This window comes from Miscanthus floridulus, chromosome 8 (assembly GCF_019320115.1).
Source record: "Miscanthus floridulus cultivar M001 chromosome 8, ASM1932011v1, whole genome shotgun sequence".
In the NCBI taxonomy this organism is placed as follows: Eukaryota; Viridiplantae; Streptophyta; class Magnoliopsida; order Poales; family Poaceae; genus Miscanthus; species Miscanthus floridulus.
Window position 1 is genome coordinate 43,520,326 of NC_089587.1, and position 144,179 is coordinate 43,664,504.

At 44.2% G+C, this 144,179-nt stretch overlaps 1 protein-coding gene, 1 non-coding gene and 3 pseudogenes across 2 annotated transcripts; 2 read left to right on the plus strand and 3 right to left on the minus strand.

Annotated features, from left to right (window-relative positions):
- The first annotated feature begins 25,975 nt into the window (after window positions 1–25,975).
- Window positions 25,976–29,131, plus strand: LOC136478519 (uncharacterized; annotated as a pseudogene).
- Window positions 29,132–33,999: 4,868 nt separating this feature from the next.
- On the minus strand, window positions 34,000–34,759 carry LOC136471798 (uncharacterized). Its single transcript, XM_066469548.1, has one exon. It carries the CDS (start codon window positions 34,757–34,759, stop codon window positions 34,409–34,411), a length of 351 nt encoding a protein of 116 aa, XP_066325645.1. The 3' UTR covers window positions 34,000–34,408.
- Window positions 34,760–48,621: 13,862 nt separating this feature from the next.
- LOC136471799 (bifunctional dethiobiotin synthetase/7,8-diamino-pelargonic acid aminotransferase, mitochondrial-like) lies at window positions 48,622–96,931 on the plus strand (annotated as a pseudogene).
- Window positions 96,932–98,309: 1,378 nt separating this feature from the next.
- TRNAR-UCU (transfer RNA arginine (anticodon UCU)) lies at window positions 98,310–98,382 on the minus strand. The gene has a single exon. It is a non-coding gene; the product is annotated as a tRNA-Arg (tRNA).
- Window positions 98,383–110,575: 12,193 nt separating this feature from the next.
- On the minus strand, window positions 110,576–117,518 carry LOC136471801 (4-coumarate--CoA ligase 1-like; annotated as a pseudogene).
- Between the last annotated feature and the right edge of the window lie 26,661 nt (window positions 117,519–144,179).

A 144,179-nucleotide genomic window follows, 5' to 3' on the forward strand; every position in this document is an offset into this window, starting at 1 on the left:
CATGCAACTCGACGGCTGGCCCCTCTGACGGTGAGTGCGTGCATGTGGTTGATCCGTATGTGCATGCATATTTACGCCGATCCAGTTGCCGTGGAAGATGTATACACGTATGAATAGTGGATCCATGTAGTCTTGATGCTGGAGTAGGAGTCCCGTGCTTGTGCTGTGTCTTGCACGTGTCTGAGCTGTTGACATCTCAAGACAGCTTTCTCAGTTGGTGCTTGCCGATCGAACTTGGATCAGTTGGGCCGCATCTTTCCATCGTGCATGAATACATGCAAATCTTCATGGCCTTTACGGTTCTAAACGCGATGTTGGGGACGACGTTGAGCTGTGGATGGTGTTGGCTAACAGAGCCGCTTGATGACGTCTGCCAGCAAGTCGGCGCAGGGCCACGATGAGCCGTCGATGATGAGGGCTAGCACAAGCGTCGATGTCGTCGGAAGCCAGGTCGCCATGGATGATGTTGATGAAGAAAATCGCCATCTGATTCGCCAGAAGATCAGCACGCACAACCCCTAAAAGGGACCCCTACCTGGCGCGCCACTGTCGATGAAATATGGTCGGCAGTCTACCTAGGGGTATGCCCAAGGTAGTAGATTATCGGCAGACAATGCGTGTAATCAGGAACCAAATGGTTACAGAGGCACAAGACACAAGATTTATACAGGTTCGGCCGCCATGTTGGCGTGTCCTGTGTCTCATTATTCTGTATTGATTGAGGTGTTCTGTATGATCTATATGATCTGTATGATCTGTCCTCTAGGGGACCCTTGCCCCTCCTTATATATTCCGAAGGGACAAAGTTACAAGTAAAGTATCCAATTTGGTACAATTACAATATAATGTCGTGCTCTGCACGTCTTCACCTTGTGGGTTGGGCCACTTCCGGTGGTGCGGCCCATGTATACCCATGAGGGTATAGGGGGTCTATTCCCCCACAGTAATCAACTGGATGCCTTAGACAAGGGACCTTCAAGTACATATCTTAAGTACCAAGGGTATGAGATCAATGGATTCACATTTTACACAAAAAAGCAAGATGGAAAGAGCACATACCAAAATTGTGGTGTTCGTTTTGATGCTCACAATGAAAATGACAACGTGCATGTGACATACTATGGTTTCATAGAGGAGATATGGGAGCTAGCCTATGGTCCATTGAAGGCAGCTCTTTTTCGCTGCCAGTGGGTCTAGCTCGAGGAAATCAACACTGACAGCGAAGGGTTCACTACCGTTGATCTCACTAAGACTGCATACAGAGACGACCCCTTCGTCCTTGCAAGAGATGTTATGCAAGTCTTCTATGCAAGGGACAACAAGACAAAAGTAAGGCTAAAAGTAGTCCTAGAAGAGAAAAGGAAGATTGTCGGTGTCGATGGAGTGGCGGATGAAGAAGACTACAGGGGCTATCTGGAACTGCCTCCATTCGGGGCGAACGTACCCCTACCTATCCTTCAAGAGGGTGACGAACCTGCTTACGTATGGCTTGATCACAATGAGGCCCTCATTGTTGATGCACCTAAAGATAGTTAAATTATTGTTAACTCTGTAATCATTATGCAGACGTTGTATCAGTAATTTGCACTGAATATCTAATTTATATTTTATGCGCATCTCTATAATTTAATTATTGACTATGTAATCAAATATTGAGATGATGTTCATAAACACTATTATTTGATAATTATAGACCATTAATTAATTATCATAGAATTAAATAATCAAGTCACAATCTTTTGTGTTATTTTAGAATATAAACTAACTACATTATTTCTATTAATAAATAAATAAAGAAAAGCAAACTAACCGAACTCCCTATCCTAGCTCAGCAGTTAAGACCGCGCACTCTGTACTCTGAGACCCACGCTTGAATCCCAGGTGGGCCAAACTTTTTTGATTTTGCATTTATTATTTAGTAGTACATTACGATGGGATAAAAGAAAAAAATAAAATCAATCTAACAGAACTCCCTATCCTAGCTCAGCGGTTAAGGCCGCGCACTCTCAACCCCACGACCTGCGCTCGAATCTCAGGCGTGCCAAACTTTTTTGATTTTTCATTTATTTATTATGTAGTAGTGCATTACGATAGGATAAAAGAAACAAAACAACTAATTCTGACATAATCCCTATTCTAGTGTTGTGGTTAAGGCTCCAAACTAAGAACCCCGAGACCTGGCTTCGAATCCTAGACTCGGCAATTTTTTTATAAAAAGGCTACGATGGCAGGCTCCAAACCGATAGTGATTTTTTAATACTTTTTTACTAAAAGGTTGCGATGGCGGCAGGGCCCTTCACTGCCAGTTTTGGTTATAAAATTGGTAGTGATAGCGCTGCGACGACAGGCTCCAAACCGACGATGATTTTTTTATATTTTTTTTACTAAAAGGCTGCGATGGCGGCAGGGCCCTTCACTGCCGGTTTTGGTTTTAAATCCGGTAGTGATAGCTTCTATCACAGTCGGTTGCTCAAATCGACACAGAAGGCTCCATTCACTATCGGTTTTTAAACTAAAACCGATAGTGATGTGTAGATGCTCCTCACATACCAACAGTGCTCCCACTGACCACAACAGGAGGAACACTGCTCCCACCTACCCCGACAACTATAGTTCAGAAACAAAAATGTACCACGACTGCTAGCCCATATAAAATGGCCCCCGGCCAGGAGCTAGCCTCTCTATGCATGTTGGTTTCAGCCAGGCCTTATCATCCATGATACAATGTTTTTCTATAACAACAAACTACAGATATTGTTATGCATCATAGTCCACCAAAATGGTGCACACAAGAGGTACTAGAAGAATGCTACTGAAGATAGAGCAACGCCGAAGATTGGAGATGCCACGAGGTTCATAGAGCCATCCGTTGCGGTGCGCATCTAGAAAAAGGCCATGTACAGACAAGGTGGATTCATCGATGCCACCTTGTCATCTCCAACCGGTATAGCTCGTAGACCACCTCGGTGCTGCTGTTTGACACTAGTTGGTGCTAGAAGAATGCTACTGAGGCGGTTACATTATAATATGTTGATACACATTGATTGTAACATTGACCTATACATAAATAGGTCTTTGTTATCGTATATGAAATTTTAGTGTAAGGTCTTTGTTATCGTATATGTAATTTATTTATAATATTTTTGTTATTTTTTGATGTATTTCTTTACTATCAAAATAAATATATCATTGTTGTTAAAACTTTCCCACTGTACTATCTAAATAAATATATCCTTTACATATATGCACATTCACTGTCAGTTCTACTTATAAACTGACAATAATATTAACTTTCACTATCGGTTCTATTTAAAAACCGGCAATGATATTAACTTTAACTGTTGGTTCTACTTAAAAATCGGCAGTGATGTCCATGCCCCCCTATATAAAACAAACCACCGGCCACATACATCGATCTCACTCTCCCACGAACTCTCACAGTCTCATTTCTCACGTTTCACTCTCACTTCTCAAGAACTCCACTCTCTCTCTACGTGATTTGGTCATGACTCCTGCATTTTTCAATGGTATTGATATGTTGTCTTCTCCAATATTATATCTATATTCATTTGATCTATATTTATAATCATGTTTCTTTGCATTCTACATTTATATATATTCTTATTTCTTACATTCGATCTATATTTAATTATGTTGCCACATTTAACTTGGAAGAATTTTTTGTGCATATATTTTATGTTCATATTTTTTTGGCATTTTATTGATCAGGTGGTATGAACGACGGACCTCCGCCACCACAAGAACCATATTTCCACCCTGGCGATGAGCCATTCGCTCCTAATGTGGCTATTCCATGGTTCCCTGTTTCAGCTATTGTATGAAATATTTTCCAACATCTTTTGTTTTTTTATGCTAACAAATAAGTGTAATTAGTTTAATATCACTGTTGCATACATATATGTTGCAGACTATATCCCCAATAGATTGGCTGTGAACAACACTTAGCTGGTTCTTTATCTCGGACATCGTCGAGAATCGACATCTAATGCAAGTGGTCGGCTATGGACGTGTGAACTCAGTTTTTTCATCCCTTTAAGGGGTGCAAATCCAGTTTTTTCATCCCTTTAAGGGGTGCAAATCATCGGAACCATATCTATGAAACGGGAAGACAGAGCCCGAACGTGATAAGTGTCCAATTCAATGTCATGCGCATCTATTTAGAGGCACTTCGACGTATTTACTATGATGTGCCTAATTTCTCACACTTCAAGGCACTTGCTTTGAATGCTGATGATATCCTCGTCCCACAAGCAAGCGAATGGTTTGCGAGCTATACCCGTGCGGATATGGTAAAATGGTCACTTATACATGAGTCGTGGTTATTTGTTGTTTATTATTGTAATAACATTCTCTAATTTTTTTTTCTTTTTCTCTGCATGCAAATTGCGCTCTAGGACCGTACCTGTGCTGCATGTGTCTTGTGGGCCGTTCTAGACCAAACTATGGAGCAACTCGGGTACGATTGGGACTTCTGCAATGGAAACCTCGGCCAGCTCACTATAGAAGGACGCCAGTACTACATAAGGATTACTAACAAGGGCAGTGGTCGTTCAGTAAGTTATATATATGGCCGACCATTCTTTTGGTATTGTGAGGCATGAGAGAGTGCACTCATACGGCAGTGATTCCGATAGTAATTAATGTTTATTTAGCTATATTTTCAAGGTCATAGTTTAATTGGATTCTAATTTTAATTTGTACGGCTATGTGTGTTTAATTATTGTCATGCATGTAATTCGTGTAATATTTGTTGGGCAACTAGAAATATATATTCTGGTGTTGTATTGGTCTCAAAATTTTTCTTAGGCTTGCACATGCCACGTGTGAAGGAAACACCTAGTTTGGGATTTTTCGGAGATGATTTGCTACTTTCTGAGGTTTAATTGAATATCCGCACGACGACACCGATTTATTATAGGTTGAACTGAGTCTACCCACGAAAAGATCCAGAATAGTGCCAAACTTTTACACAGGCTCTAATGTGCCTAAGGAATAGGAATTTTGTAGAGGTCACTGAAAAAATCTGTTGGGTCCAAGATGTAATTCACCGTCTTTTATCTCATTCAGCACAGAGAAAAATATATTAATAAAAAATGATTAGAAAAACCTCAGATCTTGTTTGGGGCCTTAATTTGGGTATACATGCTTGCCAAAAAAATCTCAAGCCATTTCGACATAGGCGGAGTATACATTCTTCACAGAGGTACATGAGTCATTTCATCGAACCATGACTATACACATAGGTTATCAAGGTTTCTGTGGTTCATACGCATTCTGGTGTTGTATTGGTCTCAAACTTTTTCTTAGGTTTGCACGTGCCACGTGTGAACGAAACACCTAGTTTTGGATTTTTTGGAGATGATTTGCTAGTTTATGAGGTTTAATTGAATTTCCGCGCTACGACACCATTTAATTATAGGTTGAACTGAGTCTACCCACGAAAAGATCCAGAATGGTGCCAAACTTTTACATAGGCTCTAATGTGCCATAGGGATAAGAATTTTGTGGAGGTCGATGAAAAAATATATTGGGTCCAAGATAAAATTCACCCTCTTTTGTCTCATTTAGCACACAGAAAAATATAATAAATAAAAAAACTGATCAGAAAAACCTAAGATCCTATGTGGGGTCTTAATTTGGGTGTACATGCTTGCCAAAAAAATTTCAAGTCATTTCGACATAGGAATACACATGCTTCTATTTATTCAGAATATAACAGAAAAATTTTAATATATATAAACATCATTGCCGGTTTGAAAAAACCGGCAGTGATGAGATGAAACCGACAGTGATGCGTATGCAGACAACCTAATGATCACACATATAGCTTGGCTCGTGCTAAACATATAGGACGAGTATGTCGTATATATGTAGGCTGTTGCTGCTGCTATCAAAGTTTGGATTCAGGGCGACGAAGGATGCATCACACTCACCCAACGGAGCATTCCGCTCGCATTTCCAAAAGATTAGACACACGTACATCGATGCAGTAGTACTAGTGTTGAGAGGGGGAGAGAGAATTAAATATGTTTCTTAATCTTTGAACCAGTGATAATTATGCCTTATATATACTATAAGTAGAACGGATGGAGTATAAAGGAACGATGTCAATTCCACTTATTTCAATCCTTATAACAAAAAGAAAAAGGATAAACATATCCATGTCCCTAAATTAAAGCAAACATATGCTAATAGATAATTGAGCAGAGCATGGCACAACAATGATGATAATGGAAGGAAAACCCTAGTGCAAAAAAATTGGGCCGCCTCGGATTTGAACACGGGTCTCGGGGGCTAAGCTATAGGGTCTTAACCGTTGAGCCAGTCGGAGGTATTCAAAAGATATGAAAAAGTTATCCTACTTAACCCCTAACTGCTACACCCACATCACTGCTGGTTTGATGATTGACCCGGCAGTGATATTTCCTCATCACTGTCGGTTTAGACTTACAACCGGCAGTGATGAACAATTTCCCAAAGTCATTTAATAATTTATAAAATTGAAACAAAAAATTTAGGCCGCTTGGAACTCGAACACGGGTCTCAGGGGCTAAGTTGCGGAGTCTTAACCGTTGAGGAAGTCAGAGGAATTCGAAAGGAAGGGAAAACTTATATTGCTTAACCCCTAACTGGTACACCCCCATCACTGCCGGTTTGAGGAATGGCCCGGTAGTGATGGTTCCTCATCACTGTCGGTTTATTATTAGAACCGGCAGTGATGAACCTCATTGGTATATAGCAAGGCATGGGTTGAAATCTACCAAATTCATTTCAACCCCGCGCCAACCCCTCCCCCCCGCACCGTCGGAGCATCACCCCACGTCGACGGGCACCACCGTTCCCCGCGCACTCGTCCACCGCCCCCACGCCACCGTTCCTAGCCCCGCGCTCCTTTTTCTTTGATGCCAACACCCATGCACCAGCCCACGCTGTCGACTGCCCCATGCCGGATCACCACACCATCCATGCCCTCGTTCCTCGTCCACGACGCCGATCGTGCCCCTCCTCCTCCAAGCCTGCACTCCCACCACCGAGGCCTTCAGGAGCACATACGTCGAAGCACCGCCCCATGCCGTTGACTGCCCCACGCTGGAGCACGACGGCGTCCATGCCCTCGTTCCTCGTCCATGATGCCGGCCATGCCACTCCTCCTCCAAGCATGCACTCCCACCGCCGAGGCCTTTAGGATTGCGCGGACAGCTGCTTTCCCACCCCCCACGGTGAGTGCGTGGCTCATTGCCATCTTTGTGTTTGATGAAATGCCCCACTATCTTTGTGAGGCCTCTTAGTGGTTGCTCAAGCTCGAGTTGAATTTGTTAATGAAAATGGTTATACTGAGCACATGTCTATTGTTGAAATATGTTTGTTATATAAATTGGCTCGGCAGCAACAGCAAAGGTGGACTGAGTCTCGCTCTCGAGGTCATGCATGGCAGGGCTCTAGAATTTAGTATATACACAATGTTGTTCCAGCTTTGTTTCAGTGGTCTCTATGTTCTCTATAGTCAATCAGTTGTTGCAGACTCCACAGTCACGGTTAGTGAGTGAGTGTTCGTTGTAGCCCGGTAGCTAGGAAGGAGCACCACATAGTGGTCCTATGATGCTACAACCTGCTCCACCCATGAGCACGCTTTGGGAATGCACCAACTATTTGGTGGGTTAGCAGACAGCGAAACTAGATTTTTCATTGTAGTTGTTGTTCTGAATCACGACCACTTATGGCAATTCAAATTTCTCACCAGTTATATAACCCATTCTGATAACCGGGGATCAAAATCATGAAAATAGGTGTTTGTATTTTTATGATACAGAGAGAACTTGGCACATGACCATGTTTCCAAGTTGTTATTAATTGTCTTAATCTATTAGAAACGCACATGTATTTATTGGAAATGGCTAGATACTGTTCAACTGACTTTGATAGCATCAGAGTTGACTACAATGTTGGTGCTCCTTAAAATATTATGTGTGCACAGTAAAAAAGTAATGACATATGATGCTGCATGCTAGCAAGTATGATTACTAAACCACATTGATCTCGGAATAATAAACAGTCCCATTATTGAGGTAATTTTTTATCATGTCAAGGATAAAGAACATTAAATAGATTTAGTTTGGCCATATAACTTGAATAATAACTCTTGTTCAGTGAGTTATCATTACCACTTACCACATGCCAAAAGACTATAAATTGGAGCTCACTAGCCCAGCCTCAACAAGTCTATGCAGTTCATATCTAAAAGGATGCCTATAACTAGATAGTGCTTCCCAAGCCTGAAAGGTGCTTAAGTTAATGTCTTAGGCTTGAACCACTGTAAAAACTTCCTATCTATGCAATGGTTGTGTATTATTCATAAATATATTAAATTTTATAAGAATACATCATGTTTGAATGACAACCTAATTTACTTAAATATATAGGCAACCATGGCATGGTATGTAGTGCATGTTGGTCACATGCCTAGGATTTATCGAACCTGGGAAGATTGCTATGCTCAAGTCAATCGCTACCCTAGTAATTTGCACAAAAAATACAATATAGAAGCTAAAGGTTTGAGGGCATACTATAGTCATCTGGCCTACCTTGCCAACCATGGGCAACCGGCCTACTATAGTCCAATGAATGCAAACCATGGCCATCCGCTGGCACTGGAGATTAAAGAGAAGCCACCCACCGGAGATGTGAAGATTAGGAGAATTGCTCCTTGGTCTTGGAAAGATGTCATGCTTTTATTTATGGCTATGGTCATTGCTTTTCTTATTTGGATGTTGATGTAGGTTTAGATTTGTAAAACAATAGGTGGACTTTGTTGTATATGGTCAATCAAACAATGAATTTGTTCTAAGTGAACATATGCTATTATTTGACTTTATTTTATGTGGACTTATTATTAGACTTTGCATTAAACATATTATATAAATAATATGAACATATGCTATTAGTAGTTGTCCACAACCAAAACTAACCACTATCATGTCACAGCCATGACTCATGTCGCCTGTTACCCCATCGCCAAAGAACAAATCGGCAACAAGAAGCGGCTGATATCGCTGGGATGGGAGAGCCGCATGATCTGACAAACAGTGATGATGTCAATCAGGACAGTGAGAACGAGCAGCCATGGACCCCGTCTGGCCTGCTCGATCTAGGTCAAAATGACCAAGATGGCCAGGTAACTTTGGTATCATGTGACTATGTAGCCACACACGCTAATCAATTGAGAGGGTCATAGCTTACTTGGTGTCTCCAGTAGGAGCCTCCGCTGGCCAAGGAGGCAGAGGGTTCGGGTAGCAGGAAGGCTAGATCCAAGCGAGGCATGTCAAAGATTCCTATTGGTAGGAATGCACACTGGCACATCACTGAGTTCAATGAATTCAGGGATCCACTCTCACCGCCTATAGCTTTGACTAAATACAAGACTATCCTTAGGTTACTTGTAAGGGACTTCATCCCAATTAGGTACAGGAAGTGGATTGGGAAAGATGATGACCCGTGGAGGGTTCCCGAAAGTGAGAAGGATTACATATGGGATATCAAGATCCTAGAGTATTTCACTTTCTCAACGAAGTATGGCAAGGAGGTAGTCAAGAAAAAAGCAAAAGAAATCATGGGGACATTGTATAAGAATTTTGTCCTCCAAAATAAAGAGCCAGATTTCGATGGTGGATAGTTTAGCAAGCAGAAGGACTTCTGGCAGGATTTCAAGGAATACATGTTATCTAAGGAGTACTTAGAACTGAGCAGGAAAAATAAGGAGAACTTGTAGAAAGCAATGAATCCTCATTATCTCGGCTCTCGTGGCTATGCCAAAAAGATGCTAGAATTTGAAGCAGACCTTGAAAAGATGGATCGCCTTGCTGAGGAAGGCGTTCAGGTTGAGACCACCGATTGGGAGCCCAGATCGGTAATATACTGTATGGGGAGGAATGTACGTCATGCCGAGGACGGGAGCTTTAGCTCCGCAAATCAACCCATGAGCGAACTCATCCAGAGGATCTCCTAGGTAACTAAGGAGGTGAGGCAAGGGACTCGCACTTCTAATAGGGAGAAAGACGTGCTCACCCAAGCACTCGGAACCAAGGAGCACCCTAGTTGTACTAGAGGAACCGGTGTGGTTCCTTAGAAACTAGCATTCCCCCAAGAATCTTACACTTAGCGAAGCCACTCGAGGGGTAGAGCGGATCAGGAGGCAGAGTATTTGAGGCGACAAAAAGAGATGGAAGATAGAATGGATGCATGGATTGATGCGACTGTTGAAGCATGAGTCTAGTAAATTTTGCTATCCATGGGGTCAGGAGTACCACAAAACCCTACTCCTACTGCCTTTAGCCCACAGTTTAGGGGTCGCAGCAGCTGTGGATCAACCCTACTCGATGAAGAAGATGCGAATGTGCCTCATCCGATGGATAGCATCACAGAACCCATCAATGTCAAGTTGTACATCCATCAAGAATGGACAAAGGACAAGGTGGCACTCGGCTAGGCCTAGCCTGCGGGAGATGGGACCATTAATGGCCACCTAATTCCATAGGGGTATGCTCACGTCACCATTGATAGAATACTTGATAAGAAGTATAACAAGATACACATTGAGTACCCCATAGTGAAAGACAGGCCGAAACTTGGTCATAACAAGGGCTCTCAAGTGGCCTAGCGCAAGCGTTTCATTAAGCTTGACCACCAATTGTCCTCTGATGATGAGGATGACTGCGAGTCTTCGCCCACCCACGATGATCACTCACCATCTCCTAATAGAGATCACTCCCCTCCTCATCCCTTGCCATCACCCCTAAGAAGATAGAGGTCTCCTTCTATTCCTCTTCGTCTGACTCCATCTTCATCAGCCCCGAGAAAAGAGAAGACTCCTCCTCCTCCTCCTCCATCTTCATCAGCCTCGGGAAAATAGAATTCTCGTCGTCATCCTCCTCCTCTCCCTCCACCTCAGCCCAAAACAAGATCAAGGACATCCTCGTAGTCACAAAAAAGGTCCTTGGATTCGGTCGCTAATGCTCCCAAAGTGGACCAACAAAAAAGAAAAAGGTCGTTCAGTGGCAGCGTTACCACCTTGATGAAAGAAAAATTTACAACACACATCTCAAAGGAAGATTGTGTTAGTTTCTTCAATCTCTGTGCCTCACTACCTGCGTGTTTGTTGAAGTCCGAATTTGAAAGGCAAACACAGAATCAATACGCTACAATAAGAGCCAAAGAAATACACAATAAAGATTTAAGGAACATACAGAATTACATCGAAGACAACCCTGAATTAACCATGGAAGAGGTCGCGAACATCTATTATGATGTACAAGGGACGGGAACACCAGCAATGAAGTATGAAAGGGGCAATCTTTTGGTTCCCGATCATGAGTATAAAAATTTGACAGCATATATGCGCCAGTTACATGAATATTACATGGCTCAAGCAAGAGAGACAGAGGACTTTGGTTTTGAGGTTATTATCCGTTCGCCACATGTTTTTCATTATCCTGAAGAAGAGAAGTTTGATGTCGAGTGGGAGTTCTTGTTCTAGCTATACCAGAAACACTCTGTCGATACACAAATGTTGATGCTGTGGACTATGTAAGTACCCTACACGCACGATATTATAATTAACTACTCTCTCAAGACACAAATTGTTAACTTTTGAGCACTTCCCATGATTTTATGTACGTGTATAGCAAAATTTTGCATTCTAAAAAGCAAATGGGATAACATAGGCTTCTTGGACCCCTTGCGAGTCAATGAGAAGACATGTCTAGGCCTCCATGGATGTGACGTGGAAGACCTGAAATAGAGATTGATTACTTTTTTCGATGAATTCAAGATGAAGAACAAAACCCACATACTTCTAGCCTACAACTGCGAGTATGTGTTCTCGGCTTTTAATTTTATGCTTCTTTTTTCATTAAGATTATTCGATAATTAGGATTCTGTCATTGCAGCAACCATTTTGTCTTCATTTGTGTTAATCTTGCTAAAAATCTAATCAAGGTGTGGGACTCAAAGAAAAAACCATTTCATCATCTGGATGCACTGGTGGCAGTCCTGAAATAGTAAGTGATCCTAATAACATATTATTTTCTAATCACACATACCGCTTTCTCACGTTTCTCCTTTTAATGTTGCTTAGTGTCTGAAGAAGACATATCGGTGGGATGTTGGTCCCATTCAAGGTTGTCGAAATGGAGGGGAAGTACCTAAAATAGCCAGCGGGAAACAATGAATGTGGGTTTTATGTAATGTGGGCAATGCTTCGCTACATCGGCGGGAAATCAAAAGAAGCCGATAAGTTGGTGTGTATAATCCCCATTTCATTTATGTTTGTTAATAATTCAATAAAATGATTTACTGATTCTACTTTGGATATCATCTTTTTTTGAACGACAGCACAAGAAATATAACCACAAATGGCTGTTAGACCTGGAGATCGTCGCACTGCAATCGGAGCTGACAAAATTCATCTTAGCCGAGGTATTGGAAAAAGATGGAGTATTTTCCATTGCACAATCCATGAAGTTCAAGGACTAGTATGGCCTAGAGCGGCTCGCAAGATTATTGTAAGAAGTCCGAGAAGCTTTGCACAATCTATGAAGTCCAAGAATATTTCTTTTTTATTTTGAGGGATCGAGATCATGATAAGAACATTTGAACTGTAATCATAACATTTGTAATGTTTAATATTGATGGACCTGTCGTCTATGTAGCTTATAGAAAGCGAAACTCGATTCTACAAAAAAAATATAAATTAAAATAAATTATAAAACCATAAAATGTGAACGTGCCATCACTGCCAGTTAGCAGCAAACTGGCAGTTTTGTCGTAAATATCTCTGCCAGTTAGAAACAAACCGGCAGTGATGACGAAGATGGCACTGCCGGCTAGAGCCACAAACCGGCAGCGTTGGCTTATACATCACTGCCGGTTCTTGTCACAAACCGGCAGAGATTCTTACGAGAACACTGCCGGTTGAAACACAAACCGACAGTGTTGCACTATCGGTTTTGGTCACAAACCGGTTGTGATTCTTACGAGAACACTGCCAGCTGAAACACAAACCGACAGTGTTGGTGGAACCAAACTCTATCGGGTGGTCTTATGAACCGGCGGTGTTGGTGGAACTGAACTCTACCGGTTGTGTAAAGAACCGGCAGTGAAATTGAAGAACACTACAGGTTTGTAGGAACCGGCAGTGAATGCTTACCCTCATCATTGCCGGTATGGTTGTGCAGGTTCAAAATCCAGCAGTGATGGGGTGTTTTGAACCGGCAGTGAAGTGCTATTCTGATGTAGTGTGTTATCAAAACAGCAGGGAATTGGCTACACCACACCGAGCTATCTCTAGCCATTAGTGTCGAGTTGGAGAAACATGGAGATGGTAAGGGACCGAATCAGGGTAACTATGCCTAAGGTAGATGGAACTAGGACACATTGACGCTAGCCGCAAAAGGTAGTAGTCAAGCATGGAACCAGGACACATTGACGCTAGCCACAAAAGGCATTGGGATGCTACTTTGTGCGGCAAGCGACACCGACGGCCAGCGCCATAGAAGTTCTGTTGTTCTACAGTTGGAAATAGTGAAATCAGGGGGTTATCTACATAAATCTAGGGGCCACCCGTCCTCACGTACCCATCACGTGCGGCTGGGCAACGGTTCGATCCATGTTGGCCGGCCACGTCGGCAAAATGACGCTGACACATTAGATTGGGCTAGCAATGAATGGATAATAAAGTTTAAGGGCCCATAAATGCAATTTTAGAGTCCATGGACCTAGATGGCACATCCAGACAAGTTTATGGACCTACAATGCATTTAACTCAATAAATAATGATGTATAATTTTGGACCAAAGGAATAAATTTTGTTCGTCATGAATCATGTTATAATGAGAATGGAATAACTGAAAAAACAGAAATAAGAATAAGTATAAAAAATAAAACCTATTGTACCTCTTTCCCTATGATGGAGAAATGTAGGGAAAAAAAGCTTTCCATGTGTACCTCAGCTATGCAAGTTTCCTATGGTACACAACTCTTTGTTTCCCTAGGGTTCTTATCAAAAAAATGTAGGGCACTATCTCTTTCCCAAGGTTTCCCTACCAAATTTCCTAGGGAACTTGTTTCCCTACCGTTTTTGAACATTGTTCTAGGGTTTCAAATCTAGAGAAACCGGTGGATTTTAGTAGTATATTACAGTTTCTAAACAGTTATGTTATAGAAATTATGATATTTGTACTGTCATACTCTAAAATTTGAATGCATCCTACCAGAGATGAAGCATCCTGTATTATTGGTTGCCAAAATGCAATCATTAATCCATGGAGTTACACCAAGGTATGCTTCTAGTCACCAATCCTTCCTCTAATGATGCTATTGAGCTCACCGCAAAAGCCACTAAAGGCTCACCACCATCGCTCAGGCATCCAACTCTCCTAGTTAGCTTGGCGCCATCCAATATGGATCTTCTTCATCAAATATGGGATAGCCTCATTGTAACACCCGAAAATTTGCAATATTTTAAAATAGGAGAATTTGATTTATTATGTATTTTTGTGGGCATTTGAAATTAGAAAATAATAATATTGTTCAAATTAAAATCAAATATAAGGTTACCTATATGTATGTGCATTCATGTTGCTGCATGTAATTTTTGTATTGTATGGTTTGAAATTGGATCTCAACTTGATTTGAGTTTGCATTCAAAATTGGTTTTGAGTGATGCATCTCGACTTGGTCTGAGTTGTGTTCTTATGCAAGAAGGACAAGTAGTGGCTTATGCATCTAGGCAACTAAAGAAGCATGAACTAAATTATCCCACCCATGATTTGGAGTTAGCAGCTGTGGTTCATGCGTTGAAGATTTGGTGACATTATCTCATTGGGCATAAGTGTGACATCTATACAGACCACAAGAGTTTGAAGTACATTTTCACTCAGTCAGATTTGAACTTGAGGCAACGTCGTTGGTTAGAGCTAATGGAAACGGGGATCCCGATCTTCTATTAGGTGGTGGTAACTATCGTTGTGGCGGAGAATGACACACCGATTGGCTTCAGATCGAAAGATCGAACCCTGCAATCTTAGCACCACAGCTCCTCTAGTTATCAACCGAGTCTCAGACCATGTTGACCTCACCAAGAAGGCTAATCCCTGCCTATGCAATGAAGAACACAAGCAAGAACAAGAAAGAACACAACCAAATTGCAGATGAATGATTAATCTCTCAAAGTTGGGGTCTCACAAACCGATGAACGACAAAACTGTTCTTGATAGAATAATCTAAGCAAAACCCAAAACCTAATGACGGCAGCATCATATGATTATAAAGGTCTTAGGGTCGTCGCCTACCCTAGACGTGCCCCCTAATGGGCCCAAACACGATACACGGTCCAACGGACCAAAAGACGGTGTCGCAGCACCCTGACAGATTGTGGACACTGAATTGTTTCGACAATTACCGTTGATTCCGAAGAGCTTTTGATGTGATACCACTTGGATTGGCTTTCTTATCAAATTATCTTTCCATCCATATGTGGATCATCAAAAACGGAGTCTAGATGCGTCCTAGGTGACCAGTTTAAGGCAGACTGGTCCTGGAGGCCAAGGCAGACTCGAAATCATGTTGGACCGGGCCTCCAGTTCCTGTTGGATGTCCTTGCTGGTCATCTTTGCCTCCACCATGTCCTCTAAGTCCTTCATGACCCTCTCCAATGTTCCTAAGCAAGATAACATCATTAGGTAGTAGTCTATTCTCAAAAGTATAAAAAGGGTCGCTTAAGAACGAGCTCACCTCTAAATTGAGTTGACGCATTCGAGCCCGGGTCATTGGACCTTGCATGACGGTTGGAGGATTAGCGGGTACATCTGAAGGAGTGATGTCCTCATCAAGAGCTAATCAAGGACTATGATTTGGAGGTACATTATCACCCTGGCAAGGCAAATGTTGTAGCTGATGCTTTGAGCCGAAGGAGCTATGTTAATGCAGCTCTAGTGACACAGTTACCTAAGGAATTATGTGCAGAATTCGAGCATTTTAATTTGGGAATAGTTGCTAATGCGATGGAATTGGAAGTGGAACCTACACTTGAACAAGAGATCCACAAGGGTCAGTTAGAAGATGAGAAAATCAAGGAGATAGCAGAACTTATCATAATTGGCAAAGCATCATGTTTTCGATTGGATAATCAGGGAACAGTGTGGTTCAGAAAGAGAATATGCGTGCCAGAGATAAAGTCCATTCGAGAGATGATTCTTAGAGAAGCCCATGACTCAGCATACTCTATCCGTCTAGGTAGTACTAAGATGTACCTAGATCTAAAGGAGAAGTACTAGTGGTATGGTTTGAAAAGAGACGTGGCCGAGTATGTAGCAATATGTGACACATGTCAATGAGTTAAGGCAGAACATCAAAGACCAACAGGTTTACTTCAACCTATGAAGATACCTGAGTGGAAGTGGGAAGAAGTTGGTATTGATTTCATTGTTGGATTACCACGCACTCAAAGTGGTTATGACTCAATTTGGGTAATAGTAGATTGGTTGACTAAGGTTGCTCACTTCATACCGGTCAAGACTACATATACGGGTGCAAAGTTGGCAGAATTATACATGCAACTAATAGTTTGTTTGCTTGGAGTTCCTAAGAAGATTGTGTCAGATAGAGGTACTCAGTTTACATCACACTTTTGGAAGAAATTGCATGAGTCTATGGACACTAAGTTGAACTTTAGCTCAGCTTATCATCCACAAATTGATGGACAAATAGAGAGAACCAATTAGATCTTAGAGGATATGTTTAGAGCTTGTGCTTTGCAATATGGTACAAGTTGGGATAAAAGTTTGTGTTATGTTGAGTTCTCTTACAACAATAGTTACCAAAAGAGTCTCAAGATGGCACCATTCAAGGCATTATATGGTAGAAAGTGCAGAACCCCATTGGTCTGGAATCAAACATGAGAAAGTCAAGTGTTTGGACCTGAGATTATCAAGGATGCTGAAAGGCAAGTGCAGACTATCAGGGAAAACTTAAGAGTGGCATGGTCAAGACAGAAGAGTTATGCTGACACTCGAAGAAGGGAATTGGTTTTTGAAATAGGGGATTATGTTTACCTAAAGGTGTCACCTATGAGAAGTGTGAGAAGGTTTAATATGAAGGGAAAGTTAGCACCAAGGTATATTGGACCTTTCAAGATTTTAGAGAGACGTGGAGAAGTAGCTTATCAGTTGGAATTGCCTGAGAGTTTGTTAGGTGTACATGACGTGTTCCATGTGTCTCAACTAAAGAAGTGTTTGCGTGTACCTAAGGAGCAGATACCATTGGAGGAACTTACAGTTAAGGAAGATCTCACTTATGAGGAGTTTCTAGAAAGGATTTTGGAGACGGCAAAAAGTGTTACAAGGAGCCGAATTATAAAGATGTGTAAGGTTCAGTGGAATCGGTATACAGAAGATGAGGCTACTTAGGAAAGAGAAGAGGATCTAAGGAAAACATACCCGTAGCTTTTTGAGTAAGCATCGTCCGAATCTCAAGGATGAGATTCATTTTAAGGAGGGTAGAATTGTAACACCCTAAATTTTGCAATATTTTGAAATAGGACAATTTGATTTATTATGTATTTTTGTGGGCATTTGAAATTAGAAAACAATAATTTTGTTCAAATTAAAATCAAATATAAGGTTACCTATATGTATGTGCATTCATGCTGCTGCATGTAATTTTTGTATTGTGCGGTTTGAAATTGGATCTCAACTTGATTTGAGTTTGCATTCAAAATTGGTTTTGAGATTGGTTTAGAAATTGGTAAAGGAATTTTCTTCCCTCTCTCCCTATTTGGCCTATGGGCCCAGTTCCAACGCCGGCCGCCCCCATTCCCTTCGTGTGGCCCTCATCTAGCTCGGCCTTCCTCCCACTGGCCCATCCCCTTCGGCTTGCACTCCTACGGGCCGTTCTGCTCCTCCCGCTTGGGCCTACACCCCGCGCCTCCTTTTCTGCAGTGGCCCAGCAAAGCAACCATGCCTGCGTGTTCTCCCTCCGTCTCACTGACCGCCCTGGCCCACTTGTCGGGGTCTCCTTCATCCTCTCATGTGTAACCGAGCCAGACACCTCCACCGTCCGACTCTGTCCCTGCCATGGGTCATCGTGGTGGTGTGCCTCCCAAGTACTAGTGCCTCTTAAATACCGGATGCCCCAAGCCGCCGCCTCCATCCCAAGCTCCTATGCTGCAGCCACCATCACCGAGGCATCGTAGACCTAGACCGCCATCGACGCCGTCCGCCGAATCGAGCCCCGCGCCGTCCTCATCCATCCTCCACCGCTGAGGAAACCCTAGGTGAGCTCGCCGAGCCTCCCTCTTGCTCTCTGTCCTCTTTCCGTGGCATGTGGGGCTTGGATTTGCCCAAACCGAGTTCGCCGCGGAGCTTTTCGTCGCCATCAATGGTGGACCACCGGGCCGTCCCTCTTCCTAGCTAGTAACATCCTATTCCCTCTCTCTATTTCAATTTTGAGCCGTCCGCTCGGAGATCAATGGCCCATATCGAAAGGATACCCTTTCGACGGCATATTTGCAAAAAGGTCATTACAAATATTTGAGTCTTAACCCGCAATCCATGTCTTTCTTTCAAAAGAGACCCTCGAATTTTTGTTTATAAAACCCGCAGTCCATAGCACTTTTCTAGAGTACGTTTTCTTCTTTGGAAAGCGTAGTTTCATCGGTTCAGATCCAAAATACGTTTTCACCTATTTATAGTTTTGCCACTAATCTTGTTTTAGCCATAAAATCTCCGTTTTAACTCCGATTTGATCCGTTCGACTTGTGTTAGGTTCATAATTCTATAATCTACATGTTCATACTACTGTTATGAAGGTTTTCAACTTTTAAAATTAGAGGTTATATTTAATCTATTATTTTACTAAATGAAATCTTGTTAAATTCATAACTTCTTCGTTTTAGCTCTGATTTTTATGATATTCACGTCTATGTCATTGTAGCGAGACGTAGATTTGTTTTAAAAACTTTTATCTTGATTTTATGTTGATTGGTGTACTGTTCTAATCTATAGCTTTTGTTTGCTATGCATGATTGTATGGATGCCTATGTGGTGCTCTGGAGTAGATAGTGAGTTTTCTGTTGGTGATCTGGAGCAACTCTTTGAAGATCAAGACCAGCAGTGATACTTTGAATTAAGGCAAGTATAATATGAGGCTCCTTATTACCTATTCACTTTAATGCAATCTCAATTCATATGCATATGTTAATGAACAACTTGGAGTCTACCTACCTTGATATTGATTATCCTGTCCTTGATTTACCTATGGGTTTTGCATGTGGGTAGTATGCTCAGTTTGCTCCAACTAATATTGATTAAAGAATACAATTAAAGATATATGCAGCATGGTATTAAAAGATGCTTTTTAGCAACATGGAACCAAGGGGGCTAGAGCATTGAGCCATTTTCTTATGGTGCTCTAGTTTCTCTCCATAAGGACTCATCTTTAAGTGACAACCCAGGACTTACAGTACAACCATAAGGACCACATGGCTCTAGTCTTAGTCCAGTACCTTGCTCTTTCTAGTTTGTAGCAGTTTACCGAAAGGGCAAGAGGGGCATACTAGGCTGGGTATGGGCCTCATCCCTAGGTTGTGTACTATATTGTGTGTATAAATGCCACTTTTGGAGATGACTGCATAACACTTGGGAGATGGAATCCTTAGCGGCTGCTCCTTATTAGAACGACTGGGGAAAAGCTTCGTAGTGTACCCTACCTGCTCACCTTGGAAGTATTTTGGGAGTAATTAACCCGGGCATATGGGTAACACGACTCATGGTGAAAGTGTACAACCTCTGCAGAGTGCAAAACTGGTATATCAGCCGTGCTCATGGTCACGAGCGGCCCGCACCCTTACTGAATAGTTGGTTACTCGGATGGTTTGGATTATGATTAAAATTGTTGATATCTCTAATTATTCATATTTGGTAGCCTAAGCATAACTTAGCAACTTATGATTAATAATAAAATATGACCAACTAAAAGTGCTTACCGTAGTTCAGCCGTGTCAAGCCTTTTGAGCCTGCATCCTCTCATGTTATGGTTGCTAAGCGGTAGTAGCTTACGCTTGTTTCATTTTAATACTTTGGCAAAATCCTGGATGGGTTCCAGATGGAGGTTCTTCAGTGGAGTTTCCCGAGAGGTGTTAGGCTTGTGATCAACCAGTTGATGATTCCTGTGGTGTTGGAGGCTTTGCCCGAAGAATAGAGTTATAGCATATACTGTAAAGTAAGATTATGTCTTTTGTAACGAATATTTATGCGCTATGTAATAAAGGCATTGTCTTTGATATTCCTGGGCATACATATGGTGTGTATCTAGTTTTGTCCTTAAAACCAGGTGCTACACTCGTCCGCCTAACACCAATTTGCCGCTTGTCCGCACCAAGTTCGAAGAGAAAATTTCTATAATGCTCTAATCCCAGTACTACAAACAATCTAAAAGGAAACTATTTCTACACTATTTGGCCCGCCTCCACCCGTGATATCTAGAAGTGGGTATCCTGCCGTCCCAGAGATCAATTTTTATAGGCGTGCCGAAACCCAACCGCCACTAAAAATCGTTTTCCATACGACTATGACTCAAAATTATTTGTGACTAAGTGACTGATACATTTCTTTTGTATTCACTTTGTAAATATTGTAATAAATATTTGAGACCGTAAATGAATTCAAATAAAAAAAGTTTGAATGGGGAAGTTTTAGATCTCTTCAAGTACTACAACTTCGGTTTATGCCATTTCTGCATCTGAGGTCATTTAAAAATTAAAAAAATGAATTTCAAAATCATTAATCTTAATAGAATTTCTTGGCCCTAAATTATTTTAAATGAAAAAATTATCAACTACAAATTGTTAGAGCTGGATTTTGATAGATCCGCCTCTACCTAAAAATAGAGACATCTCTAGAAATAGCTTCTATAGTAGTGTCCCGTGAAGAAATTCTATAAATTCTGGGGATGAAGTATTAGCATATTGTTGGTGGCACGTTGAATTTTCCTGGTTTCTTCCAATGTGTACTTTTGGTGTATTTTTGATAAATTTCAGTTTAAGATTCTTATCCTTTGGAATTCCTACAAGTATTCTTGGGTTTGTACTACCAACGAATTAATGATCTATTGTTATTGTAGTTTCAAATATTTACAGAAATTCTTGAGACGTAGTATTAGCATACTCTTGGAGGTACGTTGAATTTTTCTGGTTTCTTCCACTATGTACTTTTGGTGTAGTTTGACAAATTTCAGTTTAAAATTACTATCCTTAGGAATTCCTACAATTATTCTTGAGTTTGTACTGTGAGTTAACGATCTATTATTATTGCAGTTTCAAATAGTTTATTTATAGAAATTCTAGGGACAAAGTATACTGTTGGAGGTATGTTGAATTTTTCTAGTTTCTTCCACTCTGTACTGTTGTTATATTTATGTCAAATTTCTATTTAAGATTCTTATCTTTTGGAACTACTACATGTATTCTTGGGTTTGTACTACCATTGAGTTAATGGCCTATTATTTATTGCAGTTTCAAACAGTTTATTCATAGAAATTATTGGGACGTAGTATTGGCATACTGTTAGAGGTATGTTGAATTTTTCTGGTTTCTTCATCTCTCTACTGTTGGTGTATTTTGACAATTATTCTTATCTTTTGGAATTCCTACATGTATTGTTGGGTTTGTATTAGACGGGTAAAAAGCAAATAAGTAAGTTACATGCACAACTCAACAAAAGAGCAAAGTGAATTCAGCCGGGATCAAAAGAAACACCAGAACAGGAAAGGAAATGGGAAACATCATCTAACTGTAAGAAAAACTGGTTGAATCGCTCACTACCATGCGCCAGGAGGGACGACCAATCCGCCAGGAAACTTGGAGAAAAAACTACTCTGGGTGCGCTAGGGCCACGACACGTTGCATCACCATGTTGTATTGTGACATGTCATCCTTGCACAGGCAAGACACTTCCACCGGTCTTCTAGACTTTTGTTGGTACGTTCTTCTAATACGTTCCTTGCAAATATTCCACCAGAAGTAGAACATAATACCATCAAAAACCTTCTTACGAGGTTGATCAAAGGATGCTCGGCATCTCCGCCAGTAGCTATAGACTAATCCGCTTTGGTCTATATTCCGAATATGAGGGATATATCAACACTATCTGCTCATAGCCCAGTGCCTCCCAGTTTAGGAAAGGTTTCTTTGCTTCAGAGTGCCGATGGTCTGACTGAACAATTGATGAGCGACCCTGTTTTTGTCTTGCTAGCTGTGACATAATCCACTGCATCGGTGGTTTGAATGGTATTTACAAAGTTCTGTTTTCTCCTAACATTCGCGTGTATGTGAAACAAGCGAGCATTAGAGTCACCATGACGTATCCACCTTAGTCTTGAGTGCTGTATAGCTTGACATTTTTTGAATTACGGCCATTCCCATCTACCTTGATTTTAGGAATTTCTTGAATTCGAGTTCCTCTTGCGATAGGTTTCTTCTTTCGTGTGCCATTTCTAACTCAAGGAGTATAACCTGTACTATTGCTGTTCTTACTTTCCAATTGTTAAAGCTTCTGCGTCTCCAGGCTTTGAGAGCATTTGCTGAATGTAGGAGTTTTACATGTAGACTTATTAAGGCGTCTTTTGTATTCACTGGTTTTTCCCAGGCCTCCTGTACTGTTTCCGTGAAGCCCGGCATTCTTGTCCAAAAGGATTCAAAGCAAAAGCCCCTGTAGAAATTCTTAGCATGCTGTTGGAGGTATGTTGAATTTTTCTGGTTTCTTCCACTTTGTACTGTTGGTGTATTTTGACAAATTTCTATTCAAGATTCTTATCTTTTGGAATTCCTGTCCAGCGCCATAGAAGTCCTGTCCCAGCGCCATAGAAGTCAAACTAACTTTGGCTTAAAGTCGTTCAAAAGGGTGGAGAAAAGGCTGCATGCTGGACTATATAAGGGGTGCCTTTGCTGGTTCATGCTGCATCATCGTTTCCAACTTCACTCAAGACATCCAGCTTATATATTATACTACCTGCATAATATGGCAACTATGAAAGCTGCAACCCTGTCCTTTAAGGTCCTTGTGGTGGCCTTACTTCTCCTTGCTTATGTTGGGCTGGTCACTCACGCCCAGCCATCGTGCGGCAGCCAGGGTGGTGGCGGGACATGCAGCAACAACCAGTGCTGCAGCCAGTACGGGTATTGTGGCCTTGGCGGCGACTACTGCGGCACTGGGTGCCAGAGCGGCCCATGCTACTAGTCAGGCTGTCCTCCGCGGGTCACATATGTAAGAATAATATGGTAGACGTGTGCATGCAGCATTGTATCTCTGATAAAATAAAAATGCTGCTACAATAATAAATATGTATATTTAAACTCATGTACCGTGCCAGCGTACATAAATGATGTATGAATAAAGTTATGATGGTCGTTCTTGCATCATGCATCAGTCTGTTCGCTTGGTCGTAAACGATCGTAATTTTCCTGCCATAACAGTATTTTTCTCTCACACCAAACCAGCCTGTAGTAATAATCCACGATCGTATACGATCGTATCAGCACCAGCCGAACAGGCTGCATGTGTGTGATGAATTTATCTTGCCAAAGATATATTACCACATCGTTTGCACATGTTGTCTATTACCCTATAATAAACTCTTTATTTGTTTTTTATTGAGTTACGGTTCTCCAATAGCAGTGCAATCAAATACTAGCGCTACAGAAGGTTTAGACATAAAAGAAGTGACATATATATACTAGCGACTATTTTTTTGGCAACCTAACAATTGCAGAAAAATAAACACCAACCAAATAAATTAACAAGCAAAACTGATAAGATTATTATCTAAGGGTTTCATATATATCATTACAAGCTTAGGCAACTGAGAACTGTACCTCAACACAATCTTTTAGTTTAGGTGATATAGTGCACCACACTAAGTCACAACTAGCAAATGAAAAGGGACAAGAAAAATCCTATATACCTGACCATTTTTTGTATTTTCAAGAAAATACAGTAACAAGATGGGATGGACCAGGACATTGGTGAGCTGAACAGTTCGAAAGGCAGCGCTAACTTTTTTTCAAGGTCAACTGGGCGAAGATCCCCACCTGATTTATTATACGATAATGATACTACTCATGAATGTTCCTCTAGACGCCACCTCCGCGTGCCGCTGCCGCTACCACCAATACCCAGCAGCCTTAGAAAGGGAGGGGGCCCGGCGGCGGTGGCTTGGCAGGCGGTGGCGACGGTTTGCCCAGTGGCGAGCTCGGGGGCAGTGGCGTCATCGAGCAGGCGGGGCCGAACAACCGGTGGACGGTGTCGACGGCGGGGTGACAGGAAGCTGAGGTAAGTTGCTGGGATTGGGATTAGGAAAGAGTGGCGGGGGTGGGTGGCCGGCGGTGAGGTTGTCGGCAGCCAGGGAGGCGTCCGAGGTGGCAGCAGGCAGGAAGGAGGAGGTAAGTCGCTGGGATTGGGATTAGGAAGGGCGGGGAAGGAGCGGCGGGGGTGAGCGGCCGATGATGAGGTCGCTGACGAGGTAGCCAGCGGCCAGGGCGGCGTTGGAGGTGCGGCGAGAAGGGAGGAGGAGGGCGTCCAGACATGGGCCTCCGCCCGGACGTCCGGGCGCTAGCATTATCGATATGGTGGCGCAAAATGGCTCGTCTGATAGTGTTAGGGGCTTATAATTTTTGCTAACGCCACACAGATGGTGGTGTCGCTGGGTGTCTGAACAAAAGGACACCATTTGTCATCTACTTGTTTCTTCTTCCACTACGCCAGATTCGCACAGCAGGAACGGGGGCATTTTTACTGTAGGGGCGGCTGGGGTTGGGGGCGCCCCTACAGTGGGCGTCCTCGGGCCCCGGTAGCCCAGCCGCCCCTATAGATGGCACTGTAGGGGCGGCTGGTAACCTAAGCCGCCCCTACAGTTGGGGCTGATCTGTAGGGGCGGCTCAATCACCAGCCGCCCCTGCAGTGCCCATTTGTAGGGGCGGCTGCCACCAGCCGCCCCTGCTGTTCAACTGTAGGGGCGGCTGAATCACTAGCCGCCCCTACTGATTGCGCATGAATAAATAGTAGCCACCCCTTCTTCCACCTCGGGGCACTCTTCTACCAAAAAAAAGGTTGGGAGGCCTTGGACTCCTCCTAAAAATTGCTCTACTAAGGGGGAGGTTTTGATCTCAAATCCTTTGGTGGAGAGGCTCTAAAAGGTAAGGAAATGCTTCTCTAACTTTTTATTTGAAGTTTAATTCGTTGGTTAGTGAGTAATTTGATTTTTGGTTTTCTCTCTCTTCCATAGAGCTTGAGCTAGTTCTGAGTCAAGTTGGACCCTAATTTTCACTATACTAGGGTAAATTAGGTAGGGAAGTAAGATTGCACCCTTTGTTAGTACATCTTTGTTGATTTTAGTGTAGTATTAGTGAAGTTTGGTGCATGTGTCATGAAACCCTATATCTAGATCTAGATCTAGGATTTTGTTTTTTTTCTTTTTGAATTTTTTCTTTATGTGACTAGGGTTTGCATGTAGGTGAATGTGTAAGATTTTAATTGTTGCTAATGTGTAAAATATCCTCTACCATGGCTACTAATTATCATTTAATATTTATTTTGATTCATTTCTATAATGTGTGTTTTTAATTAGTTATGGATAAATAGGCCATTAATTAATTATCCTCTACCATGAAATTGGAATGGAGTTTGCATGAAAGGTAGTGGATGAAATATTAAATGTTGCTAATTGTTTTCTTTGAAATTGTTTATTTGAACCAATTAATTTATATTTTAAAATATTTATGCATTAATAGTTAATTAATTAACTATCCTCTACTACCATGGTGTGTGTCTCAGGTATATACAATTATTCTCGAGTAATATTCTTTCTTTGGTTGTTTTGTTTCTATAAGATAGACTACATGAACTCTTAGATGTATGGTTCGTTAAGACACGACGCTCTTTTCCATGATGAGGTGGACAAATTCATCAAAGCCGCAGAGAAGCATGCAGCGACGTTGAAAGAGAATAGTGACACAATTATTTGTCCCTGCAAAGATTGCAAGAACCTTATTGCATTTCGAGATGTGAGTACCATCAAAGAACATCTGATTAGGAGAGGATTTGTTCTGGACTACACAGTGTGGATTCATCATGGTGAAACAGTGGTTGTTGATGACAGCGACGATGATCTAGCTGATGAAGCTAAAACCCAAGCATACTTGTCCCGATTCACAGACGATCTTGAGCAACAAATAGATCATGACTATGGCAATGAACAAGGTGGTGGCTTTGGCAATCAACAAGGTGGTGGCTTTGGCAATGAACAAGGTGGTGGTGATGCTGGTGGTGCCAGCAATGATGGCGAAGCACGTGAGGGGGATGCAGATGATGGTGACAACTTGGACGAAATGCTTGGGGCCATTGGACCAGAAATATTAGAAAAGAGCAAGAGAGGTCTAGAAAATCTTGAGAGGGTGACAAAAGCATCGAAGAAGACTGTGTATGATGCTAAGAAGGGCTGTCCGACATACTTCACACTGCTATGTTTTGTGCTTGAGCTACTCATCCTGAAGGCTAAGTACGGCTGGTCGGACTGCTGTTTCGATGATCTGTTGTGCCTCATGTCACGGTTGCTCCCACGGCCGAACATAGTTCTCGCCAACACATACCAAGCGAAGAAGGTTATAAGTCCACTCACATTAGGGGTTGAAAAAATCCATGTGTGCCCCAACCACTGTATCCTTTTTCGGCGTGGCACATCATTCGAGACTTTAGATACATGTCCTAGGTGTGGGGCTAGTCGGTACAAGAACAATGACCTTCAAAGTGGGGTGGAAGCCTCCATAGGAAAGAGGAAGAAGGGTGGGAAGAAGGTGGTGCAAGAATCTCAGCCCCCAGAGGAAACTTCATTAGGCAACGATGCAAATAAGAGAAGAATTCCTGCCCTGGTTATGTGGTACTTGCCAGTGACCGACCGCTTGAGGCGTATGTTCCTAAACCCTAAGGAAGCCACACTGATGACATGGTGGGATGATGAGCGCAAGGTGGATGATGATACGATCTCACACCCGGCCGATTGTAGCCAGTGGCAAGCGTTCGATGCCAAGTACAAAGCAGAATTCAGTGATGACCCATGGAATGTATGGTTCGGCTTCAGCACCGATGGAATGAATCCCTTCAATGAGAGGATGACCGACCACAGCACATGGCCAGTCATCTTGACCATGTACAACCTCCCAACGTATTTGTGTCAGAAGAGGAAGTACCTTCTCCTCACCATTCTTATCTCCGGCTCCCAACAACCAGTCATTGATATAGACGTGTTCTTGGAGCCTCTGATGCAAGAAATGGAGAGGCTATGGAGGTATGGGGAGCCAATGTACGATGCGTTCCGGCGGGAGGACTTCATATGCAAAGCAATAATATTTGTTACTACCAATGATTACCCTGCGCTGTTTGCCCTGTCTGGATAGTTTAAAGGCAAGACTAGATGCTTAGTCTGTTTGGATGGTACTAAATGGGTGTTCCTAGATGGATACAGGAAGATAGTTTACATAAGGAACCGGCGCTTCTTAAAGACTGGTCACAAGTACCGCGGTAAATTATACCTAAGATACTATGGCAACATCTCGAAGGATGAACCCCCTCCAGAGAGACGTCGTAATGGAGAACATGTGTTCAGAATGGTCCAAAACATACACATTGTCTATGGAAAGAAGAATCTAGATGGAACGATCAGAGATAGAAGCACACCTCCCATCGAAGGCGTACCATTCAAGAAGCAATCGATCTTCTTTCAGTACCTACCTTATTGGCCAGACTTGGAGGTCCCCCATGCCATTGATGCGATGCACGTGCAGAAGAATGTCTTTGAGAGTCTCATGGCTACCTTGATGGACATGGGCAAGTCAAAGGATGGTCTCAGATCACGGAAAGACATGGTGCAGCTGAACGTGATGCGGGAGCTTTGGCCGGTACAGCAAGATAATGGTAAGTACAGTCTTCCCGCGGCTAGCTTCAACCTAACCCTAGAGGAGAGGAGAGCTATATGCAATTTCCTTAGGGGGGTCAGAGTGCCGACTGGGTTTTCGGTAAACCTGAAGAAGCTAGTGTCGATGAAGAACCTATCATTAACATACTGCAAGGCTCACGATTGTCATGTGATGCTGACAGTGTTCCTACCAATTGCAATCAGGGCTATAAAGCCAGAGTTCCTAAAGATGGCCATCACCCGCATGTGCTACTTCTTTTTGAAGATCTCATAGAAGACGATTCGCAGGCAAGAGCTGAGTGACCTACATGAATTCATGGTGGAGACCCAGAACCAGCTTGAGATGTGTTTACCTCCCGCCTTTTTTGATATAATGGTACATCTCATGATTCACCTGGTTCATCAGATCGAGGCGCTGGGCCCTAGCTTCTTGCATGAAATGTGGTCCTACGAGCGGTTCATGTCGGTTCTAAGCCGATACGTTCATAACCGAACACACCCAGAGGGCTCCATGATAGAGGGTTACAATTCCGAAGAAGTCGTCGAGTGCTGCCAAGAGTGGCTAAAAGTACAGAGAGGGATTGGTAATCCCGATTCTAATCACAAGGGAAGGCTAGCTGGGAAGGGCACAAGTGGTAGGAAAGTGTTCCTCGACAATGATTACAGAGAGGTGAGTCGGGCGCATTACAGTGTCTTGCAGAGTATGGCAGTGATGCAACCATACATTGATGAACACATGGCTATCATTATGGCCAAGAGGAATGGCCGTTCAGATGATTGGGTCATGAAACAGCATAAGCAACGCCTGACATCATGGTTGAAGGACCAGAACATACAGCCTAGAGAAACCGTAGATTCTATTACCATCAGTCGGTTGGTGGCTGGGCCATCGAAACAGGTGACGTCTTGGAATGCTTATGACATCAATGGGTACACATACTATACCGACACAAAGGACAGGAAATCTGCGAATCAGAACAGCGGCATCCGAATAGAGGCTCTCGATGGAGTGGGGCGAAAGGTCCTGTACTTTGGCATAATTGAAGATATATGGGAACTTGACTATGGAAGGGATATAAAGGTGGCCCTGTTTCGATGCCGCTGGATCAAGCAACATCAATTCAATGAGATCGGACAGAGAGTCGTCGACCTCCAGAATGTAGGCTACCAGGATGACCCTTGGGTGCTCACTGAACGTGTCGCACAAGTCTTCTATATACCCGACCCGCAAAGTAACCTTCCCCCAAAGAAGAAGACAAAGCACGTGGTGGCCTCTGAGAAACAACATATCATCGGAGTTGATGGCGTGGACGATGTTGAAGCTTACAATAAGTGTGATAAGATGCCGCTATTCATAGACTTTTATAAGAAGATCGAGGCTGTAGAAAAGAACCTGCCCAAAGATGTATTGCCATGGGGACGAAAAGGTGTCAAGGGGAAAGTTGTCACGGTGGCCTAGCTAGTTTATGTAAGTGTGTCAGTGTTCGTAAGACTACATTCATGTATGTGTGTGTGAGACTACATTTATGTATGTGTGTGTGAGACTACATTCATGTGTGTGTGTGTGAGACTATATTCATGTATGTGAGACTACATTTATGTATGTGTGTTTGAAACTACATTTATGTGTGTGTGTGTTTGAGACCACATTCACGTATGTTTGTGTGAACAATGTGTACTAAGAATTTATCAAATTGTGAAATTACCAAAATAAAAGTTGTAGATCTCCATGAGTTATTCAACTTTGGTATTCATTACTTTTTCAGTTGAAATGATTTGGGGGTCCAAATTATGGTTTCAACTTGTCTTTTTTCAAATTCCAAAATTTGAAAGGTTCAAATTTAGTCAAATGACAAGATAACTAAAATAAAACTTGTAGATCTTGATGAGTTGAACAACTTTTGTATTCATCACTTTTACATCTAAAATCATTTAGGGTTTGAAATGTCAAATTTCAAATTTCAAAATTTAAAATGTGTAAAACATTGTCACATCCAAGTTTGATCAAACTTAAATGCTGAAGCATGATTTTAGAATTTTTTAGGAAAAAAAACCATCACATTTGGAGTTAGTATGAGGGAGAACAACTAGTTACAAAGTTTAACCACAGATTAAAAAGAGAAATCACACTGTTCTAGATGATCCTTACATGATCATAGTGAACAGTGTGATTTCTTTTTTTAATCTGTGGGTCAACTTTGTAACTAATTTTTCTTCCTCATACTAACTCCAAATCTGATGTTGTTTTTTCCTAAAATTTTCTAAAATTATTCTCTATCAATTTATTTTGTTGGTTTTGTCAATATATACATATGAAAAGTTTGAGCAATTTAAATTTTGAATTTAAAAAAAATGCAACTTCAGACAAGATTTTGGTACCCCAAATGATTTCAGCCGAAAAAGTGATAAATACCAAAGTTGAATAACTCATCAAGATCTACAACTTTTGTATTGGTCATTTCTTCATATGACAAGTGGTAATGACATTGTTCACAAATGTGACACATCTCTCATAAGGTTTTATAAACTATATGAGACATGTGTAAGATTAGTGAACAATGTGTACTAAGAATTTGTCAAATGAAGAAATGACCAAAATAAAAGTTGTAGATAATCATGAGTTGAACAACTTTGGCATTCATCACTTTTTATGTTGAAATCAATTTGGGTCTCAAATTTTGGTTCGAACTGGTCGTTTTTCAAAATTTCAAATTTGAAAGGTTCAAATTTTGTCAAATGATAAGATGACTAAAATAAAAGTTGTAGATATTAATGAGTTGAACAACTTTGGTATTCATCACTTTTTATGTTGAAATCATTTTGGGTCTCAAATTTTGGTTCGAACTTGTCATTTTTTTAAATTTCAAATTGAAAGGTTCAAATTTTGTCAAATGAGAAGATAACCAAAATAAAAGTTGTAGATCTTCATGACCTCTACAACTTTGATGTTTATCAAATTTTCATTTGAGATCATTTGGTGTCTCAAAATTATTTTATTAGTTTTGATTTTAATTTTTTAAAATTTAATTTTTTTCCATTTTTAATGGTTCAATTTTGCAATTTTAAACTGTTGTAGTTGTTTTAGTTATTGTATTTGTAAATATATCTATAAAAAATAATTATAAAACTTTGTACTGTATTATTTATTATTTACATGTGAATAATTAATTTTGATTTAGAATTTTGAAAAAAAAATCAACCGTAGGGGCGGCTTATAACCTCAGCCGCCCCTACAGCGGCTCTGAGGTATTTTGAAAAAAAATTCAACTGTAGGGGTGGCTTATAACCTCAGCCGCCCCTACAGCGGCTCTGAGGTATTTACATGTGACCATCGGTTTGGGCGAAATCGCTTTGGGTGAAATCACACTTGGACCGTTAGGCTGCCCAGTTTCGCCGCCGCCGCCTGCACCGCCGTCGCCTGCCCCTCTTTGAGCCCTCCACCGCCTCCTCCACCGTCTCCCTGACCCTAGCCGCCGTTCACCAGGCCGCGACGGCGGCTAGGGTTTGGGAGCGCTCCTCGGCGCGGCCCGTCGTCCTAGGTTTGGGAGCGGCTCCTCATCGTGCGGCTACGCCCGTTGTGCGGCTCCTCGTCCTAGGTTTGGGAGCGCTCCTCGTCGTGCGGCTACCCCCACCCCATCCTGACCATCCTCTCCGACCTCGACGCCCCTCGCCGTCTCGCCGCCACTGATCTCGCGGCCATCGATCCCCGGCGCTCCGATAGTCAGAGGTCAGTCCGCCCTCATCACCAGATGACTTCCCACTCATATCTCCTCCCTATCGATCGCTTTCGACTTGCGTGGTTTCCCGGCGCTCCCAGGGCCGCGCCGCCCCTGATCTTGGTCTCGATTTGGTTCCGGCGAGTGCCTTATTATTAGCTCTCTAAATATGTATATGCTGATTGTATACTAGAGTTCTACATATATACATCGGGATTTCAAGTGGTGCACAATTTTGTGTTATTAGAAAAGATTTTGCATATACTAGAAATGATAAGTTTGAATGTCAGATTTATGTATGGTGTGCACTGATAGATAAGGAAGAAAGACCAAACAGCTGGAAATTTACCTTCTCCAGAAACTTTCAAGCAGGCGATGAATTTCTTATTTTCAATGATACATCTATGTGATGGATCACACTCCTTGATAATGGAGCAACCTATTTGTGATCAATTAAAGTGCAAGCAGTGACTATCTGATCTGGACACATAGATTTTGTACACCAACCAACCTTTCCCTGCTGGCTTTTAATTTGGATGCTTGCATTGCCTCCCCCTTGCTTGATCATACATATGTATATATGCATGGATGATGCATTGTACAGCGAAAAGTTTGCACCAGTGATATGAAAATGCTAGATATGTATGTTTATATCCTCAGTGGTGCTTTAATTGGAGTATAATGGCGTAAATTCATTTGGAACATATACAACACCAGTGATTCAAGTTTGCAGTATAAAATTGAAGCAACAATATAGGAGGCCCAAATTAAAAATGTAAATATTGTATAGAAGTGTCTTAAATTGTCTATCAATAAGAGAAAAATGTCTTAAGCATTGTTTATCAATAATGAGAAACAAACCGCAGAAAGCTTCTTTTTTAAGATTTGTATAAGCTGCTTATTTACAGACAATGGGCTTCTGGTATGGTCTGTCTATTTCATGGATAATTTGTGATTATTCAGTGATACGATATATAACAAAAGGTCTTAAACAGAAGTCGAAAAAATGTGATCTGCATAATTTAATTAGCGAGTTGCATGCTATTTGCACAAAGGCCTTAGCACAAATAACCGAACTGATCTAGTTTAGAATTGAGTCCGAGTTATTGTTTAATGCGTAAATGTATGAAGATTTGTGTTTACAGCATACTGGAATTTGGCAGCGATTCCCAAATTGGAATAGCTGGATTGCCCAAAAGCTACAAAGATTAACATATATGTTTATCATCATTCATTTGCACTAAGTAAAATCTAATTTGATATACGGGTCTGGTCTGTATACCACCATTAATTTAAATCATTCATATGATCAGCTCTTGGGTGGCAGTCTGCGAACAACAATTTGCCAGTGTCCATCTTGTGAAGAAAGGAGTGGGAACACACATGCTCCTCAAAAGAAAGAAAGAAAACAAACAACCCAACATGATAGTGAATACATATGGCCTGCTAGCGATAGAACAGAACTGAAGAATATTATATGATGAAGATTTACTTTGATGTAAAATATGGCACTTGCATTGCAAGGATATGAAGCTGGGTTGGGCATAAGTCTCTGATATAGTGATATGTTCCCAAACTAGCTATGAAAGCATGAAATTGGTGCAAATAAGGCACAGTGAAATCACCTGCGCGTGGCTTTGTGAACAGAAGTGACACTGTCTAGGATTTGGTGTTGTAGCATCTATTAGCTTGTGCTGGAATGTCATCTACTAGTATCTATCTGTTCTCCACAGTCTATTAGCCTTTACCAAAATTCTTCTTCCATTGAACTAGCAAAACAGTTTGAGAGAATTCCTTATTTGACACCAGACAAATAACCCGTTCCTTTTTTGGCCCTCAAAAAAATTCCATTCCCTATTTGACACCGAGTTCATCTTTCATTCATTATACGACACTCCGTTCGATTTTCCATCCGTGAACCGTTAACTGCCATGCGAAAAGACGATTTTGCCCTTGTGGGCCCCACCACCCTTCTCCCATGCAGGAGCATGTTCTTCACGTCTATGTCCGACAAACCGCGCTTGGTCACCGCGGCCACCTTACTGTGGGCGAGCTCCTTCGCCTTGGCCCACCGCGCCTCGCCGGCTGGCCCGTCGTCCATCAGCTCGGCCACCACCCTCTCCACATCGTCCCTCCCGACCTGCACCACCAGCGGGTCCCTGGGATTCAGGAGCATCACGTGCGTGGCCGGGACCTTCACGCCGGCGCGGACACCGACGCCGAGCACGTCCACCACCAGCGAAGGAACTGGTCGGCGAACTGCGGCTAGATCAGCAGCGGCACGCCGTTAGAGATGGCCTCGAGCATCGAGTTCCACCCGCAGTGCGTCAAGAAGCCGAGCACTTCTCGGATTGCCCGTGGAGGAACTCGAACACGGCGGGCGCGTGCGCGAGCAGCTCGTGCGTGAACCGGCACCACGCGGCGGCGTCGACCCCCGTGTCGCCGCCCTGGTCCTGCGCAGCCTCCTCGGGGAGAACAGTGAGTAGCTCCAGCACGGCGGGGCGCGGCAGGTGCGGCGTCCACGCGAAGAGGCCATCGACGCCGCCCTCAGCGCGGAGCGCGAGCGCGGCGAGCGCCAGACAGATCTGCGTGAGCAGCTGGCGCGGGGCCGGGGCGGCGCAGAACCGCCGCGCGGCCAGGAGCAGCGCGTCGTGGAGCTACGGCGCTAGGCCGAGCCCGGGGAGCGTGGGGCTGGGGGACTGGATCTTCCGACGGAGCATCTGCGCGCCGAAGAAGAGGAGGTCGGCGGGCGGGAGCGGGGCTGGGCCGGCCAGGAGGGAGGTAGCGACTGCCCACGCCTGCCGAGACCGCTGCAGCGCGAGGAGCCACTGGTTGGCGGCGAGGCGCGCCGAGGGGCTCGCGTCGTGGTTGAGCGCGTACACAGCGGCCTTCTCCTCAGGTGGCGCGTAGCCCTCGACGAACGCGACCTCCAAGGCCGAGCACGTGTTGACGAGCAGGCCGTCAGCGGTAGCCTCGGCTTCCAACGTCTCCCGCCGGAACCTCTCCATCCCTGGCCACTGAAAGAACCCGAGCGAAGTCGCCCTGTTGACAACCGCGCGCACCGGGAAGTCCGGCACCTCGAACGGCTCCAAGTCGAACGACCGGAGGGAGGAGAGGAGGGAGAAGGGTGGTGGGGTCCACAGGGGCAAAATCGTCTTTTCGCATGGCAGTTAACGGTTCATGGATGGAAAATCGAACGGAGTGTCGTATAAGGAATGAAAGATGAACTTGATGTCAAATAGGGAAATTAAATTTTTTGAGGGCCAAGAAAGGAACGGGTCATTTGTCTGGTGTCAAATAAGGAATTCTCTCAAACAGTTTTCAGTTTAGATTCTGGGGCTTTTATGAATGAAATATCTAATTCTGTTGAATAGTAGTAGCTCATTATATATAGGAAAAAATGGAGAGATTGGCTTGTAGAGAGCTCTTTCTGTTTAGGTATGTGACATTATGTTTTTTTTTATCATTGGATTGGACACATTAATGTAAATAAATTGCTGCTACTGAGAAATGTATGACGAATTTTCTAAAACTACTCATATGTGTCTGGATGATTAAATGCTTCCTACTGTGGTTGGTTCCTTTAGAAAGGATTCTACATTTCTGTCAATTGATAGCAGTTAGCAAACAAATGCACTTTGTATATTTTATAATTAATCACTACGTTTCTGCCGAATAGCATAGGCCTCCTCTGTAGCCTAGTGGTGTTTATTTCAGCTGCTAGCTGCAAAAGATTCTCCTCTGTAGCCTTAACAGCTGGCTAAGCCCCTGCAGATGATTCCAAGTTCCAACAATTATCAATTAGTTTTAGTACATATTCATCTGTACAGTCAACGAAAACATGGGCTTGGTAACTGGCCGGGTGATGGCTGTGACCTTCTATCATTGAGCCTGTACTGTCAGTTCCTGGACTGTAGGAAAATCAATCTATTCTTTTTTTCAGATATCTACACGTATTGACAGTAGGGGTTGTTTATGGTGACTGTCAATCTTAGATCTGTCTGCAGCTTATAGGGATAAGCTGTACATATATGTATATGAGTGTCTGTATTTGTGCTGAGATTCATTAAAAAAACTATACACTTTACATGTACTACTACTACTACTAGTACTACAAGTACTAGTAGTACTACTACTACAAGTACTACTACTACAAGTAATCCAGTGGGTTCCTTTAGATTGCTGTCAACTACTACTACTACAAGTACTACTACTAGTACTACTACAAGTACTACTACTACTAGTACTACTACTAATACTAGTACTACTACTTGTACCACTAGTACTACTACTTCTACTACTTATACTACTTTTTTTCTTGCATCTCTTAGAACAAGGCACGAAATGTCGCGAACATCAAAGAGTGCATCCCGATGCCCCGTGAATGATGAGCAGCCATCCCATGGAGAGCAAGAACTAGATGACCACCTTACTCAGGAGCAGTTCGATAACGAGTTAGAAAAGGGTCTAGAAGTGATGCTTACTCAGGAGGACCTTGTTGATGATGAGGATCCAGTGGGGGGAGCCTAGGGAAGAGAAGGCGGAGAGGATGCACAAGGCGAAGAAGGGGATGATGATGACGACACCTCATCAGGGGGATATGTAAGTCCCGAGGATCCTTTCCCACGAGAACCCAGACGGAGGCCAACGGAGGACGAGTTGGACAAGGATTTTGATCCAAACGACGAGGTACGGATAAAACCTTAGTAGCTTGTAAATTTGGCTAATGCTATGGCTTTATGTTACCTCTGCTAACACTTTATACCTGCCGGATACACAGGTCGTCCTTACTCAACCTCTGAAAAGATGACGTCGGCCTCCGGCTCGTCTTGCCGGACAATACGTAGCGGGGCAAAGGAGATCAGAGGAAGGAGCCACAGATACTCACAATGAGGCCTCCGCTCCACAACCTCAGGACACAACCACGATTGAGACTGCCTAGCCAAAGAGGAAATGAGGGGGGATTAGAAAGCCAAACCAATATCATGACAATGCATGCTATGTGATAACGGAGGTCGGGCCAGACGGGCAGATCCTTGAGCCATATACATACAGGGCAAAATTCCGTAATCACATCGGGTTTGTAGTTAGAGATAAGTTGAACCCAGCTATCCATGGCTAGAATCTTATAACTATGAGCCAAAAGGTAGACCTATGGGAGAAGCTGAAGCAGAACTTCTGGTTTCCGGAGGGAACGCATGAGTTGGTACAAGAAAATGCTTATAAGATAATGGGGCAGAGCTTCCGACGTTGGCGGTCGGATCTGAACAAGAACTTTATCCAACAGAAGTTAACTCCTTTCCACGAGTACGGCAACATGACTCCTAGTCAATGGGAGGAGCTCATGGCTGAGAAGACTTCAGAGGCATCATTGACCCTCAGTGCCCGTAACAGCGAGCAGGCAAAGAAGAACCAACACTACCCTCGTCTAGGCCTCGGTGGCTACGCTGGCAAGCAAGAGGTCTTTAGGAAGATTGACGCAGAGGCCGAAGCTGCCGGGAATATGGAAGTGCCGAAGTTGAAGCCACGTCTCAAACAGTGGATATACGCGAGGAGTGTGGATTCATCCGGTAGTAGCCTCAAGTTTGCTAAGCCGGAGACCGGAGAGGTAGTATCAAAGATACTAAAACTTGCTGATGACAAGGAGAAGGGCGCATTCAACCCTTCCAGAGAGAGGGACGAGCTTATCGTTGCCTTGGGAAACCCCGAGCACATAGGATGCACCAGGGGGCTAGGGAAGAGGATGTCCTGGAAGCACGGATTCGTAGAGGAGAGGCACATGTACAAGAAACATGGCAGAGACCGAGAGTCTAATCTTGAGCGCCAAGTGAAGGCTCTAGTTGAAAAGATGTTGGTGGAGAAAGGACTGTCTACGATGGAGCCACAGACACCAATGGGGCCGCCCGGAGAACTGGCGGTAGTTGGCAGCCCTCCAGATGTTCCCAGCAGTCAAGGTTCTAATGCAACCGGAACCCCCGTTGATTGCATACGGGCGCCAACCAGTTGCAAATTGGTGGTTCCGATGGGCAGGCAAAACATGATCATTGAGGTGGCAACGGGTGTGGCACATCCTCCGGGCGACACGTGGCACAATAGGGACATCCCGCAAGACTACACTCGGGTCGAGGTGCATACCGTGAAGCCCGAGTTCATAACTTGGAAGATAGAACACCCTACTCCCGAGGGGCTCGTGTTACTCGGAGACGTCATGAACCAGTTCATCCTCTAGCACAGACGAGACATTGTATTGACCGAGTCTTCGCCAACTCCGACTGAAGTTCATCCTCTGGAGCGACCCGTCGAGGATAGGGAGGTATACTCACTGGCCCATGACCATGGCCACCACACGCTAGAGACTTCTCCACCTTGTACCGAGCAAGGGCATGATGACATGCCACATCCTTCTCCACCTCGTACCAAGCATGGGCATGATGACATGCCATGTCCTTCTCCAGCTCGTACCGAGCAAAGGCATGATGAGATGCAACATCCTTCTCAACAAGCGCAGTCGATACATGACCAACAAGTGTCTCATGAATAGCAATTGCCTCGTGAACAGTTGATACATGAAGAACAAGTGGCCCCTAGAGCAGGTGATGCACAAGTTGACAAGGACGTGCCCGAATGGGAAGCTCGAAACAAAATCCCAATCAAGATAAGGCCATCGTATGTGGGCATTAATGACGTCTCGTCGGTGCACAAGTGGATGGCCCATGACCAGTTCAAGCCTAAGAACCAAGTAAAAGAATTCAGAGCACCAGCTTCTGAGGAGGGCACCACTAGCAAACTGCACAAAGGGTTTAACAAGTATCCAGCTATTAATAACATCTATCGACGAAATATGGTTGACAGTCCATCTAGGGGTATGCCCATGATGGTAGATTGTCGGTAGACGGTGCGCGTAATCAGGAACCAGATGGTTACAGAGGCACAAGACACAAGATTTATACAGGTTCGACCGCCGTATTGGCGTAATACCTATGTCCTGTGTCTCATTATTCTATATTGACTGAGGTATGTTGGAGATCATCCTCTAGGGGACCCCTGCCTCTCCTTATATAGTCTGGAGGAGGAGGGTTACAAGTAAAGTATCCTATTTGGTACTATTACAATATCTAGTACAACTTGTAATCTTGCCGTGCACGCCTCAATCTTACGGGCCGGGCCACCTCGGATGGTGCGGCCCATGTACCATCTTATGGTACCCGAGGGTGTATCCCCCACAGCTAGTCCCCGAGCGCCATGTATTCTGATGCGACACGCCATTTTAACCTTCTCCGAACAGTGAGGCTTGAGTTCTTGACATCTCCGACCACCGTTGTCACCGGAGAAGTAGGTTGTCCGAAGAATGTATGGTGCTCTTAAGAAGAAAGAAAAAGATTTCCGTCCTAGGAAGTGTGCCCACTTGGGTTTCTGTGAAGAAACGTAAGGGTGTCTTGAAGCGTAGCATCTTTGATCATCAGAGGCGTAGTGGTCGAAAAACAAGCACATTCACCGCAATGTGAAGTGTGCCCACTTAGTCCCCGAGCCTGGTAGTAGGTGACGTAGGCACGTGGTGCCAAGGTCTAAAAAGAATTCCCAGTTAAGTTGAGAATCCAATCGTCGTACATGCGATACGAGCTGCACCGGCAGGTGCATCGTACCGATGTAGTCCCCGAGCTTGCTAGAAGGTGAGGTATGAGCCTTGTAGCAAGGTCTAAAGGAGAAAAAATATCCCAACTGTATGCGAGTCACCAGTCGCATGTAGTCTAGACGCAAAGTCCCCGAGCCGTGGTCGGAGAGTGGTCGAGGCAGTCTCCGAGCACAGGTCGAGGAGCGAGCGACGAAGTCCCCGAGCTATGGTCGGAGAGTGATCGAGGTAGTCCCCATGCATAGGTCGAGAAGCGAGCGACGAAGTCCCCGAGCTGTGGTCGGAGAGTGATCGAGGCAGTCCCCGAGCGTAGGTCGAGAAGCGAGCGACAAAGTCCCCGAGCTGTGGTCGGAGAGTGATCAAGGCAGTCCCCGAGCGTAGGTCGAGAAGCGAGTGACGAAGTCCCCAAGCTGTGGTCGGAGAGTGATCGAGGCAGTCCCCGAGCGTAGGTCGAGAAGCGAGCGACGAAGTCCCCGAGCTGTGGTCGGAGAGTCATCGAGGCAGTCCCCGAGCATAGGTCGAGAAGCGAGCTACGAAGTCCCCGAGCTGTGGTCGGAGAGTGATCGAGGCAGTCCCCGAGCGTAGGTCGAGAAGCGAGCGACGAAGTCCCTGAGCTGTGGTCGGAGAGTAATCGAGGCAGTCCCCGAGCGTAGGTCGAGAACCGAGCGACGAAGTCCCCGAGCATAGCTCGAAATTCCTGCAATATAAATATGTAGAATGGTAGTACATGATGTATAAAATAATAAATTATGGAGAAAAATTAGCGGTGAAGAAATAACGCTCAGCAGTCATTTGCAAATGAGCATGATGTGATAAAGCAGTTGGTGCTTTGTAAACATCAGTGTTAATGTGAAGTTTGTGTTTATACTTAATATAAACTGCCCGACCAGTTAGTATGTAGCTGAGTCTCCAGCCCTAGCTAGCCCGTTAACCATAACGCGGGGCACGGAGCCCGTGCACGTGTAGGAAGAACAAAGCATCGCTAAGGAGCCGCTGCCGACCACCCATAACGTAGAGGGCAAACTCTCGTGCATGTGTAGGGAGGAGCCAGAGACAGGGCCTTTTCTGGAGACATCGAGCGTCAACATGACTGGTCGAGGATTTGCATTAAGTATAGCTGTATGTTATATTTAAGATTGTATACATGGACAAACGTTATTTGAAGAATAATCATGACGAGGACGTTTGTGGAGAAACGTCGTAATGAAAAATTATATTAAATATAAATATTAGAAGTGTACTTATCATTGGATAGAAATCTGGTCGGCGGTGATGAAGTTGTTCGGTCCTCGAGCTTTCCGACCTGTCGTCATGATGGTGGTCGCGGTTGTCATAGCGCCGTTCTTTGTGGCGATCATCATTGCAACGTGGTTTGGTGGTCGAGGTGGTCGGAGCTGGGCAGAGCCGCTCGGGACGTGGTCGACGTGGTTCGTGGTCGGAGCTCAGCAGAGCCGCTCGGGACGTGGTCGACGTGGTCCGTGGTCGATGTGGTCGGAGCTCAGCGGATCCACTCGGGACATGGTCGATGTGGTTGGAGTAAGTAATATGGGCGATGTCGTCCTTATGTCGAGAGTCGGCCTTAGGCAGACCAGATTCGAAGAGATCGTTGACTGATCGGAGAAGCGATGCTGTATGGCGCTTTGATAGAAGACCGAACGGAGTAGTCGGCCTGTCGCGATGTCCGAATAGGTTGATGTCGCACGGACGACTCACTTACGACTTGGGCGGTTCGCTTGATGGCTCGGACGGCACGCTTAGCAGTTCGTTCGATGGAGGACCGATGCCGCATCTGTGCCTCAGAAGATCATCGCGGCGATCATGTCGACGTCGAAGAGCTTTGTCGTCACGTACACGGCTCCAATACTTGCTGTAGTATTCAGCTCGGATGTGGAGACTGGGCATGATGCACATGTATGTTGTACGTGTGTGCGTCATGGCTCTGTAGATGTATATGCATGAATACATGCAATCGTTTTCTTGATCGTTGAAGATTAGCTAGCATGCTTGATAGATGCACCGTGCATGTATACATGCAAATCCTTGTTTGCACGGCCGATGCTTATTTGCCTTCTTTGGTGATTGCCTGGAGCCTTGTGTGTGTCATCGGAGAATCCATGCCAAAACTTAGTCGTCAAGGCGTTTGCCGATCTGTAGCCTGGGCCTCCTCCTTGGCCGCACGCTGCGGCGACGTGAGGACCTAGGACAGAGTCTGGTCTTGCATACTAGTTGCAGTCAGGTTTGATCGGTCCTGAAGTCGGTAGAGGCCGGATGCTGGGATCGAACTTGATCGAGGCAGATTGCCCGTGTATCAAAATCGGGCTCAGCCTGGACACAGTACATGTCGATGACGCCGTCGATGATTTGACTGAGTGCTCCACGAGCAGGACGAGGCGATCACACCAGGCCCTGGGGCTCTGCAGCTCGAGGTACGCAAATTGCCGTTGAGTTTAGGGATATCCAGACATGCTTCCACCTCGGACGAATGGAAATGAATCTAATTCGCATATGGTGCCTGTAAGTCCTTGCCCTCTCGATATGATATGAATGTAATCTTTTGATTTTTTTGTAACTAACCCGCGCCGTGATTTATAGAATGCAAGCAGACTTTGTGAAAAAGAGGCCAGCTCTGAAACACGGGTATATAGACCCTTCACCTATAGCATCAACAAATTTTAATTACCCTAAAGAGTGGAAACTAGATTGCAAAGAACTAGGAGCTGGAAAGACACTTAAGGAGAAAGAGGACATCAGAAAAAAGAAAATATTGGAAGAGTCCCTCAAGGTTGCGGCATACATTGCTCTATGTTTTAAAAATCTCCAACAGCACGATAATATATGGATACCATACCACTTCAAGTAAGTTCGACTGTATACTTAGCTTTGTTCAATATACTTTGTTCGATGCAAAAGAGCTTATGTGTTCCTTCTATGACTAAATTCATGCAGCGATCACTGGATTTGCATAGGCGTCTGGCTCTCACATAGCATGGCATGGGTCTTTGATTCAGCAGATTTCCCAGTCGAGACATACAAAGACTTCATAGCGATTGTCAAGACGTATACATATCAACAATTCTCATTTTAGCTACTATGTTTGTATACATACTTGTAAGGTTCAATGTGGGATACTAACAAGTTGCATTTGCTAAAACCATTGGAACAGGGCATTCAGGCACTATGTCCAGGAACATAAGGGGAGGCATCATCTAAATAGGAAGGAAAAGTTATATGTCAAAACTCTATGTGCGGTAAGTGTCATTTACTTTGGTACTCCATATATTACGTGTCTGTCAATAGCATTACTTAACATCTCCATATGCAAAACACACAGTGCCCCAAGCAGAAGCCTGGGAGTCTACATTGTGGATACTACACATGTATTATGATGAGTACCATCGGTGGCTACAACAGAAACCCCAATCTGGTAAGTTTGAACCTCTTCGCTCGTAGTATGAAAATCCACTGTAGGGGTGGTTCTTGATTGAACCGCCCTTACAAAAATCACTGTTCGCCTAAACGGTCGTTTAGCCCGTTTACACACCGTGTAAACACGGCACAGTGGTGCGCCATTTCCGTTTAATCACCCGTTTACCCCGTTTAATTGGTCGTTTAGCCCGTTTAATGGGACGTTTTGCCCGAATAATGGCTAAACGGTAGGTGACCAACTATTTACCCTTTAGCGTTTAGGAAAACATTGACAAAAACACACAGCAGGGGCGGCTGATGATACAGCCGCCCTTACAGAAGTCCACTACAGGGGCGGCTGATATTACCAGCCGCCCCTACAGAGGGCACTGTTGGGGCAGCTGAAAACACCAGCCGCCCTACAGAGGGCACTGCAGGGCGGTCAGGAAACTGCCTCTACAGAGGCACCCTCTGTAGGAACACCCTGGGAAGGGCGGCTGGCGCAGCCGCCCCTACAGAGGCTCTAGAGCCGCCCCTACAGTTAACTTCTGTAGTAGTGTTCCTCGCTAGCCTGGCGCGCCATTGCTCGGCAGTGGCTTTACAAGCTCCAAACACCTGCCGGATTGATGCCCTTTCTCCTCTGAATACGAACGCATTCCTTGCTTTCCACAGCTGCCAACACAGAGAGAGCGATGAAAGCTGCAAACTCTTCTTGAGGCAGGTTCCCTGGGCGTTGTAGCTTGTGCAGGTCACGCACACTTTGCCCTGGAGGCATTGTAAAGCCAATCTTTAGCCAATATTGCCTCGCGATCCCACAGCCGTGAATTATATGCTAAAAAAGAAGCCATCAAGGTCAAGGACGATCAACCAGAAAATTAGAAGCCATGTCGGAAGAGCTGGTAACCAATTTTATTTTGACTTTTTTCTTTCGTTCATCTTCGGCTCCATCTAACTATCTTCACTTCTTGATGGGAGACTCTTTGGTGGTACTGACGTGACATACAAAATCAAACATCCTATTACCTTGAGTTTCACCTTATTAGTTACCGTGAAATAAGCATGTCATTTCATTTTTTTTCCTTTCGCATAATTAATGATATATATGTGTAGCCACGCCATATCATTCGTTACCAGCTATGTGTTTTTACCATACAAGCTTCCGGAGGGTGAGGAAAACATTGCTCATTCGGTTTTTTCGTGAACGACGTTGACACGTTTTTCATTAAAGTGAGAAAAAGTGAAAGAACAGCTTACACAACGCAACTACGGGAGAACCCATAGTGCAGGATAAGAACCACAGAGTAAGTGGTTAGGAACCTAAACAACAACAGAAAAGAAAGAAATGCAGTAGGGGTAGGACCTTCATCACAAACCTAACCGACTGGACCTGCAACGTAAAAATACATCAACACAAGGTTGTCGACATAGGAGATGAAGCCGTGGTGGCAAAGCATCCATTGAGAAGAGATGATACTACGGCGGCAAAGTATCCGCTCGAGCACGAACATCTAGTAGAACGGCGGCAAAGCATCCGCCAGCGGCAACGCGGCAAAGTATCTGCAAGTAAGGGGTGGTCCCGCACTCAGTAGCAAAGTATCTGCCTGAGACAGGTGATCGAAGCGACGTCAGCGGTAAAGCATCCGCCCGAGCAGCAACGACGGCAGCAAAGCATCCGCCAAAGAGAGCAACAACGGCTAAGTATCCACTGGGAAGAACCAAACGACTATGGCAACATCAAACACAAGCTGGGAAGACCAGAGCGAAGACGAGGTTGAAGCACACATAGGCACATCACAACAAGAGCAACTCTGACGAGAGAAGCGGGAGGCGGAACACGGACACGGCTGCAGAAGCTCTCCAACGAAGCCTTCAAGAAGGGGCATCCGCAGACGCCAACTACGTTGGGAGAAGCGCATGAGAGCGGGCTTCCGTCCCACAGCCTGCCCAGCGGCATGCGCAACGAACCAAAACTTCGACGACGCCTCCAAGAAGGTACATGGCGTTGACTGCACCACCGTCGCCGACCCAGAGCAAGAAATTGGGTAGGGTTTTCACCCAAAGACGGTTCGACCCTAGGCGATAGGGGAGGCACCTTGCGGATAGGCTTCGGCCGCCCATGCCAGGCACCTAGTCGCCTGCCGAGCCACACTGCCGGAGTGGGGGAAGGGAGACCACAGGGTGCCACCTGTCCACCCTCCAGCACTAGGGTACTCACCGGCCGCACTGCCGAAAGTGAAGACACTTGAATGGGCAGGGCGAGCGGGGTGGCCGCGACCCGAACCGCGGGGTACGCGACGCCGACCGGCCATCGCGATGACCCCTAGCGGAACCAGTCGCGGGCTAGTCCGGATCCCGCAGACCAGCCGCAACCGGAGAGGGGAACCGGGCCGTCGGTACCACGCCAACCCCTAGATGGTCCCCTCTCCAGCGGAGGCGAAGAGGGGGCCGAGGGGGTAGCGGCGTAGCTCCGCCCGGCGTGCACCCGTGGCAAAAGCTTGGAGTGGACGTCCTTGGGCACGGCGGCGACCATGGCCACCGACAGGAGTGCCTGACCAAGGCAACCGCGCCACACCAACCTCCGTCATGTGCACGAATCCGTAGATCCGGGATAGGAGAGGCGAGATACGGCCCTGGGTGCTTGGATCCATCCCGTTGGGTGACCGACTTGTTGGAGAAGCAAGTGGCGGAGGAAGAGGGTGAAGGAGTGGGGGTGGAGGGTGGGGGCTGCGACGGGTGCCCGTTTTTGCAGGCCGTCGCTAGCCACCACCGCCGCACACCCGAGGGCGGCGTTGGAGGGGCGCTTGGGCGGCGCCGGCTAGTCGCCCTGAGTCATATATGTGTCCTTTACATTACTCGGTTATGCCTCATGAATTTTTGTCTAGAAATGAGCTTTCAAGAAGTTAAATAATTTCTCTTTCAGATTATTCAATTGGCCAGCAACATATCGGCTTTCACACCCTTCGCCCTCAAACCAATTCATCATGCCGGACTACTCCACCTAAATACTAGCACAAACACAACACGTCAATAAACAATGCAATATTCCTGCTCCTATACCACCTAATAACAACTGACATTATGAAAATATGAAGTAAAAAACCACATTATTCATTTATTCTAATGAACTTACTTTACGAATTGTTCAAGTACTACATAGTCCACGGCAAAATAATCTACTGGAGTACTTAATTAGTATTTACTTTGAAACTTTGATGTGTCTTCTTTGAGTTGTTGCTCAAATTTTCCACAGCAACATGCGGAGAACTTATTTAGGCCTGTCAAAATTTTCCGCAGCAACGCGTGGAGAGTTCACCTAATATAGTGTTTGTTCTTCCCCCAATAGTAAATGTGTAGTTGTTTACATCAAAATTTGGAAGAAGGGCCTCAGAGGCTCGAGATCTCCCAAGATCATGTTAGCAAAGGATCAATTGCGTGCAGACCAAAAATAGCTAATTCGAATGCAGCATTAGAATCGACTTTTTTCAGATAGCGCCAGCAGATAACGACAGAGGCTACGATCGGCGCTGGAACGAGACATGCTGGACTCTACAAAAAGGGAAAGATTAGAGTGCAAGTTATCTTAAATTAGGAATGTTTTCATTTATGCCAAAGATTGTAACAAATCGTGCTCGAGTAGGATTCATGTTTAGACTCCGGGTATAAATATCAAACCCCGGCTATTGTAAAAAAGACACACAATCAATCAAATACAAGTCAATTACTTTTTTCGGCTTCGGCCACCCCTTAGGAGTAGGAGTAGAGTAGATCTCGGCGAGTTCTTCAGCAAGTACGGCTGCATCGATCCGGTCGACCTCCACTGCTTGTTGTAAGTACCGTCATGGCTTATACCTCTGTTCGTACGGCTGCATCGATCCGGTCGACCCCCACTGCATGAATTAGATCAAGATCAAGTTATTGGCTCTACCTTAGAATGACAGTCTTTGGTAGATTCATTAAGTTACCGATATTGCTTATTGCTTTCATTGTTTATCTAATTACAGCAATATAACTCTGTCCGATTGAGATTGATTTGGATCGGTCTTATATCTTATTTAACCCATCGTTTGCTAATCTAGAACTGACCTAGTCTATACCCTAAACGATGAGTTATGTTTTTATTGGATGTTTTATATCAATCATAATCGTGCATAGCGTGCGGTTAAGGCATGTTGCGTCTTGAGTAGATCTATTGGCTAGCGAAAACCGTTTTATGGCCCGTTATCACGGCCTGTGTGATTCTGCCTCACACCCCACTGTTAGCACCGTGGAGTGGGAATCGTTATTTAGTAGATCTATTCCTGGTAAGGCATGACCCTAACTGTGCACTATGTCTGAATCGGCTGTTTTAGCCGATGTCGAGTGCTTTCACGAACAATTTGCATCACGAGACCGTTGAAGTAAAGATAGGTTAGCCCATGATCTTATTATTGTGTTACGGCCTGCATGATTCTGCCTCATGCCCCACTGATATTAGTAATGAGTTAGGGTCGTCAAGTCTATCGTTATTTCTACGGCCTGCATGATTCTGCCTCATGCCCCACTAGTCATAGCGATAGATGAGATCTAACATGTTCACTAGATTTATCTTTATTAAACGGTTAAATGATGTTGAATTGTTTCTTTATATAAAAAGGGGTTCGGTTATTTGTAATCATTGGCTCAACATAAACCGATCATTGTTGACATTTTATTGCCATTGATTAATATTTGTTTAAATAATAATATTTACCCTAAATGATAACCGATTCCTCTTATATAACCCAATGAGTTTTAATCAATTTATTCTTATGAATATGCTGGAATCGACTATTTAGTCGATCTCCTCTCATATCGGCTCTCATAACCGCACATTCAGGACTGTCTGGCAACACCGGCAAGTTCCGCCCTTAATTACCGATAAACTTTCTCTCCTTGTCAATTGCAGGGTCAAATTAACTGGCACGTCTTGAGAGGATTGCGCAGGATCGACTATCCCTGCGCTGAAGCTAGGTGGATCTGCTCCATTGAGCGGACCCTTCTGGCTTGCTGCATGTGTCCTCGGCACGGGACGAAAATTTTGTGTCGACAGTAGTGTGTACCATAAAAATAACAAATTGAAAGTTGACATCTAGAATAATAACACACATACCCCTCTGTCCCTAAATAACTGTCGTTTTCGTTTTCCGAGCATTAAACTCTTTTAATTTCGACCAAATATATATAAGAAAATATTAATATTTATATTACATAATAAGTATCATTAAATACTCCATCCGTCCCAAAATAAAGGTCGTTATGGGATACGTGCATATCAAATTTTTTAACTTTGACTAGGTTCGTAGAAAATGCGTGTAACATTTATATCGCCAAATAAGTTTATTGTGAAAATATATTCAACGATCTTTTTTTGAGACGATATATTCAACGATCTACCTAATGATACTAATTATGTATTATAAATATTAATATTTTATATATATGGTTAAAGTTAAAAGCGTTTGACTTCTCGGGAAGTAAGAATGACATCTATTTTGGGATGGAGGGAGTAGATGGTTGAATCTATTTTCTTAATAAACTTATTTGAAGATAAAAAAAAGTTGTTAATATTTTCTATAAACCCAGTCAAACTAGCATGGATACTGTAGCGATAGTTGTTTATGAACGGAGGAAGTAGTTAAATTTCTGATTTAGTCCGAACTTAGAATGAAAGCATAACATTGAAAAACAGTGATGGAATCCTCCAATCCCGATTTCATCTTATCTCCTAGACAAACACAGCCTCAATTTCAATGTTGCTTCTCTTCCAACGGCCCACGCCCAAACCTCCACTCCGTCCAAAACCCCACCTTCGCAGCCATGCTTCGCCGCCTCTTCCTCCACCACGCTCGCCAGCGCCTCCACTCCTCTGGCACCGCCTCCTCCGTTCCCCTCTCTACCCCAACCTTTGCCATTTTTGGCGCCAACACCGGCGTCGGTAAGACCCTCGTATCCGCAGACCTCACCGCTGCGCTCCTCTCCTCCCCCTCCCCTTCCGTCTCGTTCATCGCCTACCTCAAGCCGCTTTAGACCGGCTACCCCATTGACTCCGACACGCACTTCGTCTTCAACAGGGCCGCCATGCTGCTCCACGCCTCCCCCTTCCCCCGATCCACCCGCCTCGTCGCCTCATCACTGTTCGCCTAAACGATCGTTTAGCTCGTTTAAACACCATGTAAACGCTACACGGTGGTGCACCGTTTCCGTTTAATCACCCGTTTATCCCGTTTAATTGGCCGTTTAGCCCGTTTAATGGGACATTTTGTCCGAATAATGGCTAAACAGTAGGTGACCGACTGTTTACCGTTTAGCATTTAGGAAAATACTGCGCCTCATGCCGCACCCTCTTCCTGTCACCCGCCGTGGAGGCCAAGGCGGAACCCCTCCACGAGAGCCAAGAGAAGGTGGTGACCTACAGAGCGGGTGCCGTGGAGCAGACGAAGGTGCTCGCGTGCTGCACGGCGTACGCGTGGCGGGAACCGGTGTCGCCGCACATGGCAGCAGAGAGGGAAGGAATGGCGGCGGGGGATGATGAGGTCAAGGGTTGCGTCGAACAGTGGCTGCTGGAGGAAGGCGTGGGGGAAGGTGGGGAGGTGTGGAAACTGCTGGTGGCGTTGCCAGCCCCGGTGCCTCCGGTATGCTGTAGTGCGGACCTCTACCGGTGTGCTTGCCTTTCACTCCTTGCAGCTTGGCTATTGATTTCATACACATGCCTTATTTCTTTGCTTGATTTTATTGAATTTGGATATGATGTGTCTAGGACAGAATGGACACAAATGACATTTGGGTTTTGTTTGTTGCCTGTGGTGGTTGTTCTTGTGCATTGCAATTCAGCATCGTGATAATTGATCTGATGTCCATGCATGTTGCATATACTCTATCTGAAATATAGTTCAATGGAAGCATAATTTAGTAGACTCTTGTATGGAAATCATAGTCTTAGTGGCATTCCGTACAGCCATATCAATTTTTAGAAAAAAAGAAGTTTATTCCGGTCTCTACAAGAGTTTTGCACATAACCAATTCTTATTACAGTTCCAGCCTCTTGCTGTTTTTTCAGCTCTCAAAAAGCAAAATCAAACAAAGGGATGATTGACTAAACACTAAGCCTTTTCAACAACGACCATCCATGCTTCGTGAATATTTCTATAGCCATAGTCTCCATCATGCGACATGCAACAACATCCCAAACAAATTGGGGTAGGCTAGAGTTGAAGCCCAGCAGAAGAAATCAAGGTTCAGGCACGTGAATAGCTGTTTTCCAAGCACTCCTATCTAAGGCTAAGTTTTTGGGTATATTCCATCCTTTCAAGTAGGGATGAAAATGGATCGGATACGGACGGATATCACCGATATTACATTTGTTTTCATATTTTTGTCCGGATTCGGATTCGAATACGGATAGTGTCAACTATGTTGGATAGGATACGATTGGATATCAACATCATAAATATGCAATTTGAGTATTCAGATACGGATACGGTATCAGATGTTGGATATCCGGACTCGGATACGGACAGATCTCAACCCCTCTAAACGGATTCGGTTTCGAATACGGTCGGAAAATATCCATACCATTTTCATCCCTACTTTCAAATCTCCTTTTATTGCCTCTACCTAAGTCAACTTCGGTCTTCCTCTGCCTCTCTTCACGTTACAATCCTGGCTTAGGATTCCACTATGCACCGGTGCCTCTGGAGGTCTCCGTTGGACATGTCCAAACCATCTCAACCAGTGTTGGACAAGCTTTTCTTCAATTGGTGCTACCCCTAATCTATCACGTATATCATCATTCCAAACTCGATCCCTTCTTGTATGACCGCAAATCCAACGCAACATACGCATTTCCACGACACTTATCTGTTGAACATGTCGTCTTTTCGTAGGCCAACATTCTGCACCATACAACATAGCAGGTCTAATCGCCGTCCTACAAAACTTGCCTTTTAACTTCTGTGGTAACCTTTTGTCACATAGGACACCAGATGCTTGGCACCACTTCATCCACCCTGCTTTGATTCTATGGCTAACATCTTCATCAATATCCCCGTCTCTCTGTAGCATTGATCCTAAATATCTAAATGTATCATTCCTAGGCACTACTTGACCTTCCAAACTAATATCTTCCTCCTCCCGAGTAGTCGTGCTAAAGTCACATCTCATATACTCAGTTTTAATTCTACTGAGTCTAAAACCTTTGGACTCCAAAGTCTCCCGCCATAACTCCAGTTTCTGATTCACTCCTGTCCGACTTTCATCAACTAGCACTACATCATCCGCGAAAAAGGCATGTCGCTCTTCTTCTGCAGGGTGTTCCAGTGGTAATTGAAAATAATAGTGGTTTTTTCCAACATGGTAAAACCCAATTTCATTAACGAAGCAACGAAATTACAATGTTTACAAGTTTGCAGACATAACTTCCTGCCAACAACTTCCCCATGCCCATGCCTCTGACCACCAAGGGATCAACCGGCACTGGCCCTACTGAACACATCAAGCAAGACAATAGAACAAACAATATTCGCCAGCAAACACCAACCCAAGTATGGCTACTTAAACTTTTTTCGATACAGGCCAGGGGCACTGCCATCAACATGCAGGCTGGAAAATAGGACAACTACAGAAGACGATCACCTAGCGCCATGAATGATGAGTTGCTGGTCATCTTGGTCGTCTTCCTTCGTAACTTTCTTGTGGAAGTAGAGTGACATCGCCTTCAGGCTCTCCGCTCCTTGCTTCATTTGCCTTTCCATGTCTGGCTTCTGCAAGCCTGCCCAATAATCAAGAAAGGAGCACATCATATAGATAATCTCAGTAGGAGATTTGATTCATTTGTCCTCAAAACAAACAGCATTTCTTGTGCACCATATTGCCCAACAAAGAGCCGCCAGCCCCACTGCATATACAAGTTTACCATTCGGTAAGCTAAGCTTAATCCAAACCTAAAACTGATCAATATTACAAGGTCTGCAACTGACTCCAAGGGCATATGCCATCAGACTCCAAATGTATTTCGCCGTCGTGCATCCAAAAAAGAGTTGTTCCACCGATTCCTTTTCTGTACACAAAGGCACAGATTTGACGTCCTTTCCAATTTCTTTTTGTGAGGTTATCCTTAGTAAGGATAGCGTTTTGAAGCTGAAGCCACATACAGAATTTTCAGGGGGATTTTGGCTTGCCAAATATGTTTAAAGTTTTGACACCGATGGTTTCGATATAAATGTTTATACACTGATTTAACAGAGAAAGTTCCAGATTTTTCTCAATCCCATTTTGCCTTATCCTTCATATTCACATTGCATCTATATAGGATGTCATGCAATCTCCTAAAATGGCTCTGTGGATCCTCCGAAAGGCATATCCTAAAAGCTAGCCGCCAATTTCTCATTTCTATGGTTGCAACTGAGCAAGATTGCTCTTCATTGATCTCATATAACCTTGGAAACTTGTCCTTAAGGGACACCTGCCCACACCACTTAGAACACTAGAAGCTTGTGCTTTCCCCATTACCCACAAGCATGATTCTCCCTCTTAAGTAGATATGTCTTACTTTAAGCAAATCATTCCACACAGGAGAATTGTTGTTGCTTTTTTTCAGCTGGGAAATACCACCAGATTTCATGTATTTCCTTTGAATAATATCATGCCAAATACTGCTAACATTTTCCACCTTCTGCCACCATTTACAAAGCAAACTAATGTTCATTGTTCTCAGATCTTTGGTGCCCAGTCCTCCCTTTTCTTTGGATTTGTTACCTTTACCCATTGGACTAGGTGATATTTCTTTTTTAGCCTTCCCCCTTGCAAAAAAAACTTTTTCTAGTAGTGTCCATATTTTTTATGGTAGAGATGGGTATGAGATACATAGACATGGCGTCCAAAGGCATGCTACTTAGGATGGAGCTAATAAGAATCACCCCCCCCCCCCCCCAAAAAAATAGAGAGATCCCCTGCCATCCATCTAGCCTCTTTACCATCTTTTCCTCAATTGGAAGGCAGTCAACAATATGTAACCTGGTTCCAGAGACAGGGACACCAAGGTACTTGATAGCCCATTTACCAATTGCACAGTTAAACATATTAGAGAAGTCAACCATTTTGTTCATGTCTTGGCTAACCAGAATCACCTCACTTTTTGAAAAGTTAATATTCAACCCAGACATGGCTTCATTACATGTATAAGAGCAGCTTTTCATTCCTTGTTTAACACCATTCCTAGTATAAGAGCAGATTTTGAAAAGTTAAAATAAGCCCCCTGGATATTGTCGATTTTGATGCTAAGGGTCCCAGAGGTCATGATCAGCTTTATCCATTGACACCATTTTTTATTAAGACCTCTTTGTCTGAGACATTCAAGCAACTATTCTGAAGTTTACTAGGCTGTATACTGAATATTTCAAAGAGGTAATACAAAGATTCTACAATTGTATGCAAATAAGCCTAAATTTTAGTCAAATTCAAACATCTTGAGTTGTATGATGCAACTTGCAACAACAACAAAGCCTTTAAGTCCCAAACAAGTTGGGGTAGGCTAGAGTTGAAACCCAGCAGAAGCAATCAAGGTTCAGGCACGTGAATAGCTATCTTCCAAGCACTCCTATCTAAGGCTAAGTCTTTGGGTATATTCCATCCTTTCAAGTCTCCTTTTATTGCCTCTACCCAAGTCAACTTCGGTCTTCCTCTGCCTCTCTTCATATTACTATCCTGGCTTAGGATTCCACTACGCACCGGTGCCTCTGGAGGTCTCCGTTGGACATATCCAAACCATCTCAATCGGTGTTGGACAAGCTTTTCTTCAATTGGTGCTACCCGTAATCTATCACGTATATCATCGTTCCGAACTCGATCCCTTCTTGTATGACCGCAAATCCAACGCAACATACGCATTTCCGCAACACTTATCTATATGATGCAACTCGACTCCTTAAAAATCGCTGCCAGGAATCCCTATATCTCATTCTTTGTTTCCCTCCCCATGTTGTCACTGAGATCGCCTGAAGGACATAAAAATTATTTGTGTCTATGCTCTGGCCTTCTCTTGCTTCGACAGATTCTGATTTGTCTTTAGGTGAGGATAAACAAATGACTGTTCATGCACTGGAGCAATTCCATGTTATCACAGCTCAGTAAACAATTGCATACTCCAGTTTCTGGTTCTAGATATTATCTGGCTAGTTTACTATTGGCAATTAATGATTCCTGAATTGTATTTGTTGAGCTTGTGAATTCGTCGAATAAAGCTTGTGATGTTCTGCATATTATTCTCTTCATTTCTTTCCCTTCTTTTACAGTTTAAGTTTTGCATGTAAAATAACTGCTAGGTCAAGCGATGGATTAAAATTCAAAATGCCTTAACCTCTTAAATCACCTTCTGATGTTAACTGTTAGCTTGAAGCCTTGGACACTTTAAACGTCTCTTTGTTGAGTTGATCTTTTAGCGGGCTATTATTGATTTGTTTCAACTCTTGACAGGCTGCTATTATTCTGGTTGGAGATGGCCGTCTTGGTGGTATTTCATCCACTCTGTCCGTGTATGAAACTTTGTTGCTAAGAGGGTATGATGTGAGCGCAGTTATTTTGGAAGATCATGAGTTATCAAATGACAAATTCTTGCTTTCTTACTTGAGAAACAGGTTTCTATTCATGACCATCTGTTTAATTCTATTATTTTATTAAATGAGTAGTTCTGCTGCTCTACTTCTGTTTATGATAGCTTTAAACTCTATTGATTTTGTTGTTTAGGCTAAATGTGCTTACCTTGCCACAAATTCCTGAAGATCCTTCAGATGACCTGACTGATTGGTTTTCTGAGTCATCCTTAGTTTTTAATTTTCTTAAAGATGCCCTGCAATCATTTCATTTCAGAAGAATAGAGAGGTTAAACAGCATGCAAATAAAATCGAAGGATTTATTGTGGTGACCTTTTACTCAGCACAATCTTGTCCCTCAAGATTCTGTTACAGTAATTGATTCACGTTATGGTGAGAATTTTTCTGTGTACAAGGTTTGTCCACTTTCTAGTTCTACTCTTCTCTCTTCATTATTTCTTCAAAAGAAATTTGTAATGAAGTTCTGGTTGTGCAGCAAGGTTGGCTAACCATTATATTCATTCTCTAAATCTTTGATGTAGATTAAAGACAAAATGCTCGTCCCTCAATTTGATGCATGCGCTAGTTGGTGGACTCAAGGGCCTGATTCTAACTTGCAGGTTATGTTCTCACATTTCCTGCGTATGTGATTTATTTTGCTACAACAAGAACTCCCTTTTACATTTTTTATTGTTAAAGTTGTGTATTTTAACTTTTGACAAGCAATTTTGTAGCCTAAACTTGTATACTGGAACTTTTGACAGGCAATTTTTGTAGCCTAAAGCCCTAAACTTCTCTTTACTCATTAGATTGAACTTGCAAGAGATATGGGTTATGCTGCTGCAAGATATGGTCATGTGATGTTTCCAGAGAATGTTCTTGAGCCTGCACTTCGTTCTGCGGAAGTTTTACTTGGAGGAGTTGGTAAAGGTTTGTCAATTTAGCTTTTCTTCCACTGACTGTAGCATTGGCTCAATTCAAACTCAATGGTACTCTATAATGAATTTGATGTCATATTATATGAAAATTGACTTTTTTCAAGAAAAAAATGAAAATTGACTTGGAGCATGAACTATGTCTCACCTTCCAAATTCTCTTCCTTTTCTTGGATATATCTAGAGCTTATGTGCCTGATGATCTGTTATGTTTACCTCAAGAAAAGAGACAATTATAAGGATGTGTATGACTGTATGTGAAATGAGACATGCTTTTATGGGTCATATCAATAGTTTAACCTTGTACAATATTGTTCCTTTATTTCAATATTTGTGTTATGGTTTTGTTTTCTTATTTATTTCTTGCAACTCTATCCACGTGGCTGATAGCATTATATCTTTTCGTGTGCCTGTCATATTTGTGTTGGCTTATTTGTGTCACAACTTCCCCTCTTTTTTTCTCAGGTTGGGCTTCTCGAGTCTATTATTCAGACAATGGATCCACTGCGATTGAAATTGGTTTGAAGATGGCATTTCGTAAATTTTCTCTTGATCATGGAATTATGGCTGGCTGTGAAAATAGTACAAGAAATGAAAGAAACATTCAGTTGAAGGTATATGACGGCCATACTAAACATCCTTGTCTTCCTTACTTAATTATTGACTGAACTACTAAACAGTTCACAGTCAGAGAATGATGTTTTTTGTTTGTTCTTCACGACCGTCAACCTCAGTTGATCATCATAACCCCTGTGTTTATCTCATTTATTATATTTCATATATGTTTTAGTATTGACAGGGGACAAATTAATATAAATGTTGTATAAATAACTGTAAATTCCCATTTTGTGCATCCTAATATATTCTTAACCACTGATCCCTCTCTAGGTACTCGCTCTAAATGGTTCCTATCATGGTGATACTCTGGGTGCTATGGAAGCTCAAGCTCCATCAGCTTACACATCTTTTCTTCAGCAACCATGGTAATGAATTTGAGCACTGTAGTTACTATACTGAATGTTTTTAGACTTCTCTACTCTTCTTCAGTTCTCTTTCGGAACTGTGCCCTTTTTCTGTCACTTCACTATGCTGATTGTCTTGGTGTTTATACTCTTCTTCAGTGGTTCTCTGTGCCAACTGTGGTCTTTACTGGACCAGCCTTCTCTTTGATAGCCTAATAGGATTTTCTTTTCTAATTTTTTTGAGAACTTAGTAAGACTCGACCACTCCTTTTTTTTACGGTTGGTTATCATATCAGTAAGTAAAGCTGAGATCAGTTACATGAGGTTTCTTTTGTAGGTATTCAGGTTGGGGACTTTTCTAGATCCCCCAACTGTGTATATTAAAAGTGAAGTCTACAATATTTCTTTGCCCCAATCAATGCAGCATGATCCTCAGATATATATGGTGATACATGTCAGTTTCTTGTGTTTGACACATCAGATCTAATTCCTTGTGGGTGTTTATTTAATTTGTTCGTCGATTGAAAGTGTAGGCTTTTCTTCACAAGCTGAAGTCTTTTGCAAGACCAGAACAAAACATTTGCTGCTGATTTGTTTCCGTCCTATATAAAACAGAAACTGTTATGGGGCCTGTTCGTTTGGCTGTGGCTTGTCGTAAACGATCGTAAATTTCCAGCCAGAACAGTATTTTTCTCTTACACAAACCAGCCAGCAGTACTTCTTCACGAACCAGCAACGATACGAACCAGCCAACTGAACAGGCTGATGGTCGGCAACGTCTACCAGCTTCGCGCCAAGAGAAGTGGCTGAATGGTGGACCGTGGCGAGGAGCGCCGGCGCGTGGTCACCAGCCACGGCGCGCCAACTGCGTCGCCCAGGAGTTCGCATCGTCGTTGTGTGATCAGATCGTTTAGGAGCATTAGCTTCCTTGGTTTGTTATCCCTTCACTACTACATTCAGACATATCCCAAGCGGTTCGTAAAGCCCATCACTAGCGCTTTTCGGTCTCGGCAGTAAGCTGTCGGTGGTGATGACATTCTCATCACAGGCCGTTTGCAACCAGAGGTGATAATAGCTTATCACAGTCGGTTCGTATTATAAGCCGGCGGTGATTTGAATTTTCTTCCCAAAAACGGGCCAAAAAAATAGCAAAATCTTTTGTTTCAATCCTAGGAAGCTCCCCCAACTAGATCTAGCTTCATGGTACCGGAAGCTGCTCTCTATATAGCATGTCCATTCCTCTAGTATTCACTTTTTATGATTTAAAATGAATATTTAGAACCTTAAATGGCTTCAGATGAAAAAGTCATGAACTACAAATTTGTTATTCTAATCGAGATCTACACCTTTGATTTTGGTTGTTTCGCCATCCGAGTTCGTTTAACAAATTTGAATTTCAAAACATCAAAACTTTAGCCAGACTTTTGGGACCTCAAATATTTCAAATGAAAAACTCATCAACTGCAAAGTTGTTGTTCTCATCGAGATCTATAACTTTGGTTTTGGTCGATTTTCCATCCATGGTTGTTTGAAAATTTGGTTTTTAAAATTTTGAAACTTCAGATATAAATTTGAGACTATAAATGATTTCTTATGAAATAGTTGTCAACTACAAAGTTGTATATCTCATCGAGATCTACAACTTTGGTTTTAGTCATTTTCCCATCTAAGGTCGTTTGTACAATTCGAAAAAAATTGAATTTCAAAATTTGAGTGCTTCAAACAGAATTTCGGGACTATAAATGGATTCAAATAAAAAAGTTATCAACTACAAAGTTGTCGATCTCGTCAAAGTCTACAACTTTTATATAAAGTTTGTTTTCATCTGACTTTATTTGAAAAAGTTATGAATTTATTTATACTACAGCATGGTTATCACAGCCGTATCATACAACAAGCTAGTGGTGAAAATGTCTTCACCGCTGGTTCATATGGCGAGGCGGCAGTGATGAGGAGCACACTATCACCGCCGGTTGGTGATGCAAAGTAGCTGTGATGATGGACTATCACCACCGGTTGGTAAGACAAAGCGGCAATGATAGTTATCAACCCGCACGTTCTTATGAACCGGCAGTGATACTCTCATCACCAACAGTTCGTATTACAAACCCCAACGGTTTTAGTGATAACGGCGATGATAAAGGTGTTGGTGATAGGTCAATCTATAGTAGTGCTTGAAGTTAGCTGATCAGTTGTTAGGATTGTCGTATAAGTATGGAGCAGTTTGTTTAATGAAAGTTTAGTTAGAGATTAGAGTTAATCTCTCTCTTGCTCTCTGATGCTCTCGCACTCGCACTCACATTCTCTCGTTCGTCTACCCTAGACATCGGCGTCGAGCATGGCGCTGCCACCTTGCCGCCAGGCGTTCAAGCCTCGCCCCTCCACCTCTCACTCATACCCTCTACGCAACAGGCCAAGCTCCAGCAATCTGGTATCAGCTATGTCTTGTTCTGGAGTTTCTTCTGCCGTCGTCATTCCCACCACCACCATGCCACCCGTGATCCTATCTGCCTCTGCAGTCACCAGCTCCCCCATCGTCCCCACCGCACCGCTCCCCGTTCTACCACCACAGCTCACCGCGATCCCCACCAACACCCTCAATGCACTCACCGCCGCCATCTATGGTCTGCAACGTCAGATGGGGGGCATCACCATGCGCATGGCGGCCATCGAAGGTCGTCCTACGGCCTCCGCACCGCCATTCCTATCGTACGGTCTCCCAGGCTACAGTGGCATTCTTCAACTGCTGGCCACGGGTCTTGTCATCTCGGAGCTATCCTCCACACCACCGCTGGTGCCCTCCCTTCCCACACCCGCCCCATCACTGCAAGCCTCCATGGCCGTGTCATCCCAGCCGGGGCAGCCATCACTGGGCATGCCTATCACCCACATCAGTTTTCCCCACTCACCATCCCTAGTTCCCTCCTTCTCGTCGATCATGCAGGTGCCACATCCTCTGTCATCTGCCGCCATGCACACGCCACCTCCCCTTCCCCATGTGCCATTAGAACCTGAGGCTGCGGCCATGCCATGCTATCACAAACTCTCCTTTCCCACCTATGATGGCAAGGATGACCCACAAGGATGGCTCAACAGATGTGACATGTTCTTCCGTGCCCAGCGCACTCCTGACGGCGACAAGGTTTGGCTTGTTCCATCTGACGGGTACCGCCCAACAGTGGTACTACGTCTTGGAGCACGACGTCGGTGAGCCCGCTTGGGAAGAGTTCAAATGCTTATGCCATCAGTGTTTCGAGCCGCCCCTCCGTACCAATCACTTGGCGGAATTGGCTCGCCAGCCGTTCCCGGCCAACGTCGCATCTTATCAGGAGGCCTTACAGGCGAGAATGGCACACGTCGGCCACCTCACTCCGTATCAGTAGGCCCAGCTCTTCACTGGGGGGCTCCTGGAGCAAATTTGCATCGATGTGGAGCTTCAGGACCCTCAAGAATTGCAACGCGCCATGAGCCTAGCGCGCGCCAATGAGCGCCGCAATGCCACGCTGGCCCTGGCGTTGCCGGCTCCACCACCCCGGCCGCCATAACCGCTTCGCCGCCAGTCGTGGGTGCCACTGGGGCACAGCTGGCGTCGTCCTCTGCTCCTCCTCACCCGTTCAAGCAGCTTACACCTACCGAGTTGGTCGATCATCGCAAACTCGGCCTGTGCTACAATTGCGATGAACCATATGTTTGTGGCCACAAGTGCCCGCATCTGTTTTACTTGGAGGTGTCCAACTATGTAGTGGAGGAACCCCGCGTCAGAAGATACGGTGGCCCTCGTGCCAGAAGGCCATACAGAGGTCATCGAAGTCCCATAGGATCGGCCCTAGGGTGCGAAGGAAGGTGACGCCCAGCACCATGTCGTAGGTGTCAATGGGGATGGAGTAGCAGTCGATGGTGAAGATCTCATCAGCAATGCAGATGCCGATGTCACGGGCGAGACCACAGCATGCCACGCGGTCATCGTTAGCGACGATGACGCTGGTGCCCGGGCAGGGCTGGAACTGGAGGCCCACGCGGCGAGCGATGGCGCCACTGACGAAGGAGTTCCGCGCCCTCTTCCCCGCCTTCCAGCTCAAGGACGAGCTATTCGTCGAGGGGGGAGAGATGTTATGGTCAGCAATGTCTACCAGCGTCGCGCCAAGAGAAGTGGCTGAATGGTGGACTGTGGCGAGGAGCGCCAGTGCGCGGTCACCAGCCATGGCGCGCTAACCGCGTTGCCTAGGAGTTCGCATCGTTGTTGTGTGATCCGATCGTTTAGGAGCATTAGTTTCCTTGGTTTGTTATCCCTTGAAGTTAGCTGATCAGTTGTTAGGATTGTGGTATAAGTATGGAACAGTCTGTTTAATGAAAGTTTAGCTAGAGATTAGAGTTAATCTCTCTCTTGCTCTCTAGCACTCTCACATTTGCACTCACGTTCTCTTGTTCGTCTACCCTAGACATCGGTGTCGCCGCCTCGCCACCAGGCGTTAAAGCCTCGTCCCTCCACCTCTCACTCATACCCTCTACGCAACAGTCCAAGCTCCAACAGAAACTGTCAGAATTTTCTCTATCAAGTAGTTCTAAACATCTTGCAGCACTTATTATAGAACCAGGTAAATAAAGTTTCTCTTTGAGCTTCTTGGGATTTTTTTTGCTCTTTAGCCTTTAGTATGTCTACGTTGTTTCATACTAACAGCTGACAAAATCTCAGTACTTTCCCATGCCATTTACTGCTTCAACCTCATTAACCCATATTTGTGTAGTGATACAAGGTGTAGGTGGAATGCTCATGATAGATCCTCTTTTTCCAGCGAGTACTTGTCATAGAGTGTAGAAGTCGAAAAATACCTATCATATTTGATGAGGTATTTACAGGATTCTGGCGTCTTGGTGTGGAGGTAATATTTGACAATACCTTTTCAGAGGATAAATAGATATTTTGTTTGTATTTTATAACCTTGGTAACTTCTCTTTCAGTCTGCTTCAGAGTTACTTGGTTGTTTACCTGATATCGCCTGTTATGCGAAATTGATGATTGGGGTAATTATTCCATTAGCTGCAACCTTAGCAACGGAGGAAGTTTTTGAGGTACTCATCTTGAATGTGTTTGCATAATTGGCCTCAACCACCTTGAAGCATGAATGCATGATCTTTGATGTTATGTCAAAAGTATCACAATGAATGAGCCATTACAGTTTAGCAATGATTCTAGTTTTTACCTGGTCCAGCTTATGGCGCTCTTACATGGCCATTCCTACACTGTGATAGATAAGCCTAGTGCTCGGTAGCACTTGTATCTTACTCTTCTGCATTTTACTTTCCTTGGCTTCTAAGCCTTTGTAATAGAAACATGCTCAGCATCCACTTTAGTGGTTACAAAAATATGCTGGAGCTGGTAGAAAGTAGATGCTGCCCTTTGCCCATAAGAGCAGGGGCACACCCTTGTATCAGGACAAGCCATTGCATTTCCTTTCAATCCAGCGGCCAAGGGCTATGCTACCCCCTGGTAGTTCCCAAATCTGAATCTGAGATCTATTTTGGGCCAACAATTGGTATCGGGGCCTAGGGTTCTTGAGTGAGTGAGCGCCATGTCCACCGCCAGCCAGATCGAGAGAGCGCGTGCCACCGCCGGTGTGGTGATCAACCCTGGTGGTGACGCCATAGGAGCTAGAGCCGGAGATCGCGCGACGCGCCTTGCTGCCGCAAAGGCAGCGGCTACGGTTCAAGCCGCGGTGGCTGCTATTGCAGCACTACACGCCGAGATGGAGCGGGAGGAGCCAGAGCCAGCGGGAGGAGGGTTGCGCAGTCCGATCGGGCGCCGTTGCCAGTCGCCATCACTAGAGCGGTGTCGTGGTCGCTGCAGGCACTCCCCGGTGCTGCAGATTGCCTACTGCAACTCTAGAGCGGGATCACCATGGCCGATGCTCACCAAGGTGAACTACCATGAGTGGAGCCTGCTGATGAAGGTCAAGTTGTAGGCTCGGCGGTTGTGGGAGGTGGTACACGTCGGTGGCGTCAGCTACGACAACGATCGTCAGGCGCTGGAGGCCCTATGCACTGTCGTCCCCACTGGGCTCGGCGCCTCCCTCACCAACAAGGCTACAGTGAAGCTAGCGTGGGAAGTGATCGCCACGGCGCACGTCGGCGGAGATCGCGTACGTCGAGCGACGTTGCAGCGCCTTCGAGGGGAGTGGGAAGGCCTTGCCTTTTAGCCTAGTGAACAAGTCAAGGACTTTGCCCTTCGCCTGACCAACCTGATGGAGCAGATGGTGTGCAACGATGACACTGACCTCACAGAGGAGCGTGCGGTGGAGAAATTCCTCCGCTACATGCCAAAGAAGTATGTGCAGATCATCATGTCAATCGAGACGCTCCTCGACTTCGAGCAGCTCACCGTCAACAACGTGACCGAGAGGCTCAAGGCAGTGTAGGACCGCGAAGAGGGGCCTCATGCCGAGCCAGGTGCCGCCGAAGGCAAGCCGCTGTACACGACGGAGCAGTGGCGCACCTTCGAGAAGGAGGAGGAAGGATTCGGACCATCTGTCTCCTCCAAGGAGCATCGCCGGCGACCACACGGTGGCACAAAGGAGGAGAAGGGGCCCTAGGGTCAGGCAGATGCTGATGGCGGCACCGCTGGCGAGCACAAGGCGACCCAAGATGACACCTGTAACAACTACAGCAGGTCCCGCCATTGGGCCAAGGACTGTCGCCTTCCTCCATGCCACGGTGGGCAGGCTCACGTCGCACAAGCAGGGGAGGAGGATGCTGCTCTGTTCCTGGTGCACGGGTGCATCGAGCCAAAGCAAGAAGCAGGGGAGGGGGTGAAAGGTCCAAGCTTTCCCCTTTCCATGTTGGTTGGCTCCACACACCTCCACCTTGACGAACGGTGCGCCCACACCTTCCTTGGCAAAGGCACAGACGATGACAAAATCAACGGCTAGTACCTCGACACCGGTGCCACACACCACATGACTGGTTGGCTCGAGTTCTTCTCTGACTTGGACTTCAGTGTGAAGGGCTCCATCAAGTTCGGTGATGCCTCCACCATCGAGATCAAGGGAGTCGGCTTGATCATCTTCAAGGCCAAGACAGGGGAGCACTGCGTCCTCATCGGCATGTACTATAACCCGGCCTTGAGGAACTCCATCATCAGCGTGGGGCAGCTGGACGAGAATGGCTCTCGGGTGGAGATTGAGGACAGCATGCTGCGTATCTAGGATACAAGTCGTCATCTTCTCACCAAGGTGAATCGGGGAAGCAACCACCTTTACGTGCTTCATGTGTAGGTGGCGCACCCCCTTTGCCTTGCCATGTGCCAGGATGATGAGGCGTGGCGCTGGCATGAGCATTTCGGGCATCTTCACTTTGAGGCCCTAAAATAGCTCAGCAAGGAGGAGATGGTCCGTGGCATGCCCTGCGTCGACCACATCGAGCAGCTCTATGACACTTGTGTGGTGACCAAGCTGAAGCGCCGACCCTTCCCGCGTAAAGCCTCCTACCGTGCCACTAAGCAGCTTGAGCTGGTGCACGGCGATATCTACGGCCCAGTGTCATCGGCAACTCTTGGAGGTCAGCGCTACTTCCTACAGCTCATTGACGACACCACCCGCTACATGTGGGCCATGCTGCTCGACTCCAAGGCGGCAGATCTAGACGCCATCAAGCGCCACCAGCAGTCGCGGAGAAGGAGTGCGGCTGCAAGCACTAGGTGCTCCACATGGACAATGATGGCAAGTTCACGGTGGCTGGGTTCACGGCATACTACGCCGATGAGGGGATTCAGCGCCACTACTCTGTGCCCTACTCACCATAGCAGAACGGTGTGGTTGAGCACCGCAATTAGATGGTGGTGGCAGCGGCACGTGCCCTCCTCAAGCAGCGCGGCATGCCAACGATCTACTAGGGTGAGGCCATAATGACTACTATGCACCTGCTCAACCGCTCGCCGACCAGTGCTCTCGATGGCAAGACACCATATGAGGCCTGGCACAGGAGCAAGCTGGCAGTTAGCTATCTGCACGTCTTTGGTTGCCTCGCAGCTCGCTGGGAGTCTTCATCGGCTACGTAGAGGGGGCTAAGGCCTACCGCTTGCTCAACCCGGTGACATGGAGCGTGCACGTGGTGCGCGATGTTGTGTTTGATGAAGGACATGGCTGGGCATGGGACAAGGTGGTGGGCGACGGGTCGCCGGCCGCGCTCTGTGACTTCACCGTTGAGTACACATGGGTGGGCGGTGTTGAGGGAGCACAAGGTGCATCCTCATCGATGATTGGGTCTTCATCACCAGCGTTGACCTCTTCATCAGCTCCATCGCTCTCGCATTCACCAAATCTGGGGGAGCTCAGAAGCCCATCGGCGGTGGTCGGCAGTCCATCGGTGGCTATCGGGAGCTCACCGACGCTCCAGCCGACCTCTCCGGCGCACTAGCCGATCTCCTCGGCATCTTCTACCTCGCCCGCTGTGACACCAGCGCACGTAGGGCAGCCAGAGGTCAAGTACGCGACGCTGCTAGAGGATGATGAAGACCGCCTGGACGCCTATTGTGACGATGAGCCCCTCGGGTACCGCATGGTGGCGAACATCCTCCGAGAGCAGTCTCCACTAGACCAGCCCGAGCGGCTCTTCGCCCAGCTACATCTGACGCACACCGGTGAGCCGACCACTTATGCTGAAGCATAGGGTGATCCGGCGTGGTGGACAGTGATGGAGCAGGAGCTCAACTCTATCAAGCAGAACCGCACCTAGGAGCTGGTGTCACTACCTGACGGCCACCGCACCCTGAAGTGAGTGTTCAAGTCAAGAAGGACGAGCTGGCCATGGTGATCAAGCACAAGGCGTGGCTGGTAGCACACGGCTTCGTCCAGCAAGAGGGGATCAACTATGACGATGCCTTCGCCCCCGTGGCGCGCATGGAGTCAGTCCTTGTCCTCCTCACACTGGTAGCTCAAGAGGGGTGGCAAGTCCACCACATGGACATGAAGTCCGCCTTCCTCATCTCAAGGATGAGGTCTATGTGCGCCAGCCACCTAGCTACGCCATCGTTGAAGAAGAGGGGAAGGTGTACCACCTACGCAAGGCACTCTACGGCCTGCGCCAGGCACCGCGCGACTGGAAAGCGAAGCTCAACGCCACACTCAAGAAGATGGGCTTCAAGCAGAGCACACACGAGGCGGCGGTGTACCGGTGGGGCAGCGGACGCAACATCTTACTGGTCGGTGTCTATGTCGATGACCTCATCATCACTAGCGCTGAAGATCAGAAGGTGAAGGTGTTCAAGGCGCAGATGAAGAAGGCGTTCAACATGAGCGACCTCGGCCTTCTTTGCTTCTACCTCAGCGTTGAAGTGTGCTAGGACGCCAGCAGGATCACCCTCCGCCAAACCCACTATGCCAAGCGCATCCTCGAGCTCGGTGGCATGACAGGCTACAATCCGGCCCATGCCCTGATGGAGGAGAAGCTCAAGCTGAGTTAGGAGAGCACGGTGGAGGAGGTCAATCCAACCCATTACCGGTGGCTGATCGGGAGCTTGCGCTACCTGGTCCACACCCGGTCGGATATCGGGTACATGAGCCGATTCATGGAGCGGCCGATGATGAAGCATCTGTAGGCCGTCAAGTGTATCCTGCGCTACGTGGCAGGCACCCTCGACTACGGTCTTCACTACGGAAGGGCCCCCGACATGATGCGATTCGTTGTCTACTGCGACAGCGACCTCGTCGACGATGTGGACACCAACAAGAGCATAGCCGGGACGATGTTCTTCCTCGGTGATTGCTTGGTTAGCTCGTAGTCCCTCAAGCAGAAGGTTGTGGCCCTCTCAAGCTGTGAAGCAGAGTACATCGCCACCACCACTGTAGCAACTTAGGCACTATGGCTGTCAAGGATGCTGGCAGAGCTCCTTGCAGGAAGGTGGATGCGGTTGAGCTGAAGATAGACAGCAAGTCTGCTCTAGCTGTGGCCAAGAATGTCTTCCATGAGAGAAACAAGCACATCCGCATCAAGTACCACTTCATTAGGGATTGCTTGGAGGACGTGAGCATCAAGGCCAGCCACATTGCCACTATTGATCAGCTGGCCGACATTCTCACCAAGTCGCTAGGAAAGTCTAAGTTCTAATAGATGAGGGAGAGGATTGGGCTACAGCAGATCGCTTCCAGTGCTCGGCACAAGGCTTAGGGGGAGAATGACATAAGCCTAGTGCTCGGCAGCACTTGTATCTTACTTTTCTGCATTTTACTTTCCTTGGCTTCCAAGCCTTTGTAATAGGAATATGCTCTGCATCCACTTTAGTGGTGAGAAAAACATGTTGGAGCAGGTAGAAAGTAGATGCTGCCCTCTGCCCATAAGAGTAGGGGCACACCCTTATATCAGGACAAGCCATTGCATTTCCTTTCAATCCAAGCGGCCAAGGACCAAGCTGCCCTCTCGTAGTTCCCAAATCTGAATATGAGATCTATTTTGAGCCAACACACTGCTCATGCCTTGGGCTGTACTGCAGCACTAAAAGCTATGCAGTGGTACTCGAACCTTGATACTGACCACATGAAGCTCAAGGAGGTAATGAAATATGCTGTGAGTAGGTAGAAACTAGTTATTTAAAGTAACTCACAAGAATTTTAGAATAACTCAAACTAAGATAGACTAAAACTATGGTTTGTGATACTCCCTTTGAGTGTCCTTACCTCTTTGATATATGATATACTGCCGTTACATAAGTACACATATTTCTTTTTTTAAGCCATGGCATTCCTAAAGAACACTTGTATCTGAATCGTATTTATATACAAGTATAATATCATTTGAAGGAGAATAGGAGCATGTCCTTTTATGAAAAGGCTATGAATAGATGGATTATCAGAGAGACCCTGGATAGCCACCCTTCCTGGGGGACTATCTTAGGATTCTTGCTTGACTCTAAACTGATACATGATGGTCCCTTTTATAGAGACAACTTAATTACTTGACCCCTAAAGAAATATCCTAACCGAATCAATCTAACTTATCCCTTGCCATAACATGTCCGTTCTCTTAACATTATATCTTGCCCATTCATGCATGTAATTATGCACTTCAAAAGATAACTGATAAGGTTTACTCTCAATTTGCAGTTGCGGGATGGCACACTTGTTAAGAAGTTTGTAACACCCAAAAATTTCAGTCTTTTGAAATAAGAAAAATTTGATTTAATTATGCAATTATATGTGCTTTTTCAAATTTAGGAAATAATATTTTTATGAAATTAAAAGTAAATATAAGGATAGAAACATGTTGATGCATTCATGCTGCTGCACATTTGTTTTTGTAATGATTAGCTTTGACTAAAATTTGAATTGAATTCAAATTCAAATTGAAAATGAGTTTGGAAAATTTATTTGGAAAAAAGAAAAAAAAAGAATTTCCTTTTTCTCTCCCCTCTCTTCCTCACTTTCGGCCCGATTGACCTTTTTCCTTCCCCGTGGCCCGCTCGCCCTCCCCTCTTCCCTTCCTGGGCCGGCCCAGCTCGCCCAGGCGGTCGTTGCCGCGCCTTCGCCCCGCTCTCAGCCGTTGACGGTTCGGGCCCACATGTCGCCGTCCCCCTCCTCCCGCAACCGCACCGCGCGCGTCAGCCACAACTGCCGCCGCTCTATGCCCACGTCGCGCGTCGTGGGAGCGACCCCCCCGCGCCCGGCCTCTACAAAAGTGAGTCGTGACCCCGCCGCCCTCCCTGTTGTTCGTCCCCGCTCCTTCTTCGCGTTCGCTAGGCGTAGAGAAAGCCGTAACCGCCGCACGGAGGAGCACCGTGATCCGCCGTCCACCCCTCCGCGCGGACAGCCGTCCCCGAGCCGCCTTCGTCCGTTTTCCCCCACGACAAGAACCCCCTTGCTTCTCTCTACCTCCCCATGTCGTTATTTTCAATTTTCATGGCTTGTATGACCATTTTCGTGTGCGCCCGATAGCTCCCGGCCGCTGGCCATGGTGTCCGCTGCCTCGGCCGCGTCCTCTGGCCGCTGTATCGGCCTAGCCGAGGTCCCCTTCACCCCACCGTCTCCCGGTGCCCTCGGTTCTTCGAACCGTGGCCCGTAGGCCAAGTTCCGTGCGCTGGTGACCTCCTCGCCGCCGGCAATGGCTGCACCACCGCGGTTGCACTGTTCTGGCCGGTGCCTCCCTTTCTCTCTCTTCCCCTCTCTAATCCGAGCCGTCCGTTGCTTGATCAACGGCTCTGAGTGGCCGATACCCCTTCGCGGGTGATTTTGCTAAAGAGTCCCTCGAGTTTGGACAAATAGAACCCGCCGTCCATAGCACAAATTCTAGAGTACGCTTTCCCCTTTTGAAAACACAAAATACACTGTTTTAGTCCAAAATACGATTTCGGTATTTACAAAAATGTCATTGCACTATTTTGCTCATAGAATCGCCGTTTTAGCTCCGAATTGACCCGTTCAAATTGCGTTAGGTTCGCAATTAAGTTCTCTACTTATTAATACCACTGTTAATCATGTTTGCAACTTTTAAATTTCATGGTTAGATTTAATTAAATAAATTGCTATAGGAAATCCTGTTGAAATCATAACTTTTGCGTATTAGCTCTGTTTTTCGTGAACTTCGCGTTGCTGTGATCGTAGCGAGACGTAGATTCTTTTCATAAACATTTTAATTTGTTTTCTATACTGCTGGTGTACTGTTCTAACTGTAGTATTATTTGCTTTGCATGAATGCTCCTAGAATGTTGTATGTTGCTGTGTTGGTCGTGTTCAGACGGTGAGGAGAACGTTGGTGACTAGGAGTACTTTGACGACCAGCAGGATCAGCATGAGTTTGCTAACCAAGGCAAGTATAGCATGGGCCTACCTTGATGTCCTATTCACTTTAATCATTCACTCATGTGCATGTGTCTAACTTTGATAACCATAAGGACATCCTAGTTATTTGATGACGTGTTCCCTTGACTCCTTTGGGTTAATTGCATATGGGTAGATTGCTAGCGCTTTAACTGAACATGGTCTACACAATGGTTAATGGTTCTATGGAACTAAAGGTAAAACATGCTTTATAACAACTGATCCATAGGGCGAAGGAGCAAATGACTTTCAATCATGTTGCTCTCGGCCCTCCATAAGGACTTATCTGTCGGCAAAAGCTGGGACTGACAGTGCAACCGTGAGAGTCATATGGCTCTGACTTTAGCTCAGTAATAGGATCTTTTCTAGCTTGTTAGAGGTTACCTTTATGGCGCAAAAGGGGCTTGCCACATTGGGTATAGGACTGCCTCTGTTCCTATGTGTATAGCCACGATGGATATGTGCCATAGGAAAGGGGGGTTCCTACATCTGCCTACCGAGGAAACCGAGCGGCCCTAACTTGTTAGAGAAACCTATGAAATGGCTTCATAGTGTACCCTGCCCGCTCACCTTGGCAGTGATATGGGAGTAATTAACCCGGGCATATGGGAATCACGACTTGCGGTGAATGTGCACCACCTTTGCAGAGGGTTACAAACTGTTATAACAGCCATGCTCACGGTCACGAGCGGCCCGGAAAACTCACAGAATAATTGGTTACTCATTGTGATTCATTTATGATGGTATACGATGATAATATGATGCAAATGATTCTGATATCTGATTATGTGGGTATAAATGGGAGCTTAAGCATAACTTGATAATACTTGATAATAAAATCTTGACTTACTAAAAGTGTTAACTGTAGTAAACCAGTGTCATCCTTTTTGAGCTACGTAACCCCATGTTATCTTGTTAAGTACGGGAAGTACTTACGCTTGTTTACTTTCTATATTTGGATAAAAATCCCAGATGGGTAACAGATGACAATGTGTATGAGGAGTTTCCTGAGGATTATTAGGCTTGTGGTCAACCAGTTGACCTTCTCTGTGATGGAGTTCCACGAGAGAGTTATCATTTTATTTTCCGCTGTGTTGTGTAAGACTATGTGTTGTTATTAATCGTGTTGTAAGATACACCGTGATGATACTTTATATAATTTGTCGACTTATGTGTGTGACTGATCCCTAGGCACACATGAGCTTTATGCATTCAATTTTATCCTTAAAATTGGGTGTGACAAATTGGTATCAGAGCCGTGTTGACTGTAGGACGCAAGCCTAATTAGAAACGGTCGTTTTAGCATCTTTGCTCCTCTGGTTTCATGCTTACTGTCTTATTCTTGTTATTTTATTAAAACATTTATGCTTTTCATTCCTTAATCTATTATATAAAATTGTTGATTCAAATTCTATCTCACTTTAAATCTATAGATGTCTCATAACCTGAAGACCGCCTGCCTCAGCACTGCAGGCTACCGTGCCTTGTTCACCCCCCGTGCTCCACAGGCGGAGAAGGAGATTGTGATCATCTCCGATGATGAGGAGATGGCTACCCCGACACCTGCACCTGCTCCTACTCCAGCTGTTGCACCTGTCTATCCTACTGTAGCTACCCCAGAGGAGTCATCAGCTACTTCACCTACACCTGTGCCATCCCCAGCTGTCCCTGTGGTGGATGAGGAGATAGGCTGGAAGTGCAAGTACTACTTCAAGCCAGCCCTAGAGACGGCCTACTACCACACCCTCCTTACACATGTGCTGGATGACTACTATCCTGATCTGCACGCCTCCATTAGCTATAATTGTGTAGAGTACCAGCATCCTTTGGAGGCAACCTTTTGGAAGGTAGAGCTGGTTGTCACTGCTTGGAATGACATAAAGAATAGACATGAGGTGGAGACTGTCCACCGTGCCACTGCCAGGAGGGCCCATGCATTAGATGCATGGAAGATGCAGCGCAGGACGCCTACATCTACTACCATGGCCGTCGTTTTGAGGCCATGAAGGAGGATCGTTTTAGGTACCTTCCTCACAATGATCATGAGGGTAACTGGCAGGTCCTGGCACCACCAGAGAGTGACCCAACTCTGGAAGCAACAATGCAACATGTCCATGCCATGCAGGGGATAGATGAAGAGGTCAAGGGAGAGCTATGTGCATCACAGAGGGCCAAGAGACGCCTCCAGAAGCAAGTTGATGAACTACGTGCTCAACTTGGGCAGCCACCTATCTACAAGAAGAAGTGTCGGTCATTCACCATGATTGACACCGCCCCATAGATGTTAGGTGCCTTGTTTAAGATTACAACATTGTTAGTTCGTAAGTCATGTCTAGTCTTGTTTGGTCTTGTGAACTTTAATGATTAGATGTTTTTAATTGTGAACTTGGATGATTTGGAGTTTGTTTGATTGCTGGAGGTTTGTGGGCATGTCCACAACTTCCTTAGGTTTGAACCTTAAGTTTAGATGATGTTCTTAATGTAGATGAGTTTGCTTTATCTTATCTCTGTTGTGCTGTTTTCTGGAGCAACCTGTGTTCTTTATCTTGTATCTAGAAATCTGGGCTGCCAAAAATTCTGAAATTTTTGTGGAGATAACTAGACTTGTGTATCTTTCAAATGTCTCTAGAATCAGGTCAATAGCTGTTCAGGTTTGTGAGATCTAGCTGTCACAAGTTGAGGTTTCTGCGCAGACTGGAACCCAGAATAGATTCGGTTTAGCTCTATTTTTGACCATGTGTATGTTAGAATCTGTAAAAGTGATCTAAATAAAAGTTGTAGCTGATCTCCTAAGATTTCCAACCGTTCTTGGTATAGCTCTGTTAGACCTCTGAAAATTGAGTTATAACAGATTTACTGAACTGATGTATTTGAATCTTGTCCAGAAAATTTTTAGCATTGTTCCTTATCTTTATAAGCTCTCTATAAATTGAAAATCTCTAAAATTTTGCGCATTTGTTGGAAAGCAGATGGCCGCAAGAGGAGGAAGAGGCAGAGGCCGTGGTCGTGGGCGTGACGCTCTCATAAATCCACCACCACCTCCACCAGAGACTATGGAACAATTGATGGGAATGCAAGCACAATTGATGCAAGCTATGATGCAACGCTTGGATAACGAACCTGCAAGAGGACCACTGCCTGTTCAGGTCAGAGATAAGCGTGGAGAGTTTATGAAGGGTCGTCCACCGATGTTCACCCATGCCTCAGACCCTATGGAGGCAGATGATTGGTTGCGTGCTGTGGAGAAGCAACTTAACATAGCACAATGCAATGATCTTGAGAAGGTGTTGTATGCTTCTAGTCAACTCCAAGGAGCAGCTCAGGATTAGTGGGATTCTTTCTAGTATGGACGCCCAAACAATGCTCCTACTATCACCTGGTAGGAATTCAAGGACAACTTCCGGTCATATCATATCCCCGATGGACTGGTGGAATTGAAGCAAGAGGAATTCAGATCCCTTAAGCAAGGATCCATGACTGTGGTGGAGTATCATGACAAGTTTGCTCAACTGTCATGCTATGCTCCAAATGATATAGCTGAGGATAAGGAGAAGCAACGACATTTCCTCAAGGGACTTTATGATGGCCTGCAGCTCTAGCTGATGTCCAACACCTACCCTAACTTTCAGTCATTGGTGAACCGCGCTATTGTGATTGACGATAAATGCAAAGAGATGGAAGCCAAGAAGAGGATACTTCAAGGGCAAGCTTCTGGAAGCAGCACCCGTCCGCGTGCCTATCCCCAGCAGAGTTTTCAGCAGAGGAATCAAGGACCATCTAACCAGGGAAACCATGGTCAATATCCTCAGCGTAACCAGTTCCAGCAACGCCCTCAGTACCAGCAATAGTATGGTAATCAACGTCCCCCGCAACAGACTGGCAATCCAGCAACATGCCAGGGAATATCCAACAATGCTCCTATGAAGAGTGGTGCACCCAACAACCCCAATGCATGCTACCGCTATGGAGAAGTAGGTCACTATGCTCATCAGTGTCCAAAGAAGCAGAACCAGCAAGCTCCTCAGAACCAGACTGGCAATCAGAAACTCAATGCCCGACCACCTCACACTGCGAAGGTGAACTATGTGTCCTCTGATGTAGCTCAGGAGACGCCCGAGGTCATGTTGGGTACATTCAGTGTCAACTCTATCTCTGCTACAGTACTTTTGATTCCGGTGCTTCGCATTCTTTTATTTCCCAAGCTTTTGTTAGAATGCATAGCATACCCTTGTGTGACATGAAAAACCCCATCCTAGTAAATTCACCGGGAGGTAGTATGCCTGCTTCTTATTGGAGTCCCTCAACTAGCATTTCCTTAAGGGGGTAGACTTCAAAGTGAAACCTATTGTGTTGAGAACAACAGGAATTGATCTTATTCTGGGAATGGATTGGATGAAACAACACCGGGCAGTGATTCGGTGTTAGGAGAAATCTATGATTGTGACATCACTCAATGGAGATAGAATCTATGTAGAAGTGGTAGTGCAAGCTCAGCCTATAGCCACAGTGAACCAGCTGGATGGTGATGCCCATAAACAAGATCGTGTTGTGGAGGAGTTCCCGGATGTCTTCCCCGATGACTTGACAGGTATGCCACCTGACCGAGACATTGAATTTATTATTGAATTATTACCTGAAACTGCACCAATAGCTAAACGTCCATATAGAATGGGGGTTTATAAATTAGAAGAGCTTAAGAAACAACTAAAAGAGTTGCAAGAAAAAGGTTTCATATGTCCTAGTTCTTCCCCATGGGGGCACCTATGATCTTTGTGGATAAGAAGGATGGTAGTCAACAGATGTGTGTGGATTACCGTTCACTTAATGAGGTTACTATCAAGAATAAATACCCTTTGCCTAGAATTGATAATTTGTTTGATTAGTTGAGAGGAGCCTATGTGTTCTCCAAGACCAAGACAGCATTCACTACATGGTTTGGCTTGTATGAGTATGCCGTTATGTATTTTGGATTGACCAATGCACCTGTATACTTTATGTATCTGATGAATAAGGTGTTCATGGAGTTTCTTGATAATTTTGTGGTGGTATTCATTGATGACATACTGATATTCTCCAAGACTAAAGAAGAACATACTAAACAGATAAGGTTGATCTTGCAAAAGCTTAGAGAACATAAGTTGTACGCTAAGTGGAGCAAGTGTGAGTTTTGGTTGAAGGAGGTCTCTTTTCTGGGTCATGTTGTCTCCAATGGTGGAATAGCAGTGGATCTAGGCAAAGTGCAAGATGTGTTGAATTGGAAACCACCAACCAATGTAAGTGAGATTCGTAGCTTTTTGGAATTGGCTGGATACTACAGGAGGTTCATTAAAGGTTTTTCCAAGCTTGCTAAGCCTATGACAGCTCTGTTGGAAAAGAATGCTAAATTTGTATGGTCGGATAAATGTCAGGCAAACTTCGACGAGCTAAAGAAGAGATTGACTACAGCTCTAGTATTGATTTTGCCTGACTTAAGCAAGAACTTCTCTATATATTGTGATGCATCTTGTTTGGGCCTTGGATGTGTGCTTATGCAGGAAGGAAGAGTGGTGGCATATGCATCTAGACAATTGAGGAAGCATGAGTTGAATTACCCTACTCATGACTTAGAATTGGCAGTTGTGGTTCATGCTTTGAAAATCTAGAGACATTATCTAATTGGGCATAAGAGTGATATCTATACAGATCATAAGAGTTTGAAGTATATCTTTACCCAATCATATCTGAATCTGAGACAACGTCGTTGGTTAGAATTGATCAAAGACTATGATTTGGAAGTGCATTATCATTCGGGAAAAGCAAATGTCGTAGCTGATGCACTTAGCAGAAAGAGTTATGCTAATAGACTTGGGATGACATTTATGTCAGCAGAGTTGTGTGATGAAATGGAGTATCTCAACTTGAGTCTTGTCACTAATGCAATGGAATTGGTGATAGAGCCTACATTGGAGCAAGAGATACACAAAGGTCAATTGGAGGATGAGAAACTAAAAGAGATAGTGAAGAATGTAGTGCTTGGAAAGGCACCAAGATTCAGGATGGATGAGAATGGTACTCTTTGGTTTGGGAAAAGGATATGTGTACCTGAAGTGAAGGCTATCCGTGATGCCATTCTACAAGAGGCACATGAATCTGCCTATTCCATACATCCTGGAAGTACCAAGATGTATTTGGATCTCAAGGAGAAGTATTGGTGGTATGGATTGAAGAGAGATGTGGCAGAGTATGTGGCTTTGTGTGACACTTGTTAAAGAGTGAAAGTTGAGCATCAAAGACCTACAGGCTTGTTACAACCATTAAAGATTCCTAAATGGAAATGGGAAGAAGTTGGTATGGATTTTATCATAGGTTTGCCTCGCACTCAAAGAGGTTATGATTCAATATGGGTAATAGTGGATCGACTCACCAAGGTTGCTCACTTTTTACCAATCAAGACTACCTATATGGGTGCAAGGCTAGCAGAGTTATACATGGAAAGAATAGTGTGCTTACATGGTGTTCCCAAGAAAATTGTGTCGGATAGAGGCACTCAGTTTACATCGCAATTCTGGCAGAAAGTACATAGATCTTTGGGGACAAAGTTGAATTTTAGTTCTGCTTACCACCCGTAAACTGATGGATAGACTAAAAGGATCAATCAGATTTTGGAAGATATGTTGAGAGCTTGTGCACTACAGTATGGTAATAGTTGGGATAAGAGTCTGTCATACGCAGAGTTCTCGTACAACAACAGTTACCAGAAGAGTCTCAAGATGGCACCTTTTGAGGCGTTGTATGGACATAAATGTAGAACGCCTTTGTTCTAGAATCAGACTGGTGAAACTCAAGTGTTTGGACCCGATGTCCTTAGAGATGCGGAAGAACAAGTGAGAATGATTAGAGACAACTTGAGAGTGGCTCTGTCCCGACAGAAGAGTTACGCTGATACTCGTAGAAGAGAGCTAACTTTCGAAGTTGGTGATTATGTGTACCTGAAGGTGTCACCAATGAGAAGTGTGAGAAGATTCAATATGAAGGGTAAGCTAGCACCGAGGTATATTGGACCTTTCCAAATTATAGAGAGACGTGGAGAAGTGGCCTATCAATTGGAACTACCGGAAAGTTTGTCAGGTGTGCATGATGTGTTCCATGTTTCTCAATTGAAAAAGTGTTTGAGAGTACCAGAAGAGCAGATTCCTTTGGAAGAGCTTACTATTAAGGAAGATCTTACATATGAAGAGTATCTGATAAAGATCTTGGAAACTGCAGAAAGAGTTACAAGAAGCCGAACTATAAAGATGTGCAAGGTGCAGTGGAATCGGTATACAGAGGATGAGGCCACTTGGGAAAGAGAAGAGGATCTGAGAAAGTCTTATCCCCAACTATTTGAGTAAGCAATCACCCGAATCTCGAGGACGAGATTTATCTTAAGGGGGTAGAATTGTAACACCCAAAAATTTTAGTCTTTTGAAATAAGAAAATTTTGATTTAATTATGCAATTATATGTGCATTTTCAAATTTAGGAAATAATATTTTTATGAAATTAAAAGTAAATATAAGGATAGAAACATGTTGATGCATTCATGCTGCTGCACATTTGTTTTTGTAATGATTAGCTTTGACTAAAATTTGAATTGAATTCAAATTCAAATTGAAAATGAGTTTGGACAATTTATTTGGAAAAAAAAGAATTTCCTTTTTCTCTCCCTTCTCTTCCTCACTTTCGGCCCGATTGACCTTTTTCCTTCCCTGCGGCCCGCTCGCCCTCCCATCTTCCCTTCCTGGGCCAGCACAGCTCGGCCAAGCAGCCGTTGCCGTGCCTTCGCCCCGCTCTCTACCGCTGACGGTTCGGGCCCACCTATCGGCGCCGTCCCCCTCCTCTCGCAACCGCACCGTGCGCGTCAGCCGCCGCTCCGCACCCACGTCACGCATCGTGGGAGCACCCCCCCCCCCCCGCGCTCAGCCTCTACAAAAGTGAGCCATGACCCCGCCGCCCTCCTTGCTGTTCGTCCCCGCTCCTTATTCGCGTTTGCCAGGCGTAGAGGAAGTCGTAACCACCGCACGAACAGCCGTCCCCGAGCCGCCTCCGTCCATTTTTCCCCCGTGGTAAGAACCCCCTTGCTTCTCTCTGAAGCGACCCCAATTTCCACGAAGGGAAATCCATAGCACCGTAGTGTAATAAGACCATAGAAGGTCATATTACCCAAATTCCAGTCAAATATCACATCCATACAACGATAATATCAGAGTACAAATAGTGCGGAATTACTTAAATTATTACATCGCCGCATTGGCGGAATCAAAAGTAGCATTCATTCAGAACAGCTTGAAGTTAAGATCGCCAAACTCAAGCGTAGGCACGAACCCCTCATCCATCAAACTCCTCGGAGCTATACTCCTCAGCAGAACCTATGTGCCAAAATTTATCAGTACGATTTGTACTGGCCACTCCCAACCCTATGAGCATTGCTTTGTGGAAATTGGATGCAAGTTGGATATATTCAAGGGAACCTATAAGGCTGGGGTTTCCTATGTTTTTTAGCATATCAAGTATATAAAAGTATAGTCAAGTTTTAGTACCATTCCCACACACCATCCACCCCATTCCCATTTCCAGAGCTAGGTTTCGATCTAGGGATCGATATACCACCATCTCCACATCATCACCATACCATAACCATACCATCGCTCAGTCGATAGGCCAACTCCCTCTCAGCACTGTCTCAAGGCCCATAGCCCCTGGCTACGACCGAACACTCACTCCTAGGGGAAGAAGAGAAGGACTCATCTCACTATCTAGTTTAAGCGAATCCCAGGAAAGGTCCATAGCCGACGAGTCGGCATATGTATCGATCGATCAACCATCCACTCTGCAGAGGTTTCACATAACCATAAGATCCGCCTTCCTCACTGACCGTCGTCAACTAGGCTGATTCCGGCCGCTTGCTAGCCTAGGATAATGCCACTCTACCATTTAGCCCTGGTAAACCCCAAGTCTAGTCTGGGGTGGCTGAAACTGTGAGTCATGAGCTGGGTCCACAAGGTCTCCATGAAGTCTCGGAAGGGTGTGGGGGAAATCCTCCGCGCCCTGTACCTCCTTACACTGTCCGCTATCAACCTAGCAGTAGTGGCAATATCCTACCAAGTAGTTCGGTCGTCCCGCACCATATAGGACGAGTGGTACGTAAGGCTTCCCGGTGAATCTGAGTACTAGTAAGTCCTTAGGGTTGACCAAGCCAGAATGTCTCCATCGGGGTTTCCAATTACCGTGCCACCATAGCACCTCCATCCCGGGCTCCTCCCATCAGAGGTTCACACCCAGGACCACCTCATATACCATTTACCCACCACAGGTATCCATTTCCAGGGGTGCCCAGGTAGCACCCCATGGCAACCCTCACCCTCCACACACCCAAGTCACACATGCAGCACTCTCCCCATAGTCCCGATAACACCAGTTTCCACCACGCATGTAGTATACGCGTAGTAGAAGTATAAGTAATGAAATATATAGCAGTAAGCATGTGTCTAGCCTAATAGCAGGGTATGCAGGGGTAAGGTTGCCTCAAGGTAAAGGCTATCAAGTAAGCATACTACCATGCAAGTCCTATCATAGTTTGATTATAACAGCAAAGTAAAGCAATAGTAGTTCTACATTAGCCATGCGTAATAGGTGCTATGAGATTGGGTGGGATGTGGCACCTTCAGTGTAGTCATCTCCATACTCCTCACGGTACTCATGATCCTCGTCTGTCTGGTTCTCCTCTGAGTCTGCAAATGATTGCATTATAGTCGTGTTAGCGACGTCTATAGGATAGCACAAAGAAGCAATGAAAATTCAGAGCTAAATTCACTCAAACATGGGTTCATTGCGTAGAGCTCGATTTTAGATGAATTTTGGTCCTAGTTTCGTATTTTTCTGAGGTCGTATGATTTAGTTATGAATTTCCGAAGTTTAATTCATTTCTGAAAATGGAAAAAGGCTGAATTACTCCTGGGCTGACACGTGTCACGGTGTGACTGGTCCACGTGGCATGATGACGTTAGCATGACGTCATCGTCACTATTCTGAGCTGACAGGTGGGGTCTAGCTGACGTCAGCATGATGTCATCAACGTCGTCAGTTCCGACAGGTGGGTCTAGGGGCTATTGGGTCACTGACATGTGGGTCCGGTCAAAGTCAACGTCAGTCAACAGCGAGTCAATGGTCAGTCAACGTCAGTCAACGGTCTACGGTCAATGGTCAGGGTCACTGACGTGTGAGGCCAGGGCTGCTGACATCAGCAGCTGACATCACCGTGACGTCAGCATGATGTCACCCCGGCTGCGTTGTCTTCTAACGTGTGGGTTCTGCGTAACGTCATCATGACGTCAGCGTCTGACATGTGGGTCTAGAGCGTCTGTGCTACTAACATGTGGGGCCAGGTCAACGGTCAACGTTGATCGGTCAACGGTCAATACGGGCCGGGTCTTGATTGGATTTGGACAGGGCTAGATCTGGGCCGGGCTTGCCCGCCACATGGCAAGCTGTGACGCTGCCACATCGTAGCCGTGGACTTCCACTGGGCTTCGTCTATAGTGCTGGCTCACGGTGCGTGGTTCATGGTGGTTGCAGGTTCACGGTCCATGGACCTAAGACAGGGTCCATGGTGGACCGAGTCCACCGTCTTTTCTCTCGGCTCGGCTCACGTGCACCGAGTGTAGGCGAGGACGGCCGGCAAGGGGAGTCTCCCCTGTTTTCTCCCGCGGTTGTGCTCCCGCCAGTGGCGTGCTCGCTGGTGAGCCTCCGTGGCAGCGCTGGTGTGCAATTGACGCGGGTGGAAGCTCCGCCAAGCCTCGACGTCTTCATTGGTGGGGTTACCACGGCGTGCGGGGTCTTGTAGTGTGCCGGCCACGGCGGCAGCCTTCCGGGCACGACGGCGGCGCTGGTGAGGTGGCTATTGCCATGGTGAAGCGCCCTGATGGGGCGTGTAAGCTTCTATGGCTCCACGGGGATGCGGCGTGGGCATCCAGGGCTCAAGGCGGGGCTTCGTGCTTCTAGGTGGCTGGTAGGGGCTCCCCGGTGGCCACGGCGACATGGTGACGACGGCGAGGCGCACGGTGAACTACGGGGCTCCAGCGGGGTGGTCACGGCATGGTCGCGGGTGTTTCCCGTGGCTCCAGCGAATAGGGTGGGTGAGTTAGGGAGGCGCCAGGCGCTCCCAACGGTACTGGCCACGGTGGTCGGTAGTTTTGGCCGGTGGTCTGGTGCTCGGAGGTGGTCTGGTGCTCGGAGGTGGTCGGGTGCTCGGAGGTGGTCGGGTGCTCTAGCGGTCGCCATGCCACGATAGTGGCGTTGCGAGCGCGGTGAGCGAGTGCTCTGCTTCGGCGTCCATGGGGCTTGGAGGGTCTACAGCATCCAAGGGCTCGGAGGTGGTCGCGGTGTGCGCGTGAGTGTGCTGTGCTTGTGTGCCTTGAGACCGGAGATAGCCTTGGCCTACGCGCTCATGATATGGAGCGCCATGGCCGGAGTAGCAAGGTCTGGCGGCGAGCAGGGGAAGAACCGGGGGCTCACCGTAGGTGTTGTGGAAGAGGGGATGGCGGTGCGGTGACGAGTTGCGGCCGTGTAGCTCCGGAAGCCATGCAGTGCTGACCCACGACCATGATGACGACGATGGCGTCACCCTCGGCTCTGGCGACTTCGACAGCGCGCGGGGGCTCCGATCCTCATCTCACGATCTCCTTCTCAGCCCTCTACTCTCGGTGTGGTGCGGCTGCTGGGCCACCAAGCGGCGGCGGAGGCTGAGGGAGAGGCTAAGGCATCGAGCATGAGCGGCGTGTGGGCTGGCTTTATAGCCGAGCACCATGCCTCCCATGGTGGCTGGCATCGTGTGGTGGAGGCGTGTGCACTGCATCAGATGGTGGTGCGGGGTTGCATGGGCACGGCGCAAGGGGGACAGGGTCATGCCCCGGGCGTGACCCCCTGGCCCGCCCCTACCACCACGGTCGGGTCTTGGTCGCGCGGGCGGTTGAGCGTGGCGTGGAGAAGATGAACAGGAGGGCTGACATGCGGGGCCCGCATGGCAGCGGCAGCAGGCGAGCGAAGGGCGCGCGGGCTTGCTGGGCTGGCTCGTGGGTCGAGCGCGCGTGCTGGGAAGACAGGACAGGAGTTGGCAGGCCGGTTGGGCTAGCTAGTTGGCGCGGGCCGAGCAGGCCTGGGCTGCGAGGCCTTCTCCACTTTTCTTTTCTTTTCTGTTTTCTTTTTCTACTTCCTTGATTTGAATTCAAATTTGATTTTTAAATTCGGATTCCAAATTGGTGCACCATATTCATTGGAGTTGTTAAGCATATCATAACTCAAATGGAAATCCAAATCATATTTCGAATAATCAATGTATGCAACACTTTATTTGTTAGAATTTAAATAAACACAATTAACTAATGACATGCCATGCTTATGGGTTAACTTGGGTTGGGTTAGACCTAATGCATCTCTTAGGTTGGGTTTCTACACATGACACTCATCAACACATGGGAGTTTTAAGAAAAATTTTGTAGTTGGTATTTTTGGTGTGTGGATTTTTGGGTTGTTATAGTCCTACCCCCTTAACAGAATCTCGTCCCCAAGATTAAAGCGTAACGTACTCTTCGAAGAGATAAGGATAGTATAGCCGGAGGTTAGACTCTTTCTCCCATGTTGCTTCTCTCTCGGTGTGGTTGCTCCATTGGATCTTGCACATAGGAATAGTCTTGCTTCGGGTCTCTTTGGTATCTCTGCCCAGAATTCTGATAGGATGTTCTTTATACTCGAGTGTATCTTGAATGTCAAGTGTATCAGTTGGAACTACTTCATCGGGCACTCTCAAGCACTTGCGTAGCTGTGAGACATGGAATACGGGGTGTACACCCATCAATTCCTCGGGTAGCTCAAGTTTGTAGGCGAGCTTTCCAATCCTCTTGCAAATCTTGTATGGGCCAACAAATCTAGGGGTAAGCTTTCCTTTCGCATGGAATCTGACAGTTCCATGTAGCAGGGATACCTTGAGATAGACGAAGTCTCCCGCATTGAACTCAAGTTCTCTTCACCTTTTGTCAGCATAGCTCTTGTATTGACTTTGAGCAATTCTCAAGTTCTCCTTTACTTGCGCAACTCCTTCTGCATCTTGAATCTTAGCGGAGTCAAAGAATGATCTTTCTCCCGGTTGGGACCACATCAAAGGTGTCTTACAAGGCCTGCCATATAGAGCTTCAAATGGCGACATCTTGATACTGGCTTGGTAGCTGTTGCTATGAGAGAACTCTGCATAAGGTAGGCATTTCTCCCAATCAGAGCCATAATTCAGTACACTAGCGCAAAGCATGTCTTCTAAGATCTGATTTACTCATTCTGTCTATCCATCTATCTGTGGGTGATAAGCGGTACTGAAATCAAGTTTGGTTCCAATGGACTTGTGCAGAGCTTCCCAGAATCGGGACACAAACTGAGGGCCACGATCAGATACGATACTAGAGGGGGCTCCATGCAGTCTGAGAATATGCTCAACATATAGATCTGCTAATTTTTCTGCATTGGTCTTGGTCTTAACTGGTACAAAGTGAGCAATCTTGGTCAAACGGTCAATAATCACCCAGATGGAATCATTGCCTTTCTGTGATCGGGGCAATCCAACTATGAAATCCATAGATATGCTCTCCCATTTCCACTCGGGAACGTCAAGAGGCTTTAGCAAACCTGCAGGCCTTTGATGTTTAGCCTTGACTCTATTGCAGGTGTCACAACGTGCCACATGTCCTGCAATGTCTGTCTTCATGCCTTTCCACCAGAAGTGTTTCTTCAAGTCTTGATACATCTTTGAACCTCCAGGGTGAATATAGTACTTGGAATCGTGAGCTTCTGACAGAATTTCCTCTCGTAGTAATGGGTCAGATGGAACATAGATTCTGTTCTTGAACCAGATGGTTCCTTGTTCATCTTCCTGGTGGTTGGTCTTGTAGCCTAGTTTCATCAGACCACGAAGATATTCAATCTCTTCACAACTTTTCTGAGCTTGACGGATGCGATCTGTGAGATCATACTATATGCGGAGCTCATTCAACAAGTCATGCGGTAGTATCTCAAGTTGGAAATCATCAATCTCTTCCTTGAGCTCAGGTGGTACGGATTTAATGATCAAGGCGTGACAGTAACTCTTGCGACTGAGAGCATCTGCGACTACATTAGCTTTTCCTGGATGATAGTGAATTTCTAGGTCATAGTCCTTGATCAACTCAAGCCATCGGCGTTGCCTCATATTTAGATCTTCCTGAGTGAAAAAGTACTTCAAGCTCTTATGATCGGTGTAGATATCACACTTGTTGCCTATCAAGTAGTGTCTCCAAATCTTCAAGGCATGCACAACTGCTGCTAATTCAAGATCATGGGTTGGGTAATGGTTCTCGTGTTCTTTCAACTATCGAGACGCATATGCTATCACTCTTCCATCTTGCATCAGTACACAACCAAGTCCTTGACAGGATGCATCACAATAGACCACGAATTCTTTGCTGATATCAGGCAATGCTAGCACAGTAGTTGTGGTAAGCTTCTGTTTCAATTCCTGGAAGCTTTGTTCGCACGTGGGCATCCATTCAAACTCCTTAGTCTTCTTTAGAAGGTTGGTCATTGGACGGGCTATCTTAGAGAAGTTCTCAATGAATCAGCGATAATATCCGACCAATCCCAAGAAACTTCTGACTTCTATCACATTGCGGGGTTGATCCCACTCTTTCACGGCTTCAATCTTGGCTGGGTCAACTATGACTCCTTCAGCTGATAATACATGGCCTAAGAAGGCAACTTCCTGTAGCCAGAACTCACATTTGCTGAACTTTGCGTAGAGCTGATGTTGGGCTAGTTTCTCAAGCACCGTTCTCAGATGATGTTCGTGATCTTCCGCGGTGTGTGAATAGACAAGGATGTCATCAATGAATACCACCACGAACTTATCCAGTTCATCCATGAAAACCTTATTCATCATGTTCATGAAGTATGCGGGAGCATTCGTGAGTCCAAAGGACACCACGGTGAACTCAAACTACCCATACCTAGTCACAAAAGCTATCTTCGGGATGTCACTCTCTTGAATCTTCATCTGATGATAGCCAGATCTGAGATCAATCTTAGAGAAATACTTGGCACCTCAAAGCTGATCAAGCAAATCATCAATTCTTGGTAGGGGGTACTTGTTCTTGATGGTGACTGCGTTCAAGTTCTGGTAATCAATACACATTCTCATTGAGCCGTCCTTCTTCTTGACAAACAGAACAGGGGATCCCTAGGGTGAAGCACTGGGTCTGATATATCCCTTTGAGATGAGCTCATCAAGCTATTTCTTGAGCTCAGCCAGTTCATCAACTGACATGCGATAGGGTCTCTTGGCAATGGGTCCTGTTCCCGGCAAGAGATCAATGATGAACTCTACATCACGATCTGGTGGCATACCCGGTAATTCTTCAAGGAATACATCGGGATAGTCTAGCACATCATGAACTGTCTTCTCCTCTCTCTGTAATTCTAAACTGGCTTTAAGGGCACACAAGATAGAGGTGGACTTTCCGGACTGGGGTTCACATCTAATGACTTGGCCTGATGGGTGGGTCACTTGGACATATCTAGGTGAACATGATATGATACCTCGGTGAAGGGTTAGCCAATCCATGCCTAAGATGACATCTAGGTTAGTGGAAGGTAATAGGGTTAGGTCAGCTTTAAAGATAAGACCCTCAATGGTAAGACTCACTCTCTTACAGATGTGGGTGCACTTTAGGTCTCCTAAAGGTGAACTGGTGATGATAGGCTTTCCACGTGGGGTTATAGATAGGTCATGTTCTCGTGCAAACTTGGATGATATGTAAGAACAAGTTGCTCCAGAGTCAAATAGAACTGATGCAGTATTGTCGTTAACTAAAAACATACCATACACAACGTCAGGGGCAGCTTGTGCTTCTTCGGCGTCCAGATGGTTGAGACGTCCACGGGTAGCAGATCCCTTGAACTGAGACTTCTGAGCAGCTGAGTTCTGAGGGCATTCAGCGGCTTTGTGACCTGGTTGGCCACAAGCAAAGCAGGTGAAAGGCATACCGCCTGTAGGGGTTGGCGCGGGTGCCTTCTAGTTTCCAGTGCTTGGTGCGGAGCGGTTCTGTGCTGGGCATTCATTCGCTGAGCGGGAACGGTTGAAACGGTCCTGAGTGTTGCGGTCCTGAGCATAACGGTCCTGGGTGTAACGATCCTGAGCAGGGCAGGAGTATTTGGCGGTGTAGCCTCCACTACCCCTACTCGATCCAGGGTTGTCATCCCTGTTGTGGCGAGAGCGTTCCCTGGATGGTGCATTTCTGCGGAACCTCTTGCGATCACGACCGTGGAGAGACTCCTTAGGCTTATGCTTCCTCTCCTTGTACTCTTCTCTAGCTTCAGCGTGGTCCTTCTCAATCTGGATGCAGCGATCCACCAGAGCATGCAACGTGTTACTCTCAATACCGCCAAACTTCAGTTTGATATGCGGGTTAAGTCCCTTACGGTAATAGTATAGCTTCTCCTTCTTAGAGTTCACAACATAGGAAGGTGCATAGCAAAGAAGATTGGTGAAGCGAGTAGTGTACTCAGTCACCCTGTCTTTTCCCATCTTGATGTTGTGGAACTCCTCAGCTTTGGCCTCCATGATACCCTTGGGAATGTGATACTTAGTGAATGCTTCGGCGAACTCATCCCATGAGATGTTGGCCGGGTCCTCATGGGAATCACTGAAACTATCCCACCAGGCGTGTGCTGCACCTGTGAGCTGGTGTGAGGCTGCTCCAACACACTCATCATCGGTGAAAGTAGTGAGGTCAAGCTTCTTCTCCATCTCCTTGAGCCAGTCATTGGCTACAAGCGGGTCAGGGTCGGTGCCATCATAGGTAGGTGGCCTTAGCTTCAAAAATATTTCCAGCTTCCTTTGGAAGTCATTCTGCTAACCTCCCTAGCGATAGTTTGCTCCTTCAACAAGAGCTGCAAGAAGTTGGGTCTGTTGTGCCATCACTTCTGCCAGGTTCGGTGGTGGTGGTGGTGGAATGTTCTCCTCAGGTGGTGGGGTATTCTCTAGGTGGAAGGGTATCCCTCCACGTCCACGTCCATGGCCACGGCCACGGCCATGGTTGTTGCCACCACGCCCCCCATTTGGTTCGACTGGTTCAGGGATGGGCGCACGTCCACGGTTCATCAGGCGATTAGATCAGTGGTTCGGCTTCTACAACATGAATCATAGGAATCTAGTGCTTGTGTCATAAGTGCTTATTATTCAATATGATTACCTGATTTTTAATGATTTAAAGAAAACATTTATACTATCCAACACTCATTACAAAGAAGCGATAAGATCCATAAGATGCAATAAGATCCAAATCATTCATTACATGGGTTTTATTACATGGCATCATCTCCAGTAGCTACACTAGAAGACGTGCGAGAATCGTACTACGCATAATGTCTCATAATACATCTCATAAGGGGTACATCATGGGGTACAACTCATGGAAACTACTGACATAACTCATGACCATGCAGGGTCGTCTACTCCAACTCGCACACCGCAGCTGGGATACGACTGTTCTCGATCTCGATCTCCTCATCAGACTTGTGAAGTCGGGACACGTACTTCAAGGCCTCGGTGAGCTCCTCAGTAGGCTTGGCTCCAGGTAGGGTAGGGCAGGCGTCTAGGTTGAGGCTAGTCGGGGCTAACTCAAACTCCTCTATCCTAGGCTTCGTCGTGCTACGAATCTCCTTGGGTAGCTGATTCCACATACCCTTCATCTCCCTAAGGCGCTTCCTGTCAGACTTCTGCCAAGCCTGCCATGTCCTCTCACACTTGTCCTATAGGTACTCGGTCTGCCTGAGTGCCTCGATCAGGTGACCCTGGTTGCGAACGGCCTTCTTCCTGAACTCCTCTAGCTCTTGAGTCATGGTCTTGTTCCGAGATTGGATCTTCAGCATATCTATCCCCTTGGATCTCTCTCTGTCTCCTCTACGGTTGAACTCGGCCTTCTTGTCATCCAACTCTCTCTGCAACTCCAAGACCTTGCTGTCGAGGTAGCAGTTCCTGTTGCCTAGGTCGGCTGCTTTGTCCTGTAAGTCAGCGACCTTGGCTCTGTGGGCTTCTTCACGATGGTTGAGCTCATCCTGTAGCTTGGCAACTGTCTCCAGTAGACTAGCCCGCTCCTATGCTCCCTGCGAGTCTCGCTCCTAGTGCTCCCACTGAAGGGCCTGGTCCTGACATCTCCTCTGCTCTAGCTGGGTCACGTACCTGTCCTGCTCCAATAGGTGAATAGCTAAGACACGAAGGCATCTATCCTCCTCGGCAAGGATATCTCTGCCTGCTGCAAAACTCTGCTCACTGGGGGTAAGGCTGAGGTCGAGGGCCTAGGGAAATAGACGGAACTCTATCATCTTCAGCTGCTCGTAGTGGTCCCTCATCACTCTGCGAAGTGCCTTGTGTGAGATAGCCTGCAGTCCCTCCTTGACTGTGTCCTCTATAGTCAACTCGATGAAAGCTGGGACATAAGGCAAGGTAGTGCTAGCTGGGAACTCGACTGAGGTGACAATCGGTCCTTCGATTCCTCCTTCCTGAGCTGGCTTCCCGGTGCAGGTGACCTTGACAAGCTCGTCGGGGACACCTAACATGATGAGAACTCGACAGAGGGTCTATGCAAAACCCCCGAGCTCACGTAGGTCGAAGGTAAGCTTGGCGTGGTCCAGAGGTAGCGGTCCTAGAGGCGGTCAGTCGACGTTCGTGCCATCTACATGTTTTAAGGAATAGGTGTTAGCGTGTCAATAATAGATAAGCCTTGCATAAAAGTAAATGCAGGGTCGATATATAACCGAAAGAAGGGTTGTCCACGTCCTATTCTATCATCCATTTCTAAGGGTTTTGTCCTATGGTCAAGTATGGCTCTGATACCAATTGAAGCGGCCCCGATTTCCGCGAAGGGAAATCCACAGCATCGTAGTGTAATAAGACCGTAGAAGGTCATATTACCCAAATTCTAGTCGAATATCACATCCATACAACGATAATATCATAGTACAAATAGTGCAGAATTACTTAAATTATTACATCGCCGTATTGGCGGAATCAAAAGTAGCATTCATTCAGAACAGCTTGAAGTTAAGATCGCCAAACTCGAGCGTAGGCACGAACCCCTCATCCGTCAAACTCCTCGGAGCTATACTCCTCAGCAGAACCTGTGTGCCAAAATTTATCAGTACGATTTGTACTGGCCACTCCCAACCCTATGAGCATTGCTTTGTGGAAATTGGATGCAAGTTGGATATATTCAAGGGAACCTATAAGGCTGGGGTTTCCTATGTTTTTTAGCATATCAAGTATATAAAAGTATAGTCAAGTTTCAGTACCATTCCCACACACCATCCACCCCATTCCCATTTCCAGAGCCAGGTTTCGATCCAGGGATCGATATACCACCATCTCCACATCATCACCATACCATAACCATACCATCGCTCAGTCGACAGGCCAACTCCCTCTCGGCACTATCTCAAGGCCCGTAGCCCCTAGCTATGACCGAACACTCACTCCCAGGGGAAGAAGAGAAGGACTCATCTCACTATCTAGTTTAAGCGAATCCCAAGAAAGGTCCATAGCTGACGAGTTGGCATATGTATCGATCGATCAACCATCCACTCTGCAGAGGTTTCACATAACCATAAGATCCGCCTTCCTCGCTGACCGTCGTCAACTAGGCTGATTCCGGCCGCTTGCTAGCCTAGGATAATGCCACTCTACCATTCAGCCCTGGTACACCCCAAGTCTAGTCTGGGGTGGCTGAAACTGTGAGTCATGAGCCGGGTCCACAAGGTCTCCATGAAGTCTCGGAAGGGTGTGGGGGAAATCCTCCGCGCCCTGTACCTCCTTACACTATCCGCTATCAACCTAGCAGTAGTGGCAATATCCTACCAAGTAGTTCGACAGTCCCGCACCATATAGGGCGAGTGGTACGTAAGACTTCCCAGTGAATCTGAGTACTAGTAAGTCCTTAGGGTTGACCAAGCCAGAATGTCTCCATCAGGGTTTCCAATTACCGTGCCACCACAGCACCTCCATCCCGGGCTCCTCCCATCACAGGTTCACACCCAGGACCACCTCATATACCATTTACCCACCACAGGTATCCATTTCTAGGGGTGCCCAGGTAGCACCCCATGGCAAGACTTGCCCTAAGCTCGTCGTATACTCCAACTTGGTCAACACAACCCTCACCCTCCACACACCCAAGTCACACACGCAGCACTCTCCCCATAGTCCCGATAACACCAGTTTCCACCACACATGTAGTATACGCGTAGTAGAAGTATAAGTAATGAAATATATAGCAGTAAGCGTGTGTCTAGCCTAATAGCAGGGTATGCAGGGGTAAGGTTGCGTCAAGGTAAAGGCTATCAAGTAAGCATACTACCATGCAAGTCCTATCATAGTTTGATTATAACAGCAAAGTAAAGCAATAGCAATTCTACATTAGCCATGCGTAATAGGTGCTATGAGATTAGGTGGGATGTAACACCTTCAGTGTAGTCGTCTCCGTACTCCTCACGGTACTCACGATCCTCGTCTGTCTGGTTCTCCTCCGAGTCTACAAATGATCGCATTATAGTCGCGTTAGCAACGTCTATAGGATAGCACAAAGAAGCAATGAAAATTCAAAGGAGCCAAATTCACTCAAACATGGGTTCATTGCGTAGAGCTCGATTTTAGATGAATTTTGGTCCTGGTTTTGTATTTTTCTGAGGTCGTATGATTTAGTTATGAATTTCCGAAGTTTAATTCATTTCTGAAAATGGAAAAAGGCTGAATTACTCCTGGGCTGACACATGTCACGGTGTGACTGGTCCACGTGGCATGATGACGTCAGCATGATGTCATCGTCACTGTTTCGAGCTGACAGGTGGGGTCCAGCTGACGTCAGCATGACGTCATCAACGTCGTCAGTTCCGACAGGTGGGTCTAGGGGCTATTGGGTCACTGACATGTGGGTCCGGTCAAAGTCAACGTCAGTCAACAGCGAGTCAATGGTCAACAGTCTACGGTCTACGGTCAACGGTCAGGGTCACTGACGTGTGAGGCCAGGGCTGCTGACGTCAGCAGCTGACATCACCGTGACGTCAGCATGATGTCACCCCGGCTACGTTGTCTTCTAACATGTGGGTTCTGCGTGACGTCATCATGACGTCAGCGTCTGACATGTGGGTCCAGAGCGTCTGTGCTACTAACATGTGGGGCCAGGTCAACGGTCAATGTTGACCGGTCAACGGTCAATGCGGGCCGGGTCTTGACTGGGTTTGGATAGGGCTAGATCTGGGCTGGGCTTGGCCCGCCACGTGGCAAGCTGTGACGCTGCCACGTCATAGCCGTGGGCTTCCACTGGGCTTCATCCATAGTGTTGGCTCACGATGCGTGGTTCATGGTGGTCGTAGGTTCACGGTCCATGGACCTAAGACAGGGTCCATGGTGGACTGAGTCCACCGTCTTTTCTCTCGGCTCGGCTCACGTGCACCGAGTGCAGGCGTGGACGGCTGACAAGGGGAGTCTCCCCTGTTTTCTCCCGTGGCTGTGCTCCCACCGGCGGCGTGCTCGCTGGTGAGCCTCCGTGGCGGCGCTGGTGTGCAATTAACGTGGGTGGAAGCTCCGCCGAGCCTCGGCGTCTTCATTGGTGGGGTTACCATGGCGTGCGGGGTCCCGTGGTGTGCCGGCCATGGCGGCAGCCTTCCAGGCACGACGGCGGCGCTGGTGAGGTGGCTACTGCCACGGTGAAGCGCCCTGATGGGGCGTGTAAGCTCCTACGGCTCCACGAGGACGCGGCGTGGGTGTCCAGGGCTCAAGGCAGGGCTTCGTGCTTCCAGGTGGCCGGTAGGGGCTCCTCGGTGGCCACGGCGACATGGTGACAACGGCGAGGCACATGGTGAACTACGGGGCTCTAGCGGGGTGGTCACGGCGTGGTCGTGGGTGTTTCCCATGGCTCTAGCGAACAGGGCGGGCGAGTCGGGGAGGCACCAGGCGCTCCCAGCGGTACTAGCCGTGGTGGTCGGCGGTTCTGGCCAGTGGTCTGGTGCTCAGAGGTGGTCTGGTGCTCGGAGGTGGTCTGGTTCTCGGAGGTGGTCGGGTGCTCGGAGGTGGTCGGATGCTCCAGCGGTGGCCACACCACGACGGTGGCGTTGTGAGCGTGGCGAGCGAGTGCTCTGCTTTGGCGTCCGTGGGGCTTGGAGGGTCTACAGCGTCCAAGGGCTCAGAGGTGGTCGCGGTGTGCGCGTGAGTGTGCTGTGCTTGTGTGCCTTGAGACCGGAGATGGCCTTGGCCTACGCGCTCACGGTATGGAGCGCCATGGCCGGAGTAGCAAGGTCTGGCTGTGAGCAGGGGAAGAACCGGGGGCTCATAGTAGGTGTTGTGGAAGAGGGGATGGCGGTGCAGTGACGAGTTGTGGCCGTGTAGCTCCGGAAGCCGTGCAGTGCCGACCCACGACCGTGATGACGACAACGGCGTCACCCTCGGCTCCGGCGACTTTGGCAGCGCACGGGGGCTCCGATCCTCCTCTCACGATCTCCTTCTCTGCCCTCTACTCTCGGTGCGGTGCGGCTGCTGGGCCACCAAGCGGCGGCGGAGGCTGAGGGAGAGGCTAAGGCACCGGGCATGAGCGGCGTGCGGGCTGGCTTTATAGCCGAGCACCATGCCTCCCATGGCGGCTGGCATCGTGCGGTGGAGGTGTGTGCACCGCATTAGACGGTGGTGCGGGGTTGCGTGGGCGTGGCGCAAGGGGGACAGGGTCATGCCCCGGGCGTGACCCCCTGGCCTGCCCCTGCCACTACGGTCGGCTCTTGGTCGCGCGGGCGGTTGAGCGTGGCGTGGAGAAGATGAACAGGAGGGCTGACATGCGGGGCCCGCGTGGCAGCGGCAGCAGGCGAGCGGAGGGCGCGCGGGCTTGCTGGGCCGGCTCGTGGGCCAAGCGCGCATGCTGGGAAGATGGGAAGGGAGTTGGCAGGCCGGTTGGGCTGCCTGGTTGGCGTGGGCCGAGCAGGCCGAGCAGACCTGGGCTGCGAGGCCTTCTCCACTTTTCTTTTCTTTTCTGTTTTCTTTTTCTACTTCCTTGATTTGAATTCAAATTTGATTTTTAAATTTGGATTCCAAATTGGTGCACCATATTCATTGGAGTTGTTAAGCATATCATAACTCAAATGGAAATCCAAATCATATTTCGAATAATCAATGTATGCAACACTTTATTTGTTAGAATTTAAATAAACACAATTAACTAATGACATGCCATGCTTATGGGTTAACTTGGGTTGGGGTTAGACCTAATGCATCTCTTAGGTTGGGTTTCTACACATGACACTCATCAACACATGGGAGTTTTAAGAAAAATTTTGTAGTTGGTATTTTTGGTGTGTGGATTTTTGGGTTGTTACACTCTCTACCTCCCCATGCCGTTATTTTCGATTTTCATGGCTTGTATGACTGTTTTCGCGTGCGCCCGATAGCTCCCGGCCGCCGGCCATGGCGACAGCCGCCTCGGCCGCGCCCCCTTGCTTCTCTCTACCTCCCCATGCCATTATTTTCGATTTTCATGGCTTGTATGACCGTTTTCGCGTGCGCCCGATAGCTCCCGGCCGCCAGCCATGGCGACCGCCGCCTCGGTTGCCGTATCGGCCTGGCCGAGGTCCCCTTCACCCCCATCATCTCCCGGTGCCCTCAGTTCTTCAAACCGTGGCCCATAGGCCAAGTTCCGCGCACGTCGGTGACCTCCTCACCGCCGGCAATGGCTGCACCACCGTAGCCGCACTGTTCCGGCCGGTGCCTTCCTTTCTGTCTCTTCCCCTCTCTAATCCGAGCTGTCCGTTGCTTGATCAACAGCTCTGAGTGACCGATACCCCTTCGCGGGTGATTTTGCTAAAGAGTCCCTTGAGTTTGGACAAATAGAACCCGCCGTCCATAGCACAATTTCCAGAGTACGCTTTCCCCTTTTGAAAACGCAAAATACACTATTTTAGTCCAAAATACGTTTTCGATATTTACAGAAATGCCATTGCACTGTTTTGCTCATAGAATCGTCGTTTTAGCTCCGAATTGACCCGTTCAAATCGCGTTAGGTTCACAATTAAGTTCTCTACTTATTAATACCACTGTTAATCATGTTTGCAACTTTTCAATTTCATGGTTAGATTTAATTAAATAAATTGCTATAGGAAATCCCATTTAAATCATAACTTTCGCATATTAGCTCCGTTTTTTGTGAACTTCGCGTTGCCGTGATCGTAGCGAGACGTAGATTCTTTTCATAAACATTTTAATTTGTTTTCTATACTGTTGGTGTACTGTTCTAACTATAGTATTGTTTGCTTTGCATGAATGCTCCTGGAATGTTGTATGTTGCTGTGTTGGTCGTGTTCAGACGGTGAGGAGAACGTTGGTGACCAGGAGTACTTTGACGACCAGCATGATCAGTAGGAGTTTGCTAACCAAGGCAAGTATAGCATGGGCCTACCTTGATGTCCTATTCACTTTAATCATTCACTCATGTGCATGTGTCTAACTTTGATAACCATAAGGACATCCTAGTTATTTGATGATATGTTCCCTTGACTCCTTTGGGTTAATTGCATATGGGTAGATTGCAGCGCTTTAACTGAACATGGTCTACACAATGGTTAATGGTTCTATGGAACTAAAGGTAAAACATGCTTTATAACAACTGATCCATAGGGCGAAGGAGCAAATTACTTTCGATCATGTTGCTCTCGGCCCTCCATAAGGACTTATCTGTCGGCAAAAGCTAGGTCTGACAGTGCAACCGTGAGAGTCATATGGCTCTGACTTTAGCTCGGTAATAGGATCTTTTCTAGCTTGTTAGAGGTTACCTTTATGGCGCAAAAGGGGCTTGCCACGTTGGGTATAGGACTGCCTCTGTTCCTATGTGTATAGCCGTGATGGATATGTGCCATAGGAAAGGGGGGTTCCTACATCTGCCTACCGAGGAAACCGAGCGGGCCTAACTTGTTAGAGAAACCTATGAAATGGCTTCATAGTGTACCATGCCCGCTCACATTGGCAGTGATATGGGAGTAATTAACCCGGACATATGGGAATCACGACTCGCGGTGAATGTGCACCACCTCTGCAGAGGGTTACAAACTGTTATAATAGCCGTGCTCAAGGTCACGAGCGACCTGGAAAACTCATAGAATAATTGGTTACTCATTGTGGTTCATTTATGATGGTATACGATGATAATATGATGCAAATGATTCTGATATCTGATTATGTGGGTATAAATGGGAGCTTAAGCATAACTTGATAATACTTGATAATAAAATCTTGACTTACTAAAAGTGCTAACTGCAGTAAACCAGTGTCATCCTTTTTGAGCTACATAACCCCATGTTATCTTGTTAAGTACGGGAAGTACTTACGCTTGTTTACTTTCTATATTTGGATAAAAATCCTGGATGGGTAACAGATGACAACGTGTATGAGGAGTTTCCTGAGGATTATTAGGCTTGTGGTCAACCAGCTGACCTTCCCTGTGATGGAGTTCCACGAGAGAGTTATCATTTTATTTTCCGCTGTGTTGTGTAAGACTATGTGTTGTTATTAATCGTGTTGTAAGATACACCATGATGATACTTTATATAATTTGTTGACTTATGTGTGTGACTGATCCCTAGGCACACATGAGCTTTATGCATTCAATTTTATCCTTAAAATTGGGTGTGACATCGTCACTACTGAATGTGAAAAGAGTGGTCTCATTAGGAACTCTGTGTGCAATTGAGCTCAAGGCTGAGGGATCTGATGCTGGGTATGTCACTTATGAATGAGTCATTATATTTTTTAGGCTTCACTGATGAATTTAGTATTTTTCTTGGCATAAAAAAACTTTTCAAAGAGGATCAAAAGATGGCTAGTTTGGCATCTTTTGCTGCACAGAGTTTTGTTATGGTCCTGTCGAGTTTAGTTTGCTCGAGAATATTTTCTTGTTATCAAGAATCTGATTATATTGAAACTATTTTTGTGTGTATAAAGAATCTGATTATACTGAAACTGTTTTTGTGTGTATAAAGAATCTGATTATACTGAAACTGTTTTTGTGTTCCTAGTATCAAATGGTTGTGCGAGATGGGGGTGTGTGTGGGGTGGGGTGGGGGGCGTCCTAAAGTGTGGCCAAGCCGTCAAAGTTAGCCATGCCCGTGTTGGGAGTTACAGGCACTTAGGAACCATCTCCAACAGCCGATAGCTCCCTTCTGTCTGATGAGACCAGATGTCTAGGTCGTTGCAAGGCGATGAGATTATTCACCTGACACAACAAACGTTGCATACCAGAAGACCAGTTACGCACCTCCCATATGTGCCAGAGGAGGGTCAGTAGGATGGAGTGAACAGGTGAGGTGGAGATGCAGTAGTCCAGAGCGTCTTCAGCGTCCATTCAATGTAAATTTTGCAGTCCTGTACTCCTATCACACACCACAATGTTGTGGTCCCAATATGAAAAAAAAATATAAGTAATTTGAAATTTCTTATATATTTTTTCTCAAATACGCAGGAGGCCTGTGTATCATTATAATATTGATTGACCTGGATTATAATGACAGCTATCATATATAGCCAGCTGTCTCCCTAATTGTCCATCTCATACTCGAAACAAGAAAGTAAGACTAGCCACAGCGTTGCTTTTTAGCGGTGCCCAAACACTCTCTCTCCTATTTGAGCACCGATGCCCACGTTGTAGCCGGTGCTGAGATGAAAAAAAAGTGGGCACCGATGCATGTTCGTTCACCGGTGCTTCAAACGTTAAAAACTATTATTCCTCGTTCGCCTCTGCCTCCGCGGCCGCTACGACGGTGTGTCACGGGGTCCACAAGCACAGTGAAGCACCGGTGCCCAAGCTGTGAGAATTGGAGAGCTGAAGCATCGGTGCTCTGTGTCAGACTGAAATTTTTTTCGGCACCGCTCACACTGTGGACAGTCTAACGAAGCCTCAGACTATAACTAACTCAACAGAACAGATAAGGACGTCAAAACCTGATCTTCTGTATAGGCCGACCCTACTGGTTTCTGACTCCACCTTAACATCTTGCTTCTTCCTAATTTGGTACTCGATGCCACATATAACAGATTCATATACACAATTGTGCTAGAACCACCGCAAATGATGATGGATCTGGTCATTCCTTTGTGTAGTATAGGAGACCTCAGTATTTTCTGCTGTACCCATGGAGTTCATTTGACTCTTGCTTCTTCTCCTCATGGTGCATTCTGTAGCTTAATTTGGTGAAATACAAGTTCTTACAGTTCCAGTTTGGGCAAAGTATTGTGCTTAATTGTGATAATTTATTTAAGTAATGCTGGATTATATTTACTGCTATGCTATGAGTTTTCATGCCGTTCCCTCTGCAGGTACGCTTCACTCTACGCAAGTTCCTTGGGGCCAGTTTGGATGTCAAAATTTTTGGCAAAATGCTATTGTAGCATTTTCGTTGTTATTTGGCAATTAGTGTCCAATCATAGTCTAATTAGGCTTAAAAGATTCGTCTGGTGGATTTCGTCTAAACTGTGTAATTAGTTTTATTTTTTATTTATATTTAATGCTTCATGCATGCGTCCAAAGATTCGATGTGACGGGAAATCTTGAAAAATTTGGCATTTTGGGGTGCAACTAAACAGGGCCTTGGTGCAACAGCTCCGCAAAGAGGATGATATTTACATTAGGCCCCAGCGTAACGTGATATACCTCGTGTGGTCCATGCACACCCCAAGATAGCTGCATTTGACAACTCCTCAAAGTACACTGCAGGCTTTGTGAGCTCAATTGAGTCGACTGGGAAGCAGATTTTGGGAGTCGAACAGCCTTGTGACAACTTAAGTTTCAGGCCATCAGTTAACCTTTAGATGCTATACAGTGTTCATTATCATCATGAATGATAGGCTCCTATTTGCTGCGGCAACATCAATCACAATTGGCGACGGTAGCAGAACATCCTTGTGGAGCAGCGCGTGGCTCCAAGGTCAAAGGCCCCAAGATCTAGCGCCAAATATCTTTCAAATTTCAAAAAATAAAAACAAGTCGCTCAACGAAGCTTTGCACAACAGAGCCTGGATTAAGGACATAGACCTATAGCATGCAGGTTTCACTTCCCAACACTTTGTGTTGTATGTCCAGCTTTGGCACGCCCTAAACCACTTTCAGCTCCAATCGGACAGGGAAGACAACATCATTTGGAATTTCATGCCAGATGGTAAATTCACAACAGGATCGGCCTACCACGCGCAATTCATTGGATCAACGACGACCAATTTCAAACGAAGTCTGGGCGCCACCAAAATGCAAGTTCTTTGAGTGGCTCGCCATCCAAAACTGAATCCGGACCACCGATAGACTACAAGCGTGAGCATGGCCAAATAATGGTGTGTGTCCTCTTTGCAGGCACAGTCAAGAATCTGGAGTCCATCTCTGTCAAGACTGTCGTTACACTAGGCGTATTTGGGAGGGCATTGCAATGTGGCTAGGCAACGAACACCTGTGACCTTCCGCCTGGGTGCTAGGAGACTCTATACAAACTTGGTGGGAAAACCTAGATCGAACACCTTTGACGGCGAGGCGAGGACTACGCTCCATTATCATTCTTGTTTGTTGGGAGGTGTGGAATAAAAGAAATGCAAGAATCTTTGAGCGCAAAGAATCCGCACCAATGCATCTCCTCCAGAAGATCAAGGAAGAGGCTGGCTTGTGGGCAATGACGGGAGCAAAGCATATCTCCAATTTATTATTGCGCATGTGATTTGAGGCCACCTGAGGTGGGGCATGTCGGGCTTTTACTCTCTTGTCCACTTTTATATATGTTTGTACAGCCCTCCTGCCGGTTTCGTTTCAAAAAAAAAAACGTCAGACTTGTTCTAATGCAGAGGGTGCCGTTCCTAAGCTTGATGGTACGATGGATTAGTTTTAGGCATCGTTAGTGACGATGAACTAATTACTTAATGCTTTGCTGTGTTTCCAGTCGATCTGATTGTATGTACCGGTGAATTAATATATGGGTTGGACCCGTCACATTGTTGGTACTCAGTTTTGGATCCGTATGTGATTTTATAGGTGTATTGCCAAAGGTCTTGCGACGTCAACAAAAGTTCAGTCTTGATGGGCGTTTTAAAAATGGAAAATAAAATAATTATTTTTAAAAAAAAACTGCTTTTCACGCCCAGTGGGACTCGAACCCACAATCGCCTGAGTAGAAGTCAGACGCCTTATCCATTAGGCCATGGGCGCCTACTGAATTTCTCATCACTTGTCACTTTTATAAGGAAACATTAGCAGGCACAGACTTTGCCCCCACCCGTATGAATAACACCATTAAGCTAGTGTTTGGTTTGACATTTTGTCATTATGCAGGGTAAGAAATCTCGTAACACATGTTTGGTTCGATGCCGGCGCTAATCAGCCAGATTGAGAGGCTCCCCGGAGCATAGTCAAATCATAGTAATTTGGTACAAATTTTGTATCTGATGCCGTTACATTCCAAAACCAAACAAAGACCATAATGATTGACCCCACTTTTAATTACAGTGTAACCTGATTTAGTTACCATTTCCATTACCACTGGTTGAAGCAAAACACCATGTAAATCCTAGAATAAATTTTCTTTTTTAAAAAAAAGACAAGCACTCATGCTAAGTTAAGTAAAGGATTTGAACGTGGGTGAACAGATTTCACCACAAGAAATCTGAACAGCTAGGCTACACTGCATTCGCCACTATATGCTATTGTGAATAATAGAATGAAAAATAGAGCAAAATGTATTAGATTTTAATCTACAATGATGAAAATTATGTCTGAGAGGAAAATGAACATTATGTAGACACATCACGGCGCCACCACCACCATCGATTAGACCAGAAACACTAATTAAAATTGTCACCTCAATATGATATACCTTCGCAAATCCAATATCCATATACATTCCATCAAAGCCTCCCTGCCTCACCATTTAGCTAGATACATTACACATCAAGAGATAAAACCCTCTATTTGCCTCTGATAAAATTCTTCCTCCATTTGTCGACATCCGAACAAATCATAAAATAAAGCATAGAACAATGCACATGCTGTTTTTTTTAATCACGCCACTTGTTGCTGCTACTGAAGCTGCTTCCTTAGCTCCTTGCGCAATATCTTGCCCGATGGGGCCTTGGGGATCTTGTCAATGAAGATCACTTCGTGGACCTTCTTGTAGTAGATCACCTGGAGCAGAAGGTCCCTCAGTCAAAAGGGGAAAAAGATAACAAACGAATGTATTTGTTTCCTTAGCTCACTACTACAGGATGGACTTGTTGTCCCGGGCGGTAACAGCCTTTAGTCCCGGTTACCACACCGGGACAATGATCCCGGGACTAAAGGTGGAACCTTCAGTCCCGGGTCATCGAGCCGGGACTAAAGAGGGACCTTTAGTCCCGGTTGGTGTTACCAACCGGGACTAAAGGCCCTCCAGCCGAGCATACGTGGCCGCACCCTTTAGTCCCGGTTGGTAACCCCAACCGGGACTAAAGGTTCCTTTTCTTTTTCTTTTTTTTTTGTTTAATTTGTTTTCAGTTCAGTTACACATATTTATTTAATATATAATATGTTTTTATGTACGTATTCTACGTTGCTAATATAAATACACGTAAGCATATAATTACATCTAATTCTCATCTCGAGCATTATTATATTCGAATAAAGTATGAAACTATATATATTATAGATATATATGTATATATACAACACTTTCATAATCTTGTTCTCGAAAATAACGATATCAATAAACATTTAATTTACATCATTAGTTCCTTAGGATCAAAGTAGAACTCGCCGTTGGGATTTAGCACCTTTTTCTAGAAGATATCCTGCTATTGACTCTTGAACTGCTTTCAGATGGTCTTTTTGCATGACCCTTCGTTTCAACCATTCAGTCTTGCATTTGAAATAAAAGGAAAAGTATTAATACATATATATATATATATATTCATTTAAAAATAAATAAAAAATTGATATATACGTACTCTGAGGACATCTTCAGGAGTTCTTATGTGTGTGGTGATAAATTCACAAACATAGTATCTACACAAGTTATTACCTGGTTGCTGCTGCAAACACCACTGTACGAGAAGAAGATTATTCTCATCATCTCACACGTAAATTGAAGTACGATATAGTAATTAAACACGTGGGAAAGTATATATAGTACAACTTACTGGTATTTCAACTACATTAAGTGGTGCCTTGCAATCCTTGCGGTGTTGCCGAATAAACTCTTTCCAAACCCTATGCGACCAATAATGTACGATCGTTAATAAATTATGGCAAAGTCTATTCAATAATAGTTGTGCGCGAGAGATCGAAATTACCCCTGGATAATGTCTATCATATCTTGGTATAGTGCCCGCTCTTTTCTCAATGAGTCCAAGATTACTAACCGACTTAAGTTTAACTCAATGACAATGAGTATCCAGTGAAACCTGCATTGGTTTATACACACACGTACATGCATATAAGTTGTATTGATATTACATAAAATGTGTAGACTACATTATTATTAACACTTACTCAAAGTTGTACGGGAAAAGTATTGTTGTCTTGTCGTGCTGCTTCACGAAGAATTTCATGATATTCGTCTGTGCTTCAGATACCCAGTGCTCCTTAACAATAATATCGGTTTTGAATACGATATAAGGATCAATGAAGCCAACACTGGTGTCTTGTATTCTTTGGAGCTCTGACATCTGGAATCTGTATATAAATATAAGTTACATGTGAGGATAATTATATACATGTACGCATGGAAGTGAGTTTATTAAATAAAAGTAAGAATCACTTACAAACAAAAGGAGCTAATGATTGATTTGTCCAGAGCGTCCAAGTGGTATAGTTGATGCAATTCTTCGAAACTAATATGTAAGATGTCATCGCCATGGAAGTAATGATGGTCTCTAAATCTAACAAAGATCCACTGCTCACCCCTGCCACACGCCTGCATGTACCACTTGTTGAGCAAGTACATTTGTGTACCTAATTCATTCAGAGCCGCAGGGTTGTACAGACTTTTACTAAATTTATAAGTCTTCCAGGTATCAACTTCCAGGTTCTGGATTGGAGCTTTGCCCATCAATTGATCCAAGGTTAAACCAGTTTGTTCAAAAAAAGCATTAAGGTCTTGAACCGACACTTCTCCAGAGTTGTCTGGTCGATAGACTTCTATGTTGGAACCATATTCATTAGCAACAACAAGATTTTGCATTGGTTGCTTCTGTTGTCCGAGCTGTGGGACATCCTTCCCTGATGCTCTTTTCCTTTTCTTATGTGCATCATGTGACTTCATGAGGGAGCGGTCATAGTCTGATAGTGGCGGAGGCTTACGAACTTCAAGCATCTTTTTCTTGTGAGCTTCGACCTTCTGCCTCACCTGATCTCGTGGTATGTAAAAGTACGACTTCTCCTTAAGCTTCGCTTGTCTCTACTTTTGGATATCTATAAAAAAATCTTTCACTTTTTTGTCTTCTTCAGCTGCTATTTGCTCATCAGTCTTTTCAGGAAGTATTTCTTGAGAAATAACTCTTTTTTTGGGGTCTTCTTTGCCGCCGGGACCTTAGACGTCTTTGTAGTGTGTCGCTGTGGAAGGGGTGGGGCGGTGTTGGAGACCGGCGTGGAGGCGATGAGGCCGGTGTTGGAGTTCGGCGTGGAGGCGTTGGAGATCGTTGTGGAGGCGATGGGGCCGGTGTAGGAGTTGAAGATCGTTGTGGAGGCGATGGGGCCGGTGTAGGAGTTGGAGATCGCCATAGGGATGAAGTCGTCTCGCCCCCCGCAACGCTGTGATGAGATGGTGAATGAATGATTGGGCTAGGCTAGGGGGAGACCCTGCTACAAAAACAAGTTGTGGGTCAATTATTTTTGAAGCCAATATAAAATTAATGGAAAATAATATTTCATTCACTTTCATTCGTACCTAGGGTGAGGTAGGGGAAGCGGTGGCGCCCCAGGAATGATGATGAAGCGTTTGCGCCATTGAATAAATGTCTTCTCTGCTTCTCCTAGTGTCTTTTCCCCATCACCACCTTCAATGTCAAGAGGAACATTGCTATAACCTTTGAGCACTCTATCGACCGAGATGCTAGCATATCCAGGTTGAATAACTGACCCATGGATTCTTGGTGTCTTCGTTCGGTCTATTGGAGATACAACCCCGACAGCCACCATGATTGATGCATTATTACCATCTAGAATGTGCAGCTCACATGTTGTTAGAGGCTCGGTAATGTCATCAACAGGGAAGCGCAACCCAGCATCACCTTGAATAACTAGCAGCTCCGTGGAAGCACAACTGCTTTTCATCTGACCAACGGGGCTAATGGTGACTCACAGCATTGATTGCGATTGCATTTGACTCATTGCTAGCTGCACTTGCCTCTTGATCTCCTCCTGCATTCTTGCCTCAAGAGATTTTTCTCGTTCACGTGATTCAAGCAATGCTTGTCGTGACTCATTAACAAATTGCTCCAATACATGGATTCAGTCTGCCTCCTCATCCTTCTTTCTCTGGTGGCTTCTGTAGGTATCCTTGTCTGCTAGGAATGCTTGTAGCCACGGAACTGCCCCATAGCCTCTTGTTCGACCACCGTGTTCGGGATTCTCTAGGGCATATGTCAATTCATCATTTTCTCTGTTGGGCTTGAAAACACCACTATCAGCTTCTTTCCTAGCACGAGCTAGTCTCTATGTTGCTCTCTCAATTTTTTGGCCGAAAATTAGCTTGCCAGTGTCTGGGTCTATGCTTCCCCCATGAGCGTAGAACCAATTCTTCGCGCGTTGAGGCCAGTTCTTCTCTATTGTTTTAGGTATGATTCCCTTGGCAGTAATCTCTACTTCTAGGTTCTGCCACTTGGGAATATCACTCCTATAACCACCTGATCCCATGCGATGATGGTATTGCTTCTGTCGGGCATTCTGCTGATTCCTCATCACACGTTCCTCACTCTCTTGAGATGTCTTGTATTGTACGAAGTCATCCCAATGGGACTCCAACTTGACAAACGCCTTAGCATTGAAATTTGATGTTTCATTCTTCAAGATAAACTTTTTATACAATGTCTTCTTCCAACTCTAGAACAATGTTGCCATCTTCTTCATTGTCCAATCCCTCACTAGCTCCTTCAAAGCATCATCTGCTTGTAATGTGAAATGCTGAGTGATATCTCTCCAAGCTAGGTTCTTGTCACGATCAGATACAAAACTAACATTAGAAGCGGATATCTTATGCTTCCATTCATGAGCACTAACTGGGATCCTATCCCTTACAATGAACCCACATTGATTCACATATGTCTGAGCATGTGGTCCCAATGGTTTGCCGGTGTCGGTGTCGAATTCTGATATTATGAAATGGCCCTCTAATGGCTTTTTTGGCCATCGGACTTTCCTACTCTTGCCGGTGGTTGATGTAGATCCAGAGACCGGCTACATGAGTAGAAACACAATGATTAACAACAAATATACGTACGCATGCATCTATAAGAGATGATAGATAATCGAATATACCTCGCCAGTATTTTCTTGCGTGACAATTTATTGATTTTCAACCACCGGGATATTTAGGATATCCTCATAATCAGCAAAGTACTGACTCGTGTCATCTACATCCGCATTGGTGCCGACATTGATAATATCCGCCATTATGTCATCATTCAAGTTATCATCCGGAGCAGCCATTTGTATCTTCAAGATAACACATAAATAGAATTACTATAGCACATAACATAAGTACATGTGATAACACATATAGAATTACTAAATCCAATTAAATATAATAACACAAAATATTTCATAAGGATAAACAATAATAAGGTATAGGCTTTGGAATCGAATCAAAAACACTTTCGATCCAAAAACATGGAAATAAGTACATGTATATATACACATAGAATGATACAATTTTCTCTCTCTCTCAACACATAGAATAAGTGCATATGTATATATCTCTAGATATGTATGTGATAACACATAGAATGTCTCTCTAGATACAATTTTCTCTCTCTCTCTCAACACATGGAAATAATAAAGTACATGTATATATACACATAGAAATAATTAAGTACATATATATATATACATATAGAATCTCTAGATAGAATTAATTACTAAATCTAATTAAACCTAACATATATACATAGATAGAATTACTAAATCAAAATTAAACCTAACACATATATAGAGAGAGATAGAATAATAATTACTAAATATATCAAAAACTATAATAAAAAACTATCTAAAAAACTATCTAAATAAAGTACTAATTAAATTTTAATACATTTAAATCTAATTAACATATATCAAAAACTATCTAAAAACTAAGAATAAACTACTAATTAAATTTTCATACATTTTAATCTAACATATATATCAAACACTACCTAAAAAAACTATCTAAAAAGTATGGCCGAGCGCTATAGCTAGCAGGCTAGGGGCGGATGGCCATGGCGGGCGTGCTGGCCGGCCACAGGGCCGAGCTGAGCCACGCGAGGACGACGTACGGCGGAGACGATCTCGACGGCCGCCGGGCGGGGCTCGACGACAAGGCCGGGTGGGGGTAGACGACGACGGCGGCGCGGCAGAGCTCGACACGGCCGGGCGCGGCAGAGACGAGATCGACGTTGCAGATCAAAAAGTAGAAGATGAACAGAGAAACCGTTCGATATATATAGGCCGGGACCCTTTAGTCCCAGCTGGTAAGCCGAGCCGGGACTAAAGGTTAGTCCCGGCTCGGCTTACCAGCCGGGACTAAAGGATCTTTAGTCCCGGTTGGTGTTACCAGCCGGGACTAAAGGTATTTTTAGGCGGGCAAGTCCTCCCAACCCTTTAGTCCCGACTCGGCTTACCAGCCGGGACTAAAGGATCTTTAGTCCCGGTTCCTGGCCTGGGCCAGGACTGAAGGCCTGAAAATTTTGGCAGCCCGCCAAAGTAATTGGAAATGCCTGGGATTTTGATTTTGTTCTCCTTGTTTAATACTAATTAATTCTATAGCAACTTTAATACTTTGCAATATTTATTTTAAAAAATACTATTGATTAAATAATTATTTATTGTAAATAGGAAAATTTTGTAACCTAAAGTTTTTAATTTCTTTTATGAATATAGAATATAAATGTTACTAATACTAAGTATTTTGTTAATGCAAAAATATATTTGTAACTTAAAATTAATAAAACTAATATTATTCGATAGGAAATTTATTATCACATTATTGTAACGTCAATGTTTCAATTTTTTCTCGGTTTTTTGACTAAAATGACAGGAAATTTTTGTTGAACCTATAAAAATAAAGAAAATATAGTATTTTTATTCTATAACTTTTTCAAATGAAAAAATGGCCTATATAAGGATTGTAGATCTTGATGAGTTGAACAAACTTAATATTCAAAACTTTTCAATTTGAGACAATCTATGGTTCCGAAAACTAGTTTATAGGCGTCGAAATTTAAAAATCACAAATTTGAATCGTCTAAACTTTCTCAAATGGAAAGTTGACCAAAACAACAATTGTATATCTTGATGATATGAACAAACTTAGTATTCAAAACTTTTTAATTTGAGACAATCTAGGGTTCCGAAAACTAGTTTGTAGGCGTCAAAATTTAAAAATCACAAATTTGAGCCATCGAAACTATCTCAAATGGAAAGTTAACCAAAACAACAATTGTATATCTTGATGATTTTAACAAACTTGGTATTCAAAACTTTTCAATTTGAAGTCATTTAGAGTCTATAATACTAGAGTCAAAGTGTTGTTTTTTCATTTGACCAAATTTGACTTGGTCAAACTTGCTCAAATGAGACACTAAATGACCTCAGATGAAAAATCTCTGAATACCAAGTTTGATCATCTTAGCAAGATCTACAATTGTTACATATCTCATTTTCCCATTTGAGAAAGTTTTATCAAACACTAGTCACAAATTCTTGAATCTCACATAGACTTTCCAAAACTATGTCACACACTTGTGAAATTTGAACTACATTTTGTTCAAACTTTCTCAAATGAAAAAATAGCATATATAACAATTGTATATCTTGATGAGATGAATAAACTTGGTATTCAAAACTTTTCAATTTGAGACAATCTAGGGTTCCGAAAACTAGTTTGTAGGCGTCGAAATTTAAAAATCACAAATTTGAACCGTCCAAACTATCTCAAATGGAAAGTTGACCAAAACAACAATTGTATATCTTGATGATTTTAACAAACTTGGTATTCAAAACTTTTCAATTTGAAGTCACTTAGAGTCCATAATACTAGAGTCAAAGTGTTGTTTTTTCATTTGACCAAATTTGACTTGGTCAAACTTGCTCAAATGAGACACTAAATGACCTCAGATGAAAAATCTTTGAATACCAAGTTTGATCATCTTAGCAAGATATACAATTGTTACATAGCTCATTTTCCCATTTGAGAAAGTTTTATCAAACACTAGTCATAAATTCTTGAATCTCATATAAACTTTCTAAAACTATGTCACATACTTGTGAAATTTGAACTACATTTTATTCAAACTTTCTCAAATGAAAAAATGGCCTATATAAGGATTGTAGATCTTGATGAGCTGAACAAACTTGGTATTCAAAACTTTTCAATTTGAGACAATTTAGGGTTCTAAAAACTAGTTTGTAGGCGTCGAAATTTAAAAATCACAAATTTGAACCGTCCAAACTATCTCAAATGGAAAGTTGACCAAAACAACAATTGTAGATCTTGATGATTTTAACAAACTTGGTATTCAAAACTTTTCAATTTGAAGTCATTTAGAGTTCATAATACTAGAGTCAAAGTGTTGTTTTTTTATTTGACAAAATTTGACTTGGTCAAACTTGCTCAAATGAGAGACTAAATGACCTCAGATGAAAAATCTCTGAATACCAAGTTTGATCATCTCAGCAAGATCTACAATTGTTACATAGCTCATTTTCCCATTTGAGAAAGTTTTATCAAACACTAGTTATAAATTCTTGAATCTCATATAGACTTTCTAAAACTATGTCACAACAGTGCATCGTTGTATCATGCGGGCACAACAGTGAATTTCTTCTTGACGTATGACCCTTGGTTATGATCTTGTCGTAACCATGGAGTGTCTTCATCGATTAACATGATGCTTGGATCTTTCTTCACTATGAAGGGTGGAATTCGGACATTTCTTTCATAATCTTCTGACATGTCTGACTTGTCTTCAATTCCCACTATATTTATTTTCCTAGAAAGAACTATGTGGTGCTTTGGCTCATTGATCATTGAGTTGATGTCTTCGTTTTTTCCTCTCTTTGATTTTGTAGACATGTCTTTCACATAGAACATCTGACTCACATCGGCAGCAAGGACGAATGGTTCGTCTTTGTACCCAATATTGTTGAGGTCCACTGTTGCCATTCCATACTCTTTGTCGACTGTTACCCCTCCTCCGGTCAGCTTCACCCATTGGCACCAGAATAAAAGGACTTTAAAATTAGGTGCGTAGTCTAGTTCCCATATATCTTCTATGCGGTCGTAATATGTTTGTATATTCTCATTTGGATCTGTGCCATCTATGCGAACACCACTATTTTGATTAGTGCTCCTTTTATTTTGGGCAACTGTGTAAAATGTATTTCCATTTATCTCGTACCCTTGGTACGTGAGGATATGCCATGATGGTTGCCTAGCCAACAAATACAGTTGCTCATCAATATTGTCATCGCCTTGACATTCTTTTCGCAACCAACCACTGAAACTTTCCATGTGCTGACGCCTAATCCAAGCTTCAGTCTTCCCTAGAAACTTGGATCGTAAGAACTCCTTATGTATCTCGATGTACGGATGCACCAATGACGAGTTCTGAAGAACTGTGTAGTGTGCTTTATTGAAATAATCGTCTTCCATGCCAATATATGTTTTCTTCCCTAAAGTTCCTTTACCACTGAGTCTCCCCTCGTGTTGCGATTCGGGAACGCCAATCGGGGCAAGGTCAGGAATAAAGTCAACACAAAACTCAATGACCTCCTCTGCTCCATAGCCCTAGGCGATGCTTCCTTCAGGCTTAGAATGGACTTTCACATATTTCTTCAAGACTCCCATAAACCTCTCGAAGGGGAACATGTTATGTAAGAACACAGGTCCAAGAATACTAATCTCCTTCACCAAATGAACTAGGAGGTGTGTCATGATATTAAAGAAGGATGAAGGGAACACCAACTCAAAGCTGACAAGACATTGAACCACATCATTCTGTAGAGTAGCTAGTTCCACTGGATTGATTGCCTTCTGAGAAATTGCATTGAGGAATGCACATAGCTTCACGGTGGCTAGACGTACATGTGGAGGTAGAATTCCTCTTAAAGCAACTAGAAGCAATTGCGTCATAAGCACGTGGCAGTCGTGGGACTTTAAGTTTAGGAATTTCTTCTCTGGCACATTTATTATACCCTTTATATTGGAGGAGAATCCCGATGGGACCTTGATGCTGCTTAGACATTCGAACATGCTATCCCTCTTTTCTTTGCTAAGCATGTAGCTAGCAGGACTTAAGTAATGACGTCCATCATCTGTCTTCTCTGGATGAAGGTTGTCTCATTCTTTCATGCCCTGCAAGTCCTGGTATGCTTCAAGTGAATCCTTTGGCTTCCCGTACACACCCATGAATCCTAACAGGTTTACACAAAGATTCTTTGTCAGGTGCATCACGTTGATTGCATTGCGGACCTCTAGGACTTGCCAATAGGGTAGCTCCCAAAAGATGGACTTCTTCTTCCACATGGGTGCGTGTCCCTTAGCATCTTTGGGAATAGATCCGCTGCCTTGTCCCTTTCCAAATACTACTTTCACATCCTTGACCATTGCGAGTACATCTTCCCCGGTTCGGTTATGAGGCTTCTTCCGATGGTCTGGCTTACCTTTAAAATGCTTACCTTTCTTTCTTACTTGGTGATTCAAAGGAAGGAATCGACGATGGCCAAGGTACACGACCTTTTGACATCTTTTCAAATATATACTGTCAAGGTCATCAAAACAATGTGTGCATGCATTATATCCTTTGTTTGTCTGACCTGAAAGATTACTTAAAGCAGACCAATCATTGATTGTTACGAACAACATTGCTCGTAGGTCAAAGTTTTCTTGTTTGTACTCATCCCAGACACGTACACCTGGTTTGTTCCATAAAACTAGAAGTTCTTCAACTAATGGCTTTAGATAGACATCAATGTCGTTGCCAGGTTGCCTCGGACCTTGGATGAGGATCGGCATCATAATGAACTTCCGCTTCATGCATAACCATGGAGGAAGGTTGTAGATACATAGAGTAACTGGCCAAGTGCTATGACTAGTGCTCTGCTCCCCAAAAGGATTCATACCATTTGTACTTAAGGCGAACCTTAAGTTTCTAGCCTCATTTGCAAACTCTAGAAATTCCCTATCTATCGCTCTCCACTGGGACCCATCAGCTGGGTGTCTCAGTATATTGTCTACCTTACAGTCTTCTTTATGCCACCGTAACAACTTTGTATGGTCTTTATTTCTGAACAAATGTTTTAAACGTGGTATTATAGGAGCATACCACATAAGCTTGGCAGGGATTTTCTTTCTAGGACGTTGTTCACCCTCGACGTCACCAGGATCATCGCGCCTGATCTTATACCGTGTTGCTTTACATACCGGGCATTCATCCAAATTCTCGTATTCATTGCCATGGTAGAGGATGCAAGTCATTAGGACATGCATGTATCTTCTGGATTTTTAATCCCAAAGGGCAGACAACCTTTTTTGCTTCGTACGTAGTGGTGGGCAATTCATTTGGCTTCGGAAGCATCTTCTTTATGAGGTTCAATAAATTCCCAAATGCCTTGTCGGATACACCATTCTTTGCCTTCCACTGTAGCAATTCCAGTGTTGTACCCAACTTTTTTTGCCCCTCTTCGGCCGTCGGGTATAGCAACTTCCTATGATCCTCAAGCATGCGCTCGAACTTAACTTTCTCTTTTTCACTTTCGCATTCTTGTTGTGCATCACGAATGGCATCGCCAAGAGCATCACCGAGATCATCTTCTGCCGCTACCTCTTCTTCATCTCCCCCCATTGTAGTATCATCAAAGGCATCATACTGAGCAATAATATCATCAATGTCTAAATCTTCTCTTTCACCTTCTTCCATCATGACCCCGCTTTCTCCATGCTTAGTCCAACATATATAGTTTGACATGAAACCTGACTTAAGCAAATATGAATGAAGACTCATTGAGCTTGAATATTCCTTTAAATTCTTACATATGACACATGGACAGCACATAAAATCATCCCGCTTATTTGCCTCGGCCACACCTAAGAAATAGTGCACGCCCTCAATAAAGTCTTGGGAGCGGCGATCGGCATTGTACATCCAATGGCGTGACATAATCTGCATTACACGACAAATTATGAAAACCTTGAACATAATTAAGTATTTTATTACACAACATAGATGACACACACACGGTTGATTAATTAACTAAGCCTGGCTATAACATAAGCAATCCCAACTATCACTAAACAAACTAAAACTACAATGCACTTCAGTAACATAATTATTTCGTGACCGTACGCAACTAAAACAGACAAATCATTCTTCTGTTGAATATCAATAAGCTTCTCCTGCTGGCTCACTGCCTCATCATCAGCAGCCGCTACCTCAAGCGCACCCAAATTCTGCACGTATGTAGCATAATCTTCCTCCCAGTACCAACCATCGCATCCATGGCCCTCCCACTGAAATTAAAGCCAAAAAATATTTAGTCAAAAATATTCAAGAAAAGCAGGTCAATTAGGCATAATAATCAAATGCGTAAGAAACTCACATCGCGATCCGAGCACTTGTAGAAAACACGACCCTTGTTGGGTCCCTGTCTCTTGACTCGGTACTCCATCACAATCTTCTGCTTACACTTGCTGCAGATAATGAGAGAGAGTTCTGGCCTCAGTCGTTTCACAACTGAACGAGATGCCGATGATCCGGTACCAGTTGTCATCTACTTTCTATACTTATTTTTGCAAAGTAGTATAAATTTCACATTTTCTAAAATAATATATTTAAACAAAAGTAAAATTATTTATTTATCTAACTAAACCATGAAATATATACTATGTATAATAGTAAAATACCAAACTATCAAGTGATTTTACTATTGTAAATCATCATGTGATTTTGAGCTAAAAATGACATAGAAATCACATAGCTCAAAAACATGTTTCAATAAATAACCATCCGTACTAGTTGACCTTGCTTACGTGATCATCTCAGCGAGCATTTCTCTACAGGATGGCACCGTACTTGGCCAAGGAAGAGCTCTGATTCTACGAGGAAGGGAACACGGTCTTCCACGACCGTTGCCGCTCTCCCTTGTAGAATCAAAGCTCCTCCTTGACGTCCGTTACCGCTCGGCAGAGAACATGCTCGCCGAGATGAACACGGTCCGTAAGTTCAACTAGTACGGATTTTCTATAATTTTCTAACTATTTTCTAAGTTTTTCATTTCATGGAAAATTTAATTCTAAAAAATAAAATGCATGATTTCTAAGTATTTCATTTCATGGAAAAAATAATTCTAAGTGACCTGCTCGATATCGGCGAGCTCATGGGCGTTTAGGTTGCCAAGGATAGTAACATTTGTAGATGACATTTGTAGGTCTGAAGTTATCAAATATCCATCAAATTATAGCTCAAAAACATGTTTTAATAAATAACCATCCATACTAGTTGACCTTGCTTACGTAATCATCTCGGCGAGCATTTCTCCACCGGACGGCACCGTACTTGGCCAAGGAAGAGCTCCGATTCTACGAGGAAGGGAACACGGTCTTCCATGACCGTTGCCGCTCTCCCTCATAAAATCAAAGCTCATCCTTGACGTCCGTTACCGCTCGGCAGAGAACATGCTCGCCGAGCTGAACACGGTCCGCAAGTTCAACTAGTACGGATTTTTTACAATTTTCTAACTATTTTCTAAGTTTTTCATTTCATGGAAAAATTAATTCTAAGATCACGTAAGCCGCCGGGGACGAGGATGGCGCGTGCTCCAGCGAGGACGAGCGAGGTATGATTTTGATGAACTAATTTAACTTTTGTTTATCCAAACATATATGCAAATCATCATGTGATTTTGAGCTAAAAATGACATATAAAATCATAATAAAGTCCAACATATAAAGTTACATATGCATCTACATCGCAAAATGAGATAAGCTACTGATAAAACATAAGAGAATTAAGTTTGTTACCTCCAAAATCGAAGAGCAACACCAATGGAGGGGGGGGGGAGAGCAAGAACAACAGCAAGCCGAAGAACAGAGGCAGTGAGTTTGAATGGAATGGCTCGGGCTCGGGGAGGAAGAAATGAGCTGGTCTATAGGCCGGGATAATTAGTCCCGGTTAGGAGGTCAAACCGGGACTAAAGATTAATCTTTATTCCCCGGGCATCACCCAAACCGGGACTAAAAGCTTTAGTCCCGGCTGGTATTACCAACCGGGACTAAAGCTAAACATTTAGTCCCGGTTGGTAATACCAGTCGGGACTAAAGATCTCTGCCCCGCGGACGACTGTTGGGCAGGAACCTTTAGTCCCGGTTGGTATTACCAACCGGGACTAAAGGAGGGGGCAAAAAATATCGAGGCTAATGCCAAATTGGAACATCGTTCTAAAGTCTGTTCTCTAGTAGTGGCTTTGAGTTCTATTATTGTTATTGCACTCCTAATGTTCAGATTCAGCATCAGAACGTGAACTCAAAAAGGAAGCAAACATTTTCTAGCTCAAGAAAATAATACTACCTCCTTGGCCACGAATTGTTTGACGTCATCTTCTCTGAGCTCACTCCCTTTGGCCTTGGCCACAAAGGCGACTGGGATTTCCCCGATTTCTGGTTCGACTTGTTTCCTGCAATGATGGTAGACACCATGCATCTCAACGACTGAAAATACCAAGTGATGAGCAAATGATGACGAGGTCAAGTGATTAATACCCGACGACAGCGGCATCGGCGATGCTTGGGTGGGTGATGAGCAGGGCCTCTAGCTCTGCGGGGGCCGCCTGGAGGCCCGTGTACTTGATGATCTCCTTAAGCCTGTCGACGATGAATATCTCGTCGTTGTCGTCCACAAAACCGACGTCGCCGGTGTGCAGCCACCCGTCGGCATCGATGCTATTCTTCGTCGCCTCCGGGTTGTTCAGGTAACCTGATGACCAAAAGCACATCGGCCCATCAACTCTTCTAATTAAGTTCTAACCATCAAAGTTGTTCATATAATACTGTACTGTACTTTATTGAAGAACAGAGAGTAACTTAACCAAAATCCACAAAAAGAAGGATAGACTACAATAATACTGGGTGGCAAGCAAACTAAAAGCTTGACAAATTCAGCTTCACAGTATGCATCACTTCGTTAGGTGAATGACGGCAGCATCCAGTGTCTGTGGGAATTTCGACCAATTAGCAGTTATCATTAAAACGATAATGCAAAATAGATCATAGATGTGACTACATTTCATTTCTTTCCATTAACTACATATTCCATTTTATGTCCGTGTCATCTGTTGGTAGTAGATCCATATCTGTCAAGACTCCAGAACACGTGCTTGTCGCCAATATATGACAATTTACAGTGGCCTAACTGAAACTGACAGCTGCTGTCGCCATTGCCCATTGTCATGCAAGCAGCTATCAAAAACAAACATTGCTGCAAGCCCCACTTCACTTTGGCAGGGATCAGATCTATTCAGAACAGTCCACCATTCATGATGATTTATTTCAGCTATCACACCAAGGGAAGGGAGGGAGACTTCCATAGCCAGAACTGAAGCTGTCAGGTCTCATCTCAGCTAAGACCATTTAATTTATTATTTCTGTTGCCAATCTGGACAGAAAGCTACACATGGGAATGAAATGGTTCATCTCACTCCACTTTGCTTTGACTATGACGATTAGGATCGAACACAAAGCCATCTTACAGCTCAACCGCTGCACCACCAAATCATCATCAAGGGTGGGTGGACAACGTCATCGATCGCAAGGGACTAACTGACAAATAAACTCCTCGCAATGCCGTCTGTGTGAACCATTTATGCAGTGCAGTGTGCAAAGGAGTGGCACAGCTCACCTCTTGTTGACCGAGCTAGATTAATTTGATGCACATTATTTATTTATTATATATCACGTGGTGATACTTTATTCATCAATCAATCAATCGAAGTTGAGGAGTGATTAAGGATATCTGAAGCACTAACAGCACAATGTTGCAACTTCCAAGTGAGATTAGATCTAGGGATGTGCGGGCCAGCCAGCCAGCAGTCCATCCATTCTCTAATGCAAGCATGCAGCTGCCCGAAGTCAACATTTGGAGGTTGGAGCCAACGAAGGACGACGACGTGCAATGCAAGAGACAAGAAACTAGAGTAGTACAGTACCTTTCATGATCTGCTGGCCCCTGATGCAGATCTCTCCGGGCGAGGGACTTGCCGGTGTCCGGGTCGACGATCTTGAGCTCGGCGTTGCGCACCACCGTGCCGCACGCGCCGGACTTCACCTTGAAGGGCTCCTTGGCGAACGCCAGGCACATGGACAGCACCGGCCCGGCCTCCGTCATGCCGTACCCCTGCGTTGCGTGACAGGCGATACACGAACAGATCAGTACGAGTATAGTATATGCTAGTTGTGATGTCCAATGGACTGACTGACTTTGCATTGTGTGTGTTGTGGACGTGGTCGTCGAATAACAGAACAGGTCCATCACCAACTTGCTTCGACTCTACTGGACACACTGAAATCCCTATGTCCAGTGTGTTTTTTTTTTGGTTGACGCTTTTGCAAAAATCTGGTTGAAGAATATTCTAGTTATTAGAAAAAGTCATTGATGAGCTATTTAATTTATTGTAAAATCCTTGGGATCCACCACCCCTCCCCCTCGAAAAAAATTAAGCAAGCCCCTAATAACAAAAAAAAAAACTCGATCCATAGAGTAAGAGAGTCCCGGACATTGTGCTCGTGGGTCGAGAAAACTTTTGAACCCCCTGCCTCACCTTTACATAGCAGCCGCAGCCCGTGTAAGAACAAGACTGACTCATCTTGAGTGAACAGGAGTGCTAGTAGAGGCAACTAACCAACCTAAATGAAATGCAAGGTTGATGTTGCACATCCTCACATCGAAGTCAGTAAACAAACAACCACCTACCAATATAGTAACCTTCAACATCATCAGCACCCAACCATGGAACTACCGTGTACCAAGTCAGAAAGTCCGCAGCTCTCCGAAAGTCAGAAGTCAGAACTACCGTGTACCGGCCGTTAGGGAGCAGCACTCAGAAGTCCAACTTCTCAACAACTCCGCAGCAAGAGTTATCTTAGTACTAGGACAAATTAGATAGATTGTTTTTTTGTTGTTACGGATAATATAAAAAAGGGATATGAAAAATATTGCTTACTTGTTTCCATGTTAAGTAGAAATCAACATTAAAGACCATTTAATTAAGTGATCTTCCCAAATTGACGTTTTCCCAAAATGTTGTCTAGATTGGATACAAAACATTCTAAAATCTCATTGCTAAATCTCATTCTAAAATCCATGGTTCGGGGTGTTTGATCCAAATAGGTAATGATCCGCTCTAGTGGATCCAATGCCTTTTGCTAATAGTCCCAACTAGTAACTCATAATAAACTACCTGGCTAATAAAAAGCTGTTAGCTGGCTATCGTAAGTCCGTAATGAAACATCGCAAACCATTAGTTAAAACATCTAAACAGGACCAGACAATAGTAACCAAGTTGATAAAAAGCTGCTGTATAAGCTTTTCGTACCTAGCAGCTAGTATTAGAATCCTATTAGTTGGCACCATCATATCATTGTGTACGTGCCCGGATTAATCAATTGAGTTGTCAAGGTATCCCATGCCTGTGAACGAATTTCTCCATGGGCGTCGTTGGATTGGATCAGTCGAACGTGCCAATGAATGATGTGAGGGTTGACCTACGCGAATATCAAAAAGGCAATCTAAGCCACTCAAGGAACATCCAACGGCCATGGAAAGCTTATCAAGACCATCCATCCAATGCCGTCATCGTTCACCGTCCGATTATCAATACGTAGAGTCGTAGACCCCCCCAACACTAACGTTACCACATTCACATAGTTAACATAATCAGGAGAAATGGGGACTCAGAATTCAGAAAAAGAAAAGGGAGTCTCAAAAAATCAAGAACCTGGACATAAAACACGACGCAAAAAAAAGCCAAAAAGTGCAAACAGAAATGAAAAAAACAGCCCAAATGAGACAAGCAAACTATGAAAACGGAGAAAAACGGCCGGTGGTGTTTGGTGCGTGCGGTCTGGCATGGCATGGCATGGCACGTACCTGTCCGAGCACGGCGCCGGGGAGCTCGGCCATGAAGGCGTCCTCGATGTCCTCCCCCATGGGCGCGGCGCCGGAGAGCACCATCCTGACCGAGGACAGATCGTGAGCGGCGGTCTCGTCGCTCTTGGCGACGGCGACCACGATGGGCGGCACCAGCGGGGCGATGGTGATCCGGTGGCGCTCCACTAGCTCCATCATCCTGGCGAGGTCGAAGCGGCGCATGACGACGATGGCGGCGCCGACGCGGAGGCCGCACATCATGATGGTGTTGAGCGAGTAGATGTGGAACATGGGCAGCGAGCACAGGATCATGTCGTCCGCGGTGAAGCCGATGTTGGGGTTGTCGCCGTCCACCTGCTGCGCCACGCTGGTGCTCAGGCTCCGGTGCGTCAGCATCACGCCCTTGGGGAGCCCCGTCGTGCCGGACGAGTAGGGAGGGAAGCGCCACCACGTCGTCGGGGTCGAAGCCCGCCGCCACTTCTTCTGGTTCTTGGTCCTCGTCGTCGACCTCTTCGTCGGGGACGCTGGCCATGACGTCGTCCCAGAAGTGGAGGCACCCGTCGCGGCGCGCGTCGATGAGGACGATCGTGAGTCCGCCGTTGGCCTTGACCGGGAGCTTGTCCACGGCCATGGACTCCGTGAACACGACGGTGGCGCCGGAGGCCGCGATCTGGTTGGTGATCTCGTGCGGTGGACATCGGGTTGGCGGTGGTGACCGCGGCGCCCACGCGGGACGCGGCGAAGAAGGAGAGCACGAACTCGGCCGAGTTGAGCATGAGGTTCATCACCACCGCTCCGCGGCCGAGCCCCAGCGGCGCGCGCCGGAGCGCCACGGCCAGGCGGCGGGTCAGGCGGTTCACCTCGGCTTAGGTGAGCACTGTTAGGACCGGCGGCTCGCCGGATCTATGAGCTCGCTGCTGCCGGCGGTGCCCGGAGCGCGATCACCAGGAACGAGAACACGAGAGTACGAGCCAGAGCGCGAGAGATGGCGAGTTAGTTTCACTGCGAATGGCGCAGCTTCACCGATGCATTCAACTTGGCCTTTTGTTGGCCACGATCCACTTCCCCCACCACGGTTAGCCGCTGCACGGTGTGGCTTATTCTGCGCTCACCCGTGCGACATGCACGGCATGCCAGCCATGGCGGAGAAGGGCCAGAGGACGCGGTCCCGGCGTGCTCACGTGTGCAATCAACGTGACACCCAGAATTCTACGCGTGATTACAAAACATGTTCAAATGAAAATGAACTAAACTAAATGCACCTAACATGGATACTGATCATGACACGATTACAAGAATGCAAATCAACATTTCACCCCCTTAATCGTGACACACGTCGCCGACTCCCAGCTGTTGACGCATCTCCACAAATTTGATCCTCCCGAGAGGTTTTGTCAGGATGTCTGCAAGCTGTCTGTCGGTGCTAACATGATCAACCTCTGCAATGCCATCTGCAACACATTCTCTTATGAAGTGGTAGCGAGTGTCAATGTGTTTGCTCCTCTCGTGGTACACTGGATTCTTACTCAGCTCAATGGCTGATTTACTGTCCATCAGAAGTCTGAAATTCTGCATCTTCTCACCAGTCAAGTCTGCAATGAGCCTGACCAACCAAACTCCTTGACATGCTGCTGAAGCTGCAGCTATGTACTCGGCTTCACAGCTCGACAATGACACCACTCTTTGCTTCTGAGAAGTCCAGGTCACCACATTGCCATTCAAGAAAAAAACAACACCAGATGTGCTTTTCCTTTTCTCCAAGTCACCAGCATGATCACTATCAGAGTAACCCAAGAGCTTCAGATTGGTGAATGATCTATAAGTGTATTTGCACCCATATTTAGTTGTGCCTGAAATGTATCTGACAATCCTCTTCAGTGCAGCCCAATGTTCAGTAGTGGGTGCCTCCATGAACCTGCTGACCATGCCAACTGCAAAGGCTATGTCAGGCCTTGTGTTCACAAGATACCTCAAGCTACCAACTATACTCCTGAATTTGGTTGCATCTCTTGCTAGATTTGGTTTCCCAGGTAACAGCTTGCAATTCTGTTCCATTGGTGTGTCTACAGAGTTGCAACCTGTCATGCCACATTGGTCAACAATCTTTGCTGCATATGCCCTCTGACAGATGGTTATTTCACCAGGTCTCTGTTTCACTTCCATTCCCAGGTAGTAGCTTAGCAAGCCTAGGTCACTCATGCAGAAGGTTCTGTTCATTTGTTGCTTGAACTCCTGAATTTTCTTGCTGTCAGGTCCACAAATGACAAGGTCATCCACATACACTCCCAAGAGCAACAGAGAATTACCACCGCCTCTTTTGTAGACTGCATGTTCTTCATCACTTCTACAGAATCCCAACTTTGCTAACTCCTTATCCAACTTGGCATTCTAGACCCTGGGTGCCTGCTTCAGGCCATACAATGCCTTAGACAGTTTTAGAACTTTGCCTGGTTGCTTAGGATCTTGGAAACCTGGTGGTTGCTGTACATAGACTTCCTCCTGCAGCTCACCATTGAGGAAGGCAGATTTGACATCCATATGATGCACCTCCCACTTCCCATTAGCAGCTAGAGCTAGCATGAGCCTAATAGTCTCAAGTCTAGCTACAGGAGCAAAGACCTCCTCATAATCCACCCCATGTTTTTGAGCATATCCCTTTGCAACAAGTCTTGCCTTGTGCTTGACAATATTACCTTGTGGATCCCTTTTTACCTTATAGACCCACTTCAATCCAATGGCTTTGTGACCCTTTGGCAGATTTGCAAAGCACCATGTGTTATTTTCTTGAATTGACTTGAGCTCACTCTTCATTGCTTCAGTCCAACATTGCTCCTCTAGAGCTTCATCTACCCCGGATGGCTCATCAGCTGCAAACATGCAAACACCACTGTACTCATAATCTTCTATCTCATCTGTGGAGTCAAACAGGTTGTTCAGTGTTCTGAACCTCAATGGTCCACTATGTGTTTCTTCAGAGTGCTGTGATGGTGGTGTTGCAAATATGTTGCCAGCTGGTTGATTTGATCCTGGGCTATTCTGAGGGTTGGGAGTTGCTTCATTTGGATCCACATCACCCCCTGGATCAGCAAAATGCTCACCCTCTATATCTGCAGGCTGTTCTCCTGCATTTTCAGCTAATGTCGGTTCTGCTACAGTGTTCTGATAATGCACTGTAAAGGATTTAGTCTCTTGTTCTGGACTCTCTGAGTTGTTTGTTGCACTGGCCCAATTCCAGGGTTTGTTTTCTTCAAAGATCACATCTCTACTGACAACAAGTCTGTTAGATGATGGATCAAAGAATCTGTATCCCTTAGTGCCTGATTCATACCCAATGAAGACCAATTTTGATGATCTGTCAGACAACTTGTTTAGACCTGGACCATTTTGCTTCACATGTGCCACACACCCAAAGGTTCTTAGATGACTGAGGTTTGGTTTCCTCTTGTGCCAAGCTTCAAATGGAGTTACACTGTCCAAAGACTTGGTAGGACACCTGTTAAGAATGTACACTGCTGTTGAGACTGCCTCACCCCAAAGTTTTGTAGGAACATTCATGGACTTGAGCAAGCACCTAGCCATCTCTACCACTGTTTGGTTTCGACGCTCCACTACTCCATTGTGCTGAGGAGTATATGGTGTAGTGGTATAGTGCTTAATTCCCTGTTCATTGCAGAAAACAGTGAACAGTTGGGAGGTGAACTCCCCACCCCTGTCTGTCCTGAGTGCTTTCAGTTTGGATTCAGTCTCAACTTCTGCTCTATTCTTAACCTTCTTGAAATACTCTAGAGCTTGGTCCTTTGACTTCAACAACTCCACCCACATATACCTGCTGCTATCATCAACTACCAGCAAGAAGTATGAGCTCTAAAATTTGAAGCTTGTGGAAAGGGAGCTCTATGCTGCTTGCCAAGGACACAACCATCACATACTTGCTCTACTCTATCTACTGTAGGCATACCCTGAACCATCCCTTTACTGCTAAGATTTCTCAAAGCTCTGAAATTCAGATGTCCCATTCTAGCATGCCAATGCCAAGCTGCATCATCAGACTTTGCTAACAGACAGACTAGTGCAGACAGACCAAACTTGATTGTTTAGAGCCTATTAACAGTTCTAGGTGCAGAGATCAGCAGAGTTGTTTTATCTTGATCAAACACACATAGTTTCCCATTGTCCAAAACCGACTTAAAACCTTTTTCTTCTAACTGAGCCAAGCTCACAATATTACTTTTCAGTTTTGGAATGTAATAGACTTCGGTCAGTACCTTATGCTGTTGGTGGCGACCTTGGATCATGACTGACCCAAGCCCTTCAATCTCGACGCGGGAGCCATCGCCGAAGCGCACAGTGCCACGAACGCCATGATCGAGCTGTGTCAGCACCGACCTCGTTCCGGTCATGTGATTACTGGCGCCGGTGTCCAGTACCCATACCCCCTCCGGGACGTCGATGGGAACCACCTTCTCCGTTAGGTGCACGATCTGCGACGGCCCATGCACGACGTCGCACGCGGCCATCAGCAGGGCGCCACCATGATCAGCGCCGCCGATGGCGACATTCGCCTCCGGCTGCACCACTTCCTTCTTCTTCTCTTTCTTTGGCCTCTTGCAATCTTCGGCCCAGTGACCATAGATGCCGCAGTTCCGGCATCGGCCTTTCCTCCTTGGTGTGCCCTCGGAGGTCAATTTGACCTCGCCCGAGGCACCACCATCCGGGCGCGCCGCCGACTTGCCCTTCTTGGATCCGACACCACCGCCACTCCCTCCAGCCTTGTTGCCGGGGTGGAACCGGTGTTTGTTCTTCTCGATCCAGTCTTCCTCGGCGAGGAGGAGACGGCCCATCTTGTTGGTGACGTGCTCCGTCTTGTCGTCGAATCTTTCTTCCGCCGCCCGCAGTCTGCCGATCAGTTCCTCGACGGTCAGGTCCTTGAGATTACAGAACATCTCAATGGACACTACCACCTGAGTGAACCGAGGCGGCACCACGCGGAGGAATTTCTTCACCACGCGCACGTCGTCGATGTTCTCACCGAGGGTCTTGAGGTTGCCGACGAGGTTGGTTATCCTCATCCCGAAGGCGTCGATGGACTCGCCGTCCTTAAAGGCGATGTTCTCGAGCTCCTTCAGTAACTTTTGAGCATTCACCTCCTTGACCCGATCGGCCCCAATTCGCATGGTCCTCACCGCCTCCCAAGCCTCCTTCACCGTCGCCTTCCTCCCCAACGACTGCCACATCTCCTTCGGGACTGAGCGCAGGAGCGCGCTCATCGCCTGCCGATCCTGTGCACGCTTGACGCCGGTGCCTGGGTCGATCACCCCCCCGATCTCGAGCGCTTCGTAATTGCACTGCATCAGCATAGCCCACTCGGTGTAGTTGTCGGTGATGAGCATCGGCCAGAGAAGAGAACTCTCCTTGACGCCGCCACTTCCGCGGGAGGTCTCGGTGTCGCCCATGGCGATCGCTGGAATTTGTCGCCGCGGGATGACGCGCTTTTTGTTTGGTGGCTCTCTCGGTGGACTCACTGAACCCTCGTATTGCATACACCCTGGCTCTGGTACCAAATTGTTAGGACCGGCGGCTCGCCGGATCTATGAGCTCGCTGCTGCCGGCGGTGCCCGGAGCGCGATCACCAGGAACGAGAACACGAGAGTACGAGCCAGAGCGCGAGAGATGGCGAGTTAGTTTCACTGCGAATGGCGCAGCTTCACCGATGCATTCAACTTGGCCTTTTGTTGGCCACGATCCACTTCCCCCGCCACGGTTAGCCGCTGCACGGTGTGGCTTATTCTGCGCTCACCCGTGCGACATGCACGGCATGCCAGCCATGGCGGAGAAGGGCCAGAGGACGCGGTCCCGGCGTGCTCACGTGTGCAATCAACGTGACACCCAGAATTCTACGCGTGATTACAAAACATGTTCAAATGAAAATGAACTAAACTAAATGCACCTAACATGGATATTGATCATGACACGATTACAAGAATGCAAATCAACAAGCACGGCCCCCGTCGCGCCGTCGATGAGGCACGGGCGGTCGGCCACCTCGGGGAGGCGCTCGAAGCAGTAGCGGTGCAGCGGGAGGGTGTTGGTGATGGCGATGTCTGGGAGCTTGGACTGGAAGATGATCTCCGGCGACGCCTCCTCCACGACGGCCACCGGCTGCTGCTGCTCCTCGGTGGACCCCATCGAGATCAGTGTCACACCAGGGACAGGACAGGGAGGGCTTGCTTGGGCGAGGTTTGCGTGTGAAAGATTTGCAGTGTCCGGTACTTGCTACTTATTGTCGTCTTTGCTGCATACAAAGCCACAAAGGGTGATGCATGATGCAGCATTTGGTGGGAAATCGCAAATTAATTTGCGAAATAAAAGTGCCAAATGTGTCGAAGGACTGGACTATGGGTGGGAGAGGGAGTGGTTTGTAAAATGTATATTCGTCGAGGGTTGCTGCTTGCATTGTTGGATTGTTAGGAGATGGTCACTGAGCTGTCTTGTCAGAAGGTCAAACAATAGGAATTTCGTGTAAGCATAAATTTTCAACTATTATACTACTTGTTCGCTGAAAAACCAGGCTGAAAAGTACTGTTTACTAATTTGTTGTAAGAGAAAAATATTATACCATGTCTGATAAGCCAGACTGATAAATTTAAGCGAACAGGGTTGATTGCGCCACAGACTACTTCGTATGTACTATATTTGGGCTTGGGCTAGCGCAACCTCTCAACTTCCAAATGTTTTTTCCAATTATTAATTTCCTTTTTTTAGAGAAGCCATGCGACGCACTTTATTGATTATCAAATAGGACTACACCGTCTACGAGACTCTAAGAATAAAATCAGGGGATTCATCGACCCAAATACAAATATCTTTTGCCGATAAAGCTACTTTCGCTAACTCGTGCGCCACCTTATTTGCTTCCCGATCGCACTTCTCAAGATATATTGCTTCAAAGTTCTGCCATATCTGGAAACATTCATCAAAGATTGGCGCCCCCGCTGTAGATGAGATGCCACTTTTCATAGTATCCATAGTAACTAGGTAGCGTGCCCATATGTTGCTACGAGATAATAAAACTTTTATACTAAAAATACACGGATCGCACAACAGATTATATTGCATCCCTACTATTTACAATTCCAAAAAATATATATTCTAACCTCTAAATTTCTTTTTGACAAAAATAATCTGCAGTTTGTTGAGAGATTAAAAAGATGCCAGCCACCATGTACCCTCTAGCTATCAGATTTCGCCGTCCCTTGCCACAGCGTACTTCTAGTTTCATGAGTGTGCATGTGCCGACTCGTGGAGTCTATTTTGCATGTCCAGTTCTTAGCTAAAGTTGTGCCTTGTACTCAGGTCCATCTCCACCACTCAACTGTCAATACGCATTTGAAACTGGGAACAAATCCAACTTTCAAAAGGATTCAATAATACTGAAGAAAATGGGAACAAAATATCAGCATGTTATGCAATGTAACTTCTGTTTTGCCAACATAAAAGAAACATATCCATGCTAAAGGATCACAGGTTCATAGTGTACAATGCCAGAAGAGCATCCTTACCAGGTTTCAAGTTTCTATATATTATGCCATTGGCATGTAAACAATCCATTGCACAGTTAATTACAGTGTGTGATGTGTGTATCTAGTTGGTTAGGCCAAATACTGTTCAGATAAGTTTTCAGTGACATTCCTGGCAGTAGCTCAATAACAATCACCATCAATGGTCCCTTCCCAACTCCAATGAACTGCATGAGTGCATAAACAGTTATGAGAAGGTCCCAAAAAAATGACAATCTATATATCCACACAAACATGTCATTCATACCAAGAAGTACCTTGACAAGATTCTCATGTTTCACTTTACACATTATATTTACTTCTCGACTGAAACAGGCTTCAAGTGTTGCTTTTTCTTCAGAAGTTTTTCCACGGTTAAGAACCTATCACTACAATTTGATCACCATACCTATTCAGAGATACAAGAAATACAGACTACTGAATATGACTTAAACATACTAAAAGATAAATGAAAATAAACTAAAACAGCAACTAATGCAGATACTTGAAATTCAGTCCAATAAGGTAGCCACATACATGTGAAAAATTAGGTGCGAGTATGCATGTCTCAAAAGTATCGTTACTTCCCCTTGTGGACCTTCCTAGTTTGTTCCCAACAAACATCAACTTAGGATCAACCAGCAGCTCCCTATCTTCAGGATGCTGGAGATCAAAGTAATTAGATTCTACAAAGAATTGGGCATTAGAAGAAATAGAGCAATATTATTATTATAATATAATCTGTAAATAAAAAGGCAAATCGTAAGCCAGTTGTACAATAAACGCTATGTTCAGTTCATATTCAGATCAGAGGAAAACCGAAAAATATTTACCAAACATGGTTGCTTCAGACATATATTAGTGGAGAAAACTGAACTTGAACCACAACTTACCTTTGAGAGTCAATGCCAATATATTTCGATGGTTGGCTTTAGGACATTAGTAGTTTAAGCAGTACTGGAGCACTATTGTCAAGAATATCGCAAATGTCGACGAAGTCATCATCGTGCCATCCAAACCAAGCATCCATCCTAGCATATTCACATGTGGCTGTTACTGATCTACCTGCAAGCAGCAAAATTTATTGAGCACAAGAACTTATTCTACATTTGATTATTTTTTTCATAGTTGCTTTGGCAGCTGGTTGTGCTAAGCATCAAGCATCACTGTATGAATGGCAACCATTGATTCATCATGTAAAATTGCAACAATTCTAGGCAACCCAAGGAAAAATTTAACTAGAAATTCTAAAAACAAAACATCTCTAAAAAAATTTAACTAGAAATTCTCTGGATGTTAGTTTTAATTATTTTGTTTTTCAGATGAAATATGGCAAAATAATATGCATTATTCATAGTTTCCGAATTAGTTAAAACCAACTCGGATTTAGGGAGGCAATCAAAGAGATGGTATAGAATTGAGTGCCTTACATCCTCTTTTATCTTCAGAACAATCCAAGCTAAGAAGTTGATGAAATGACAGTCCCCTCGCTGCCTAAAGTTGAAAAACAACATTTACACATAAATAGTGATGATGACAAAAACTGATTAATCCACTCCAACAATAATAATCTAAAAAAGATTCTAGTAATGTCTCAACACGGTAACTAATCTATCTGAGCAAATCAAATCTTGCCAACCAAACATTTGGCTTTGATGCCAAAGAATTTTCAACCAACAGCTCAAACACTCTATAAATTGAAAGATACTGACATACCACTGAATTTACGTGTAAGACTATACTTTGTAGACAAGCGAATGTAGTTGAAACGTCCTACCTACCAGAGGAAAACAAGGATCTATGCATTAGAATCCTGTAGTATATTTGCTAATCCATTTCCAAAAAAAACACATTGTTAATAGAAACTCTATACTGAATAGCGATAAGCAGGACACAACTGACAGACTGATCTAACAAAATTTGCTGTTCTGACAAAAGCTCACTAGAAAAGAAATCTACATGGCCAAAAGATTTCGAGACAAACCTGAAAACAAATATTGCATTTGCTACACAAACATTGCTTGCTCCTGCTAAGAAAAAAAAACAAATCATTGTTACTAACCCTTAACAACAAAATTGGTTTTACACTGTATCCCATGTTAGTGCTGATTTTTTTGACTCATTGTAATGAGAATATGAGAGTAATGTCGTAGCCCAGTGTTCGAAGTGTTCTTGTAGGGGCTCTAGTTCAAGGGACACCTGAGAAAATGACACTCATGGTTTGTTAATGATTTGTTTCTGATGACACTCATGGTGACTCTGCTACGAAATTCAATCCTTCGACAGTGGTAACTATTCAATTACTGGTCTTTATAGAGATTGTTGGCAAAAATTAAAAAGAAGATATCCGAACAAAATGAAGTGCTCGAACGTGGACCTAGAAGCCTTACCAACCAGCAAGGAAATCTAAAAGCTCCAAATGATTTTCAATATACTACATGCAACAATATATTTCATCAGTCTTCTGTCTAAGCAAAATGCACCAGCAGTGAACCAGATCTTTCCTTACCAGTAACCATAGAGGTAATAATTAGGCCTACACCCGATAAAAAACCCAGTTAAACACATCGTTAAATTTTAAAAAGGTCATGAAGAAGATTAAAGGAGAGCTAACGTACTCCCCAACCCAAGGAAGGCAGATTCTGGACGACCTGCTCTTGATTTGGTTCTACTTCTCCATCACTAAAGATCAACACTCTCAACAAAGAGATATTTTTCTCGACCTCGCTCTTTCAGAGCCTAATAAGAAGGTGAATACCAATCAGGATGCAAGTAGTATTATAATAAATAACTTCACTTTGAGGAGCATAGAACAAGGATAAGAATCAATGGCATGCTGACATCACGGTAGAGGTAATATAAACAAACATACTATTGCACTTGACTCCTTGTAAATTCCAATGTTGTTCATGTCAACAAAAAAACATGCAGTCCAACAAGAAATAATATGATGGACTGGTTTCCTTAATATATACCTATTGTTGTTATCTTCAGCATAAGAGAGGACATCTAGAAGGCTAGAAGAAATAGAAATATGGACATGTGTCATAGAGAAATAGTAGCAAATGCAATTGCTCCTGCTTGCATAAATTGAATTTCCCCTGCCTAAGTTTTTGTCCATGTCCACTTGTCTAATCTTTGTAATGCGAAATTAAGGGGGATTTCAGCAAACACTCCCATCCAGTACAACATAAGCTTCCCTCCCCTCTAAGATATCATATGCAACCATCTGTGGTTCAAAATTGAAAGGTACCTTACACTACTAGAGAACAGACTTTAGAACGATGTCCCAATTTGGCATTAGCCTCGGTATTTTTTGCCCCCGGGACTAACTTTAGTCCCGGTTGGTAATACCAACCGGGACTAAAGGTTCCTGCCCAACGGTCGTCCGCGGGGCAGGGATCTTTAGTCCCGGCTGGTATTACCAACCGGGACTAAAGATAAACCTTTAGTCCCGGTTGGTAATACCAGCCGGGACTAAAGCTTTTAGTCTCGGTTTGGGTGATGCCCCGGGAATAAAGATTAATCTTTAGTCCCGGTTTGGCCCCCTAACCGGGACTAATTATCCTGGCCTATAGACCAACTCATTTCTTCCTCCCTGAGCCCGAGCCATTCCATTCAAACTCACTGCCTCTGTTCTTCAGCTTGCTGTTGTTCTTACTCTCTCCCCCTCCATTGGTGTTGCTCTTCGATTTTGGAGGTAACAAACTTAATCCTCTTATGTTTTATCAGTAGCTTATCTCATTTTGCGATGTAGATGCATGTGTAACTTTATATGTTGGACTTTATTATGATTTTATGTCATTTTTAGCTCAAAATCACATGATGATTTGCATATATGTTTGGATAAACAAAAGTTAAATTAGTTCATCAAAATCACTTGATAGTTTAGTATTGCTAGTATATGTAGTACATTTCATGGTTTAGTTAGATAAATAAATATTTTTATTTTTTTTAATATATTACTTTAGAAATGAGAAATTTACAATAGTTTGCAAAAATAAGTATAGAAAGTAACTTGATATGGTGGATTTGATTATGATTTCTATGTCATTTTTAGCTCAAAATCACATGATGATTTACAATAGTAAAATCACTTGATAGTTTGGTATTTTACTATTATACATAGTACATATTTCATGGTTTAGTTAGATAAATAAATAAGTTTAGTTTTGTTTAAATATATTATTTTAGAAAATGTGAAATTTACACTAGTTTGCAAAAATAAGTATAGAAAGTAGATGACAACTGGTACCGGATCCTCGGCCTCTCGTTTGGATGTACAATGCCGATCGCCGCTCCCAAGACTTTATTGAGGGCGTGCACTATTTCTTAGGTGTGGCCGAGGCAAATAAGCGGGATGGTTTCATGTGCTGTCCATGTGCCCTATGTAAGAATTTAAAGGAATATTCAAGCTCAATGAGTCTTCATTCACATTTGCTTAAGTCTGGTTTCATGTCAAACTATATATGTTGGACTAAGCATGGAGAAAGCGGGGTCATGATGGAAGAAGGTGAAGGAGAAGATTTAGACATTGATGACATTATTGCTCAGTATGGTGCCTTTGATGATACTACAATGGGGGGAGATGAAGAAGAGGTAGCGGCAGAAGATGATCTCGGTGATGCTCTTGGCGATACCATTCGTGATGCACAACAAGAATACGAAAGTGAAAAAGAGAAAGTTAAGTTTGAGCGCATGCTTGAGGATCATAGGAAGTTGCTATACCCGACGGTCGAAGAGGGGCAAAAAAAGCTAGGTACAACACTGGAATTGCTATAGTGGAAGGCAAAGAATGGTGTATTCGACAAGGCATTTGGGAATTTATTGAACCTCATAAAGAAGATGCTTCCAAAGCCAAATGAATTGCCTACCACTACGTACGAAGCAAAAAAGGTTGTCTGCCCTTTGGGATTAAAAATCCAGAAGATACATGCATGTCCTAATGACTGCATCCTCTACCATGGCAATGAATACGAGAATTTGGATGAATGCCCGGTATGTAAAGCATCACGGTATAAGATCAGGCGCGATGATCCTGGTGACGTTGAGGGTGAACAACATCCTAGAAAGAAAATCCCTACTAAGGTTATGTGGTATGCTCCTATAATACCACGCTTAAAACGTTTGTTTAGAAATAAAGACCATGCAAAGTTGTTGCGGTGACATAAAGAAGATCGTAAGGTAGACAATATGCTGAGACACCCAGCTGATGGGTCCCAGTGGAGAGCGATAGACAGGGAATTTCCAGAGTTTGCAAATGAGGCTAGAAACTTAAGGTTCGCCTTAAGTACAGATGGTATGAATCCTTTTGGGGAGCAGAGCACTAGTCATAGCACTTGGCCAGTTACTCTATGTATCTACAACCTTCCTCCATGGTTATGCATGAAGCGGAAGTTCATTATGATGCCGATCCTCATCCAAGGTCCAAGGCAACCTGGCAATGACATTGATGTCTATCTGAAGCCATTAGTTGAAGAACTTCTAGTTTTATGGAACAAACCAGGTGTATGTGTCTGGGATGAGTACAAATAAGAACACTTTGATCTACGAGCAATGTTGTTCATAACAATCAATGATTGGCCTGCTTTAAGTAATCTTTTAGGTCAGACAAACAAAGGATATAATGCATGCACATATTGTTTTGATGACCTTGACAGTATATATTTGAAAAGATGTCGAAAGGTCGTGTACCTTAGCCATCGTTGATTCCTTCCTTTGAATCACCAAGTAAGAAAGAAAGGGAAGCATTTTAAAGGTAAGCCAGACCACCGGAAGAAGCCTCATAACCGAACCGGGGAAGATGTACTCGCAATGGTCAAGGATGTGAAAGTAGTATTTAGAAAGGGACAAGGCAGCGAATCTATTCCCAAAGATGCTAAGGGACACGCACCCATGTGGAAAAAGAAGTCCATCTTTTGGGAGCTACCCTATTGGCAAGTCCTAGAGGTCCGCAACGCAATCGACGTGATGCACCTGACAAAGAATCTTTGTGTGAACCTGTTAGGATTCATGGGTGTGTACGGGAAGCCAAAGGATTCACTTGAAGCATGCCAGGACTTGTAGGGCATGAAAGAATGAGACAACCTTCATCCAGAGAAGACAGATGATAGACATCATTACTTAAGTCATGCTAGCTACACGCTTAGCAAAGAAGAGAGGGACAGCATGTTCGAATGTCTAAGCAGCATCAAGGTCCCATCGGGATTCTCCTCCAATATAAAGGGTATAATAAATGTGCCACAGAAGAAATTCCTAAACTTAAAGTCCCACGACTGCCACGTGCTTATGACGCAATTGCTTCTAGTTGCTTTAAGAGGAATTCTATCTCCACATGTACGTCTAGCCACCGTGAAGCTATGTGCATTCCTCAATGCAATTTCTCAGAAGACAATCAATCCAGTGGAACTAGCTACTCTATAGAATGATGTGGTTCAATGTCTTGTCAGCTTTGAGTTGGTGTTCCCTCCATCCTTCTTTAATATCATGACACACCTCCTAGTTCATTTGGTGAAGGAGATTAGTATTCTTGGACCTGTGTTCTTACATAACATGTTCTCTTCGAGAGGTTTATGGGAGTCTTGAAGAAATATGTGAAAGTCCATTCTAAGCCTGAAGGAAGCATCGCCTAGGGCTATGGAACAGAGGAGGTCATTGAGTTTTGTGTTGACTTTATTTCTGACCTTGCCCCGATTGGCGTTCCCGAATCACGACACGAGGGGAGACTCAGTGGTAAAGGAACTTTAGGGAAGAAAACATATATTGGCATAGAAGACGATTATTTCAATAAAGCACACTACATAGTTCTTCAGAACTCGTCATTGGTGCATCCGTACATCGAGATACATAAGGAGTTCTTATGATCCAAGTTTCCAGGGAAGACTGAAGCTTGGATTAGGCGTCAGCACATGGAAAGTTTCAGTGGTTTGTTGCGAAAAGAATGTCAAGGCGATGACAATATTGATGAGCAACTGTATTTGTTGGCTAGGCAACCATCGTGGCATATCCTCACATACCAAGGGTATGAGATAAATGAGAATACATTTTACACAGTTGCCCAAGATAAAAGGAGCACCAATCAAAATAGTGGTGTTTGCATAGATGGCACAGATCCAAATGGGAATATACAAACATATTATGGCCGTATAGAAGAGATATGGGAACTAGACTACACACCTAATTTTAAAGTCCCTTTGTTCTAGTGTCAATGGGTGAAGCTAACCGGAGGAGGGGTAACAGTCGACAAAGAGTATGGAATGACAACAGTGGACCTCAACAATATTGGGTACAAAGACGAACCATTCGTCCTTGCTGCCGATGTGAGTCAGGTGTTCTATGTGAAAGACATGTCTACAAAATCAAAGAGAGGAAAAAATGAAGACATCAACTCAATGATCAATGAGCCAAAACGCCACATAGTTCTTTCTAGGAAAATAAATATAGTGGGAATTGAAGACAAGTCAGACATGTCAGAAGATTATGAAAGAAATGTCCGAATTCCACCCTTCATAGTGAAGAAAGATCCAAGCATCATGTTAAATGATGAAGACACTCCATAGTTATGACAAGATCATAACCAAGGGTCATACGTCAAGAAGAAATTCACTGTTGTGCCCGCATGATACAACGATGCATGTTTAATATATTATGTTTTGGTCAAACTTTCTCAAATGGGAAAATGAGCTATATAACAATTGTAGATCTTGCTGAGATGATCAAACTTGGTATTCAAAGTTTTTTCATCTGAGGTCATTTAGTGTCTCATTTGAGCAAGTTTGACCAAGTCAAATTTGGTCAAATGAAAAAACAACACTTTGACTCTAGTATTATGAACTCTAAATGACTTCAAATTGAAAAGTTTTGAATACCAAGTTTGTTAAACTCATCAATATCTACAATTGTTGTTTTGGTCAACTTTCCATTTGAGAAAGTTTGGACGGTTCAAATTTGTGATTTTTAAATTTTGACGCCTACAAACTAGATTTCGGAACCCTAGATTGTCTCAAATTGAAAAGTTTTGAATACCAAGTTTGTTGAGCTAATCAAGATATACAATCCTTATATAAGCCATTTTTTCATTTGAGAAAGTTTGAATAAAATGTACTTCAAATTTCACAAGTGTGTGACATAGTTTTAGAAAGTCTATGAGATTCAAGAATTTATGACTAGTGTTTGATAAAATTTTCTCAAATGGGAAAATGAGCTATGTAACAATTGTAGATCTTGCTAAGATGATCAAACTTGGTATTCAGAGTTTTTTCATCTGAGGTCATTTAGTGTCTCATTTGAGCAAGTTTGACCAAGTCAAATTTAATCAAATAAAAAAACAACACATTGACTCTAGTATTATGAACTCTAAATGACTTCAAATTGAAAAGTTTTGAATACCAAGTTTGTTAAACTCATCAGTATCTACAATTGTTGTTTTGGTCAACTTTCCATTTGAGAAAGTTTGGACGGTTCAAATTTATGATTTTTCAATTTCGACGCCTACAAACTAGTTTTCGGAACCCTAGATTATCTCAAATTGAAATGTTTTGAATACCAAGTTTGTTCAGCTCATCAAGATCTACAATCATTATATAGGATTTTTTTTTTTGAGAAAGTTTGAATAAAATATAGTTCAAATTTCACAAGTGTGTGACATAGTTTTTGAAAGTCTATATGAGATTCAAGAATTTGTGACTAATGTTTGATAATACTTTCTCAAATGGGAAAATGAGCTATGTAACAATTGTATATATTGCTGAGATGATCAAACTTGGTATTCAGAGTTTTTTCATCTGAGGTCATTTAGTGTCTCATTTGAGCAAGTTTGACCAAGTCAAATTTGGTCAAATAAAAAAACAACACTTTGACTCTTGTATTATGAACTCTAAATGACTTCAAATTGAAAAGTTTTGAATTCCAAGTTTGTTAAACTCATCAATATCTACAATTGTTGTTTTGGTCAACTTTCCATTTGAGAAAGTTTGGATGGTTCAAATTTGTGATTTTTAAATTTTGACGCCTATAAACTAGTTTTCGGAACCCTAGATTCTCTCAAATTGAAAAGTTTTGAATACCATGTTTGTTCAGCTCATCAAGATCTACAATCCTTATATAGGCCATTTTTTCATTTGAGAAAGTCTGAATAAAATGCAGTTCAAATTTCACAAGTCTGTGACATAGTTTTAGAAAGTCTATATGAGATTCAAGAATTTGTGACTAGTGTTTGATAAAATTTTCTCAAATGGGAAAATGAGATATGTAAAAATTGTAGATCTTATTGAGATGATCAAACTTGGTATTCAGAGTTTTTTCATCTGAGGTCATTTAGTGTCTCATTTGAGCAAGTTTGACCAAGTCAAATTTGGTCAAATGAAAAAACAACACATTGACCCTAGTATTATGAACTCTAAATGACTTCAAATTGAAAAGTTTTGAATACCAAGTTTGTTAAACTCATCAGTATCTACAATTGTTGTTTTGGTCAACTTTCCATTTGAGAAAGGTTGGACGGTTCAAATTTATGATTTTTCAATTTCGACGCCTACAAACTAGTTTTCGGAACCCTAGATTGTCTCAAATTGAAACATTTTGAATACCAAGTTTGTTCAGCTCATCAAGATCTACAATCATTATATAGGACATTTTTTATTTTGAGAAAGTTTGAATAAAATATAGTTCAAATTTCATAAGTGTGTGACATAGTTTTAGAAAGTCTATATGAGATTCAAGAATTTGTGACTAGTGTTTGATAAAACTTTCTCAAATAGGAAAATGAGCTATGTAACAATTGTAGATATTGCTGAGATGATCAAACTTGGTATTCAGAGTTTTTTCATCTGAGGTCATTTAGTGTCTCATTTGAGCAAGTTTGACCAAGTCAAATTTGGTCAAATGAAAAAACAACACTTTGACTCTAGTATTATGAACTCTAAATGACTTCAAATTGAAAAGTTTTGAATTCCAAGTTTGTTAAAATAATCATGATCTACAATTGTTGTTTTGGTCAACTTTCCATTTGAGAAAGTTTGGATGGTTCAAATTTGTGATTTTTAAATTTCGACGCCTATAAACTAGTTTTCGGAACCCTAGATTGTCTCAAATTGAAAAGTTTTGAATACCAAGTTTATTCAGCTCATCAAGATCTACAATCCTTATATAGGCCATTTTTTCATTTGAGAAAGTTTGAATAAAATGTAGTTCAAATTTCACAAGTTTGTGACATAGTTTTAGAAAGTTTATATGAGATTCAAGAATTTGTGACTAGTGTTTGATAAAATTTTCTCAAATGGGAAAATAAGCTATGTAACAATTGTAGATCTTACTGAGATGACCAAACTTGGTATTTAGAGTTTTTTCATATGAGGTCATTTAGTGTCTCATTTGAGCAAGTTTGACCAAGTCAAATTTGGTCAAATGAAAAAACAACACTTTGACTCTAGTATTATGAACTCTAAATAACTTCAAATTGAAAAGTTTTGAATACCAAGTTTGTTAAACTCATCAAGATCTACAATTGTTGTTTTGGTCAACTTTCCATTTGAGAAAGTTTGGATGATTCAAATTTATGATTTTTAAATTTCGACGCCTACAAACCAGTTTTCGGAATCCTAGATTGTCTCAAATTGAAAAGTTTTGAATACCAAGTTTGTTCAGATCATCAAGATCTACAATCCTTATATAAGCTATTTTTTCTTTTGAGAAAATTTGAATAAAATGTAGTTCAAATTTCACAAGTGTGTGACAGTTTTAGAAAGTCTATATGAGATTCAAGAATTTGTGACTAGTGTTTGATAAAACTTTCTCAAATGGGAAAATAAGCTATGTAACAATTGTAGATCTTGCTGAGATGATCAAACTTGGTATTCAGAGATTTTTCATCTGAGGTCATTTAGTGTCTCATTTGAGCAAGTTTGACCAAGTCAAATTTGGTCAAATGAAAAAACAACATATTGACTCTAGTATTATGAACTCTAAATGACTTCAAATTGAAAAGTTTTGAATACCAAGTTTGTTAAACTCATCAAGATCTACAATTATTGTTTTGGTCAACTTTCCATTTGAGAAAGTTTAGATGGTTCCAATTTGTGATTTTTAAATTTTGACGCCTACAAACTAGTTTTCGAAACCCTAGATTGTCTCAAATTGAAAAGTTTTGAATATTAAGTTTGTTCAACTCATCAAGATCTACAATCCTTATATAGGTCATTTTTTCATTTGAAAAAGTTGTAGAATAAAAATACTATATTTTCTTTATTTTTATAGGTTCAACAAAAATTTCCTGTCATTTTGGTCAAAAACCGAGAAAAAATTGAAACATTGACGTTACAATAATGTGATAATAAATTTACTATCGAATAATATTAGTTTTATTAATTTTAAGTTAGAAATATATTTTTGCATTAACAAAATACTTTGTATTAGTAACATTTATATTCTATATTCATAAAAGAAATTAAAAACTTTAGGTTTCAAAATTTTCCTATTTACAATAAATAATTAGTTAATCAATAGTATTTTTTAAAATAAATATTGCAAAGTATTGAAGTTGCTATAGAATTAATTGATTAACCTAGTATTAAACAAGGAGAACAAAATCAAAATCTCAGGCCTTTCTAATTACTCTGGCGGGCTGCCAAAATTTTTAGGCCTTCAGTCCTGGCCCAGGTCAGGAACCGGGACTAAAGGGTGGGCAGAATTGCCCGTCCAAAAATACCTTTAGTCCCGGCTAGTAACACCAACCGAGACTAAAGCTCCTTTAGTCCCGGCTGGTAAGCCGAGCCGGGACTAAAGGGTTGGACCTTTAGTCCTGGTTCGGCTTACCAGCCGGGACTAAATGGCGTTTAGTCCTGGCTGGTGTTACCAGCCGGGACTAAAGGGTACCGGCCTATATATATCGAACGGTTCCTGTTCTGTTCATCTTCTACTTTTCGATCTACACGTTGATCTCGTCTCTGCTGCGCCCGGCCGTCGAACTCGTCTCTACCGCGCCGCCGTCATCGTCTACCCCCGCCCGGCCGTGCCAATCCACCCGCATCGCTTCCCGCCCGGCCTCGTAGTCGAGCCCCGCCCGGTGGCCGTCGAGCTCATCTGCCGCGCCGCGCGCCGTCGTCGTCCCTCGCCCGGTCGCGCCAATCCGCCCGCATCGATCTTGCCATCTCCGTCGTACGTCGTCCTCACGCGAGGTGCTCAGCTCGGCCTTGTGGCCGGCCAGCACGCCCTGCCCGGCCCGCCATCCGCCCCAGCTAGCCTGCTAGCTAGCTGCTCTCGGCCATATTTTTTTTACAAAGTTTCTAGTTTTTTAGATTATTTTTGATATATATGTTAGATTAAAATGTATGTTAAATTTAATTACTAGTTTATTTAGATAGTTTTTGGTATATATGTTAGATTAAAATATATTAAAATTTAATTAGTAGTTTATTCTTAGTTTTTTAGTTAGTTTTTAGATAGTTTTTGATATATGTTAATTAGATTTAAATGTATTAAAATTTAATTAGTACTTTATTTATATTATTTTTTAGATAGTTTTTATTATAGTTTTTGATATATTTAGTAATTATTATTCTATCTCTCTCTATGTATGTGTTAGATTTAATTTTGATTTAGTAATTCTATCTATGTATATATGTTAGGTTTAATTAGATTTAGTAATTAATTCTATCTAGATATATGTGTGTTATTATATTTAATTAGATTTAGTAATTATATTCTATCTCTCTATATATATGTTAGATTTAATTTTGTTTTAGTAATTGACACATGCATATTTTATTAGTAATTCTATCTCTATATCACATGCATATTTTATTTTAGTAATTCTATCTATATCACTTGGACATTTTATTAGTAATTCTATCTATATCACATGCATATCTAGAGAGAGATTCTATATGTATACATATGTACTTAATTATTTCTATGTGTATATATATATGTACTTATTTCCATGTGTTGAGAGAGAGAGAAAATTGTATCTAGAGAGACATTCTATGTGTTATCACATGCATATCTAGAGATATATATATATGCACTTATTTCTATGTGTTGAGAGAGAGAGAAAATTGTATCATTCTATGTGTATATATACATGTACTTATTTCCATGTTTTTGGATCGAAAGTGTTTTTGATTCGATTCCAAAGCCTATACCTTATTATTGTTTATCCTTATGAAATATTATGTGTTATTATATTTAATTGGATTTAGTAATTCTATATGTGTTATCACATGTACTTATGTTATGTGCCATAGTAATTCTATCTATGTGTTATCTTGAAGATACAAATGGCTGCTCCGGATGATAACTTGAATGATGACATAATGACGGATATTATCAATGCCGGCACCAATGCGGATGTAGATGACACGAGTCAGTACTTTGCTGATTATGAGGATATCCTAAATATCCCGGTGGTTGAAGATCAATAAATTGTCGCGCAAGAAAATACTGGCGAGGTATATTCGATTATCTATCATCTCTTATAGATGCATGCGTACGTATATTTGTTGTTAATCATTGTTTCTACTCATGTAGCCGGTCTCTGGATCTACATCAACCACCGGCAAGAGTAGAAAAGTCCAAGGGCCAAAAAACCCATTAGAGGGCCGTTTCATAATATCAGAATTCAACACCGACACCGGCAAACCATTGGAACCACATGCTCAGACATATGTCAATCAATGTGGGTTCATTGTAAGGGATATGATCCCAGTTAGTGCTCGTGAATGGAAGCAGAAGATATCCGCTCCTAATGTTAGTTTTGTATCTGATCGTGACAAGAACCTAGCTTGGAGAGATATCACTCAGCATTTCACATTACAAGCAGATGATGCTTTGAAGGAGCTAGTGAGGGATTGGACAATGAACAAGATGGCAACATTGTTCCAGAGTTGGAAGAAGACATTGTATAAAAAGTTTATCTTGAAGAATGATACGCCGGATTTCAATGCTAAGGCGTTTGTCAAGTTGGAGTCACATTGGGATGACTTCGTACAATACAAGACATCTCAAGAGAGTGAGGAACGTGTGATGAGGAATCAGCAGAATGCCCGACAGAAGTAATACCATCATCGCATGGGATCAGGTGGTTATAGGAGTGCTATTCCCAAGTGGCAGAACCTAGAAGCAGAGATTACTGCCAAGGGAATCATACCTGAAACAATAGAGAAGAACTAGCCTCAACACACGAAGAATTGGTTCTACGCTCATGGGGGAAGCCTAGACCCAGACACTGGCAAGCTAATTTTCGACCAAAAAATTGAGAGAGCAACACAGAGACTAGCTCGTGCTAGGGAAGAAGCTGATAGTGGTGTTTTCAAGCCCAACAGAGAGAAGGATGAATTGACATATGCCCTAGAGAATCCCGAACACGGTGGTCGAACAAGAGGCTATGGGGCGGTTCCGTGGCTACAAGCATTCCCAGCAGACAAAGATACCTATAGAAGCCGCCAGAGAAAGAAGGATGAGGAGGCAGACCGAATCCATGTATTAGAGCAATTTATTAATGAGTCACGACAAGCATTGCTTGAATCACGTGAACGAGAAAAATCTCTTGAGGCAAGAATGTAGGAGGAGATCAAGAGGCAAGTGCAGCTAGCAATGAGTCAAATGCAATCGCAATCAATGCCGGGAGTCACCATTAGCCCCGTTGGTTAGATGAAAAGCAGTTGTGCTTCCACGGAGCTGCCAGTTATTCAAGATCACGCTGGGTTGCGCTTCCCTGTTGATGACATTACCGAGCCTCTAACAACATGTGAACTGCACATTCCAGATGGTAATAATGCATAAATCATGGTGGCTGTCAGGGTTGTATCTCCAATAGATCGAATGAAGACACCAAGAATTCATGGGTCAGTTATTCAACCTAGATATGCTAGCGTCTCGGTCGATAGAGTGCTCAAAGGTTACAGCAATGTTCCTCTTGACATTGAAGGCGGTGATGGGGAGAAGACACTAGGAGAAGCAGAGAAGACATTTATTCAATGGCGCAAACGCTTCATCATCATTCCTAGGGTGCCACCGCTTCCCCTACCTCACCCTAGGCACGAATGAAATTGAATGAAATATTATTTTCCATTAATTTTATATTGGCTTCAAAAATAATTGACTCACAACTTGTTTTTGTAGTAGGGCCTCCCCCCAGCCTAGCCTAATCATTCATTCCCCATCTCATCACAGCATCGCGGGGGGCGAGACGACTTCATCCCCACGGCGATCTCCAACTCCTACACTGGCCCCATCGCCTCTACAACGATCTCCAACTCCTACACTGGCCCCACTGCCTCCACAATGATCTCCAATGCCTCCACGCCGGTCTCTAACACTAGCCTCATCGCCTCCACGCCGGTCTCCAACACCGCCCCCACCCCCTCCACAGCGATGCACTAAGAGAGGTCTAAGGTCCCGGCGGCAAAGAAGACCCCGAAAAAAGAGTTATTTCTCAAGAAATACTTCCTGAAAAGATTGATGAGCAAATAGCAGCTGAAGAAGACAAAAAAGTGAAAGATTTTTTTATAGATATCGAAAAGCAGAGACAAGCGAAGCTTAAGGAGAACCCGTACTTTTACATACCACAAGATCTGCTAAGGCAGAAGGTCGAAGCTCACAAGAAAAGGTGCTTAAACTTCGTAAGCCTCCGCCACTATCAGACTATGACCGCTCCCTCGTGAAGTCACATGATGTAGATAAGAAAAGGAAAAGAGCATCAGGGAAGGATGTCCCACAGCTCAGACAACAGAAGCAACCAATGTAAAATCTTGTTGTTGCTAATAAATATGGTTCCAACATAGAAGTCTATCGACCAGACAACTCTGGAGAAGTGTCGGTTCAAGACCTTAATGCTTTTTTTTGAACTAACTGGTTTAACCTTGGATCAATTGATGGGCAAAGCTCCAATCCAGAACCTGGAAGTTGATACCTAGAAGACTTATAAATTTGGCAAAAGTCTGTACAACCCTGTGGCTCTAAATAAATTGGGTACGTAAATATACTTGCTCAACAAGTTTTACAAGTAGGCGTGTGGCAGGGGTGAGGAGTGGATCTTTGTTAGATTTAGAGACCATCATTACTTCCGTGGCGATGACATCTTACATATTAGTTTCGAAGAATTGCATCAACTATACCACATGGACGCTCTGGACAAATCAATCATTAGCTGCTTTTGTTTGTAAGTGATTCTTACTTTTATTTAATAAACTCACTTCTATGCGTACGTGTATATAATTATCCTCACATGTAACTTATATTTATATACAGATTCTAGATGTCAGAGCTCCAAAGAATACAAGACACTAGTGTTGGCTTCATTGATCCTTATATCGTATTCAAAACCAATATTATTGTCAAGGAGCAGTGGGTATCTGAAGCACAGAAGAATATCATGAGGTTCTTCGTGAAGCAGCACGACAAGACAACAATACTTTTCTCGTACAACTTTGAGTAAGTGTTAATAATAATGTAGTCTACACATTTTATGTAATATCAATATAACTTATATGCATGTACGTGTGTGTATAAACCAATGCAGGTTTCACTGGATACTCATTGTCATTGAGTTAAACTCAAGTCAGTTAGTAATCTTGGACTCATTGAGAAAAGAGCGGGCACTATACCAAGATATGATAGACATTATCCAGGGGTAATTTCGATCTCTCGCGCACAACTATTATTAAATAGACTTTGCCATAATTTATTAATAATCGTACATTATTGGTCGCACAGGGTTTGGAAAGAGTTTATTCGGCAACACCGCAAGGATTGCAAGGCACCACTTAATGTAGTTGAAATACCAATAAGTTGTACTATATATACTTCCCCACGTGTTAATTACTATATCGTACTTCAATTTACGTGTGAGATGATGAGAATAATATTCTTCTCGTACAGTGGTGTTTGCGGCAGCAACCAGGTAATAACTTGTGTGGATACTACGTTTGTGAATTTATCACTGCACACATAAGAAGAACTCCTGAAGATGTCCTTAGAGTACGTATATATCAATTTTTTATTTATTTTTAAATGAATATATATATATATATATATATGTATGAATACTTTTCTTTTTATTTCAAATGCAAGACTGAATGGTTGAAACAAAGGGTCATGCAAAAAGACCATCTGAAAATAGTTCAAGAGTCAATAGCAGGATTTCTTCTAGAAAAAGTGCTAAATCCCAACGGCGAGTTCTACTTTGATCCTAAGGAATAAATGATGTAAATTAAATGTTTATTGATATCGTTATTTTTTAGAACAAGATTATAAAAGTGTTGTATATATACATATATCTATAATATATATAGTTTCATACTTTATTCGAATATAATAATGCTCGAGATGAGAATTAGATGTAATTATATGCGTGCGTGTATTTATATTAGCAGCGTAGAATATGTACATAAAAACATATTATATATTAAACAAATATGTGTAACTGAACTGAAAACAAATTAAACAAAAAAAAAGAAAAAGAAAAGGAACCTTTAGTCCCGGTTGGGGTTACCAACCGGGACTAAAGGGTGCGGCCACGTTTGCTCGGCTGGAGGGCCTTTAGTCCCGGTTGGTAACAGCAACCGGGACTGAAGGTTCCACCTTTAGTCCCGGGATCGTTGTCCCAGCGCGGTAACCAGGACTAAAGGCCGTTACCGCCCGAGACAACAAGACCATCCTGTAGTAGTGTTAATTCTACTAGATTTCGACAGATATAGCCAAATCACGCCAAGTATTGCATTTAAGTTTGCAATCAAGTGCACACTCTAGAAATTCAAAGAGATACATATGCGGCATAATAAGAAGCACATCATGTAATTCATCCAAATGATAACTCACGACTCAGAACAACTTCTCACCTGGCTAGTGTGCGCACGGACAGGTGAGTTTCGAACAGGCTATGCTAATCGTCATGGAAGTGCGGGTGCTGCAGTTACTGAAATCGTGTGGCAGGCTGAAACAGCGGCGCTAGGGTGAGGGGTTCCAAGGACACCTCCTATGTGGCACCAGCACCACGAGCGAGAGGAATCGCTCCTTCCTGCAATGGAAAAAAACAACAAACACCAATTATATATGCTGAGTAGATCATATGTTATTTAATACCAACATAATTATCAGGTACTTGCATCGTGTTTGAGAGAGGATGAAGATAACCAGAGATGGTCCCTTGAGCGCGTGCACAAGATTCTTTATTTGCTATTCTATAAGACAAGCAATATAAAAATGGCATGTGTTAGTCATTTCATCAAATGCAAAAAGACATAGGACCTTGAGTCATGGATGAACAAATAATTAAATAATTTATATATTCAAAAATCATAATGTGTAGAAAACATGGTTTGTTTCTATGGATGAATAATTAAACTGTAGACACTATTGAGATGCCAGAACTAATTTAGTAGTCAGTACATAGTTTAGCCGGAGGTATGGGTACAAATCATTATGTCAATCACGACGAGACAAAATTACCAGCAATTTTGCTATTATAAACTGAGCGAAAGGTGCATAGCAACAGTACATGCTTGCCTCTGCTAGTGTAATACCCTAAAATTTGCATTATTTTAAAATAGTTAAATTGGATTTATTTATGCAATTATATGTGCATTTCTAATTTAAGAAATAATATTTTTTATGAAATTAAAAGTAAATATAAGGATAGAAACATGTTGATGCATTCATGTTGTTGTATATTTATTTCTGTGATGGGTGGTTTTGTTTCAAATGCTAAAAGGTTTTAAAAACCATTTGAAAATGAGTTTGGAAAATTTATTTGGAAAAAGAAAAGGAATTTATTTCTTTTCTCTCTCCCTTCCTCACTTTCGGCCCGATTGGCCTTTTTCCATCCCCACGGCCGCTCGCCCTCCCCTCTTCCCTTCCTGGGCCAGCCTAGCTCGGCCAGGCGGCCGTTGCCGTGCCCCTTCCCTCTCCCTGCCGCTAACAGCCTGGGCCCAACCGTCAGCGCTGCCTCTCACCTCCAGCCATTCCGCGTTGCGCGCCATCAGGGCGGAACCGCCGCTCCACTTCGCGTTGTGGGCGCCTCGTCCACATCCTAGGCCTCTACAAAAGAGGGCCAGACCCCATCATGGCCCCTGCTGCAGTTTTCTTCTTCTTTGGAGACCGTAGCACCAAACCACAATAGTAGGGAAGACCGTGAGCTCGTGAGCCGCCATTGTTCGTCACTCATCATCTCTGGTTCATCCCCGCCCCGATTGAAGTCGTGGTGAGCTTCGCCTTGTTCCCCTCTCTCTCTCAGTGCCTTCAATTTGTCGAACCATGGCCTCTAGGGCCTTAGACAAGTGCACCGACGAGCTCCTCCTCGCTGCCGGTCATGGCGAGCGCCGCGCGAGCCATCCCCCGGCCGTGTTTTGTCCCGGGGTGAACTCGCCATCTTCCCTGCATCTTCCCCATGGTCTCGGATTGGAGAACCATGGCCCATAGGGCCTGATCCATTCACGCCGGTGAGCTCCTCGCCGCCAACCATGGCAGCGCCGCCGTGTCGGCTTCATCTCCGGCGAGTCGCCTCCCCTCTCCCCTCCCTGATTTAATCCTAGCCGTCCATCACATGATCAAAGGCCCAGGATGGCCAATACCCCTTCATGGGACATTTTGCTAAAGAGACCCCCGAGTTTGATCAAATAGAACCCGCAGTCCTCGGCCATTTTTATTTAATTCTGGATTTGATTTATTTTAAATCTAAAATAGTTCATCCTATTTACAGAAATGCCACTGCATTGTTTTGCTTATAAAATCGTCGTTTTAGCTCCGAATCGACCCGTTCAAATTGCGTTAGTTTCGTAATTGCATAATCTACATGTTAGTACCACTGTTAACCATGTTTGCAACTTTTAAATTTCATCGTTAGGTTTACTTAATTAATTTGCTATAGGAAATCTTGTTTAAATCATAACTTTCATGTTTTAGCTCTGTTTTTTGTGAACTTCGCGTTGACGTGATTGTAGCGAGACATAGAATCTTTTCATAAACTTTTAATTTGTTTTCTATACTGCTGGTGTACTGTTCTAACTATAGGATTATTTGCTTTGCATGAATGTTCCTGAAATGTTGTATGTTGCCGTGTTGGTCATGTATAGACGGTGAGGAGAACGTTGGTGAC

Excerpts from the sequence above, each read along its gene's own strand:
- LOC136471798 (XM_066469548.1), bottom strand. The coding sequence starts at position 34,759 with ATGGAGAGGTTCCGGCGGGAGACGTTGGAAGCCGAGGCTACCGCTGAC.